Source organism: Gadus chalcogrammus, unplaced genomic scaffold (assembly GCF_026213295.1).
Source record: "Gadus chalcogrammus isolate NIFS_2021 unplaced genomic scaffold, NIFS_Gcha_1.0 GACHA070, whole genome shotgun sequence".
NCBI lineage: Eukaryota > Metazoa > Chordata > Actinopteri > Gadiformes > Gadidae > Gadus > Gadus chalcogrammus.
In genome coordinates, this window is record NW_026613505.1 from 377,255 (window position 1) to 499,511 (window position 122,257).

General features: G+C 44.4%; 75 non-coding genes and 2 pseudogenes across 75 annotated transcripts; all 77 read right to left on the minus strand.

The window, feature by feature from the left end:
- Positions 1-35,026: 35,026 nt before the first annotated feature.
- On the minus strand, positions 35,027-35,145 carry LOC130378241 (5S ribosomal RNA; annotated as a pseudogene).
- A 518-nt stretch (positions 35,146-35,663) lies between these two features.
- Positions 35,664-35,782, minus strand: LOC130378251 (5S ribosomal RNA). The gene has a single exon (XR_008894596.1). It is a non-coding gene; the product is annotated as a 5S ribosomal RNA (ribosomal RNA).
- Positions 35,783-36,302: 520 nt separating this feature from the next.
- LOC130378237 (5S ribosomal RNA) lies at positions 36,303-36,423 on the minus strand. The gene has a single exon (XR_008894584.1). It is a non-coding gene; the product is annotated as a 5S ribosomal RNA (ribosomal RNA).
- A 528-nt stretch (positions 36,424-36,951) lies between these two features.
- Positions 36,952-37,070, minus strand: LOC130378263 (5S ribosomal RNA). The gene has a single exon (XR_008894607.1). It is a non-coding gene; the product is annotated as a 5S ribosomal RNA (ribosomal RNA).
- A 529-nt stretch (positions 37,071-37,599) lies between these two features.
- Positions 37,600-37,719, minus strand: LOC130378293 (5S ribosomal RNA). The gene has a single exon (XR_008894634.1). It is a non-coding gene; the product is annotated as a 5S ribosomal RNA (ribosomal RNA).
- A 529-nt stretch (positions 37,720-38,248) lies between these two features.
- Positions 38,249-38,368, minus strand: LOC130378213 (5S ribosomal RNA). Its single transcript, XR_008894559.1, has one exon. It is a non-coding gene; the product is annotated as a 5S ribosomal RNA (ribosomal RNA).
- A 1,152-nt stretch (positions 38,369-39,520) lies between these two features.
- Positions 39,521-39,640, minus strand: LOC130378222 (5S ribosomal RNA). Its single transcript, XR_008894568.1, has one exon. It is a non-coding gene; the product is annotated as a 5S ribosomal RNA (ribosomal RNA).
- Positions 39,641-40,169: 529 nt separating this feature from the next.
- On the minus strand, positions 40,170-40,288 carry LOC130378210 (5S ribosomal RNA). The gene has a single exon (XR_008894557.1). It is a non-coding gene; the product is annotated as a 5S ribosomal RNA (ribosomal RNA).
- A 528-nt stretch (positions 40,289-40,816) lies between these two features.
- Positions 40,817-40,935, minus strand: LOC130378283 (5S ribosomal RNA). Its single transcript, XR_008894625.1, has one exon. It is a non-coding gene; the product is annotated as a 5S ribosomal RNA (ribosomal RNA).
- Positions 40,936-42,830: 1,895 nt separating this feature from the next.
- On the minus strand, positions 42,831-42,949 carry LOC130378276 (5S ribosomal RNA). Its single transcript, XR_008894618.1, has one exon. It is a non-coding gene; the product is annotated as a 5S ribosomal RNA (ribosomal RNA).
- A 519-nt stretch (positions 42,950-43,468) lies between these two features.
- On the minus strand, positions 43,469-43,587 carry LOC130378234 (5S ribosomal RNA). Its single transcript, XR_008894580.1, has one exon. It is a non-coding gene; the product is annotated as a 5S ribosomal RNA (ribosomal RNA).
- Positions 43,588-44,108: 521 nt separating this feature from the next.
- Positions 44,109-44,227, minus strand: LOC130378288 (5S ribosomal RNA). Its single transcript, XR_008894629.1, has one exon. It is a non-coding gene; the product is annotated as a 5S ribosomal RNA (ribosomal RNA).
- A 655-nt stretch (positions 44,228-44,882) lies between these two features.
- Positions 44,883-45,002, minus strand: LOC130378223 (5S ribosomal RNA). Its single transcript, XR_008894569.1, has one exon. It is a non-coding gene; the product is annotated as a 5S ribosomal RNA (ribosomal RNA).
- A 530-nt stretch (positions 45,003-45,532) lies between these two features.
- LOC130378286 (5S ribosomal RNA) lies at positions 45,533-45,651 on the minus strand. Its single transcript, XR_008894628.1, has one exon. It is a non-coding gene; the product is annotated as a 5S ribosomal RNA (ribosomal RNA).
- Positions 45,652-46,815: 1,164 nt separating this feature from the next.
- Positions 46,816-46,935, minus strand: LOC130378231 (5S ribosomal RNA). The gene has a single exon (XR_008894576.1). It is a non-coding gene; the product is annotated as a 5S ribosomal RNA (ribosomal RNA).
- Positions 46,936-47,464: 529 nt separating this feature from the next.
- Positions 47,465-47,583, minus strand: LOC130378282 (5S ribosomal RNA). Its single transcript, XR_008894624.1, has one exon. It is a non-coding gene; the product is annotated as a 5S ribosomal RNA (ribosomal RNA).
- A 517-nt stretch (positions 47,584-48,100) lies between these two features.
- LOC130378284 (5S ribosomal RNA) lies at positions 48,101-48,219 on the minus strand. The gene has a single exon (XR_008894626.1). It is a non-coding gene; the product is annotated as a 5S ribosomal RNA (ribosomal RNA).
- Positions 48,220-50,113: 1,894 nt separating this feature from the next.
- LOC130378238 (5S ribosomal RNA) lies at positions 50,114-50,232 on the minus strand. The gene has a single exon (XR_008894585.1). It is a non-coding gene; the product is annotated as a 5S ribosomal RNA (ribosomal RNA).
- A 519-nt stretch (positions 50,233-50,751) lies between these two features.
- LOC130378235 (5S ribosomal RNA) lies at positions 50,752-50,870 on the minus strand. Its single transcript, XR_008894581.1, has one exon. It is a non-coding gene; the product is annotated as a 5S ribosomal RNA (ribosomal RNA).
- Positions 50,871-51,391: 521 nt separating this feature from the next.
- LOC130378219 (5S ribosomal RNA) lies at positions 51,392-51,510 on the minus strand. Its single transcript, XR_008894565.1, has one exon. It is a non-coding gene; the product is annotated as a 5S ribosomal RNA (ribosomal RNA).
- Positions 51,511-52,039: 529 nt separating this feature from the next.
- Positions 52,040-52,158, minus strand: LOC130378214 (5S ribosomal RNA). Its single transcript, XR_008894560.1, has one exon. It is a non-coding gene; the product is annotated as a 5S ribosomal RNA (ribosomal RNA).
- A 519-nt stretch (positions 52,159-52,677) lies between these two features.
- On the minus strand, positions 52,678-52,796 carry LOC130378230 (5S ribosomal RNA). The gene has a single exon (XR_008894575.1). It is a non-coding gene; the product is annotated as a 5S ribosomal RNA (ribosomal RNA).
- Positions 52,797-53,452: 656 nt separating this feature from the next.
- Positions 53,453-53,572, minus strand: LOC130378224 (5S ribosomal RNA). The gene has a single exon (XR_008894570.1). It is a non-coding gene; the product is annotated as a 5S ribosomal RNA (ribosomal RNA).
- A 529-nt stretch (positions 53,573-54,101) lies between these two features.
- LOC130378289 (5S ribosomal RNA) lies at positions 54,102-54,220 on the minus strand. Its single transcript, XR_008894630.1, has one exon. It is a non-coding gene; the product is annotated as a 5S ribosomal RNA (ribosomal RNA).
- A 1,170-nt stretch (positions 54,221-55,390) lies between these two features.
- On the minus strand, positions 55,391-55,510 carry LOC130378225 (5S ribosomal RNA). Its single transcript, XR_008894571.1, has one exon. It is a non-coding gene; the product is annotated as a 5S ribosomal RNA (ribosomal RNA).
- Positions 55,511-56,039: 529 nt separating this feature from the next.
- Positions 56,040-56,159, minus strand: LOC130378292 (5S ribosomal RNA). Its single transcript, XR_008894633.1, has one exon. It is a non-coding gene; the product is annotated as a 5S ribosomal RNA (ribosomal RNA).
- A 518-nt stretch (positions 56,160-56,677) lies between these two features.
- LOC130378285 (5S ribosomal RNA) lies at positions 56,678-56,796 on the minus strand. The gene has a single exon (XR_008894627.1). It is a non-coding gene; the product is annotated as a 5S ribosomal RNA (ribosomal RNA).
- A 1,894-nt stretch (positions 56,797-58,690) lies between these two features.
- On the minus strand, positions 58,691-58,809 carry LOC130378239 (5S ribosomal RNA). The gene has a single exon (XR_008894586.1). It is a non-coding gene; the product is annotated as a 5S ribosomal RNA (ribosomal RNA).
- A 519-nt stretch (positions 58,810-59,328) lies between these two features.
- On the minus strand, positions 59,329-59,450 carry LOC130378242 (5S ribosomal RNA; annotated as a pseudogene).
- Positions 59,451-59,979: 529 nt separating this feature from the next.
- On the minus strand, positions 59,980-60,098 carry LOC130378220 (5S ribosomal RNA). The gene has a single exon (XR_008894566.1). It is a non-coding gene; the product is annotated as a 5S ribosomal RNA (ribosomal RNA).
- Positions 60,099-60,627: 529 nt separating this feature from the next.
- LOC130378215 (5S ribosomal RNA) lies at positions 60,628-60,746 on the minus strand. The gene has a single exon (XR_008894561.1). It is a non-coding gene; the product is annotated as a 5S ribosomal RNA (ribosomal RNA).
- Positions 60,747-61,265: 519 nt separating this feature from the next.
- On the minus strand, positions 61,266-61,384 carry LOC130378221 (5S ribosomal RNA). Its single transcript, XR_008894567.1, has one exon. It is a non-coding gene; the product is annotated as a 5S ribosomal RNA (ribosomal RNA).
- A 655-nt stretch (positions 61,385-62,039) lies between these two features.
- Positions 62,040-62,159, minus strand: LOC130378226 (5S ribosomal RNA). Its single transcript, XR_008894572.1, has one exon. It is a non-coding gene; the product is annotated as a 5S ribosomal RNA (ribosomal RNA).
- Positions 62,160-68,244: 6,085 nt separating this feature from the next.
- On the minus strand, positions 68,245-68,364 carry LOC130378232 (5S ribosomal RNA). The gene has a single exon (XR_008894578.1). It is a non-coding gene; the product is annotated as a 5S ribosomal RNA (ribosomal RNA).
- Positions 68,365-68,893: 529 nt separating this feature from the next.
- On the minus strand, positions 68,894-69,012 carry LOC130378216 (5S ribosomal RNA). The gene has a single exon (XR_008894562.1). It is a non-coding gene; the product is annotated as a 5S ribosomal RNA (ribosomal RNA).
- A 528-nt stretch (positions 69,013-69,540) lies between these two features.
- LOC130378217 (5S ribosomal RNA) lies at positions 69,541-69,659 on the minus strand. The gene has a single exon (XR_008894563.1). It is a non-coding gene; the product is annotated as a 5S ribosomal RNA (ribosomal RNA).
- Positions 69,660-72,686: 3,027 nt separating this feature from the next.
- Positions 72,687-72,805, minus strand: LOC130378291 (5S ribosomal RNA). Its single transcript, XR_008894632.1, has one exon. It is a non-coding gene; the product is annotated as a 5S ribosomal RNA (ribosomal RNA).
- A 525-nt stretch (positions 72,806-73,330) lies between these two features.
- Positions 73,331-73,449, minus strand: LOC130378229 (5S ribosomal RNA). Its single transcript, XR_008894574.1, has one exon. It is a non-coding gene; the product is annotated as a 5S ribosomal RNA (ribosomal RNA).
- A 528-nt stretch (positions 73,450-73,977) lies between these two features.
- Positions 73,978-74,096, minus strand: LOC130378280 (5S ribosomal RNA). Its single transcript, XR_008894622.1, has one exon. It is a non-coding gene; the product is annotated as a 5S ribosomal RNA (ribosomal RNA).
- A 775-nt stretch (positions 74,097-74,871) lies between these two features.
- Positions 74,872-74,991, minus strand: LOC130378233 (5S ribosomal RNA). Its single transcript, XR_008894579.1, has one exon. It is a non-coding gene; the product is annotated as a 5S ribosomal RNA (ribosomal RNA).
- Positions 74,992-75,520: 529 nt separating this feature from the next.
- LOC130378212 (5S ribosomal RNA) lies at positions 75,521-75,640 on the minus strand. Its single transcript, XR_008894558.1, has one exon. It is a non-coding gene; the product is annotated as a 5S ribosomal RNA (ribosomal RNA).
- Positions 75,641-76,169: 529 nt separating this feature from the next.
- Positions 76,170-76,288, minus strand: LOC130378240 (5S ribosomal RNA). Its single transcript, XR_008894587.1, has one exon. It is a non-coding gene; the product is annotated as a 5S ribosomal RNA (ribosomal RNA).
- A 529-nt stretch (positions 76,289-76,817) lies between these two features.
- On the minus strand, positions 76,818-76,936 carry LOC130378244 (5S ribosomal RNA). The gene has a single exon (XR_008894588.1). It is a non-coding gene; the product is annotated as a 5S ribosomal RNA (ribosomal RNA).
- Positions 76,937-77,465: 529 nt separating this feature from the next.
- On the minus strand, positions 77,466-77,584 carry LOC130378245 (5S ribosomal RNA). The gene has a single exon (XR_008894589.1). It is a non-coding gene; the product is annotated as a 5S ribosomal RNA (ribosomal RNA).
- Positions 77,585-78,113: 529 nt separating this feature from the next.
- LOC130378246 (5S ribosomal RNA) lies at positions 78,114-78,232 on the minus strand. The gene has a single exon (XR_008894590.1). It is a non-coding gene; the product is annotated as a 5S ribosomal RNA (ribosomal RNA).
- A 529-nt stretch (positions 78,233-78,761) lies between these two features.
- Positions 78,762-78,880, minus strand: LOC130378247 (5S ribosomal RNA). Its single transcript, XR_008894591.1, has one exon. It is a non-coding gene; the product is annotated as a 5S ribosomal RNA (ribosomal RNA).
- A 529-nt stretch (positions 78,881-79,409) lies between these two features.
- Positions 79,410-79,528, minus strand: LOC130378248 (5S ribosomal RNA). Its single transcript, XR_008894593.1, has one exon. It is a non-coding gene; the product is annotated as a 5S ribosomal RNA (ribosomal RNA).
- A 529-nt stretch (positions 79,529-80,057) lies between these two features.
- On the minus strand, positions 80,058-80,176 carry LOC130378249 (5S ribosomal RNA). The gene has a single exon (XR_008894594.1). It is a non-coding gene; the product is annotated as a 5S ribosomal RNA (ribosomal RNA).
- Positions 80,177-80,705: 529 nt separating this feature from the next.
- On the minus strand, positions 80,706-80,824 carry LOC130378250 (5S ribosomal RNA). Its single transcript, XR_008894595.1, has one exon. It is a non-coding gene; the product is annotated as a 5S ribosomal RNA (ribosomal RNA).
- A 529-nt stretch (positions 80,825-81,353) lies between these two features.
- On the minus strand, positions 81,354-81,472 carry LOC130378252 (5S ribosomal RNA). The gene has a single exon (XR_008894597.1). It is a non-coding gene; the product is annotated as a 5S ribosomal RNA (ribosomal RNA).
- Positions 81,473-82,001: 529 nt separating this feature from the next.
- On the minus strand, positions 82,002-82,120 carry LOC130378253 (5S ribosomal RNA). Its single transcript, XR_008894598.1, has one exon. It is a non-coding gene; the product is annotated as a 5S ribosomal RNA (ribosomal RNA).
- A 519-nt stretch (positions 82,121-82,639) lies between these two features.
- Positions 82,640-82,758, minus strand: LOC130378255 (5S ribosomal RNA). Its single transcript, XR_008894599.1, has one exon. It is a non-coding gene; the product is annotated as a 5S ribosomal RNA (ribosomal RNA).
- Positions 82,759-83,287: 529 nt separating this feature from the next.
- LOC130378256 (5S ribosomal RNA) lies at positions 83,288-83,406 on the minus strand. The gene has a single exon (XR_008894600.1). It is a non-coding gene; the product is annotated as a 5S ribosomal RNA (ribosomal RNA).
- Positions 83,407-83,934: 528 nt separating this feature from the next.
- LOC130378257 (5S ribosomal RNA) lies at positions 83,935-84,053 on the minus strand. The gene has a single exon (XR_008894601.1). It is a non-coding gene; the product is annotated as a 5S ribosomal RNA (ribosomal RNA).
- A 529-nt stretch (positions 84,054-84,582) lies between these two features.
- On the minus strand, positions 84,583-84,701 carry LOC130378258 (5S ribosomal RNA). The gene has a single exon (XR_008894602.1). It is a non-coding gene; the product is annotated as a 5S ribosomal RNA (ribosomal RNA).
- A 529-nt stretch (positions 84,702-85,230) lies between these two features.
- LOC130378259 (5S ribosomal RNA) lies at positions 85,231-85,349 on the minus strand. Its single transcript, XR_008894603.1, has one exon. It is a non-coding gene; the product is annotated as a 5S ribosomal RNA (ribosomal RNA).
- Positions 85,350-85,877: 528 nt separating this feature from the next.
- Positions 85,878-85,996, minus strand: LOC130378260 (5S ribosomal RNA). The gene has a single exon (XR_008894604.1). It is a non-coding gene; the product is annotated as a 5S ribosomal RNA (ribosomal RNA).
- Positions 85,997-86,525: 529 nt separating this feature from the next.
- Positions 86,526-86,644, minus strand: LOC130378261 (5S ribosomal RNA). Its single transcript, XR_008894605.1, has one exon. It is a non-coding gene; the product is annotated as a 5S ribosomal RNA (ribosomal RNA).
- A 529-nt stretch (positions 86,645-87,173) lies between these two features.
- LOC130378262 (5S ribosomal RNA) lies at positions 87,174-87,292 on the minus strand. Its single transcript, XR_008894606.1, has one exon. It is a non-coding gene; the product is annotated as a 5S ribosomal RNA (ribosomal RNA).
- Positions 87,293-88,938: 1,646 nt separating this feature from the next.
- LOC130378218 (5S ribosomal RNA) lies at positions 88,939-89,057 on the minus strand. Its single transcript, XR_008894564.1, has one exon. It is a non-coding gene; the product is annotated as a 5S ribosomal RNA (ribosomal RNA).
- Positions 89,058-89,575: 518 nt separating this feature from the next.
- LOC130378264 (5S ribosomal RNA) lies at positions 89,576-89,694 on the minus strand. The gene has a single exon (XR_008894608.1). It is a non-coding gene; the product is annotated as a 5S ribosomal RNA (ribosomal RNA).
- Positions 89,695-90,223: 529 nt separating this feature from the next.
- LOC130378265 (5S ribosomal RNA) lies at positions 90,224-90,342 on the minus strand. The gene has a single exon (XR_008894609.1). It is a non-coding gene; the product is annotated as a 5S ribosomal RNA (ribosomal RNA).
- A 518-nt stretch (positions 90,343-90,860) lies between these two features.
- Positions 90,861-90,979, minus strand: LOC130378266 (5S ribosomal RNA). The gene has a single exon (XR_008894610.1). It is a non-coding gene; the product is annotated as a 5S ribosomal RNA (ribosomal RNA).
- A 520-nt stretch (positions 90,980-91,499) lies between these two features.
- Positions 91,500-91,618, minus strand: LOC130378267 (5S ribosomal RNA). Its single transcript, XR_008894611.1, has one exon. It is a non-coding gene; the product is annotated as a 5S ribosomal RNA (ribosomal RNA).
- Positions 91,619-92,137: 519 nt separating this feature from the next.
- Positions 92,138-92,256, minus strand: LOC130378268 (5S ribosomal RNA). Its single transcript, XR_008894612.1, has one exon. It is a non-coding gene; the product is annotated as a 5S ribosomal RNA (ribosomal RNA).
- A 520-nt stretch (positions 92,257-92,776) lies between these two features.
- LOC130378269 (5S ribosomal RNA) lies at positions 92,777-92,895 on the minus strand. The gene has a single exon (XR_008894613.1). It is a non-coding gene; the product is annotated as a 5S ribosomal RNA (ribosomal RNA).
- A 519-nt stretch (positions 92,896-93,414) lies between these two features.
- On the minus strand, positions 93,415-93,533 carry LOC130378272 (5S ribosomal RNA). Its single transcript, XR_008894614.1, has one exon. It is a non-coding gene; the product is annotated as a 5S ribosomal RNA (ribosomal RNA).
- Positions 93,534-94,062: 529 nt separating this feature from the next.
- Positions 94,063-94,181, minus strand: LOC130378273 (5S ribosomal RNA). Its single transcript, XR_008894615.1, has one exon. It is a non-coding gene; the product is annotated as a 5S ribosomal RNA (ribosomal RNA).
- Positions 94,182-94,710: 529 nt separating this feature from the next.
- On the minus strand, positions 94,711-94,829 carry LOC130378274 (5S ribosomal RNA). Its single transcript, XR_008894616.1, has one exon. It is a non-coding gene; the product is annotated as a 5S ribosomal RNA (ribosomal RNA).
- Positions 94,830-95,357: 528 nt separating this feature from the next.
- On the minus strand, positions 95,358-95,476 carry LOC130378275 (5S ribosomal RNA). The gene has a single exon (XR_008894617.1). It is a non-coding gene; the product is annotated as a 5S ribosomal RNA (ribosomal RNA).
- A 520-nt stretch (positions 95,477-95,996) lies between these two features.
- Positions 95,997-96,115, minus strand: LOC130378277 (5S ribosomal RNA). Its single transcript, XR_008894619.1, has one exon. It is a non-coding gene; the product is annotated as a 5S ribosomal RNA (ribosomal RNA).
- Positions 96,116-113,988: 17,873 nt separating this feature from the next.
- On the minus strand, positions 113,989-114,107 carry LOC130378290 (5S ribosomal RNA). The gene has a single exon (XR_008894631.1). It is a non-coding gene; the product is annotated as a 5S ribosomal RNA (ribosomal RNA).
- Positions 114,108-114,764: 657 nt separating this feature from the next.
- On the minus strand, positions 114,765-114,884 carry LOC130378236 (5S ribosomal RNA). Its single transcript, XR_008894582.1, has one exon. It is a non-coding gene; the product is annotated as a 5S ribosomal RNA (ribosomal RNA).
- Positions 114,885-115,403: 519 nt separating this feature from the next.
- LOC130378278 (5S ribosomal RNA) lies at positions 115,404-115,522 on the minus strand. The gene has a single exon (XR_008894620.1). It is a non-coding gene; the product is annotated as a 5S ribosomal RNA (ribosomal RNA).
- Positions 115,523-116,052: 530 nt separating this feature from the next.
- On the minus strand, positions 116,053-116,171 carry LOC130378281 (5S ribosomal RNA). The gene has a single exon (XR_008894623.1). It is a non-coding gene; the product is annotated as a 5S ribosomal RNA (ribosomal RNA).
- Positions 116,172-116,690: 519 nt separating this feature from the next.
- Positions 116,691-116,810, minus strand: LOC130378228 (5S ribosomal RNA). Its single transcript, XR_008894573.1, has one exon. It is a non-coding gene; the product is annotated as a 5S ribosomal RNA (ribosomal RNA).
- Positions 116,811-117,339: 529 nt separating this feature from the next.
- LOC130378279 (5S ribosomal RNA) lies at positions 117,340-117,458 on the minus strand. The gene has a single exon (XR_008894621.1). It is a non-coding gene; the product is annotated as a 5S ribosomal RNA (ribosomal RNA).
- Positions 117,459-122,257: the final 4,799 nt, after the last annotated feature.

Consider the following 122,257-nt stretch of genomic DNA (forward strand, 5'->3'; position numbering starts at 1 on the left):
CCTGTTTTGGTGGTCCACTATTAACAAAAATGTTGATTGGATAAATAATATATACTATAATCAGCAACGTTTTGTAAATTTTTCCACGGATAAGGTCAAGGGACTATATAGATATAGATATGCTATTGGCAGAGCAAGGAGGGGTGTGTGGGATGATGAAGACGACATGTTGTACTTTTATCCCCAATAACACAGCACCGGATGGGTCGGTGGCCAGGGTGCTGGCAGGGTTACAGTCCCTCAGATTAGAGTTGGCAGAGAGCTCCGGCGTTAATGACCCCTTCACAGGATGGATGGAGAGCCCAATGAGCGCTGGGCGCTACAGGTGCAGCAGGTGCCATCCAGGCTTACCTGGGGATCGAGTATACACCGGGGTTTGGACGAGGGACCACCAGAGGGGCCCGACCTGATCTGGCTGGAGAACATGGAACAGACCCCTGCCCCACTGTCCAAGAGCCCCCACGCAATGCAGCGCACCAATACATGAAGATCATCCGGCCCCGGCGTCCTGTTTCCACCACCGTATGCTGAAACCCCACCACCACACCCCCCTCCCCCCCCCCGCCTGTGACGTGCTAGTAACCTCTCCAGGTGGGCTGCCCCATTCCCGTCCCCGCCAACGGTACCACCCCCCTCCCACCTGATGCACCCACGTCGCCCGGACCAGGGATCTGCGTTCCGGTACCAGGGGCTGCGGCCCGTTCCCTTAAGGCTTGAGGGCGCCCCTGGCTGTATTCGCTTCTGTACGCTTCACTGTTTTTAGCCGCTCCCATATCTATGCCCGCGTCTACGCAACCGACGCCGGGAACGCAAATGTTGTAGTTTATATCGCTGTCCCACTAGATGGAGCTCGGGGATACACACGGGCGAAATTCCAGGGGCCTTGATTGCCCGTTTATCAGATGAAGTCCAGAGGCCTGTTTCAGCTAGCTGGTTTTGAGGCAACCCCTAGTTTGTTCGCTCTGAGTTAATGGAAACTAAGGGTTTTCCGTTTCAGGTAGCAGGTTCAGCGCAACCGAGAGTTAGTTGCTGCGGCAACATACGCCGTGGGTCTAACCTGCTCGGGAGGTGGTTAGACCTACTCTGAGTTTGTTGTCTATAAGGCTGAAGGCAGCACTCCGACAGAAGGAAGTGTTAGTTTTGGCATGTCCTTTTCTACGAGAGCCTGTGGACGTAGAGGCTGCGATCCTCAGAAGGAATCTCCGTGAGGAACAATTATTAAGACGGTTGGATATAATTTATTTTCCTGATAATTTTCTTCCCGAGCGCTATCGTTTTTCAGCGCAATCTATCATTTATTTAGACCACCTTCTCAGCCCCCATGTTAACTGTCAAACGCAGCGGGGGCATGCTTTAAGTTTAAGTGTTTTTTTTAATCGCAATTAACGCATTTGCAGAATGATCCGCCCCGTGCATCCCACCCGCTCTGTACTACAGTCACTTTAACGTTGTGGCTTTCCAATGATCAGAGTAGCTGACTAACCACGGACCTATAACTGCTGCAAGTCAAGAAACGCATATTAAGAATGCAGGGCAGAAAATACCCTGGTAGGCCTACTGCTTTTAACCAGATGCTTCTTCTCTACATGCACATGCTCAGGATAATCGTCTGCATTGTTCACTGGAGTAAAACCCTTTGAGTAAACTGTTCAACAAAATAACTTTTCCCACCACAGCCCGTGTTCTAATAAAGACAATCTATTTTTATGAGGATTTATTTATTTCCTGAAAGCACAAAGAATGTCATTCATATTGGGTATGTTTTTAGAGCAGGGAACAGTATCCCAGTTTGCACCTCACCCACCTTTAATTTATGTTCCAAAATGTGGATCTCCAAAGCATCCTTTTGCATCTTTTGCCTAAGGTGGTCCATTTCCAAGTCTGCTTTGTGTAATTGCTTTTCTAGATAGATTTTATATAAGTCTTTGACTGGAAGCTATAGGAATGCAAAACATGAGATTTCACAGTGCCAAGTAGAGCGTTTCATTATAATTCCAAGGACAATCTTACAGAGGTAAGCTGTGATTTAGAAGTGGATGGCCTCTCATTGGATTCGATTTCATCCTGTTTGAGAGAAAGAAGATGTCAGTTTTAAATTGTACAACGCTATCATCAACTTTTAGAGGTTATTTTTAAAAGGTGTTAACCTCAATAGGCCTTTCCTCTTTCCTTTCGAATGCCGCAGACAATGTTTCTCCATCATCTTCCTGTAATGACATTAACGGTTGTGTTCAGCAATTACCAAGACATTGTTAATAATCTGTGGAAGGTGAAGGATTGTTACAATTGCGTGGAGGTTGGTGAGGGCATCTGGTTCAAGTGGGCGATGACGCCATCAGTAACTGGAAGAAGATGATTAGACAGTGAAATTATTACTTGAGCCAGAATATTGCCCCATCTAATTTGCAACGCGCTGGTTGCGTGTACATATTTAATTATTTTGAATAACCAACCTCTTATAAAGGCACTTCTATCCGGGGGGGTGGGGGGGATCAGAGGAGCTCCCCCCAGGGATGCCCTCAGCCACAGGACCCATACTCTGTTGGCTGAGGGCCATCTCCTCAGCCTCTGTGAGGGCTGCAGAGGTGGACCCCCTCCAGTCTGCCGGGGCCTCTGCTTTTTTCGATTTGCTAACATGGAGGAAAATGTTACCCTAATATTCAGTAAGCGCTATTTTGAAGACATATATATATATATATATATAATGCATTTTGCCTAGGTGTAGCCTTCTAATATATCTAAATCCTATCAAATATTGGCAGTGTTGGGGTGGCTGAGAAATGTACTACTTACATTTCCTGCTTAAATATAGGCCCATCACATGTTGAATATAGCTGTTAAATTAGGTAGAGCAGGCAAAACAGCACAATTGATTTGATTTCAATTAAACATTAGTTTACCTGTTTGAACTATATTTTTGTACTTCATCTTCATTTGCTGCCAAGTCCTCTTGGGGCAACTCGGGTGTTGCGTAAATTTACACAAACACACACACACACACACACACACACACACACACACACACACACACACACACACACACACACACACACACACACACACACACACACACACACACACACACACACACACACAAACAACAGACACAAATTTACATATTGAATAAGTGGAAGATATTAAACTTTCCTCTTATTTTATTTTATTTAACTAATTTATTTTACTCACGCATTGACTTGTTCAGCTATTTCCTGCCAAGCTCTCTCTCGCGCTCTCGCTGCCGCGGCGGTATTGCTTTTTTTTGTTAAAATGGGTAACTGCTCGGCATACACGTTCATTAGAATTTCCAATTCCGTGGGGGAAAAGTAAGTGGATCTACGCTTTTGGTCCATGTTTGATCATGTTATCAGAGATCCATTGATGATGGCTCTTCATAGTCAACAGGCACGCCCTCAACCCAGAGTGAACATACTCAGAGTTGATTAACCCAACGCTGATCACCTGAGGGGTATTCCACAAAGCCGGTTTTATCACATAACCGGGTAAGTTAACCCAGGGTTTGCGGTAACCCTAGGTTTTCCGTTCCAAAAGGATCACGGTATGTTAGTTGCTATAGAAACATATGCTCTGAATCAAACCTGGTCGGAGCAGGTTTTGCGCAGGTTAAGTTTGAAACATAACCCGGTTTTGGGTATTTCAACCGGCGTTCACCGCAGATTTCATGTGTTCACAATGGCCTTTTGATGAGAGAACTGCTGATATCAGGAACGCTAATTATACAATCCACCGGGAGCGATTGATAAGACCACGGCTCGACATCTTGGCATATCGGATGACTTTTTGCTGGAGTGGAAGAGATAGATTCTCGCGAAAATCTTTAATATATTTAAATAGCCTTACATAGCCAACACTACCAATCGAGGACCTGGCCTCAGTTCACTCCAGACTATTTGCGTAGCCCTCCGTTTTTTTCAAATGGTAGTTTTATCTAGGCTATAATGTTGGAGATGCTGAGCACATCGCAGTCGTTTCAGATGACCCATCCAAGATTTGTATCGGCCTCCTATCATACAAAGAGCAATATTGTCTGAGTACTATGCCGAGAGGCATTTACAACATAAAGTATAAAATAGTCCTAACGGACTTGCATCCACTGGAGAATGTTCGATCGTAGCCGGCGGTTTCATTACAAGCACTAATCCATCTTGATCTGTGAAGTTGATGAATTGTCACTTTTAGGTTTTCTACCCAGTTACCAAAAAAAGAAACATTTGGAATAGTATGCGCTGTGGCAAGCACACTGTTTACATGTGTTACTTCGAAGGCAAAAAAAATCTAAAATACAAGAAAACACAAAAACCTACATTCAACCAGTGTGGGGTATGGCCCATGACTCTCTGAGGTGGTAGGTACCTCCAGGTACCCCCTCCATGCCAGGGCGCCCTGAATTTATGTTTATTAACAGCTCCTCCACCGGGGTCAAGACAATTTGAGGGCCAGATCCAGTCTGCCGACTGTCGGCCTTTTCACGATTGGCTTAAAAAAATAGCTTATTTAAATTTATACCAATACGATGGTGGGAAAAGCTTACCAGTTTGTATGTTTTTTATACTTCATTTTTATACTTGATCCGCTGACCGCTTGGAAGCAATCGGAGTACATATTTCTTTAGAAGAAAGGGGTTATGTGGTAGGATCTTTAAGAATGCTTAACTGGGATATTTATATATTCATGGCTCAAATATTAAGGATCTTGCTTTTGACATGTAACTAACGCATTTACGCGGCCAGAGATCCGCTGCAAGGCTTTTGTTCTCCGGGTTGCAGAGGCTTTAGCGTTCCCTTTTCTTGTGATAATGTCCTTCTACTCGTCATAGCTCTCCAGGAGAAGCTGGAGTTCCATTTCATTGAAATAAGCGGCCCGTTTCGCCATATTGATCAGGGTTTCCATGATCCATACATCACGTCTTTTTAGGTTTGGCGTGGACGCGCACAACCCTGTGTTAACCAACCCCGAGTTGATTGAACTAATGCATAACCGCTGCTGTGGAACCGAAAACTCTGGGTTGGTCGGCACAGGGTCAATCAACCTAGAGTTCAGCGTTAACTCAGTGTTTGTTAAACCTCCGTTCGTGGAACACCCCTCTGTTCTGAAACCGAAAACCCAGAGTTGCTTTTCAACCCTGAACTCTGAGTCAACCAACTCAGAGCGCAGAATTAAACTCAGAGTATGTTAAACCAGCTACCTGAAACAGGCCTCTGAGCGCAGTTGAATAAAAGGGTCTAATGCTCAGGTGGCGCCTTGCGTCCACCTGCCCGTGATGACGCTCAGGACTATTCCGTGGTTTCTTAGTTGTTCCCGTGCCCCGGGCCTACCCTGAATACCCCATGCGTGTGATTGCTAACTGTTGTTAACTCCTCCTCACATCCTTAGTGTGTGGTCATCTAGGGATGGGTTGAGGGGGATTGCCATTCGTTGTGTACCTCATATCTTTCTGATATTATTATTATTATTTAGGGACACGTTTCATGGTTGCATTTCTTTCCTGTGATTGTTATTGTGTAGTGTCTGTGTGATTGTTGCATTTTTGTTATTGTTATTGTTTACTGTTAGTCTTATTGTTGCTTTTTGCTGATACTGTTATTGTTCGGAGTTTGTTTTATTGTTGCATTTCGTTGTTATTATTATGGTTTGGTGTTGGTTTTGTTGTGTGGCCAGCTTTGTTGTTGGTTGTTGTTTTTTGGTATCGTTTGATATTTGTTTTAGTATTGTTGTATGCTTGTTGTATGTTTTTTTTTGTGTATTATCTGCTGCCAGTATTGTTGGTATTGTCTGCTCGCGATGTAAGGCCGGGGTGGATGCCACCCCCTAGGTGGGGTGTGTATGGCATACCCATGTCTGAAGCATGGGTAGCGTTTCTCCCACGTGGTTCCCCATACACCCGGTCCAGCGAGTTGTTTTAGTCCCATGCTCATGGTTGTTTGTTTTTATGGTCATTTGCCTTCTTTCTGTTATTTCTGATGGTGTTATAATGGTAGTCCCGCGCTGGAGTCCTATCCCTCGTACCCCTAATGAGTAAAAGTCGTCTTGCGACGACTTGAGGGGGATATGTTGGGAAAAATAACCTGCTGAGTACATCACATGTACATTACAAATATAGCTAACTCCTACCCTAGCCTGATGAGCACATCACATGGCAGTCACATTACAATATAGTCAACTCTTGCTCTAAACTTTTAACACATAACACAAACATGATAATATAGTCAGGTCAAGGCCAGAGCCAAGGCCCCATTTCCCAAGCAGGCAAATGGTAGACACTCAGACAATGCACCAGTCATCCTCAAGAACGGGAGAGCCACATTAATTTATCACACAGGAGACATTTTGAGAGCTCTTCCCCGTTAGGAGGAACCAAGAGATACACCTGCCCATACCAGGGGCCTGAGAGCCCCATTAAATTATCACACACGAGACACTTTGGGGGGGGGGCACTCCCCCGTTTTAATTTATCACACCGGAGACACGAGGAGCTCTCCCCCGTTACGAAGCTCTCCCAGGGCCTGGGAGCCAAGGCCAAGCAAAAACACACAGAACCACACACACCTCAAACGCACACACCTCATCGAGAGGAGGATACAGCATAAAACTGTATCACACAGGGACTCTGGACCTTCTTCTGAAGCAGACCTTCCACGGAGGCGAAGCTCTGGACGAACCATCAGCGCTGATTAGGGACTTAGACATATTCGATTTCTCACGCTTTATGACTCTGTATAACCGTTGCCACTTTACTTAATAAATCCAACGTCCTCGTGCCGACAGACTTTATTACCTCTCCGTCTCATTTCATCTGGTCCAGTAACTAGACAGATCGTTTTTCCCCTCAGGTTGTAGCAAAATTCTTGGCTGTCTGGAGGACTAATGTTGGGTGATGCTCTGCTGATCTCACTTGCAGACCTTTAAAAGAAATTGTAATGAGTATTCAGAACCAGACACTCCAAAGTACAAGACACAAGTACAAATACACAGATAAACGATAGACACAGGTCTTGAAGGAAAATAATTAATTTGTTAGCATAAGATTTTGCAAGAAAACTCTGACTACTATCCAAATGTGAAGACAGTTCCAATAGGTACAGTATATTTAAAATAAACAGTAACTACTACCACAGTACATATGCACATCAAATTTACATTAAATCATTTTGAAAGTTTTAAATTCAAGAACCTAAGCTATGTACACTAAAACAGTTCAGTCAGGTACATTTAAAGGCACCCAGTGCAACTTTATGTAAACATTCAATGAAAAATAAACATTCAATTTCTAGTCTTTTTTACACGTAGTAAGTTTCAATAACTCCATACCATTACATATCGACATTCAAGGAGCAAAGATGAGACGTCGCTGTGTGGTGAGAACTGATAGAAAATCGTAAACAACAACAATCGCCGGTGGGGAGAAGCCATTTTTCCATTGACTGGAAGCCTGCTTTATTTATTGTAGGTTACAAAAAATAAAGAAAATGGCGGCATTGTTGTTGTTATCGATTTTCTATCAGTTCTCACCACACAACGACGTCTCATCTTTGCTGCTTGAATGTCGGTATGTAATGGTATGGAGTTATTGAAACTTACTACGTATAAAAAAGACTAGAAATTGAATGTTTATTTTTAAGCCTCGAAAGTTGCACTGGGTGCCTTTAAAGGCTCTGCAGTTTGTGGGAGCTCTCAACGAATCTGAGCAGTGACAAGAGTGCTAGAGTGGTGGAGGGAGCTGCAGCAGAGTGAGCACAATCAGCAGAGTGAACTGTGACAGTTTAAATTGTCCGTGATGTGCACGACCCGTGTGAATGTGATTGGATATTGGCAGCCACACTATACTATTCAATAAAGTAAAATAGAGAGATATTACAGTAAGTTAAGAAAATAACAGAATTTCTTGGCTCCTGCAGACATCATTAACCAACATTTATTGACTGATAATAGTACATGTAGGGGGAAAAACACAGTTAAGGTCCTGTGCATACCTGCAATGTTTGACATGATCCTTAAGTTCACTGAAAAATATCTCTTCTGCACAAATCAGAAATTTTTCCTTGGGCCCAGACACGACTGACTCAGGTTCGACCTATTGTGAAAATTAAGGAATTTAGATTTGTTATCAGAACAAAATACAAAAGGACAATACCAGTTTTTTAGAACAGTCTGTATTTCTGTGTACAAAATATCAGTAAACTCATTAAAACTTACAGGAGTTGTATCAATGTCTTTTTGCATTGGAAGTATGTATATGGTGGCACTCTTAATGTGGTTCTTGATGGATTTGATGGTATACCCTGTGCTTGGGCAAGGCATCACAGAAAGCTTTTTGCTCCTGGTCATCCCTGACACTTTTACAATTTCAAACCCCCCACAGTCATTGAGTTTGGGGTAGGCTGCCAGAATGTGACATTTGAACTCCTCTGCACTGTCTTCATCACCTGTAAAAAGAATTTAGAGCAAATGACATCCACATTTTTTTAATTCCATCATTACTATTGTAAGTGATTGTTACAGAGGAAACAAAGAGATATGTTCCTCAAAAACATGTCCAAAGAGGCCATACTACGTGGAATACACAGTAATTACCTAAAAAAGTAAGCCTTTGCTCCCCAAGGCCAGCTGCATTGAGTGTTTCTTTTTCTCCTCTTGTTGGCACCACCATCTGATCAGTGTTGTCCAAACAGAAGTATGATCTTGTATAACTTGACCGACGTCTTGCAGTGGTGGTACAGCGGTTACGGTTACCAGGAGTCCTGCCAGCATATGGTGCAAATATTCTGCACACTTCAGCTGGAAAACAAGATGTTGTTCTTTTATTTACTGAATACTGACTTGGTGGGGTGAACACTTAAGCAAAAAAGTATTTAGTATTTCATATTTTTAATGACAACTGTAGAGAGATGTTTTCCAGGAGACTGTCTGAAAAAATGGGGGGATGTTACCCCCATATTAAACAATATCACGTCTCCACCTATGACGGTTGCCTTTTCACTCCGCCTGAGAGTGGCGTTAGCACAACCATAAACATAAACACACTTGATTTCCAACGTGATCCGAAGAACCAGTTATAATTAGGGATGTGAATAACACATTTTCATGGTCGAATAATCAGTGGGTGGTATGAACGAATAATCAATTATTCGAGGTGTGCCGACATTCACACAGGCAGTCATGGATCATCGTCAAGAAATCACTTAATATCTTACCAAAAAACAACTAACTGCTAAGTAGTTCCAGTCAAATTGTCTGTTCAGCCTTCAAAACGACAGCTGGTAAATTGTGAAACATGCATTAAACAAATCAGAAAACGCGGTTATATGCTATATACCCTATAGTATCTGTGGTATACAGGCTGGGACGAATTTCGAATTATAAATATGTACAATGCATAACGTTAGCTCTCTGGCTCATAACGGAGTGGACTAGAATACCTCCCGTTGCCAAGTCGTATCTAAGGTCCGTCCTATTTACTGGAGGAGTGAACAACGTTTCCGTTGCATAAGAACCTTATGGGAGGGTAATGATTGTTCCAGGTATTAGTCAAACCCTCAGGCGTCACCAGGGAAACAAAGTCATGGCTTGTGAAAAACATTAGATTTGGATTGTAAAACGCATGAAAATATAAACAAATGGTCTTCATTTATTTTCTTTGGCAAGTGACCGTGGTATAAGCGGGATAATGCCCTCCGAGTTGATCATTATCAAGAATTAATGGACTTCACGGAGGCAACCGTGGACACGGAGGCAGGCCTCCTCGTCGTCCATTAATCCCTGATCATGGACACCTCGTCGGGCATTATCCCTTACTTATGCTTGTGTATTGTGTACATTGTTTTTCTGTACATGAATAATAATAATAAAGAAAACGAATAGTGCTAGAGAACCAATATTAGTTCTGTCCGTTAACTTTTGTTTATTTTAATGGGAGAAAAGGTCAACGGTCAATTTATTTTCTTTTGCAAGTCACTATTTGAGCGGGAAACAGACTTTGACATAAGACCCAGTGATAACTTCTAACGGTAGCTAGCTAGTCATCCTAGGACCATAGATATGGCTAGGACTCCCAAGAAATATGTTCACAAGCTAACGTAACTCCATAACTAAAAACTCTAGCCAAATATATCTAAGCAGTGTCTGTTGTTCCTAAATGAGCGGGGCTACATCGAGTACCGTGCATATTACCGTCAACAGGGTGTCTTGCCAGGGTGGGTGCCGAAGTTGAGGGTGTCTCCACTGGTGCAACACTCTCTGGGGGTCGGCGCTCCATTTCACTGGCAAGGTCCCTTAAAATTCTGGATATTTCAGCGTTGGACATAAGAGCGTGAAAGCCAAAGCAAAATGCGGCTGGCAAATAACTTTGGTTGCCAAGGAAATCGCCCATTTAAATGGCGGATTAAAATCTGTATTCTTAATTCAATTTGTGAATCCAGTTATTTATTTCTCTTTTTAAACGGCATTTTCAAATCGATTTTTAAATTGCATCATTTATTTATGAATTCATTAATGTATTTTTAAATGATGTACTTATTGACTGTTTTATGTTGTTTTTCTAAATCCCTTTTTAATTTGAGCTACTTATTGATGGATTAATATTTAATTTGTAAATAAAAAAAATTAATTCCTCTTTTATTGCCCATTAAAAGATCAAATAATGAATTACTTTATAATTTAGTCTATTTCTTTATTACCATTTCCGTGACACTTGTGGTCCTCCATAGAAATTAACCTTACATTCTATGTTAAACTATGATTATTATTAGGCCTACATATCATATATATACTTTAATAGTGGAAAAGAGCTGATCACCTTTAGCCTAGATCAGGGGCGGATCTAGAAAAATATTCATGGGGTGGCAAGAGGGGGACAGGAGATTTTGAGGGGTGGCACGCTCTGGCAGAAGTATATACAGTATGCCGATTTAATTAAAGCCATATCAATCAATATTTACTTGGAAAGCCCCCACATTTAGATATTTGGACTCAATAACATTATATTTAATTTATTGTGGGATGAGTAAAGCCTTACATTTAAACATAAAAGGTTTCAGACAAAATTTAATAAATTATTACTGAATAATTACAAAATCAACCTGCCTTACAACAAACACCTGCACTATTACAACCGCAGGGGCATGGGGCTAAAAATATATGCAAAGAGAGCTGCAATATGTACTTTAGTTAACAATAAGTTGGTATTGGTCCATGAGATATTCCTATCAGATGTCAATCATCAGTCCAACTTGAGTGCAAATATCACTTTATTCACAGATTCCAATAATTTACATACAATGCCACCCTCAAAGTGCGGTGACATAGAATAACTCCCAAAGTAGAGTGTATTACCTGCATGCTTGGAAGAGCCAAATGGGGATTCAGGGGAAGTGCTATCAAAGATTTCTCTCTTTCTTTTTTTATATCTTTAATTTCTAAGTATTTAAGACCTTTTGGGTTTACCTTATTATTTTTTGCTCTTGATGTGAAGCTTGTTTTAGTATTAATTATTGATGACTTATATTGGTTTATAAAAGTTCAGACAGGTGTGCAACCAAGTAGATTAGAGATGGCCATTTGTAAATAATTTACAGAAGATGACTTGCATTTTGTTGTCCAAGTACCTGTTACTTGGTTCAATGACAATAAAGTTTAATATAATCAAATCGAATGACTGTTGATACAAAAGGAGGCACATGAAGTTAACGGTCAGGAAAACCAGCTGAGTGTAGAAGGGTTTGTGTTTGTTAGCGCGTCTTCAGTGCGGATTGCAATTCTTATTGCAGCCTGCAGGGTTATGCGAGAAACATCGAACCGAGAACAAAATCGGTTCTGTCCCGTAAAACCCTCTGTCTCCGGAGAGACGCCTGTACGATAAGTGCGCCGAGGTCCACGGGAACACCCACAAATGGTGACGCCATTGTCGGAGGAGGGGCTAGGAAGCTGCGCACGCCGATCTCCGGCAGCGACGCTAAAAGAGATCGACTTTCGTGGTACAACTAGCCCAGGCTTTGAGCTCAACATACCTCGCTAACCCTCTAAGCGAGCTTCGTGGTACAGGCCCCTGGTGTCCTAAGTTATCTCGTTGACCATTTGGTTAGGGGAACTTGTGATTGATTATGGGCGGACACCTAAAACAAGAATCTGCTGAGTGCTGTGCGTGAATAAGAAGACGCTGGAATCTGTTAATCCGGGAGTGTCTTTGCAAACATCACTCGGCTCTATTGATGCTTACTTGTGGGTAGCAATTGAGTCTCTGTCAATACTTGCTCCGGACCCCTCGATTTCTTTTCCTCTCTCTTAAGTTAGTCGAAGTGTTTTATATCACGGTTGTAATTTGCCACAACACCCGCAGGCCAGAATCTATGTGGATGTTGGTGTATAATGAGTATATCAATTGTAATAAAAACGCTTGTGTTGAAAGGAGTTTTTTATTTAGTGTTTGGATGAAGTGGTAGGTATCTTGGGTGTTTCCGGGAGATGGGATTGAGGTAGTACTCTATAAACTCAGCTGCTGCAGAGGACTCGCTCCCACAGTCGGAGATGATGGACCGACCCGGCGGTGTCATGCCAAATTTGTACCGGCTGCCAAATTTGTACCGGGCGCGTCATCCATACGTAATCTGTAAACCCCCCCACTCCCTTTGTCCCAGTCTTCACAGGTCCAGTAGTCAGACCCCCCCCCCCCCCAATCCTTTTGTCCACAGGTCCAGTCGTCGGATCCCCCCCTCCCCACCCTTTGTCCCTGCAAACATTATCTTCCCCTACCCTTCCTTATTCATATTGCTTAAAGAAGATCGGGAACGGTGGGACGGGGGCTTCGATTTAACTAACAATAGAGAGGCAAGTGGCCTCGCTGTTGTTGGTTGGGTTGAGGTTCTTGTCTTATTGTTCTTTCTTCCCCTTGCCCCCTCCCACCCTCACACCTAGCCATGTGTTGGAACCAGGATGTAAATTTAGTTACGTGTTTGTATATTTGAGGGTCTGTTTGTCTGGGTGCTGAAATACAGAGAGCCACTCCCTAGTTGATATCGGCAAAACACGCAAATGTTTGTGTAGGTTGTTATCAATGTTTTTTCATTCACCAACATTAATAGTTTAAACCAGGGGTGTCAAACTCATTTTAGCCTAGGGGCCACATGGAGGAAAATCTATTCCCAAGTGGGCCGGACCGGTAAAAATATGGCATAATTTTGTAAAATTAAACATGCTGTGAGCACACCAAACACAGGTTTCCCATTTACTTCCGTGAATAAAAAGTACGATGACCATTTTTCTTGTAAAACTCTGCACTGTGTCCACTTTTCGTCTTTTTGACAGAGACATTTTGGGGCAATGAGAGTGCCAAAGCGCATAATGTTGGAAGTATAAAGGTACGGCCACACCAACCGCGTTGCTCGCGGTAGGGGCGTTGAAAATCGGCATTTTTGCATAGGGAACCATTGGTCTAGGCACGGTACACGCGTTGAAGCGTTGCGTTGGGGGCTTTAGGCGCGGAAGTTGCACGTAATTACGCACGTAAACGCAGCCTGGCGGACTATTTCTCTGCTGATCAACACTACGAATGCTGGAAACACACCAGACACACCATGTGAAGTTATTTAACCCGATTAGTGTTATTTATATCAGAGATTATTTAATCTAACCCGATCTAAACTCTATCATGCACCCAAACGCGGCGTTTGGGTTTCCTACCTCGGACTCCAGCGCAGCCACGGCCGACATCTTTCTTTATTCTGGGTGGAAATAGTTATAGTTACGCCATTAAATGCGTTTATGGAAACATTTTTAGCGAGAAATGTGCATTTTAATTTCATAATTTTTGCTCAGTGAATGTGAAGGATGTTTGGTTTGATAGTTATGACGAAGAGGGAACGCTCCGTTCACTTGCATGGACATGGACTCATCTAGCTGCGGTGGCGCGGTGACGCGGTGGAAGCGTTGAACCACCACACACCGATCAAGCGTCAGGTTAGGCGCGGTACTCGCGGTATCCACTGCGAGCAACGCGGTTGGTGTGGCCGTAGCATAAGGCAGAGCGACAAGGTAGCTCCGGGCTAGCTGCACTACCTGTTTATACTTGCTCCCTGCTCAGCCCCGGTATAAAGTTTGCTTGCTTAACATAATTGCTATTGCGATTTCTAGTGGACACATTAAGAACAGCAGTTTCTTTCATTGAAAAATAGCAGATCATTTTACGTTACATTCCAAAGCGACTTCCAGTTACACACAATTGTCCAGTAGTTCAATGTACAACGAATTAGTCAGTGCCAGTCAATGCAATTCATGTAATGCTAGGAAGGATTTTTATAATTTTTTTTTTTTTTTACAATACTGTACTTCACAAAATCATCTCGCGGGCCGGATTAAACCCGTTCGCGGGCCTGATCCGGCCCGCGGGCCGTACGTTTGACACCCCTGGTTTAAACGATCTGTAAATGTTCACATTTGTACTAAATTTGTTCTTCCTCTTCAGGCCTTTGCAACCCAAGCAGTGATGGATGCCCGGCATTCATGGTTTTAACCGGTGCCCAAGGCGGGAGTTAGCTCAACTGCTGTAGTTCAATTACAATAACATTTGTTTCCTCCGATAACTTCTGAATTTTTCTTTTAGGTTCAGTTTTTGTTTGGTTTGTAGAATATCACCATATATTTAATACCCAGATGTGCATAATTGTTGTAGGTTTGGATGACTCTTTATTCTACCTAGTTTAGACGGTTTTGATTGACCTAGCTCAAGATTCACCGGGTGTCAGCCGTAGGATTGTGGCACTTCCTGGGAGCCTCCGAGCCACACGTTAATCGACTAATCGTTCCTGCAGTGTTCTGAGGTGGTAACGGTGGGGCTCATGGGGAGGCCCCGGGAGAGTTGTCATTCGCGGGCTCACACAGGGAGAAATCGGGTAGGTCAGTAAGTCAGAAGGTTGAATTAATGTATCGATTTGATGTTGACCAACAAAAAACTAGATAATTATAATAATTGTTCATGTAATGTTATAGTTAGGTCTGGGACCTGCGTAGCTAAAAAAACTGTTTTGGAAATAGTAATGAACGTGTCCGGGACATGTATAGCTATAAAATAAGTAAAGATAAAACTGGGTTTTACTTTACTTCACTTTGCTAAGACATATTCACGTTTGATGTGGTATGCAGAAAGTGGCGCAATAGGATGTTGTGCAGAGAATAAGGCGTATTAACGTTTGATGTGGTATGCGATGTACATAGGAGTGAATCAAAGTGTGGACAACATCAAATGCGAGCAATAGGTAGAATAAATGAAGATTAGGTCATCCAATATACATAGTTAGTGTAGGACAATCAGGTAGTATGATGAAGGTAACTGTTATTATGAGATACGGTTAACACAGAAGTGATATTGAACATGCACATTTTAACATTGTTATTTCCCTTTTACATCTTTTTGGTTATAGGAACTTGGTTGCACTACGGTGTTGTTAGCTTTGGTTGTCATTCAATGCGCATGGCTGAAGCAATGCGCAAGGAGGGATGTAGTGTGCAATTAAATCAAAGTAGATACTGTAAAACAATTCAAATTAGAATTCATGGAAATATGTTTTTGAACAACTAACTGCTGTACATGAGTTTGTATTTCTGCAATAGAAACAAAAGTTCCAGAACCAGATGCAGACACACCCGGAGCCTACAAACTACCACCGCCGAGCAAGGACTAACAGTCACATGAGGAAATCAAATGACGCTCCGGATGGGTGGGTGACCAGGGCGCTGGCATAATTACAATCCCTCAGGTTAGAATTGGCAGAGAACTCCGGCATTAATGACCCTTTCACAGGATGGATGGAGAATATGTTTGGGAGGTGGAAAGGCACGATCCAGTTAGTGCCCGTCGCGGGAATAAATGCAGAGACCGTGTTAATTGTCACCGGCTGCCGTTGTATTCCCTGCGCACGAGGGCTACTGCATCTGCTGATCACCACAGCAGTGGGCGCTACAGAAGTGCCAAGTGCCATTCGGGCTTACATGGGGATCAGATATGATCCGATGAAAGTAAACGATACATCACCTGAGGGGCCCGACCCCATCCAGCTGTAATATGTAAAATAGTCAACACCTATACTATTCTAGTAGAATCGCCTGTATATAAGATAATCAATATCCCGGATTTACTTAAATAACAAATTTTAAAACAACCACCAAGACGAGTTGTGTTTGTTATTATATAGTATTGTTTGGTTGCGAGTGCAACCCGTTATTTCTGAATCGCTGCATTGATAATGGTACTGTTGATCTTCCTTGAGACGGTTGTTTTACAGGCCACCTGTTACTGACACGACGACGACGGAGAACCTGTTTGGAGGCTCCCATGATGTAGGAGTAACCTCTCTGAGTTGAGCCCTTGACAAGGAGGGACGAGTCTTGGGTTCATGAATTACAGGCCCGACGGCGACAGAAAAAACAATGACTACGATAATAACATCGCCCAAAACCACCCACATGAACCGGCGCACCAATACACAAAGATCACCTGAACCCCCCAAATCCATGCCAAAACCACCCACATGAACCGGCGCACCAATACACGAAGATCACCTGAACCCCCCAAATCCATGCTAGCCTATCAATCATTTTGAAATTTTAAAATTATATTATGACCACCAATTTTTACGTTAATTTTGCACCTGTTGAATATTTTATGACCTTGTTGCACATAACCAAAAGTATTAGCTCAGATTTCTATGGATAGTTTTGTTTGTGTGCTGTTTGGCCATGTGATTGTATGATAACAAGATTTATGTTCATTGTTGTATTGTTAAATAATGACCTGTATTTCCAATGAGACCCACAAGGTGAATGCCGTCTCAGTATTATGAGCGCGTAGTGGTTTTTTCCCTCTCCTCAAGAGTTGTTTCCACTCCGGTTGATGGTGTTGATGATTGATCCTACTTTGGATATGTTTTCGGTGTGGTAAATGGTGTTTATGATTTAAAATATTATTGTATGGTCATCTAAGATGACCAAGGAGCGATTGTTACTTATTTTAAGAATCTAAGCTACCCACACATAGACCCAATGAAGCAGGACCAAACATATAAGCCGTAAATACTATACATAGCCACAAGGGGAGCAAGACCTTATTGCAGGCTGCTCCAGCCACAGATAGCAGCGCTTTTATATATACGAAGAAGCCGAAGCCAGTACGGCACCCCGGCCACGCCCACTAGGCCACGCCCACTTGACGGTCTCTACCTGAGGACAAGGGGTGGAGATGGCCAGAGATCAATAGGTAGACGGCGCAGCAAGCCACCCGGGCCTTAGCCCGGGGGGCTTGAAGTAGATCACGGTATTTTCCTCTCACTCGCGTTAGAAACAATTCCCTCCGTATAGCTTCAGTTACCATACCGAAACATGCCAACTTTATAACGAATAAAGTCAGTTGGAAGCAACCCGGGATTGGACAACTTTCTTCGAGAATATGCAATAAATCCATTCCAAACCTGCCTGGCGAACGACGTGAAAGGTTCACGGACATTCGCGAACCTTCTATCTAGCGATCCGTTATCTGTATTGTGCTATTTCGTCCTTGACCTGCTTTAAACTCTCAGTTTATTTGCTAAATTTGATTAAACAATTAAATACAATACAAATATAAAGTAAAAACAAGTGTTATCTAGCGATCCGTTTTCTGTGTTATGTTATTTCGTCTTTGGCAACATGAGCGCAAATGTTTTTTGAAACCCGCTTTAAACACTCAGTTTACTAGCTAAATTTGATTAAACAATTAAATACAATACAAATATAAAGTAAAAACAAGTGTTATCTAGCGATCCGTTAACTGTATTATGTTATTTCATCTTGGGCAACATGAGCGCGAATGTTTTTTGAAACCTGCCCGGCAACGGACGACGCGATCATCTGTTGGCAGACAGGTTTGGAATGGATACGTATGGATGACGCGCCCGGTACAAATTTGGCAGCCGGTACAAATTTGGCATGACAGCGGCACTAAGAAAGGGACCGTCCAGGGCCCCATTTCCCGATAACAATGGATCTTCGCTCGTAAGATCATTCTCCCGATGGATCTTTCGAACCATCGATAATTTCTTTGTCGCGTTTCCCGAAACTCCTCTTAACGTGAACGCACATTCGCTGCACTCACGACGTCGTAGGATTGTAACTGTCTACTGAGGCTGCAGCCTCCAGGGGAGAGTGGCGGCTCCTCGGAGACAGTGGCTATCCGCTTAGGCCTCACCTGTTCACCCCAGTGGCTAACCCGGGAGACGTCCACGAGGAACAGTACAACGAAGCCCACCGTCTGGCCCGGTGCATTGTCGAGTGCACGATCGGCAGGTGGAAGTTGCGCTTCCGATGCCTCCACAAGTCCGGCGGAGGGCTCCAGTTTGCGCCAGCCAAGTCGTGCGCTGTGATCGGCGTGACAGCAATGTTGCACAACATTGCAGCCAAGGCTGGGGCGGCGTTGGGTGAACCGGACGAGGAAGATCCGGGGCCGGTTTCACAAAGATAGACTATAGTCACAGTCTATCTGTAGGATATAGTCGGACTTGACATAGACGTCTAAATAATACTGTTGCACTATACAGGTAAGACACCGACTATGCTAAGTTGTACTAAGTGCAAAGAATTGTGGGTAATTGTGGGTAATTTAAGACTCTTTTCAAAACAAAAAAGATGGCGGACCGAGTCGGGTCGAACCGTTCTGCACCTTTCACCCATTCCGAAAATGTATGCATTTTGGACGAGTTCAACTCGTACAAAGACACCCTGCTAGGGAAATTCTCGGAGGAATGTAGTAACCGGAAAAAAAATGAGATTTGGAAAAAAATAGCCACATCTGTAAACAGCGTAAATCCAGCTGTTACCAGAGATGTCGGTGCTGTGCAGAAGCGTTTCAAAAATATGGTCCAAGAGGCAAAGAAGGAGATTTTTAAACGTAAAAATCCGCCAACGGGAGGAGGAAGTTTCCCGAAACTTAAAGTCACTACCGAAATGGTAATTGAGATTTATGGAGAGGAGTCGCCCATGTTCTGGGGGATCCAAGGCGGCAGGGAAAGTGGGGTTAGCGGTGTCCTCAGACCTAGCGTTTGCAACTCTACTGACGGCGAGATCACCTCATCCCCCCGTAACCTGTTGCCTGCCCTGACGGGTCGATCGGAACAGCAAACGCCACACGAAGAGACCGTAGACCACGAAGATGTAAACACAGGTAAGCCTGGTATTATCTGACAGTTCTGCCCCCACTTCTCTCTCTCTGTGTGTGTGTGTTTGTGGCGTTGTCACTCTGTTGCACTGTCACACCGTTAGATACATTGGCTCGGCAGATAGTTAACAGTTTCCCCAAGAGAAAGTTTGAAGCTTGAAGTTCTTTTCAAACCTTTACTCAGTACACTGTAAAACTGAGCAGACGTAAAGAATACATTTTAGTAATCTTATCGCATAACAACGATCTAAAAACATCACTTAACATTAGGCTACATGTTTAACTGTGTGATAGAAACTACGTTAGCTGAATGCTAGCTTATAGGGGAGTCTCCATAGAGACCGATTAGCATATTCATCAAAGTAAACAAACTTTGGTTCATTACAAACGGTCTCCACAAGAAGTGATATTTGTAAGCTATTACTGATTAACTGTTTAAGAAATTATTTACAGGCAAACGTTTTCTGGCCATATATGTCACTGACAGTGATATAAATGTGCAGAGGGACGCTAGTGATCATAGTGCAAGACGAGAAGTAGTTTGTGTGAGATGGGAAAACCTTCCTGCAATTTCTACTTGTTCATTAAAACATTGGTCTGATACCTTTTTTTAGCATCCATGACCCCTGGCGAGATCATGGTGGTGGAGGAGGAGGAGGAACAGCATCCGAGATCATCAACTATTAAGGCTACCATGTCCATGGTCCTTGAAAAGCAGTATTCAAATCTGCTGCTTGAAGAGAAAAAACTCCTTCTGGAGGTTGAAGTCCTACAGCTTCAAAAAGAACACCTCCATGGACAATTGCAGAGGCTGAGGCGGTTGGAGGAGTGATTTTCTATTTCTATTTATGAATTACACAGATACACAGAATACAATGTAGAATATATTTATACGGATATTTATTGAACTAATACTTATGAAATGCTGTTGTTACTGTTGTTTATTTATTTTTTGCACTTCACTGCCTTAAAACTAAAATGAACAAAAAAAAAAAAACTGCACTCTTTATGTGCTTGTATTTAATAACATTTCTCCCATAAAGACTCGATCACTGATAAGTATGAACAGGATTTATTTAAATAACGACATGGGAATATTTTGCATGGTAAATCTTTGGCATGAGCCCCGTCACTGATCCAGGGTGACGTGCGGACTCGGCGTATCCTGCCAGGACTAGCAGGGGCGGAGCCTTCCCCTGGACAAGTAGACTGAGGCCGACCTGGTGGTGGTGGGGTGGATGGAGGTGCGTCGAACGAAGACCTGAGCAGCAAAGACATATGTTAGACTACTCTTTATAGAGCAGGTGTAGGCAGGTGATTGGTAGCTGGTGATTGGCGGCCAGCCGCGCGTGATTTGAGTCCTCCTGGTAGAACTACCAGCAAGCTTAACATTTCTCCCATAAAGACTCGATCACTGATAAGTATGAACAGGATTTATTTAAATAACGACATGGGAATATTTTGCATGGTAAATCTTTGGCATGAGCCCCGTCACTGATCCAGGGTGACGTGCGGACTCGGCGTATCCTGCCAGGACTAGCAGGGGCGGAGCCTTCCCCAAAAGAGAGGACGTAGGCCTACGCCGGAAATAGGTGATAACTCGGCATGTCCTGCCGGGACTGGCAGGGGCGGAGCCGACCCCAAAAATAGAATAGCGAAAGGGGGTAATGAGACCATACATACCTGCGTAGAAGAAGTGGACAAGGATCTATACTGCTTCTGGAAGATAAAAGGCATACCCAATATACGACATATTAAGAGTCAATCATACATACCGTAAAACGATAAGCTTAAAACCGTCAGCGAGATCGATGAATCACGTAAAAGCGGTTGACATGAAATACCTCAACGAGATCAATTAAAATTTAGAGCACTCTGCAGCTGTTACGCAGCGAGCCACGAGTGCTTTCGTGCTGTACCAACTGCCGTGGTCGATTCACTCTCCGGGGTCGCTGCGTGACCTGAGTGCTTTCGCGTTGAACCACCGACGTGGTCAACGAACTCACGAGTGCCCTTGATGTGCCACCGACGTGGTCACGCACTCACCGGTGTTGTTGCAGCAAGTATTGTGAACTTCCATGTTGAACACCGACGTGGTCAACGAAATCACGAGTGCCCTTGATGTGCCACCGACGTGGTCACGCACTCACCGGTGTTGCTGCAGCAAATATTGTGTACTTCCGTGTTGAACACCGAAGTGTTCAATGAACTCCGAGTGCCCTGCACTTGAGTGTTTGATATTATGCCACCGACGTGGTAATTAAATTTGCATGTGCCCGAGTTGTGCCCACCGACGTGGTCAACGCACTACCAGGGTTAATGCAGCGAACGTGGAGTTCTGTGTTGTACCGCACCGACGTGCGCAACAAACTCACGAGTGCTTGAGTTGTTCCCACCGACGTGGGCAACGCACTCACCGGGGTTGCTGCAACGAACTAGAGTTCTGAGTTGTACCGCACCGACGTGCGCAACGAACTCACGAGTGCTTGAGTTGTTCCCACCGACGTGAGCAACGCACTCACCGGGGTTACTGCAGTCAAACCATGAGTATTAGATAACGTGCCACCGACGTGGTCATACTCACGAGTGCCCGAGTTGTTACCACCGACGTGGTCAACGCACTCACCGGGGTTGCCGCTGCAACCTTGAGTTTTATTTTCCTATGTACGCCACTGACATGACAGCGAACTCAAGAGTGTTTTCTAGATGATCCACCGACGTGGTCACACTCGCCGGGGTTGCTGCAGGTTAACCTGAGTTATGAAACCGAATTTTGCTTTCTGAATTTAGTACCTGATAACCACCACCGCCGGTAGTTGCAAATAGTGTTGCTTTTGGCAATGAAAATTATGACTAAGCCGTCATCAACAAACCTTTATCGCGTGAGAAAAACGAGACTGGACGCAACGTGGATGCTGGGCATGTGACAATAGCAGTGATTAAATGCATAGTACAATATAGTTGGCGAATAAACCAAGACTAAAAAGTGTTTTACGAAAATAAGACTGCTAAAATGTCTCTTCATTTTCGTTGACCTAAACTAGGCGATAAAGACTTATAACGTTATTTTGTTCGACTGGAACTTCAACTGTTCCAGACATAACATCAATTTTCAACCATTTACCTTATTTAACAAAACTACGCACTTGTAACTTCGATAATATCTAAATGGAATTACGATAACACTGGAAAGAGTATGACTGTAACTAAAACAAAAAAATAAAATAAAATGACAGCTTCACACAAGACTAGACCAACACTAGAAAGGAAACAGGCCACCAAAAACAGCTATGGTTGCAAACGTGTAAAACCTGTCTTAACAGACGTTAGAGAGCATCGTGTGCGCTTGAAGAAAGAACCTTGAATTCGACCGGATGTAGGACGTAGAGTTCTGTGTTGTAACGCACAGACGTGTGCAACGAACTCACGACTAGTGCCTGAGTTGTGCCCCAGTTGTGCGTTGACCCACCGGGGTTACTGCAGTCAACCATGAGTAATAGATAACGTGCCGCCGACGTGGTCATAGTCACGAGTGCCCGAGTTGTTACCGCTGCGCTTTGGTCAACGCACTCACCGGGGTCGCCGCTGCGAACCTTGAGTTTTATTTTTTCCATGATATGCCACCAACGTGACACCGAACTCAAAGAGTGTTTTCTAGATGATCCACCGACGTGGTCGAACTTGCCGGGGTTGCTGCAGGTTAACCTTGAGTTATATAGCCGAATTTTGCTTTATGAGTTTAGTACCTGATAACCACCACCACCAGTAGTTGCAAATAGTGTTGCTTTTGACACCGAAAATTATGACTAAATGTCGTCATCGACAAACCTTTATCGCGTGAGGAAAACAATGCTGGTCATATGACAATAACTATAATTAAATGCGTAGTGCGATGTTGTTGGCGAATACAAACGAGACTGAAAGTGTTTTACAAAATAAGACTGCTAAAATGTTTTCATTTCCGTTGACCTAAACTAGGCGATAAACTGTAATAACGTTTTGTCCAAACGGAACTTCAACTGTTTAAGACATAACAACATCAATTTTCGACCGTTTACCTTATTTAACAAATCTACGCACTTGTATCTTTGATAATACCTAAACTGAATTTCAATATGTTGCATATTCTTGAAGAAAGTTGTCCAATCCCGGGATGCTTTTAACTGACTTCATTTATTATAAAGTCGGCATGTTTCGGTATGGTAACTGAAGCTTAACGGAGGGAATTGTATCTAACGCGTGTGAGAGGAAAATACCGTGATCTACTTAGGCCCGGGGTGGCTCTCTGCCGTCTACCTATTGATCTCTGGCCTCTCGAGTTCGAAACCACCCGCTAGAGAGGACGTCAAATGGGCGTGGCCTAGTGGGCGTGGCCGGGGTGACGTAAAGGCTTCGGCTCCTTCTGTGGTGGAGCAGCCTTCAATAAGGTCTTGCTCCCCTTGTGGCTATGTGAGGGAAATGCAGCTCCTTAAAATACTTATCACATATCACTAGAAAGAGTATGAACGTGTCTAAACTAATAAAAACAAAAGTGACACCTTGACACAAAGACTAAAACTAGAATGGAAACAGGCCGCCAAAAACAGCTGTAGTAGCAAACGTGATAAACCTGCCTTAACCGACGTTAGAGCGTCGTGTGCGCTTGAAGGAAGAACCGTGAATTCGACCGGATGTAGGATTCGTAAGCTGTGGAAGACCGCTTTCCCAGCCGTTTGATAGACGCGACCGGCAACCCTTGTTCAGCGGCTGTGGTCGCCGCTCCAATCCGGAAGGAGTGGCCAATGTAGAGGGGAGATGGTGGGCCGCACCCTTCTACCACCGTCACGAGATTGACTCTGAACCACCCTTTAGTCATTGGCAGGCCGCAAATAAACAGGTGATTCGGGGACGTGCGTTGCCGAAGCTTGAGATAAAGGAACATGGAAGCGTAAGGACAGAGAGTTGTTGATTCTTGAAATGATAATAGTAACAGCTGCTCCTAGGCTATCGCTTTTAGATGAAAAAATGCCTTGCAGAGAAGGTGACATCAGCGAAAGTCAGGCCCCGTGTAGGGGAAAAAGTCTGAGTAGGAGACGTGTACGCATAAACCCAACGCATAAACCCGAGAACGCATAAACCCGTAAAACGCATGAACCCGTAGAACGCATGACCCGTAGAACACATGAAGCCGTAGAACACATGAACCCGTAGAACGCTGTGAGAAACACTGTCTCGAGTAATATGTTAAAATAAGGATGAAAACTCCCAGAGAGAGCACACTAATCTATTCAAAATATCGAGTGAGTTGGAGTGGCCAACACACATAAATAATTGTAATACACAAATTGTTAACTGACATACATGGCTAAACAAGCAAATGAAAAATTAAATACCCCGTGTAGGGGAAAAGTCTGAGTAGGAGACGTGGACGCATGAACGCATGAACCCGAGAACGCATGAACCCGTAGAACTGTGAGAAAACACCGTCTCGAGTAATATGTTAAAATAAGGATGAAATCTCCCAGCTCTGAGAGAGCACACTAATCTTTTTGAAATATCGAGCGAGTTGGAGTGGCCTACACGCGTAAATAATTGTAATAGGCCTACACCAACATTGTTAACTGTCATACGTAGCTAAACGAGCAAATGAAAAATTAAATACCAACGCGACTGAAGCTATTAACAATAAGGCTATAAATAATCAGATAAAATGATACCATAATGTACCTGTTCTTTGTCTTTGGATCTTTTGAATAAATTGAACGCTATGTGAATCGCATTGCGAGCAGAGGAACGTGAGAGTTAGTGAGCAGCAGCTGAACCAATCTTAAAGGCCCTTCGTCAATAAAAACCTTTTAGTAATAATCAGTTACCACAGTGCCTAAAACCCATCAACTTCATTCATGTTAAAGTGAAGGGAAAAACCTCAGACACAAGGAGTTAACCAAACAGTGCACGGTATAAAGATAATTATGAACCTTTGATTGCGAACGTAGAGTTCTGTGTTGTACCACACAGACGTGTGCAACGAACTCAACGAATTCAACCGGATGTAAAATCCGTATGCAGTGGAAGACCACCTTCCCAGCCGTTTTGACGCTGCTTTGTTATCGCAAAACATGGTTATACGTTAACGCCGCCATGCTTTGCCCCACAGAACGCTAGCTGCTGCGATAGGGTAAAGCTCGAACAGCGCAGACGACTCTGACCCGAGGGCGAACGTACCAGCTTCGACTGGCCATCCCTCAGCAAACCATTGCCCTTGGAAGAAACCCCCTAACCCAACCGAGGGAGCCGCATCCTGAAGCTGGACTGGTAGAGCTGTGAGAGAAAATACGCTGCGGGGGCTAACGCGGGGACTGCAGTAGCCATGGTAGCAGGGCACGTGCAAGGTGCGTAGCCTGTGAAGGCGGAGGAAGCCGAGCCTGATGGTTGCTGGAAGTAGAAAGGCGCCGTGGCGACCGACGACAGCGGGTTGGGGGCCTGGACCCGTCCGGGAGTTCCGCATGGCGTTTCGACGGCGTCCATCCTGGCGCCAATGCTTTGCACCAACTCGGCGAGGGTTTGTAGAACCGGGTGGATGTTGTGGTAGAAATTAATGATTATATTCTATGGTAAACTGATTATTAATAGTGGAAAACACACGGTGCCTAGGTGTCTGGGTTTAGAACAGATGGAGCCCCCCCTAAAAGGAGCAGGGCTATCTTTGCAGACCATTTGTTGTCTATTTTCTGACCATTCAGGTTAAAGTGGATTTATGACTGACTGGAGGCAGACACCTCAAGGAGAAGCTGCTCTGTTTGTGTGTATAAAAAGACGCCACAGTTTGTGAACGAGAGTGACTCTTAAGACCCTACTCGGCTGTTATCGTTGTTGTTTTTCTTCACGATAAAGTCTTTTGTCAATTCTTGCTCCGGACCCCTCGTTTTATTTTACTCTCTCTCTCTTGAATTAGCCTAAGTGTTTTAAATCTCGATTAATCCACGACATAATTTGGCGTCACGACCAGGAGGAAATAGGGACTCTCCAGCTGCCGGGCCAGAGGACGGGACTCGAACGGATCATACGACCAGAGCTCAAGGGTAAGTTGTCTTGCCATATATAGGATAGAGTCGTTTGATCTGTTCTTGCCCCGTCTGAAACGCTCAGCAGCAGGTAAAGTGTCTCTTTGATCAAACGAACTAAAATTATAGATAAATGAGCGAGTGAGAGATACGGGGGCTCCGCGGGAGAGATTGACGTGCGCGCGCACATGGGCCATACGCGCGTCTGTGGTTCTAAATGACCAAGACGCTTTGTGGCTCCCTATTTTGATATGAGTTGTTGTTATTTGGTGTTTTGGTGTTTTGGTTAAATAAGCTTACTGTAAGTCCTGTGACTGTCTTGTGGAGGAACGAATTAGTGGAAAGTTCTAACAAGGACAGGGCCAGCAGGCCCGCAGGTCGAAAGAAACAGACCTGTAGGATCTTTTCTGACAGTATCCTATTTGGGGTTGAGTTGTCAGTTGGGAATTAATTCAGTCGTTTTTATTTGAGGAGCTTTCTTGGGATACTGACTAGTGAATTTTAAATGCTCATCTTGGTGCAGTTGACCTGCAGATCCTACACCAGGTGAATTTCTGATTCCGATCTTGCTATTTTGAGAAAACAGGCTTCTCGCACTTTTTGAATAGATAAGTCTCTTGGTTGGGATACCGCTTCAGGTGATTAGCTAATCCTGATCTTGGTGTTTTGAGAAGTTTCTTGTTTGTTCTTGATCTGTTCGAATGGTTATGTATTCAGCCATTATTTTAAAAGAATGGGCCTGTCGTTTGACGTTCCGTTTGAATGAGTTTTGACCCGCTAATCTTCCAATCACGCTGCAGTGTTGGATCTAAAGAAAGGGCCAGTCTGTAACTCTGATCTTGGTGCTGTGTGGCAATAGGTTCTTGTTTGAAATTCTGGTTGATTGATTATCCATCCGACTGTTCATATTTTAACCAAAAGGCCAGTTTCTACGCTCGGTCAACCTTTTATTTGTAATTAATTACAAACAATTCGGACATTTTTCAATATAATATAAAGAAATTGTATGAATCGGCTTATTGTCTGTATTTAAGTCGTGTTAGGATTAAGTTACCTCGGAGATTTTTACGACCCGGTTGATTTTTTTGTTGATTCTGTCATAAATAAATTAGGCGGACAGAGAATAGTTAATTTGTTTGAAGTAATTGATAATCATAAATAAATTAGACGGATAGAGAATAGTTAATTTGTTGAAGTATTGAATAAATGTGTAAATCTTCTTTGACTTAAACATCCCCGCGCTGACTCTAACTGCACGTGCGCGAGCAATCTCACAGGGTACGAGCAGGAGCCTGCAGGCCAGGCTTAAAGATAACAGTGAAGGGTGGGGGCCACATTCCAATCTTCGGGAGGGAGACGAGCGCTTGGGAAGAGTTCACATTTGTAGCTTAGAGATAATGAAGTATTTAAACTAACTAGTAGGATAAACTCAAATAAATTAATAATAATTAATAGTAATAATTTAAAATGGCACCAACAGCGGTAGAGATTTTGAGCAAAAACAATCCATTGCTCAGAGATGAGATAACAAGGATCTCTGAGAAATGGGAGAAAGGAACAGCTAAAACAAGCACGATATGGCCCATGGGAGGGACTTTTGATCCAATAATGTGTAGGGACATGGAGGTAGTAATAAGGAACTACAAACCTAACAGAAGTGGAAAAAAGGCCTTAGAGATGAGAGACAGGGAAAGGTTAGTGCTAGCTTTGTTTGAAATAGAGGGAGAGAGGTGGCGCGCAATACAACGAGTGGCCAGAAAAATAATCACAAAGGAAGAAGAGGCTCAACCTTTGCCTCTGACGCTTGAGCCACCGCCGTACAAACCAACTAACATGCATCCACTGATAACAGACAACGTGGAATTTAAAGGGGAAGTCACACTAGATGAAGGAGATAATAAATGTAACACACAAGGGAGGGTCAGTGGGGACCCAGGCACAGAGGTGTCTGGCTGCAGTACATCAATACAAAGCCCCCTAGTACTCCAGTCACGGGGGAACCTAAGGAGAGCACGAAGGGGAAGAAAGGCACCCGACACCCTCCCAGGTAATTATCCTATTCTAGTCAAAGGACAACAGGTCCAATATCAACCGTGGGGTTCATAGGACTTGGAGGGAGTTATTTCTAAACTCCCTAACATTCATAACGGGGCGTCTAAATGGATTCGAACATTTGAGGAACTCACAGTGGGAAAGCTAATGGCAGTGGGGGACCTGAAAGCTCTGTTGGCAAGAGTATTGGGGTTATCTAAAATGGAGTCTGTACTGAGGAATGGAGGGTTGGATATAATGGACGTAATGCTCGATGGGCTTTCACTTGATCGCTACAGAGTGGCGATGTGGGCCACACTCAGAAGGGAGTTCCCTACCCATATCGATCATAAAAACATGAGAGGTCTCCCTATCAACGACACAGAGAATCCTGCATCCTACCTCCAGGCCCAAGTGGACAGATGGCGCTTGGAGACGAATGAGGATCCTGAGATCCATCCTGTGTTTTCGGTGATGTTCAGAAACTCTGTGATAGAGATTCTACCTAGCCCAATCAAAGTTAAGCTGGATGATGTGGTTGGACTGGTTACAAATAAAACTCACAGAGACTTCTGCGATCATGTGGTTCATGCAGTGGACAAATATCGGCAAAATGAACACAAAATACAGGAACAAAGCAAAGAGGTGCAGAGGAAGCTATCTCAGCTTCAGTTGGAAGAACTCACAAAAAGAGAAAAGGAGAAGAAAAAACAGGTGGTTGTTTCCGAGTCTGTTGATACAATATTGCAAGCCGTCCAGCAGGGCGCACCACAAACCCAACCTCCTCAACAGGCATTCTCTACCCCAGTACAACAGCCTCAGAGCCAATGGTCACCCACTCCACCATTGATATGCACCATTCAGATACACCTACATAATACTGGAAACCCAACAAATGGGAATAGGCAGAATCAGAATAAGGGGCCCAAAGGTCAGTATATAAACAATTTACAACAAGGACACCAAGGACAGTTTAGAAACAATCAACAACAAGGATCCCAAGGACAACGCAAAGGTCCTTTAATATGCTATGGGTGCAACATGGAAGGACATATTAGGAGGAATTGTTTGGCTAGCCCTTATCCACCACAGCAAGGACAGGGTAACAGCTATCAGGGAAGGCAGGAACAAGGAGGTAGCTACCAGGCAGGTCCCTTTATGGGACAGGGATACTAGGGGTGCTCAGAGAATCCACAGGGGGATGGTCAGCTTGTAGCGATCACAAAACAAGCTGATGAGGAACCAATACTGCAGGTTCTGATAAATTATAGAGGCATGCCAATGATGGCTGACACTGGAGCCACTTACACTTGCGTAAGTTCAAAATATGCCTCTCACCTCCCCATGGCAGGAAAATTCACCAAAACTTTAGGATTCTCGGAACACACGCAGTTAATACCTATGACAGCTCCAAGTCATAGGTATAGCTCCATTCTTATTTTAAGTTGTATAAGTGAGCGAATGAGTGAGCGAGTGAGTGAGCGAGCGAGTGAGTGAGTGAGTGAGTGAGTGAGTGAGTGAGAAAGACATTGAGTTGAGTTAGAGGGGTCAGAAGAAGTGATTTGTGAAGAGTGAGACAGAGAAGAGGAAGAGTGTGTGGATTGGCAACGAGAAGTGGCGATGAGATTGGAGAAGGCTTTCCGGTTAGAATTTTCTTTGGGGAGAATGATATCTTTTGATGGCCTTTTAAGATTAATAATCTAGTTTTGGAGTGTGTCCAAAAACGAACAAACCGGAAAGGAAAGGATTACTGAAAGTGAAAATGGTTATGGAGATTTGTGAAAGCAAAGGAAGTGGGTAAAGAGAGGTGAAGAAAGTTAGAGAGAAGGAACGTAAGAAAGGAAAACCCGCCGGTGGTGGCTGGACAGAGAGACAACAGAGAGAAAGAGACTGAATTTGCATTGTGTTTAATAGATTATTTGTGCGTTTGGATGTACTCTGTAATTGGTTCCTGAATGTAACCCTTGTCCACTGTTGTAGAGAAAACATAGAACCACCACTGGGATTGGTGATTCTGTGGCTCTTGGAGACTTTGCATCACGTCGGAACACCATGTGGTATAGATCATTACATCTTGGTACACAGAGCACTGGTGAGACAACAGGTTGGATCAGAGGGAGAAGGTGTTTGGAGAAGGGAGAGGAATATATTGACAGCAAAAAGGGCGGATGCGGACCGACGCAGAGGTAATAAATCAGCGGAGAGGAGGCTGGGGGTCGGTTTAGCTCTGGAAGTAAAGGGTGTCTTGTAACCGAATGGTTGCTAGTTCGATCCCCATCTCCTCCTAGCTGAGTGTTGATGTGTCCCTGAGTAAGTTACATTAGGAATAATTATTTAGACTCAAACATGAGCAATTAGCGTTAAAAATTGTCTGCACACCACACTCCACAGGAGTCAATGGGTTCAATGGCGCCAGGGTAAAGTGACTCATCAAACGAGGAGCGGACCCAACCCATGGACTCTGCGTGGATAGGTGGATGTTATTTTGGTGCTTGGACCTGACGAGGTCTAGGTGCCAAGATAACAACACAAATAAAATATGTCCTTCGAGATTATGATAAGTAATAGACAATTTATTAAAAGTGATCTTATAATTTAGAAAAAACAATCGGCAATACTTAAAAATTAGATCAAATAAGTACGATAAAACGTTATCCAAATTTCTAAATTTAGGTTATCCACAATGAAAAATGTAATTTAAAATAAATAAGTAAAATAAAATAACAAAGGGTGTGTGTGAGCCTGTTCTCATGTGTGTGTCAGGGCTGCCGAGGTAGGGGAGAATCCTCTCCTACTCCGAGTGATGGAGTACACAAGGGGATACACAAGCATACTTCAGATAAAACAATATGGTTAATTACTAAATAGAAACAATGTATCAATTCAGTGTTGAATAAACTAGTTAAGATCAACATAGAGGATTTGGGTTTGGTATAGTAGTGAATCAAAATATGGAAAACACTAAATGCAAGCAATAGGTAGAATAAAAGGTTTAATTAGGTCGTCCAATTTGAATAGATAGTGAAGGGCAATCGGGTAGGATTATGAAGAGAATTGTGATTTTGAGTAACGGTTAAAACAAAAGTGAGTAGCCCAATATTGAAGATGCAAGTTTTAATATTGTGATTTTTGTTTTCTTTCACATCTCCCTAGTTAAGGACAATAGGTGGATTGACGCTACATCTGCTGGGAAGGAGACATACATGCTATGTTGTCAAATTGGATTCGGAAGTAGTGGGTTTACCTTCAAATGCCACTAATACTGCTGCAACACTTTAATAATTTTAACTGATAAATTATATTTTGTTTTATAGTCGCCCTGATGTGCATTCATGACGCACACATATGGCTGCATAAGGCAGATGCGGCTGAAGACTCTGTCTCCATCCCTCCACTTTGCGATCTATACCACCATATAGGTGGGGATTGATCGTATCCCAGGTACGGCATCCTGCAATAAGCCAGTATGGAAGGCTGGTTAGCCAACGACGGGTAAGATCCCACCTTGAAGCCCGGGACAACCTAATTCAGGCACAGTCACGATTACTTGGCAGAGTCACTGTGAGCACTGGCTCACCTGATCATGGAGTGACGGACTGCAACCATCATAGGAAAAGCCGGCTGATGAAAGGTGGAGGGGGAACAGGAGTCAGATATGTCAGCTCTGGCAGCAGAGGTCGTCTTGAAACGGGGCATGTCGCGTTTTATTTCATTTTATTTGACCTTTGTGGCATAGAAGGCCACTAATGCATGTATGTTTTTTCGGTTTAGTGCATGACTTCGGAACAGCGTGGTTTCGGGCGGCTGATGGTAAACCCACCCATATTGGGCTTAGGATTTGGACATACTGGTTTTGATTTCCCTTCCCAAAAGATTGGTTTCAGTTTACTGATGCTTAAGGTTAGACTTTCGACGTTGGGTGCACCAACGGCGTTATTAGATTTGTTTATCATTTAATGCGTATGGTTTTGACCATTGCGCAAGGGGGGAGGTATTGAGGAGAATTAAAAAATTTGAAAACAAGGTTTTTCTTCACCATACTTGCAAACAATGATTGACATCCAGCTAAATGAGTGTGAAATATTTGAAAAAACAGTGTTCAACAGATGGGTAGAAGCAGTCCCATCAGAAGACCAAAGTGCGGCTACGGTAATCAAGGTTCTGACTAGAGAAGTCATGCCAAGGTTTGGAATTCCGTCACAAATTAGCTCAGGCAATAGGGCAGCATTTATTCAGAAAACACTCAAACAAGTGATTTAACATCTGCATGTCAAATAAAGACTAGTCCGTGTCTACATTCCTCAAAACCACAAGGTATGGTGGAGAGAGGAATGGGACGCTTAAGACAAAAATTAACAAAATTAAATTAGAGTACTAAATTAAAGGACTAATGCACTACGACTGACACTAATGAGTTATCGCATGAAAACTAACAGAACGACGCATCTAACCCCGCATGAAATGTTTACGGGTCGACCCATGCCTTCACCTGTCATTAGAGGGCCTCATAAAGGACCTCCATTAGAACAATTGGAAACTGAAGTAAGACGTTATATGGGACAACTAACTGGCATACACAGGCTTATTTTTCAACAAGAGAAAGACAGAGTTCCAGAGTTGGAGAAGGAGCCACCAAGGGGGGTGGAGCCGGGTGACTAAGTGTGCCTCAGGATGTTCAGGAGAAATTCGAACGAGCCCAGGAAAGAAGGACCATACAAAGTCACCAACGCAACACCAACAGCCATCCAAGTGGAAGGAAGTGCCACGTGGTATCATCTCAACCACTGCACAAAAGCTGCTCAACCCAAAGACAGAGACGACCGTGAGGAGGAGGAGCCAGACGCAGACACACGTGGGGCTGACCAGCTGCCCCAGGACCAGATCCAGTCGAGCCAAGAGATACAGCAGCATGATGATGCTGAAAACGGGGAGCCTGTTTCTGATCCTTTACGGGTTGTGCCAGATTTCGCTGGCACAAGCACAGACCCCGAGGAAGGATGAAACCACAGGGACAACACAAACCTGGAAGGGCCAGGAATTAGGGGGTGGTAGGCCTACTGAAGAAAGCCAGAGAGGAACACAGGATAATCCGGCCCAAAATCATTCAGGAATAGTCAACAAGAAAGGGAAAATAGTCTTATATGCTCAGATACCACCGCGAGACCGAGTTAATGAATTTGTGTTTACTGTTATGTCGGATAACCAACCGTTATGTGCATTAACCTTCCGCCAGAATTATGAACATGTGCATAGGAAGAATCGGTGTAAAGTAAATATCCAATTTAATCCAATGAAATGGTGTTTAACAGTAACGTCAGGGATGCATGGGGCTATAACAGAAAGTATAAATTAAATATGAGAGAATATATACTTCTTAAAGCTGTGGCTTGGCAGAACAGACAAGCTTTAGATTGGCTTTTAGCAGAAAAGGGGGGAGTTTGTGCTCTTATAGGTGAAATGGGTTGTACCTTCATTCCAAATAACACTGCCCCAGATGGATCATTCACACTTGCGACGAACAACCTACAGGAGTCGGGTGACTGGGAGAGGATGCTCTATGGGGAGATAGATTGGAGTGAAACTAGAGAGGAGACCGGAATGTGAGAATCAGACCCCCTTCATGTGAACCACAACCATTTCAGACAGTGTGAACACATGGACATTGGACTAATGGGTTTCAGGGCTGGTGGCTGCAAATGGAAGCAACAACCACAATGCCCAAACCCCCCACGTTTATATAGTATACCAGTACATGACGATAATCATAGCTATCAAAATCTATGCAAGCTTGTTGACGATCTTAGTTTTTAATTTCTATCATTTACTTATTTTTTTAAATGTTATTTTTTAAGTTTCATATTTTTATGTAATATATTCTGAAATGCTAATTTTCAATGCATTCTGAAAATACTATGTTATGTGTGAATTCTAGTTAAACATTTGATAGATCTTTTTGCCTTAAACAGGTTTAAAATCCTGAGAATTATGCAGGTTGAGATTCCTGAACATGCTTAAAGGTTTTTAATGATGATCAAATGTAGTGCAAAATATAGCCTAAACGACTGTTATGTTTTTGTTGTGATCTTATCTTACAAAAAAGGGGGGATGTGTGGTAGAAATTACTGATTATATTCTATGGGAAACTGTGATTACTATGAGGTATTTTATATTTAATAGTGGAAAAAACACGGTGCCTAGGCGTCTGGGTTTAGAACAGATGGAGCCCCCTAAAAAGGAGCCGGGCTATATTTGCAGACCATTTGTTGTCTATTTTCTGACCATTCAGGGTAAAGTGGATTTATGACTGAATGGAGGCTCTCTTTGTGTGTATAAAAAGACGCCGCAGTTTGTGAACATTAGTGACTCTCGAGACCTACTCGGCTGTTATCGTTGTTGTTTTACTGCACGATAAAGTCTTTTGTCAATTCTTGCTCCGGACCCCTCGTTTTCATTTTACTCTCTCTCTCTCTTGAATTAGTCTAAGTGTTATATATCTCAGTTAATCCACGACAGACGTCCTCCCATGATCTGAAGTGAGCGTGCGTGTTTGTGTTGGTGAAAGTTTAAGAAATGTACAACTGTCGTTTCAGCTCTCTGGTGCTCCCTGCTGGCAGTATCACTATACTGTCCTCATGTTTCACAAAAATAGTTTTGAGAGACGTTGTCAGTCTTTGTATGTTGCTTAAATCCTCCAAAGCGGTTGGCAGTAAACATCAGGTCACGGTAGGCCACGGAGGCAATGAGCTTGAGTTGAAAAAGAAAAAGTTTACTGCACCTGTTATTCCCAGGCTGTCTCCCATCCAAGTACTAACCAGGGCCGACCCTGCTTAGCTTCCGAGATCAGACGAGATCGGGCGTGTTCAGGGTGATATGGCCGTAAGCAATTAGTGCTGGCGCAAAACCAGGTTTTATACAGTAGCACATAAGGAGTGAGAAAGCTGCTGAGGCTCGACGTTACACTTTACAAAAAAAATCATTAGTTAGATATAAACGGCAGTAATTGATTCAGTAGGACTCCTTATCCATGTAAACGATCATTGTGACATCTGAATTCATTAATTATCTGAAATACACTGCGTGGGCGTGTGATGTTAAATGTTTGAACCAAGGTTAACGGTTAAAGTGTCAGAGAATGGGTGGTGATTTTTTTGACGTCCTCCATGATCTGAAGTGAGCGTGCGTGTTTGTGTTGGTGAAAGTTTAAGAAATGTACAACTGTCGGTTCAGCTCTCTGGTGCTCCCTGCTGGCAGTATCACTATACTGTCCTCATGTTTCACAAAAATAGTTTTGAGAGACGTTGTCAGTTTTTGTATGTTGCTTAAATCCTCCAAAGCGGTTGGCAGTAAACATCAGGTCACGGTACGCCACGGAGTCAATGAGCTCGAGTTGAAAAAGAAAAAGCTTACAGCACCTGGTATTCCCAGGCGGTCTCCCATCCAAGTACTAACCAGGCCCTACCCTGCTTAGCTTCCGAGATCAGACGAGATCGGGCGTGTTCAGGGTGGTATGGCCGTAAGCAATTAGTGCAGGCGCAAAACCAGGTTTTATACAGTAGCACATAAGGAGTGAGAAAGCTGCTGAGGCTCGACGTTACACTTTTACAAAAACAATCATTAGTTAGATATAAACGGCAGTAATTGATTCAGTAGGACTCCTTATCCATGTAAACGATCATTGTGACATCTGAATTCATTAATTATCTGAAATACACTGCGTGTGCGTGTGATGTTAAATGTTTGAACCAAGGTTAACGGTTAAAGTGTCAGAGAATGGGTGGTGATTTTTGGACGTCCTCCCATGATCTGAAGTGAGCGTGCGTGTTTGTGTTGGTGAAAGTTTAAGAAATGTACAACTGTCGTTTCAGCTCTCTGGTGCTCCCTGCTGGCAGTATCACTATACTGTCCTCATGTTTCACAAAAATAGTTTTGAGAGACTGTTGTCAGTCTTTGTATGTTGCTTAAATCCTCCAAAGCGGTTGGCAGTAAACATCAGGTCACGGTAGGCCACGGAGGCAATGAGCTCGAGTTGAAAAAGAAAAAGCTTACAGCACCTGGTATTCCCAGGCGGTCTCCTATCCAAGTACTAAAGCAGGCCCGACCCTGCTTAGCTTCCGAGATCAGACGAGATCGGGCAGTGTTCAGGGTGGTATGGCCGTAAGCAATTAGTGCTAGGCGCAAAACCAGGTTTTATACAGTAGCACATAAGGAGTGAGAAAGCTGCTGAGGCTCGACGTTACACTTTTACAAAAACAATCATTAGTTAGATATAAACGGCAGTAATTGATTCAGTAGGACTCCTTATCCATGTAAACGATCATTGTGACATCTGAATTCATTAATTATCTGAAATACACTGCGTGTGCGTGTGATGTTAAATGTTTGAACCAAGGTTAACGGTTAAAGTGTCAGAGAATGGGTGGTGATTTTTGACGTCCTCCCATGATCTGAAGTGAGCGTGCGTGTTTGTGTTGGTGAAAGTTTAAGAAATGTACAACTGTCGGTTCAGCTCTCTGGTGCTCCCTGCTGGCAGTATCACTATACTGTCCTCATGTTTCACAAAAATAGTTTTGAGAGACGTTGTCAGTTTTGTATGTTGCTTAAATCCTCCAAAGCGGTTGGCAGTAAACATCAGGTCACGGTACGCCACGGTAGGCCACGGAGGCAATGAGCTCGAGTTGAAAAAGAAAAAGCTTACAGCACCTGGTATTCCCAGGCGGTCTCCCATCCAAGTACTAACCAGGCCCGACCCTGCTTAGCTTCCGAGATCAGACGAGATCGGGCGTGTTCAGGGTGGTATGGCCGTAAGCAATTAGTGCAGGCGCAAAACCAGGTTTTATACAGTAGCACATAAGGAGTGAGAAAGCTGCTGAGGCTCGACGTTACACTCTTACAAAAACAATCATTAGTTAGATATAAACGGCAGTAATTGATTCAGTAGGACTCCTTATCCATGTAAACGATCATTGTGACATCTGAATTCATTAATTATCTGAAATACACTGCGTGTGCGTGTGATGTTAAATGTTTGAACCAAGGTTAACGGTTAAAGTGACAGAGAATGGGTGGTGATTTTTTGACGTCCTCCCATGATCTGAAGTGAGCGTGCGTGTTTGTGTTGGTGAAAGTTTAAGAAATGTACAACTGTCGGTTCAGCTCTCTGGTGCTCCCTGCTGGCAGTATCACTATACTGTCCTCATGTTTCACAAAAACAGTTTTGAGAGACGTTGTCAGTTTTTGTATGTTGCTTAAATCCTCCAAAGCGGTTGGCAGTAAACATCAGGTCACGGTACGCCACGGTAGGCCACGGAGTCAATGAGCTCGAGTTGAAAAAGAAAAAGCTTACAGCACCTGGTATTCCCAGGCGGTCTCCCATCCAAGTACTAACCAGGCCCGACCCTGCTTAGCTTCCGAGATCAGACGAGATCGGGCGTGTTCAGGGTAGGTATGGCCGTAAGCAATTAGTGCAGGCGCAAAACCAGGTTTTATACAGTAGCACATAAGGAGTGAGAAAGCTGCTGAGGCTCGACGTTACACTTTTACAAAAACAATCATTAGTTAGATATAAACGGCAGTAATTGATTCAGTAGGACTCCTTATCCATGTAAACGATCATTGTGACATCTGAATTCATTAATTATCTGAAATACACTGCGTGTGCGTGTGATGTTAAATGTTTGAACCAAGGTTAACGGTTAAAGTGTCAGAGAATGGGTGGTGATTTTTTGACGTCCTCCCATGATCTGAAGTGAGCGTGCGTGTTTGTGTTGGTGAAAGTTTAAGAAATGTACAACTGTCGGTTCAGCTCTCTGGTGCTCCCTGCTGGCAGTATCACTATACTGTCCTCATGTTTCACAAAAATAGTTTTGAGAGACGTTGTCAGTTTTTGTATGTTGCTTAAATCCTCCAAAGCGGTTGGCAGTAAACATCAGGTCACGGTACGCCACGGTAGGCCACGGAGTCAATGAGCTCGAGTTGAAAAAGAAAAAGCTTACAGCACCTGGTATTCCCAGGCGGTCTCCCATCCAAGTACTAACCAGGCCCGACCCTGCTTAGCTTCCGAGTTCAGACGAGATCAGGGCGTGTTCAGGGTGGTATGGCCGTAAGCAATTAGTGCAGGCGCAAAACCAGGTTTTATACAGTAGCACATAAGGAGTGAGAAAGCTGCTGAGGCTCGACGTTACACTTTTACAAAAACAATCATTAGTTAGATATAAACGGCAGTAATTGATTCAGTAGGACTCCTTATCCATGTAAACGATCATTGTGACATCTGAATTCATTAATTATCTGAAATACACTGCGTGTGCGTGTGATGTTAAATGTTTGAACCAAGGTTAACGGTTAAAGTGTCAGAGAATGGGTGGTGATTTTTTGACGTCCTCCCATGATCTGAAGTGAGCGTGCGTGTTTGTGTTGGTGAAAGTTTAAGAAATGTACAACTGTCGGTTCAGCTCTCTGGTGCTCCCTGCTGGCAGTATCACTATACTGTCCTCATGTTTCACAAAAATAGTTTTGAGAGACGTTGTCAGTTTTTGTATGTTGCTTAAATCCTCCAAAGCGGTTGGCAGTAAACATCAGGTCACGGTACGCCACGGAGTCAATGAGCTCGAGTTGAAAAAGAAAAAGCTTACAGCACCTGGTATTCCCAGGCGGTCTCCCATCCAAGTACTAACCAGCCCCGACCCTGCTTAGCTTCCGAGATCAGAAGAGTTCGGGCGTGTTTTTTTTTTTTTTTTTTTTTTTTTCCCTTTTCTGTCTTCCTTTTTGTCTCTCTTTCTCTCCCTCTTTCTTCTTTCTTTCCCCTTGCCTTCTTTCTTCTCTTCTTTCTCCTTCCTCTCTCTTTTTTTTCCTTTCAGCCTCCCGATCTGTTGCGATGTCAGGTTTTTACCCTGAACATCATCTCCCACGTACACTACTTGTCCGTCTTTTCTCTGATTTGCAGTTTTTTTTTTTTTTTTTTTCTTTTCTTTCTTGTTTCTCCTTCACCTTCATCTTGTCCAACTCCTTAATCTTCACCAGTATCGTTGGTTTGCTCGCTGGGGTTTTCTTCTGCAGAATCTTGGCCATTGCATCTGCCCACCCAGCGTTAAAGTTAGTGGGTTCTCCGTCAACCTCCTCAATTCCTTTATCTTCATCGTCTGCCTCATCTCCGTCACTAACTTTAATGTCCTCTTTATCATCAGCATCATCATCAGCTTCTTCCTCCTCATCATCATCATCATCATCATCCATGTCATTCATGTCATTTTCTCCTCACTACTTACAGCAACCTGGGCTTCTGAGGAGGTCTCCCATCCAAGTACTAACCAGGCCCGACCCTGCTTAGCTTCCGAGATCAGACGAGATCGGGCGTGTTCAGGGTGGTATGGCCGTAAGCAATTAGTGCAGGCGCAAAACCAGGTTTTATACAGTAGCACATAAGGAGTGAGAAAGCTGCTGAGGCTCGACGTTACACTCTTACAAAAACAATCATTAGTTAGATATAAACGGCAGTAATTGATTCAGTAGGACTCCTTATCCATGTAAACGATCATTGTGACATCTGAATTCATTAATTATCTGAAATACACTGCGTGTGCGTGTGATGTTAAATGTTTGAACCAAGGTTAACGGTTAAAGTGTCAGAGAATGGGTGGTGATTTTTTGACGTCCTCCCATGATCTGAAGTGAGCGTGCGTGTTTGTGTTGGTGAAAGTTTAAGAAATGTACAACTGTCGGTTCAGCTCTCTGGTGCTCCCTGCTGGCAGTATCACTATACTGTCCTCATGTTTCACAAAAATAGTTTTGAGAGACGTTGTCAGTTTTTGTATGTTGCTTAAATCCTCCAAAGCGGTTGGCAGTAAACATCAGGTCACGGTACGCCACGGTAGGCCACGGAGTCAATGAGCTCGAGTTGAAAAAGAAAAAGCTTACAGCACCTGGTATTCCCAGGCGGTCTCCCATCCAAGTACTAACCAGGCCCGACCCTGCTTAGCTTCCGAGTTCAGACGAGATCGGGCGTGTTCAGGGTGGTATGGCCGTAAGCAATTAGTGCAGGCGCAAAACCAGGTTTTATACAGTAGCACATAAGGAGTGAGAAAGCTGCTGAGGCTCGACGTTACACTTTTACAAAAACAATCATTAGTTAGATATAAACGGCAGTAATTGATTCAGTAGGACTCCTTATCCATGTAAACGATCATTGTGACATCTGAATTCATTAATTATCTGAAATACACTGCGTGTGCGTGTGATGTTAAATGTTTGAACCAAGGTTAACGGTTAAAGTGTCAGAGAATGGGTGGTGATTTTTTGACGTCCTCCCATGATCTGAAGTGAGCGTGCGTGTTTGTGTTGGTGAAAGTTTAAGAAATGTACAACTGTCGGTTCAGCTCTCTGGTGCTCCCTGCTGGCAGTATCACTATACTGTCCTCATGTTTCACAAAAATAGTTTTGAGAGACGTTGTCAGTTTTTGTATGTTGCTTAAATCCTCCAAAGCGGTTGGCAGTAAACATCAGGTCACGGTACGCCACGGTAGGCCACGGAGTCAATGAGCTCGAGTTGAAAAAGAAAATCTTACAGCACCTGGTATTCCCAGGCGGTCTCCCATCCAAGTACTAACCAGGCCCGACCCTGCTTAGCTTCCGAGATCAGACGAGATCGGGCGTGTTCAGGGTGGTATGGCCGTAAGCAATTAGTGCAGGCGCAAAACCAGGTTTTATACAGTAGCACATAAGGAGTGAGAAAGCTGCTGATGCTCGACGTTACACTCTTACAAAAACAATCATTAGTTAGATATAAACGGCAGGTAATTGATTCAGTAGGACTCCTTATCCATGTAAACGATCATTGTGACATCTGAATTCATTAATTATCTGAAATACACTGCGTGTGCGTGTGATGTTAAATGTTTGAACCAAGGTTAACGGTTAAAGTGTCAGAGAATGGGTGGTGATTTTTTGACGTCCTCCCATGATCTGGGCCCCGTTTCCCGAAAGCGTCAGTTAGCCTAAGTGGATCGTGAAGTGCGTCGAAAGGGCATCGTAGAGTTTTCACCGCGTTTCCCGAAAGCATCGTTGGTCACGAACGTCTTGAAAACGCTCGTAGCTAACGAGTACTCCAGGGGTGCTCGTAGGTACTCGTAGGACGCTAAGAGCATCGTCAGCTATAGCCTCAGTGACGTCACCATCGGACATTCCGTATATTGGATGAGTTTTATTAAAACGCATTGCGCCTTTATGTTCTTAGTTTGGTAATTAATAAAGATTATTAATTAATTTATTAATAAAGATGTTAAAATGGCCAAAATAAAACGGGACAGTCCAGAAAATGTTTGCGCAGGCAGGGCACTCAAAATGTGTGAGAGAAAGTGGGGGGATTTGTGCAGACTGACATAGGCTACTCATAAAACGTAGCATAAAATAATGTACAAAAAAAATTAAATTAAACAAATAAAAAAAAATTAAATTAAAGAAATAAAAAAATATATAAAAAACAAGCAAAGAAGCAGGCAAAAGGCTGGGATATGGTGGGGATTGGTCACGTTGACGGGAATGTTTAGTGACATGAGGGAGGGTGTTGGGGGTTAAAAAAAAGTCTCAATCACTATTCGACGCGCATGAAAACCAGCCGCGTAGTTATGAGGGAGGCCGTCCTCACACCGATCTTCCTCATCGTCATCGTCCTCAACGTCCTCCGGTTCAAGCAATGCCACCCCAGCCTTAGCTGCAATGTTGTGCAACATAGCCGTCACACATATCACGGCGCATGACTTGGCCGGCGAAAACTGGAGCCCTCCGCCTGACTTGTGAAGGCATCTAAAGTGCAACTTCCACCTCCCGATCGTGCGCTCAACGATGCACCGGGCCAGACGGTGGGCTTCGTTGTATTCCTCATCATGGACGTCTCCCGGGTTATTCACAGGTGTGAAGAGGAATTATTTCAGGGGGGAAAATGCCGTGAAACGCACAGTGCATTCAGGATTAGGACTGATATATGTCGGTTTAAGCCTAATCAATTGTGTTTTAATGTCTTTAGCATTCATATAATTGCAGTCTATTTTTTTTGTAGGCTACTCTGCTGTTGTCCTTGATGGGGATATATTTTAACCCTTTTTAACACAATTTTCCTGCGACATTCCTGCGTCTCCCCCTCCTACGGAGCCCATTTCAGCACCGTGTCAGTAGACAGTTACAATCCTACGACGTCGTGAGTGCAGCGAATGCGCGTTCACGTTAAGAGGAGTTTCGGGAAACGCTCCAAAGAAATTGACGATGGATCGCAAGATCCATCGTGAGAATGATCGTACGAGCGAAGATCCATCGTTATCGGGAAACGGGGCCCTGAAGTGAGCGTGCGTGTTTGTGTTGGTGAAAGTTTAAGAAATGTACAACTGTCGGTTCAGCTCTCTGGTGCTCCCTGCTGGCAGTATCACTATACTGTCCTCATGTTTCACAAAAATAGTTTTGAGAGACGTTGTCAGTTTTTGTATGTTGCTTAAATCCTCCAAAGCGGTTGGCAGTAAACATCAGGTCACGGTACGCCACGGTAGGCCACGGAGTCAATGAGCTCGAGTTGAAAAAGAAAAAGCTTACAGCACCTGGTATTCCCAGGCGGTCTCCCATCCAAGTACTAACCAGGCCCGACCCTGCTTAGCTTCCGAGATCAGACGAGATCGGGCGTGTTCAGGGTGGTATGGCCGTAAGCAATTAGTGCAGGCGCAAAACCAGGTTTTATACAGTAGCACATAAGGAGTGAGAAAGCTGCTGAGGCTCGACGTTACACTTTTACAAAAACAATCATTAGTTAGATATAAACGGCAGTAATTGATTCAGTAGGACTCCTTATCCATGTAAACGATCATTGTGACATCTGAATTCATTAATTATCTGAAATACACTGCGTGTGCGTTTGATGTTAAATGTTTGAACCAAGGTTAACGGTTAAAGTGTCATAGAATGGGTGGTGATTTTTTGACGTCCTCCCATGATCTGAAGTGAGCGTGCGTGTTTGTGTTGGTGAAAGTTTAAGAAATGTACAACTGTCGGTTCAGCTCTCTGGTGCTCCCTGCTGACAGTATCACTATACTGTCTTCATGTTTCACAAAAACAGTTTTGAGAGACGTTGTCAGTTTTTGTATGTTGCTTAAATCCTCCAAAGCGGTTGGCAGTAAACATCAGGTCACGTTACGCCACGGAGTCAATGAGCTCGAGTTGAAAAAGAAATAGCTTACAGCACCTGGTATTCCCAGGCGGTCTCCCATCCAAGTACTAACCAGGCCCGACCCTGCTTAGCATCCGAGATCAGATGAGATCGGGCGTGTTCAGTATGGTATAGCCTTAAGCAATTAGTGTAGGCGCAAAACCAGTTTTTATACAGTAGGAGTGAGAAAGCTGCTGAGGCTCGACGTTACACTTTTACAAAAACAATCATTAGTTAGATATAAACGGCAGTAATTGATTCAGTAGGACTCCTTATCCATGTAAACGATCATTGTGACATCTGAATTCATTAATTATCTGAAATACACTGCGTGTGCGTGTGATGTTAAATGTTTGAACCAAGGTTAACGGTTAAAGTGTCAGAGAATGGGTGGTGATTTTTTGACGTCCTCCCATGATCTGAAGTGAGCGTGCGTGTTTGTGTTGGTGAAAGTTTAAGAAATGTACAACTGTCGGTTCAGCTCTCTGGTGCTCCCTGCTGGCAGTATCACTATACTGTCCTCATGTTTCACAAAAATAGTTTTGAGAGACGTTGTCAGTTTTTGTATGTTGCTTAAATCCTCCAAAGCGGTTGGCAGTAAACATCAGGTCACGGTACGCCACGGTAGGCCACGGAGGCAATGAGCTCGAGTTGAAAAAGAAAAAGCTTACAGCACCTGGTATTCCCAGGCGGTCTCCCATCCAAGTACTAACCAGGCCCGACCCTGCTTAGCTTCCGAGATCAGACGAGATCGGGCGTGTTCAGGGTGGTATGGCCGTAAGCAATTAGTGCAGGCGCAAAACCAGGTTTTATACAGTAGCACATAAGGAGTGAGAAAGCTGCTGAGGCTCGACGTTACACTTTTACAAAAACAATCATTAGTTAGATATAAACGGCAGTAATTGATTCAGTAGGACTCCTTATCCATGTAAACGATCATTGTGACATCTGAATTCATTAATTATCTGAAATACACTGCGTGTGCGTGTGATGTTAAATGTTTGAACCAAGGTTAACGGTTAAAGTGTCAGAGAATGGGTGGTGATTTTTTGACGTCCTCCCATGATCTGAAGTGAGCGTGCGTGTTTGTGTTGGTGAAAGTTTAAGAAATGTACAACTGTCGGTTCAGCTCTCTGGTGCTCCCTGCTGGCAGTATCACTATACTGTCCTCATGTTTCACAAAAACAGTTTTGAGAGACGTTGTCAGTTTTTGTATGTTGCTTAAATCCTCCAAAGCGGTTGGCAGTAAACATCAGGTCACGGTACGCCACGGTAGGCCACGGAGGCAATGAGCTCGAGTTGAAAAAGAAAAATCTTACAGCACCTGGTATTCCCAGGCGGTCTCCCATCCAAGTACTAACCAGGCCCGACCCTGCTTAGCTTCCGAGATCAGACGAGATCGGGCGTGTTTTTTTTTCTTTTTGGTGACACCCGTCACTACTTACAGCAACCTGGGCTTCTGAGGAGGTCTCCCATCCAAGTACTAACCAGGCCCGACCCTGCTTAGCTTCCGAGATCAGACGAGATCGGGCGTGTTCAGGGTGGTATGGCCGTAAGCAATTAGTGCAGGCGCAAAACCAGGTTTTATACAGTAGCACATAAGGAGTGAGAAAGCTGCTGAGGCTCGACGTTACACTTTTACAAAAACAATCATTAGTTAGATATAAACGGCAGTAATTGATTCAGTAGGACTCCTTATCCATGTAAACGATCATTGTGACATCTGAATTCATTAATTATCTGAAATACACTGCGTGTGCGTGTGATGTTAAATGTTTGAACCAAGGTTAACGGTTAAAGTGTCAGAGAATGGGTGGTGATTTTTTGACGTCCTCCCATGATCTGAAGTGAGCGTGCGTGTTTGTGTTGGTGAAAGTTTAAGAAATGTACAACTGTCGGTTCAGCTCTCTGGTGCTCCCTGCTGGCAGTATCACTATTACTGTCCTCATGTTTCACAAAAATAGTTTTGAGAGACGTTGTCAGTTTTTATATGTTGCTTAAATCCTCCAAAGCGGTTGGCAGTAAACATCAGGTCACGGTACGCCACGGTAGGCCACGGAGGCAATGAGCTCGAGTTGAAAAAGAAAAAGCTTACAGCACCTGGTATTCCCAGGCGGTCTCCCATTCAAGTACTAACCAGGCCCGACCCTGCTTAGCTTCCGAGTTCAGACGAGATCAGGCGTGTTCAGGGAGGTATGGCCGTAAGCAATTAGTGCAGGCGCAAAACCAGGTTTTATACAGTAGCACATAAGGAGTGAGAAAGCTGCTGAGGCTCGACGTTACACTTTTACAAAAACAATCATTAGTTAGATATAAACGGCAGTAATTGATTCAGTAGGACTCCTTATCCATGTAAACGATCATTGTGACATCTGAATTCATTAATTATCTGAAATACACTGCGTGTGCGTGTGATGTTAAATGTTTGAACCAAGGTTAACGGTTAAAGTGTCAGAGAATGGGTGGTGATTTTTTGACGTCCTCCCATGATCTGAAGTGAGCGTGCGTGTTTGTGTTGGTGAAAGTTTAAGAAATGTACAACTGTCGGTTCAGCTCTCTGGTGCTCCCTGCTGGCAGTATCACTATACTGTCCTCATGTTTCACAAAAATAGTTTTGAGAGACGTTGTCAGTTTTTGTATGTTGCTTAAATCCTCCAAAGCGGTTGGCAGTAAACATCAGGTCACGGTACGCCACGGAGTCAATGAGCTCGAGTTGAAAAAGAAAAAGCTTACAGCACCTGGTATTCCCAGGCGGTCTCCCATCCAAGTACTAACCAGCCCCGACCCTGCTTAGCTTCCGAGATCAGAAGAGTTCAGGCGTGTTTTTTTTTTTTTTTTTTTTTTTTCCCTTTTCTGTCTTCCTTTTTGTCTCTCTTTCTCTCCCTCTTTCTTCTTCACTTCTCTCTTTTTTTTTTCTTTCCCCTTGCCTTCTTTCTTCTCTTCTTTCTCCTTCCTCTCTCTTTTTTTTCCTTTCAGCCTCCCGATCTGTTGCGATGTCAGGTTTTTACCCTGAACATCATCTCCCACGTACACTACTTGTCCGTCTTTTCTCTGATTTGCAGTTTTTTTTTTTTTTTTTTTCTTTTCTTTCTTGTTTCTCCTTCACCTTCATCTTGTCCAACTCCTTAATCTTCACCAGTATCGTTGGTTTGCTCGCTGGGGTTTTCTTCTGCAGAATCTTGGCCATTGCATCTGCCCACCCAGCGTTAAAGTTAGTGGGTTCTCCGTCAACCTCCTCAATTCCTTTATCTTCATCGTCTGCCTCATCTCCGTCACTAACTTTAATGTCCTCTTTATCATCAGCATCATCATCAGCTTCTTCCTCCTCATCATCATCATCATCCATGTCATTCATGTCATTTTCTCCTCATTTCTTACAGCAACCTGGGCTTCTGAGGAGGTCTCCCATCCAAGTACTAACCAGGCCCGACCCTGCTTAGCTTCCGAGATCAGACGAGATCGGGCGTGTTCAGGGTGGTATGGCCGTAAGCAATTAGTGCAGGCGCAAAACCAGGTTTTATACAGTAGCACATAAGGAGTGAGAAAGCTGCTGAGGCTCGACGTTACACTCTTACAAAAACAATCATTAGTTAGATATAAACGGCAGTAATTGATTCAGTAGGACTCCTTATCCATGTAAACGATCATTGTGACATCTGAATTCATTAATTATCTGAAATACACTGCGTGTGCGTGTGATGTTAAATGTTTGAACCAAGGTTAACGGTTAAAGTGTCAGAGAATGGGTGGTGATTTTTTGACGTCCTCCCATGATCTGAAGTGAGCGTGCGTGTTTGTGTTGGTGAAAGTTTAAGAAATGTACAACTGTCGGTTCAGCTCTCTGGTGCTCCCTGCTGGCAGTATCACTATACTGTCCTCATGTTTCACAAAAATAGTTTTGAGAGACGTTGTCAGTTTTTGTATGTTGCTTAAATCCTCCAAAGCGGTTGGCAGTAAACATCAGGTCACGGTACGCCACGGTAGGCCACGGAGTCAATGAGCTCGAGTTGAAAAAGAAAAAGCTTACAGCACCTAGTATTCCCAGGCGGTCTCCCATCCAAGTACTATCCAGGCCCGACCCTGCTTATCTTCCGAGTTCAGACGAGATCGGGCGTGTTCAGGGTGGTATGGCCGTAAGCAATTAGTTCAGGCGCAAAACCAGGTTTTATACAGTAGCACATAAGGAGTGAGAAAGCTGCTGAGGCTCGACGTTACACTTTTACAAAAACAATCATTAGTTAGATATAAACGGCAGCAATTGATTCAGTAGGACTCCTTATCCATGTAAACGATCATTGTGACATCTGAATTCATTAATTATCTGAAATACACTGCGTGTGCGTGTGATGTTAAATGTTTGAACCAAGGTTAACGGTTAAAGTGTCAGAGAATGGGTGGTGATTTTTTGACGTCCTCCCATGATCTGAAGTGAGCGTGCGTGTTTGTGTTGGTGAAAGTTTAAGAAATGTACAACTGTCGGTTCAGCTCTCTGGTGCTCCCTGCTGGCAGTATCACTATACTGTCCTCATGTTTCACAAAAACAGTTTTGAGAGACGTTGTCAGTTTTTGTATGTTGCTTAAATCCTCCAAAGCGGTTGGCAGTAAACATCAGGTCACGGTACGCCACGGAGTCAATGAGCTCGAGTTGAAAAATAAATCTTACAGCACCTGGTATTCCCAGGCGGTCTCCCATCCAAGTACTAACCAGGCCCGACCCTGCTTAGCTTCCGAGATCAGACGAGATCGGGCGTGTTCAGGGTGGTATGGCCGTAAGCAATTAGTGCAGGCGCAAAACCAGGTTTTATACAGTAGCACATAAGGAGTGAGAAAGCTGCTGATGCTCGACGTTACACTCTTACAAAAACAATCATTAGTTAGATATAAATGGCGGTAATTGATTCAGTAGGACTCCTTATCCATGTAAACGATCATTGTGACATCTGAATTCATTAATTATCTGAAATACACTGCGTGTGCGTGTGATGTTAAATGTTTGAACCAAGGTTAACGGTTAAAGTGTCAGAGAATGGGTGGTTATTTTTTGACGTCCTCCCATGATCTGGGCCCCGTTTCCCGAAAGCGTCATTAGCCTAAGTGGATCGTGAAGTGCGTCGAAAGGGCATCGTAGAGTTTTCACCGCGTTTCCCGAAAGCATCGTTGGTCACGAACGTCTTGAAAACGCTCGTAGCTAACGAGTACTCCAGGGGTGCTCGTAGGTACTCGTAGGACGCTAAGAGCATCGTCAGCTATAGCCTCAGTGACGTCACCATCGGACATTCCGTATATTGGATGAGTTTTATTAAAACGCATTGCGCCTTTATGTTCTTAGTTTGGTAATTAATAAAGATTATTAATTAATTTATTAATAAAGATGTTAAAATGGCCAAAATAAAACGGGACAGTCCAGAAAATGTTTGCGCAGGCAGGGCACTCAAAATGTGTGAGAGAAAGTGGGGGGATTTGTGCAGACTGACATAGGCTACTCATAAAACGTAGCATAAAATAATGTACAAAAAAAAATAAATTAAACAAATAAAAAAAAATTAAAAATAAAGAAATAAAAATAAATATAAAAAACAAGCAAAGAAGCAGGCAAAAGGCTGGGATATGGTGGGGATTGGTCACGTTGACGGGAATGTTTAGTGACATGAGGGAGGGTGTTGGGGGTTAAAAAAAAGTCTCAATCACTATTCGACGCGCATGAAAACCAGCCGCGTAGTTATGAGGGAGGCCGTCCTCACACCGATCTTCCTCATCGTCATCGTCCTCAACGTCCTCCGGTTCAAGCAATGCCACCCCAGCCTTAGCTGCAATGTTGTGCAACATAGCCGTCACACATATCACGGCGCATGACTTGGCCGGCGAAAACTGGAGCCCTCCGCCTGACTTGTGAAGGCATCTAAAGTGCAACTTCCACCTCCCGATCGTGCGCTCAACGATGCACCGGGCCAGACGGTGGGCTTCGTTGTATTCCTCATCATGGACGTCTCCCGGGTTATTCACAGGTGTGAAGAGGAATTATTTCAGGGGGGAAAATGCCGTGAAACGCACAGTGCATTCAGGATTAGGACTGATATATGTCGGTTTAAGCCTAATCAATTGTGTTTTAATGTCTTTAGCATTCATATAATTGCAGTCTATTTTTTTTGTAGGCTACTCTGCTGTTGTCTTTGATGGGGATATATTTTAACCATTTTTTACACAATTTTCCTGCGACATTCCTGCGTCTCCCCCTCCTACGGAGCCCATTTCAGCACCGTGTCAGTAGACAGTTACAATCCTACGACGTCGCGAGTGCAGCGAATGCGCGTTCACGTTAAGAGGAGTTTCGGGAAACGCTCCAAAGAAATTGACGATGGATCGCAAGATCCATCGGGAGAATGATCGTACGAGCGAAGATCCATCGTTATCGGGAAACGGGGCCCTGAAGTGAGCGTGCGTGTTTGTGTTGGTGAAAGTTTAAGAAATGTACAACTGTCGGTTCAGCTCTCTGGTGCTCCCTGCTGGCAGTATCACTATACTGTCCTCATGTTTCACAAAAATAGTTTTGAGAGACGTTGTCAGTTTTTGTATGTTGCTTAAATCCTCCAAAGCGGTTGGCAGTAAACATCAGGTCACGGTACGCCACGGTAGGCCACGGAGTCAATGAGCTCGAGTTGAAAAAGAAAACGCTTACATCACCTTGTATTCCCAGGCGGTCTCCCATCCAAGTACTAACCAGGCCCGACCCTGCTTAGCTTCCGAGATCAGACGACATCGGGCGTGTTCAGGGTGGTATGGCCGTAAGCAATTAGTGCTGGCGCAAAACCAGGTTTCATACAGTAGCACATAAGGAGTGAGAAAGCTGCTGAGGCTCGACGTTACACTTTTACAAAAACAATCATTAGTTAGATATAAACGGCAGTAATTGATTCAGTAGGACTCCTTATCCATGTAAACGATCATTGTGACATCTGAATTCATTAATTATCTGAAATACACTGCGTGTGCGTTTGATGTTAAATGTTTGAACCAAGGTTAACGGTTAAAGTGTCATAGAATGGGTGGTGATTTTTTGACGTCCTCCCATGATCTGAAGTGAGCGTGCGTGTTTGTGTTGGTGAAAGTTTAAGAAATGTACAACTGTCGGTTCAGCTCTCTGGTGCTCCCTGCTGACAGTATCACTATACTGTCTTCATGTTTCACAAAAACAGTTTTGAGAGACGTTGTCAGTTTTTGTATGTTGCTTAAATCCTCCAAAGCGGTTGGCAGTAAACATCAGGTCACGTTACGCCACGGAGTCAATGAGCTCGAGTTGAAAAAGAAAAAGCTTACAGCACCTGGTATTCCCAGGCGGTCTCCCATCCAAGTACTAACCAGGCCCGACCCTGCTTAGCATCCGAGATCAGATGAGATCGGGCGTGTTCAGTATGGTATAGCCTTAAGCAATTAGAGTAGGCGCAAAACCAGTTTTTATACAGTAGGAGTGAGAAAGCTGCTGAGGCTCGACGTTACACTTTTACAAAAACAATCATTAGTTAGATATAAACGGCAGTAATTGATTCAGTAGGACTCCTTATCCATGTAAACGATCATTGTGACATCTGAATTCATTAATTATCTGAAATACACTGCGTGTGCGTGCGATGTTAAATGTTTGAACCAAGGTTAACGGTTAAAGTGTCAGAGAATGGGTGGTGATTTTTTGACGTCCTCCCATGATCTGAAGTGAGCGTGCGTGTTTGTGTTGGTGAAAGTTTAAGAAATGTACAACTGTCGTTTCAGCTCTCTGGTGCTCCCTGCTGGCAGTATCACTATACTGTCCTCATGTTTCACAAAAATAGTTTTGAGAGACGTTGTCAGTTTTTGTATGTTGCTTAAATCCTCCAAAGCGGTTGGCAGTAAACATCAGGTCACGGTACGCCACGGTAGGCCACGGAGGCAATGAGCTCGAGTTGAAAAAGAAAAATCTTACAGCACCTGGTATTCCCAGGCGGTCTCCCATCCAAGTACTAACCAGGCCCGACCCTGCTTAGCTTCCGAGATCAGACGAGATCGGGCGTGTTCAGGGTGGTATGGCCGTAATCAATTAGTGCAGGCGCAAAACCAGGTTTTATACAGTAGCACATAAGGAGTGAGAAAGCTGCTGAGGCTCGACGTTACACTCTTACAAAAACAATCATTAGTTAGATATAAACGGCAGTAATTGATTCAGTAGGACTCCTTATCCATGTAAACGATCATTGTGACATCTGAATTCATTAATTATCTGAAATACACTGCGTGTGCGTGTGATGTTAAATGTTTGAACCAAGGTTAACGGTTAAAGTGTCAGAGAATGGGTGGTGATTTTTTGACGTCCTCCCATGATCTGAAGTGAGCGTGCGTGTTTGTGTTGGTGAAAGTTTAAGAAATGTACAACTGTCGGTTCAGCTCTCTGGTGCTCCCTGCTGGCAGTATCACTATACTGTCCTCATGTTTCACAAAAATAGTTTTGAGAGACGTTGTCAGTTTTTGTATGTTGCTTAAATCCTCCAAAGCGGTTGGCAGTAAACATCAGGTCACGGTACGCCACGGTAGGCCACGGAGTCAATGAGCTCGAGTTGAAAAAGAAAATGCTTACAGCACCTGGTATTCCCAGGCGGTCTCCCATCCAAGTACTAACCAGGCCCGACCCTGCATAGCTTCCGAGATCAGACGAGATCGGGCGTGTTCAGGGTGGTATGGCCGTAAGCAATTAGTGCAGGCGCAAAACCAGGTTTTATACAGTAGCACATAAGGAGTGAGAAAGCTGCTGAGGCTCGACGTTACACTTTTACAAAAACAATCATTAGTTAGATATAAACGGCAGTAATTGATTCAGTAGGACTCCTTATCCATGTAAACGATCATTGTGACATCTGAATTCATTAATTATCTGAAATACACTGCATGTGCGTGTGATGTTAAATGTTTGAACCAAGGTTAACGGTTAAAGTGTCAGAGAATGGGTGGTGATTTTTTGACGTCCTCCCATGATCTGAAGTGAGCGTGCGTGTTTGTGTAGGTGAAAGTTTAAGAAATGTACAGCTGTCGGTTCAGCTCTCTGGTGCTCCCTGCTGGCAGTATCACTATACTGTCCTCATGTTTCACAAAAACAGTTTTGAGAGACGTTGTCAGTTTTTGTATGTTGCTTAAATCCTCCAAAGCGGTTGGCAGTAAACATCAGGTCACGGTACGCCACGGAGTCAATGAGCTCGAGTTGAAAAAGAAAATGCTTACAGCACCTGGTATTCCCAGGCGGTCTCCCATCCAAGTACTAACCAGGCCCGACCCTGCTTAGCTTCCAAGATCAGACGAGATCAGGCGTGTTCAGGGTGGTATGGCCGTAAACAATTAGTGTAGGCGCAAAACCAGGTTTTATACAGTAGCACATAAGGAGTGAGAAAGCTGCTGAGGCTCGACGTTACACTCTTACAAAAACAATCATTAGTTAGATATAAACGGCAGTAATTGATTCAGTAGGACTCCTTATCCATGTAAACGATCATTGTGACATCTGAATTCATTAATTATCTGAAATACACTGCGTGTGCGTGTGATGTTAAATGTTTGAACCAAGGTTAACGGTTAAAGTGTCAGAGAATGGGTGGTGATTTTTTGACGTCCTCCCATGATCTGAAGTGAGCGTGCGTGTTTGTGTTGGTGAAAGTTTAAGAAATGTACAACTGTCGTTTCAGCTCTCTGGTGCTCCCTGCTGGCAGTATCACTATACTGTCCTCATGTTTCACAAAAATTGTTTTGAGAGACGTTGTCAGTTTTTGTATGTTGCTTAAATCCTCCAAAGCGGTTGGCAGTAAACATCAGGTCACGGTACGCCACGGTAGGCCACGGAGGCAATGAGCTCGAGTTGAAAAAGAAAAAGCTTACAGCACCTGGTATTCCCAGGCGGTCTCCCATCCAACTACTAACCGGGCCCGACCCTGCTTAGCTTCCGAGATCAGACGAGATCGGGCGTGTTTTTTTTTTCTTTTTGGTGACACCCGTCACTACTTACAGCAACCTGGGCTTCTGAGGAGGTCTCCCATCCAAGTACTAACCAGGCCCGACCCTGCTTAGCTTCCGAGATCAGACGAGATCGGGCGTGTTCAGGGTGGTATGGCCGTAAGCAATTAGTGCAGGCGCAAAACCAGGTTTTATACAGTAGCACATAAGGAGTGAGAAAGCTGCTGAGGCTCGACGTTACACTTTTACAAAAACAATCATTAGTTAGATATAAACGGCAGTAATTGATTCAGTAGGACTCCTTATCCATGTAAACGATCATTGTGACATCTGAATTCATTAATTATCTGAAATACACTGCGTGTGCGTGTGATGTTAAATGTTTGAACCAAGGTTAACGGTTAAAGTGTAAGAGAATGGGTGGTGATTTTTTGACGTCCTCCCATGATCTGAAGTGAGCGTGCGTGTTTGTGTTGGTGAAAGTTTAAGAAATGTACAACTGTCGGTTCAGCTCTCTGGTGCTCCCTGCTGGCAGTATCACTATTCTGTCCTCATGTTTCACAAAAATAGTTTTGAGAGACGTTGTCAGTTTTTATATGTTGCTTAAATCCTCCAAAGCGGTTGGCAGTAAACATCAGGTCACGGTACGCCACGGTAGGCCACGGAGGCAATGAGCTCGAGTTGAAAAAGAAAAAGCTTACAGCACCTGGTATTCCCAGGCGGTCTCCCATTCAAGTACTAACCAGGCCCGACCCTGCTTAGCTTCCGAGTTCAGACGAGATCAGGCGTGTTCAGGGAGGTATGGCCGTAAGCAATTACTGCAGGCGCAAAACCAGGTTTTATACAGTAGCACATAAGGAGTGAGAAAGCTGCTGAGGCTCGACGTTACACTTTTACAAAAACAATCATTAGTTAGATATAAACGGCAGTAATTGATTCAGTAGGACTCCTTATCCATGTAAACGATCATTGTGACATCTGAATTCATTAATTATCTGAAATACACTGCGTGTGCGTGTGATGTTAAATGTTTGAACCAAGGTTAACGGTTAAAGTGTCAGAGAATGGGTGGTGATTTTTTGACGTCCTCCCATGATCTGAAGTGAGCGTGCGTGTTTGTGTTGGTGAAAGTTTAAGAAATGTACAACTGTCGGTTCAGCTCTCTGGTGCTCCCTGCTGGCAGTATCACTATACTGTCCTCATGTTTCACAAAAATAGTTTTGAGAGACGTTGTCAGTTTTTGTATGTTGCTTAAATCCTCCAAAGCGGTTGGCAGTAAACATCAGGTCACGGTACGCCACGGAGTCAATGAGCTCGAGTTGAAAAAGAAAAAGCTTACAGCACCTGGTATTCCCAGGCGGTCTCCCATCCAAGTACTAACCAGCCCCGACCCTGCTTAGCTTCCGAGATCAGAAGAGTTCGGGCGTGTTTTTTTTTTTTTTTTTTTTTTTTCCCTTTTCTGTCTTCCTTTTTGTCTCTCTTTCTCTCCCTCTTTCTTCTTCACTTCTCTCTTTTTTTTTTCTTTCCCCTTGCCTTCTTTCTTCTCTTCTTTCTCCTTCCTCTCTCTTTTTTTTCCTTTCAGCCTCCCGATCTGTTGCGATGTCAGGTTTTTACCCTGAACATCATCTCCCACGTACACTACTTGTCCGTCTTTTCTCTGATTTGCAGTTTTTTTTTTTTTTTTTTTCTTTTCTTTCTTGTTTCTCCTTCACCTTCATCTTGTCCAACTCCTTAATCTTCACCAGTATCGTTGGTTTGCTCGCTGGGGTTTTCTTCTGCAGAATCTTGGCCATTGCATCTGCCCACCCAGCGTTAAAGTTAGTGGGTTCTCCGTCAACCTCCTCAATTCCTTTATCTTCATCGTCTGCCTCATCTCCGTCACTAACTTTAATGTCCTCTTTATCATCAGCATCATCATCAGCTTCTTCCTCCTCATCATCATCATCATCATCATCCATGTCATTCATGTCATTTTCTCCTCACTACTTACAGCAACCTGGGCTTCTGAGGAGGTCTCCCATCCAAGTACTAACCAGGCCCGACCCTGCTTAGCTTCCGAGATCAGACGAGATCGGGCGTGTTCAGGGTGGTATGGCCGTAAGCAATTAGTGCAGGCGCAAAACCAGGTTTTATACAGTAGCACATAAGGAGTGAGAAAGCTGCTGAGGCTCGACGTTACACTCTTACAAAAACAATCATTAGTTAGATATAAACGGCAGTAATTGATTCAGTAGGACTCCTTATCCATGTAAACGATCATTGTGACATCTGAATTCATTAATTATCTGAAATACACTGCGTGTGCGTGTGATGTTAAATGTTTGAACCAAGGTTAACGGTTAAAGTGTCAGAGAATGGGTGGTGATTTTTTGACGTCCTCCCATGATCTGAAGTGAGCGTGCGTGTTTGTGTTGGTGAAAGTTTAAGAAATGTACAACTGTCGGTTCAGCTCTCTGGTGCTCCCTGCTGGCAGTATCACTATACTGTCCTCATGTTTCACAAAAATAGTTTTGAGAGACGTTGTCAGTTTTTGTATGTTGCTTAAATCCTCCAAAGCGGTTGGCAGTAAACATCAGGTCACGGTACGCCACGGTAGGCCACGGAGTCAATGAGCTCGAGTTGAAAAAGAAAAAGCTTACAGCACCTGGTATTCCCAGGCGGTCTCCCATCCAAGTACTAACCAGGCCCGACCCTGCTTAGCTTCCGAGATTCAGACGAGATCGGGCGTGTTCAGGGTGGTATGGCCGTAAGCAATTAGTTCAGGCGCAAAACCAGGTTTTATACAGTAGCACATAAGGAGTGAGAAAGCTGCTGAGGCTCGACGTTACACTTTTACAAAAACAATCATTAGTTAGATATAAACGGCAGCAATTGATTCAGTAGGACTCCTTATCCATGTAAACGATCATTGTGACATCTGAATTCATTAATTATCTGAAATACACTGCGTGTGCGTGTGATGTTAAATGTTTGAACCAAGGTTAACGGTTAAAGTGTCAGAGAATGGGTGGTGATTTTTTGACGTCCTCCCATGATCTGAAGTGAGCGTGCGTGTTTGTGTTGGTGAAAGTTTAAGAAATGTACAACTGTCGGTTCAGCTCTCTGGTGCTCCCTGCTGGCAGTATCACTATACTGTCCTCATGTTTCACAAAAACTAGTTTTGAGAGACGTTGTCAGTTTTTGTATGTTGCTTAAATCCTCCAAAGCGGTTGGCAGTAAACATCAGGTCACGGTACGCCACGGAGTCAATGAGCTCGAGTTGAAAAATAAATCTTACAGCACCTGGTATTCCCAGGCGGTCTCCCATCCAAGTACTAACCAGGCCCGACCCTGCTTAGCTTCCGAGATCAGACGAGATCGGGCGTGTTCAGGGTGGTATGGCCGTAAGCAATTAGTGCAGGCGCAAAACCAGGTTTTATACAGTAGCACATAAGGAGTGAGAAAGCTGCTGATGCTCGACGTTACACTCTTACAAAAACAATCATTAGTTAGATATAAACGGCGGTAATTGATTCAGTAGGACTCCTTATCCATGTAAACGATCATTGTGACATCTGAATTCATTAATTATCTGAAATACACTGCGTGTGCGTGTGATGTTAAATGTTTGAACCAAGGTTAACGGTTAAAGTGTCAGAGAATGGGTGGTTATTTTTTGACGTCCTCCCATGATCTGGGCCCCGTTTCCCGAAAGCGTCATTAGCCTAAGTGGATCGTGAAGTGCGTCGAAAGGGCATCGTAGAGTTTTCACCGCGTTTCCCGAAAGCATCGTTGGTCACGAACGTCTTGAAAACGCTCGTAGCTAACGAGTACTCCAGGGGTGCTCGTAGGTACTCGTAGGACGCTAAGAGCATCGTCAGCTATAGCCTCAGTGACGTCACCATCGGACATTCCGTATATTGGATGAGTTTTATTAAAACGCATTGCGCCTTTATGTTCTTAGTTTGGTAATTAATAAAGATTATTAATTAATTTATTAATAAAGATGTTAAAATGGCCAAAATAAAACGGGACAGTCCAGAAAATGTTTGCGCAGGCAGGGCACTCAAAATGTGTGAGAGAAAGTGGGGGGATTTGTGCAGACTGACATAGGCTACTCATAAAACGTAGCATAAAATAATGTACAAAAATAAATAAATTAAACAAATAAAAAAAAATTAAAAATAAAGAAATAAAAATAAATATAAAAAACAAGCAAAGAAGCAGGCAAAAGGCTGGGATATGGTGGGGATTGGTCACGTTGACGGGAATGTTTAGTGACATGAGGGAGGGTGTTGGGGGTTAAAAAAAAGTCTCAATCACTATTCGACGCGCATGAAAACCAGCCGCGTAGTTATGAGGGAGGCCGTCCTCACACCGATCTTCCTCATCGTCATCGTCCTCAACGTCCTCCGGTTCAAGCAATGCCACCCCAGCCTTAGCTGCAATGTTGTGCAACATAGCCGTCACACATATCACGGCGCATGACTTGGCCGGCGAAAACTGGAGCCCTCCGCCTGACTTGTGAAGGCATCTAAAGTGCAACTTCCACCTCCCGATCGTGCGCTCAACGATGCACCGGGCCAGACGGTGGGCTTCGTTGTATTCCTCATCATGGACGTCTCCCGGGTTATTCACAGGTGTGAAGAGGAATTATTTCAGGGGGGAAAATGCCGTGAAACGCACAGTGCATTCAGGATTAGGACTGATATATGTCGGTTTAAGCCTAATCAATTGTGTTTTAATGTCTTTAGCATTCATATAATTGCAGTCTATTTTTTTTGTAGGCTACTCTGCTGTTGTCCTTGATGGGGATATATTTTAACCCTTTTTACACAATTTTCCTGCGACATTCCTGCGTCTCCCCCTCCTACGGAGCCCATTTCAGCACCGTGTCAGTAGACAGTTACAATCCTACGACGTCGCTGAGTGCAGCGAATGCGCGTTCACGTTAAGAGGAGTTTCGGGAAACGCTCCAAAGAAATTGACGATGGATCGCAAGATCCATCGGGAGAATGATCGTACGAGCGAAGATCCATCGTTATCGGGAAACGGGGCCCTGAAGTGAGCGTGCGTGTTTGTGTTGGTGAAAGTTTAAGAAATGTACAACTGTCGGTTCAGCTCTCTGGTGCTCCCTGCTGGCAGTATCACTATACTGTCCTCATGTTTCACAAAAATAGTTTTGAGAGACGTTGTCAGTTTTTGTATGTTGCTTAAATCCTCCAAAGCGGTTGGCAGTAAACATCAGGTCACGGTACGCCACGGTAGGCCACGGAGTCAATGAGCTCGAGTTGAAAAAGAAAACGCTTACATCACCTTGTATTCCCAGGCGGTCTCCCATCCAAGTACTAACCAGGCCCGACCCTGCTTAGCTTCCGAGATCAGACGACATCGGGCGTGTTCAGGGTGGTATGGCCGTAAGCAATTAGTGCTGGCGCAAAACCAGGTTTCATACAGTAGCACATAAGGAGTGAGAAAGCTGCTGAGGCTCGACGTTACACTTTTACAAAAACAATCATTAGTTAGATATAAACGGCAGTAATTGATTCAGTAGGACTCCTTATCCATGTAAACGATCATTGTGACATCTGAATTCATTAATTATCTGAAATACACTGCGTGTGCGTTTGATGTTAAATGTTTGAACCAAGGTTAACGGTTAAAGTGTCATAGAATGGGTGGTGATTTTTTGACGTCCTCCCATGATCTGAAGTGAGCGTGCGTGTTTGTGTTGGTGAAAGTTTAAGAAATGTACAACTGTCGGTTCAGCTCTCTGGTGCTCCCTGCTGACAGTATCACTATACTGTCCTCATGTTTCACAAAAACAGTTTTGAGAGACGTTGTCAGTTTTTGTATGTTGCTTAAATCCTCCAAAGCGGTTGGCAGTAAACATCAGGTCACGGTACGCCACGGAGTCAATGAGCTCGAGTTGAAAAAGAAAAAGCTTACAGCACCTGGTATTCCCAGGCGGTCTCCCATCCAAGTACTAACCAGGCCCGACCCTGCTTAGCATTCCGAGATCAGACTGAGATCGGGCGTGTTCAGTATGGTATAGGCCGTAAGCAATTAGAGTCAGGCGCAAAACCAGTTTTATACAGTAGCACATAAGGAGTGAGAAAGCTGCTGAGGCTCGACGTTACACTTTTACAAAAACAATCATTAGTTAGATATAAACGGCAGTAATTGATTCAGTAGGACTCCTTATCCATGTAAACGATCATTGTGACATCTGAATTCATTAATTATCTGAAATACACTGCGTGTGCGTGCGATGTTAAATGTTTGAACCAAGGTTAACGGTTAAAGTGTCAGAGAATGGGTGGTGATTTTTTGACGTCCTCCCATGATCTGAAGTGAGCGTGCGTGTTTGTGTTGGTGAAAGTTTAAGAAATGTACAACTGTCGTTTCAGCTCTCTGGTGCTCCCTGCTGGCAGTATCACTATACTGTCCTCATGTTTCACAAAAATAGTTTTGAGAGACGTTGTCAGTTTTTGTATGTTGCTTAAATCCTCCAAAGCGGTTGGCAGTAAACATCAGGTCACGGTACGCCACGGTAGGCCACGGAGGCAATGAGCTCGAGTTGAAAAAGAAAAATCTTACAGCACCTGGTATTCCCAGGCGGTCTCCCATCCAAGTACTAACCAGGCCCGACCCTGCTTAGCTTCCGAGATCAGACGAGATCGGGCGTGTTCAGGGTGGTATGGCCGTAATCAATTAGTGCAGGCGCAAAACCAGGTTTTATACAGTAGCACATAAGGAGTGAGAAAGCTGCTGAGGCTCGACGTTACACTCTTACAAAAACAATCATTAGTTAGATATAAACGGCAGTAATTGATTCAGTAGGACTCCTTATCCATGTAAACGATCATTGTGACATCTGAATTCATTAATTATCTGAAATACACTGCGTGTGCGTGTGATGTTAAATGTTTGAACCAAGGTTAACGGTTAAAGTGTCAGAGAATGGGTGGTGATTTTTTGACGTCCTCCCATGATCTGAAGTGAGCGTGCGTGTTTGTGTTGGTGAAAGTTTAAGAAATGTACAACTGTCGGTTCAGCTCTCTGGTGCTCCCTGCTGGCAGTATCACTATACTGTCCTCATGTTTCACAAAAATAGTTTTGAGAGACGTTGTCAGTTTTTGTATGTTGCTTAAATCCTCCAAAGCGGTTGGCAGTAAACATCAGGTCACGGTACGCCACGGTAGGCCACGGAGTCAATGAGCTCGAGTTGAAAAAGAAAATGCTTACAGCACCTGGTATTCCCAGGCGGTCTCCCATCCAAGTACTAACCAGGCCCGACCCTGCATAGCTTCCGAGATCAGACGAGATCGGGCGTGTTCAGGGTGGTATGGCCGTAAGCAATTAGTGCAGGCGCAAAACCAGGTTTTATACAGTAGCACATAAGGAGTGAGAAAGCTGCTGAGGCTCGACGTTACACTTTTACAAAAACAATCATTAGTTAGATATAAACGGCAGTAATTGATTCAGTAGGACTCCTTATCCATGTAAACGATCATTGTGACATCTGAATTCATTAATTATCTGAAATACACTGCATGTGCGTGTGATGTTAAATGTTTGAACCAAGGTTAACGGTTAAAGTGTCAGAGAATGGGTGGTGATTTTTTGACGTCCTCCCATGATCTGAAGTGAGCGTGCGTGTTTGTGTAGGTGAAAGTTTAAGAAATGTACAGCTGTCGGTTCAGCTCTCTGGTGCTCCCTGCTGGCAGTATCACTATACTGTCCTCATGTTTCACAAAAACAGTTTTGAGAGACGTTGTCAGTTTTTGTATGTTGCTTAAATCCTCCAAAGCGGTTGGCAGTAAACATCAGGTCACGGTACGCCACGGAGTCAATGAGCTCGAGTTGAAAAAGAAAAAGCTTACAGCACCTGGTATTCCCAGGCGGTCTCCCATCCAAGTACTAACCAGGCCCGACCCTGCTTAGCTTCCAAGATCAGACGAGATCAGGCGTGTTCAGGGTGGTATGGCCGTAAACAATTAGTGTAGGCGCAAAACCAGGTTTTATACAGTAGCACATAAGGAGTGAGAAAGCTGCTGAGGCTCGACGTTACACTCTTACAAAAACAATCATTAGTTAGATATAAACGGCAGTAATTGATTCAGTAGGACTCCTTATCCATGTAAACGATCATTGTGACATCTGAATTCATTAATTATCTGAAATACACTGCGTGTGCGTGTGATGTTAAATGTTTGAACCAAGGTTAACGGTTAAAGTGTCAGAGAATGGGTGGTGATTTTTTGACGTCCTCCCATGATCTGAAGTGAGCGTGCGTGTTTGTGTTGGTGAAAGTTTAAGAAATGTACAACTGTCGTTTCAGCTCTCTGGTGCTCCCTGCTGGCAGTATCACTATACTGTCCTCATGTTTCACAAAAATTGTTTTGAGAGACGTTGTCAGTTTTTGTATGTTGCTTAAATCCTCCAAAGCGGTTGGCAGTAAACATCAGGTCACGGTACGCCACGGTAGGCCACGGAGGCAATGAGCTCGAGTTGAAAAAGAAAAAGCTTACAGCACCTGGTATTCCCAGGCGGTCTCCCATCCAACTACTAACCGGGCCCGACCCTGCTTAGCTTCCGAGATCAGACGAGATCGGGCGTGTTTTTTTTTCTTTTTGGTGACACCCGTCACTACTTACAGCAACCTGGGCTTCTGAGGAGGTCTCCCATCCAAGTACTAACCAGGCCCGACCCTGCTTAGCTTCCGAGATCAGACGAGATCGGGCGTGTTCAGGGTGGTATGGCCGTAAGCAATTAGTGCAGGCGCAAAACCAGGTTTTATACAGTAGCACATAAGGAGTGAGAAAGCTGCTGAGGCTCGACGTTACACTTTTACAAAAACAATCATTAGTTAGATATAAACGGCAGTAATTGATTCAGTAGGACTCCTTATCCATGTAAACGATCATTGTGACATCTGAATTCATTAATTATCTGAAATACACTGCGTGTGCGTGTGATGTTAAATGTTTGAACCAAGGTTAACGGTTAAAGTGTAAGAGAATGGGTGGTGATTTTTTGACGTCCTCCCATGATCTGAAGTGAGCGTGCGTGTTTGTGTTGGTGAAAGTTTAAGAAATGTACAACTGTCGGTTCAGCTCTCTGGTGCTCCCTGCTGGCAGTATCACTATACTGTCCTCATGTTTCACAAAAATAGTTTTGAGAGACGTTGTCAGTTTTTATATGTTGCTTAAATCCTCCAAAGCGGTTGGCAGTAAACATCAGGTCACGGTACGCCACGGTAGGCCACGGAGGCAATGAGCTCGAGTTGAAAAAGAAAAAGCTTACAGCACCTGGTATTCCCAGGCGGTCTCCCATCCAAGTACTAACCAGGCCCGACCCTGCTTAGCTTCCGAGATCAGACGAGATCGGGCGTGTTCTTTTTTTTTTAATCTTTTTTTATTATTTTCCAGTTCACACATTTACAGCAACCAATAACAGAGTATTATTTACATGCATCATCTCTGGGGAAACAAAAACTTTTACAAACCCAACTTAATCTCCTTCCCTTATCCTCCCCACATCAATTAATCCCAATGAAGGCAGGACAAATATTGCGCCAAATCAAAAAATACAGCTCAATCTGCATGACCCGGTCTTTTCACCAGTTAAACACAATCTCCCCTCCCTCCCCTTCAGAGACTAATTTACTCCCACTCAAAAAGAAATTTTCCGCCTTGTCTCCTCCATACTTATACATTAAGTTCACATCTCTTTTCATTATTGATTTAAACAACATTTTTATTTTCACTTTCCGCCCCTCAAAGTGTGCGTAGTTCCTCCTGCAGACGACCGCGAGTCTGGCATGGCTCAAAACAAAATTCATTAGACAAAAATTAACGTTTATTCTTTTTTCAAACGTACCAAACAAAAACAATGTCCTCCACCCTCCCTCCAAGTCTAAATCAGCAGCCCAGTTTTCTTTCAACAGTTCTTTCAAAAACTCAAAGAAATCAACTAACTCCCCACAGTCCAAAAAATAATGTAAAAAGCTCTCATGACCACTTTTGCAAACATCACACATCACATTTACATCATTATTAATCTTATTTAGCACCACGTTTGTATAAATCCTATTGTGTCTGATCAAGAAATCGTTGTTCTCACACTCTATACTATTATACCTTATCCCCATATTTGACCATATTTTCTTTACATTCATACCCACAAACACTCTGCTCCACACTTTCTCAGCTGCCGGCTCCTTCATCACATCCACTATCAACCATCTGTATACTTTCTTCACACTCATTTCTCCAATTTTAGTCTTTTTCCCATTCTCCATCACATATAGCTCAGGCATACTTGTTTCTCCCTTCACCACACATTCACTTTGGATGATCCTGGCCCACTCTAAGGGTATACTGGTTTTAATCTTTTCATATATTTTATTTATTTTCTCTCTATTATCCATCCCCTCCACCTCGCATACCTGATCATAAATGCAATTGTTTCTCAAGAATCCTGGGATGACCTCATAAATGATGTCCTTTATTTGTCTAATCCCTCCTTCTATGAATTTGGGCTCATATAATGTTTTGCCATTGTGTTTAATTTTTTCGTTTAAAAACAGGGGCAGTTTTACCAACGGTTGTATCCTCTCGCATTCATATTGCATCTTAGGTAGGAATTTCCTCCAGGCTTCAAAGACCTCCCTATAAAATTCTGGTATGGTTATCGTCATTGACTGTTTTAGGCCCATGTACCACACATACTGTCCTATGCCACCCACATCATTCATATATTTCTCCATAAAATCCTTCCACCCATATTTATATCCTCCCACAATATATTTCTTCACCGTTTTAATCCTTAATGCTGTCTTTTTTGTTTCTATATCTAATAAATTCAGCCCTCCTTCACACCTTTTTCCCACCAGTGTCCCATGTGCAATCTTAACTCCCTTCCCCTCCCATATAAAATCACACACAATTTTGTTAAGGTCGTTCTTAACCCATATTGGCATTTCTAATACAGACAACACATACACATAGCCTGATAGTAGCAAACTATTAACCACTGTAACCTTTCCCTTTAACCTGAGCTTCCTTGCCTTCCACCTCCCACATACAGTTTTTATTTTGTTGATAACTCCTGTCCATGTTGTCTCAGTTGCCTCTTTAGTTTCAACACCTAAATATATGCCCAACACTTTAATATACCTATCCTGCACCCTTAAACCTACTCCCTCTCTCTCTATGTTACCTATATACATTATTTCGGATTTTTCTTTATTTATTCTCGCGCCCGACGCTCTCCCATATATCTCTGCCAATTCTAGCACCCTTTTCACACTGTTCCCATCCCTCACCGTTATTGTTGTGTCGTCTGCATATTGATTTATTGTATGTATGCTCCCAGATGGTAGTTGTATGCCCTGAACTCTTGCGTCGTTTTTAATTAGTAAGGCCAGGGGCTCTGCTGAAATGGCATAGAGCAACGCCGATAGGGGACATCCCTGCCTTATCGATCTCCCAAGACAAAATCTGTCAGTCAGCACTCCATTTACTTTGACACAGCTCCTTGCACCCTCGTACAACCTCCTGACCCACCCCACTAATCTCTCTCCAAATCCAAATCTCACCAGTAATCTAAATAAAAACTCATGCTCCACCCTATCAAATGCTTTATTCCAATCTATAGCTAACACTATTCCCCCTGCCCCGTCTCTCTTCATGAATTCTATTGTATCCCTAACTGTCGCTATTGTGTCAGCTATATCCCTACCTGGTATACTGTAACTTTGAGATGTTTTAATTATATTCCCTATCACTCGTTTTATTCTGTTAGCCAACACCTTGGCCAGAATTTTGTAATCTACATTTAGCAGACTTATAGGCCTATAATTCTGCAAGTCTAGTTTACTTCCTTTCTTCTTAAAAACTAAGGTAATCACACCTTCTACCATCCTACCCTGCACTATCCCTGTTTTCTCAGTCTCCCTGAATACCTCTACTAAAATTGATGCCATCTGCTCCTTATATACTTTATAAAATTCAATCCCTATCCCATCACTCCCAGGACTCTTCCCGCTTTTCAGCCCCTCTATCGCCTCCATCACCTCCATCCTACTTATCTCTCTGTCACACCATTCACTATCGTCCACACTCAGCTTGCTTTCTACACTATCCAGTACCTCCACTATACTGTCCTCCTCTAATCCACCCCTCTGATATAACTCCCCATAAAACTCTTGCACCCTCTCCAGTATGGCCACATAGTCTGCTACTACCTCCCCCTCCTTTTTCCTGATTTCATGTATATATGTCCTGCTTTGTTTGCTTTTTTCTAGGCCCAGAAAATACGCTGTGCACCTTTCTCCCTCCAGCGCATATTTAGCTTTGCTCCGTAAAATTGCTCCTCTACATTTCTCTGCCTCATATCTCTGAAGTTCCATCTTTACCTCTATATAATTCTCCATGCTGTAACCTTCTTCATTCTCTGCTTTACTCAGCTCTACCCTCAGTCTTTCCCTCAACTCCTTCTCATTCTTCATCATTTTCACTTTTCTTTTCTTACTGTACCAAATGCTTATTGATTTAATCTTATTCTTCACTTTCTCCCATATCTCCCCAATCTGAGTATCTGCCCTATTCTCTTCAACATATTCTTTAATTTTCTCATTCTCCATATCTAATAACTCCCTAATCTGTTGTTTATATTCATCCTCTTCAATATAACCTGCATTCAAAATCCACATCCCTCCCCCTATCTCCTCTCTCCCTACTTTAATTCTGAATCTCACCCCGTCGTGGTCACTCAGTGCATTTATTTCATGTCTTATTCGGTCTATATGTTTTATGTTCTCTCCCTGTGTTAAAACCAAATCTATCCTGCTTTGTTTCAGTACACCATCCCTCATTTGTCTCCTGGTGAATTCCCTCCTCTCTGGATTCTCATTTCTCCACACATCTACTAAATTCTTGTCCTTCATCATGTCTAACAAGCTCTCCCTCGACTTTTCCCATCTGAACACTACACCTTGCCCTATATCTAACCTGCTACATTTTGTATTAAAATCCCCTACTATTATACATCTCCCAATCACTAGCCCTTTCAGCTCCTCTATTATAATTATATTATCTATTTCTATATTCGGAACATATATATTAATTAGTCTAAACAACACATTTTGATACTTAAACTCTATGACTATTATCCTCCCTGTCCTATCTTTATATATCTCTTTTATCTCATCTACCCTATGTTTTTTAATCATTATAGCCACCCCTCTTGCATTCTTAGCCCCGTTATTATAATAAATCCCCCCCCCCCACACCTCCTTCACCTCTATAACTTTTACGTCATCCCAATTTGTCTCCTGTATGCATAGGATATCACTTCTATATATATTTAAAAGTGACCTCAGTTTGCCCCTGTCCCTTAAACCATTCACATTAACAGAAGTTACTGTGGTCATGAGAGCTAAAAGAAAGAAAATATTTAAACCAAAAACCAAAGCAAGACTCACATGCCAGACCGCGGTCCTTTACTTCTCACTCCCCGTGTCTTCTCCTCCTCTGCTTTCCTTTTGGCGGCCAGTTCTTTTGTCTTCTTCCCTCCTTTTCGTCCTCTGCCCTCCTGTCTTTGCTCCTCATCTATTTTTTCCACCGGTTGTTCTGCTCTCCCTCGTTCACCGTCTGTAGCCTCCGACACATCATCGTACTCCGCTTTTCCCCCCTGCTCCATCATCTGTTCGTCACCGTCCTTCTCAGCACTGTCGCCGCTGTCAGATCTATACCGCCAATATTCCGCTTCCTCGTTCTCACCTCCCGTCTCCTCTTCAGCTCCCCTTCCGTCATCGTTCTCTCCGTCTTTATCCTCCATCTGTTCTCCTCTCTCCTCCTCCCTCGCCGCTGCGTTCCGTTCCTCACACTCCCGCGCATAATGCCCTGTCTTCTGGCACCTGAAGCACTTGAAATCAGGGCACTCCCTGAAGATGTGTCCTGGCTTGATGCAGAGTCGGCACACCCGCACCTGTCGATCATGTATCACTCTAAAGTACTCCGCTCCTCTCAGTGTCTCTAACTTGGTTGAGTACGGGAGCGATCGTACCTGCTCATTAAAGCGGACTTTTAAAAATCTTGTCCCGTCCGCAATCTCCGTCCCCGGCCACTTGCGCCGTTTGATGACAGATATTGGCCGCACACCCCACTCCTCCAGCCTTGCCAGTATTGTTGCATCTTCCATGTAAACAGGCAAGTTAATAAATGACACCACCATGTCACTGTTCACAATCTCCCTGCCATGCACTAAGGCTCCTTTTACACGCACGCCGTCCAGGAGCTTGCGCTTTCCCACCTCATCCTTCATGGTGATTTCATAGTTTTTTTCCCCTCTCATACGGCATCCGCTCACCACTCCACATTGCACTGCCACTTCCCGCAGAATATCCATCATGGAAATCACCGCTGTTCCCTCCACCTCAACGTCCACTGTCAGCTCTTTCCCGTACTCTTTCTGCCGTCCTTCTCCCGTTTCTGGCCGATTCTCAATCCCATTCCTTCCCTCTTCCTCCAGTGCTCCAACTCCACTGCTAGGCATTGTCTGCTCCGGTCCTTTGTCTGCTGCCATGTGGTCCATCCGTCAAATGAAAGCCTCCCCAAACAGCAAAAAAAACTGTGGGGAGATTTAGAACTATAATTAAATTACGATTTTGTCAAAATAATATAATCTACAAATCAACAAGAAGAAAAAACACCAGGCTGCTGTATCAGCCTACTCTGCCAACAAACTTTTTCCTGCTTCCTTCACTTCCTGCTTTGCGCACCTGAACGAGATCAGACGAGATCGGGCGTGTTTTTTTTTTTTTTTTTCTTTTTGGTGACACCCGTCACTACTTACAGCAACCTGGGCTTCTGTGGAGGTCTCCCATCCAAGTACTAACCAGGCCCGACCCTGCTTAGCTTCCGAGATCAGACGAGATCGGGCGTGTTCAGGGTGGTATGGCCGTAAGCAATTAGTGCAGGCGCAAAACCAGGTTTTATACAGTAGCACATAAGGAGTGAGAAAGCTGCTGAGGCTCGACGTTACACTTTTACAAAAACAATCATTAGTTAGATATAAACGGCAGTAATTGATTCAGTAGGACTCCTTATCCATGTAAACGATCATTGTGACATCTGAATTCATTAATTATCTGAAATACACTGCGTGTGCGTGTGATGTTAAATGTTTGAACCAAGGTTAACGGTTAAAGTGTAAGAGAATGGGTGGTGATTTTTTGACGTCCTCCCATGATCTGAAGTGAGCGTGCGTGTTTGTGTTGGTGAAAGTTTAAGAAATGTACAACTGTCGGTTCAGCTCTCTGGTGCTCCCTGCTGGCAGTATCACTATTCTGTCCTCATGTTTCACAAAAATAGTTTTGAGAGACGTTGTCAGTTTTTATATGTTGCTTAAATCCTCCAAAGCGGTTGGCAGTAAACATCAGGTCACGGTACGCCACGGTAGGCCACGGAGGCAATGAGCTCGAGTTGAAAAAGAAAAAGCTTACAGCACATGGTATTCCCAGGCGGTCTCCCATCGAAGTACTAACCAGGCCCGACCCTGCTTAGCTTCCGAGATCAGACGAGATCGGGCGTGTTCAGGGTGGTATGGCCGTAAGCAATTAGTGCAGGCGCAAAACCAGGTTTTATACAGTAGCACATAAGGAGTGTGAAAGCTGCTGAGGCTCGACGTTACACTTTTACAAAAACAATCATTAGTTAGATATAAACGGCAGTAATTGATTCAGTAGGACTCCTTATCCATGTAAACGATCATTGTGACATCTGAATTCATTAATTATCTGATATACACTGCGTGTGCGTGTGATGTTAAATGTTTGAACCAAGGTTAACGGTTAAAGTGTCAGAGAATGGGTGGTGATTTTTGACGTCCTCCCATGATCTGAAGTGAGCGTGCGTGTTTGTGTTGGTGAAAGTTTAAGAAATGTACAACTGTCGTTTCAGCTCTCTGGTGCTCCCTGCTGGCAGTATCACTATACTGTCCTCATGTTTCACAAAAATAGTTTTGAGAGACGTTGTCAGTTTTTGTATGTTGCTTAAATCCTCCAAAACGGTTGGCAGTAAACATCAGGTCACGGTACGCCACGGTAGGCCACGGAGGCAATGAGCTCGAGTTGAAGAAGAAAAAGCTTACAGCACCTGGTATTCCCAGGCGGTCTCCCATCCAAGTACTAACCAGGCCCGACCCTGCTTAGCTTCCGAGATCAGACGAGATCGGGCGTGTTCAGGGTGGTATGGCCGTAAGCAATTAGTGCAGGCGCAAAACCAGGTTTTATACAGTAGCACATAAGGAGTGTGAAAGCTGCTGAGGCTCGACGTTACACTTTTACAAAAACAATCATTAGTTAGATATAAACGGCAGTAATTGATTCAGTAGGACTCCTTATCCATGTAAACGATCATTGTGACATCTGAATTCATTAATTATCTGAAATACACTGCGTGTGCGTGTGATGTTAAATGTTTGAACCAAGGTTAACGGTTAAAGTGTCAGAGAATGGGTGGTGATTTTTTGACGTCCTCCCATGATCTGAAGTGAGCGTGCGTGTTTGTGTTGGTGAAAGTTTAAGAAATGTACAACTGTCGTTTCAGCTCTCTGGTGCTCCCTGCTGGCAGTATCACTACACTGTCCTCATGTTTCACAAAAATAGTTTTGAGAGACGTTGTCAGTTTTTGTATGTTGCTTAAATCCTCCAAAGCGGTTGGCAGTAAACATCAGGTCACGGCACGCCACGGTAGGCCACGGAGGCAATGAGCTCGAGTTGAAAAAGAAAAAGCTTACAGCACCTGGTATTCCCAGGCGGTCTCCCATCCAAGTACTAACCAGGCCCGACCCTGCTTAGCTTCCGAGATCAGACGAGATCGGGCGTGTTTTTCTTTTTCTTTTTTATTTTCAAAAATAGATTCAATTTTATACAATTACACATTCATTTATACGTATATCAAATAAAAGTAAATGAAAAACAGTCCCACAAATTAAACCACCCTCAGAAACCGCACAAACAATTAACTAAGCAGACTTTCTCTTTTAAATTAAAATAAGAACAACACAGCAAAAGCAATATCTTTTCCCGAATACACTTACCCTCGAAATTAAACCGCCCCTCAATCCCAAAGCACAAACCGAATAGCCAAACACAGATTATTTTAACCTCGACCATTTACCCACAAAATTAAACCACCCCTCATTCGAAAAAACCACACAAAACCAAAATCCCACAAAAAAAAACCCACTCTCCCACCTCCAAAAATAAGCCACCCCCTTTAAACCACCCAAATCAACCCCAAACGGTGCCCTGCTCAGTCATCCATACAATTCCATTCTCATTCACACCACATACTCCCGCGCTCTCTACAAACATACTCACAAACAAAGCCTCGTCCACAACATACAGCATTCGTAAGTGTCTTTTCCATTCACTCACAAACAGCCTCCATGCATCCAACTTTCTCCTTTCATACAGCGCAAAATCGCGTCTGTTAAAAATCGCCCTCCTTGCGAATCCAAAGATCATATTGATCATTTTCCAATTTCTATATTTCCTACTCACTCCCAAGAGTACAGACAATTCCCACCCCCGTTCCACCCAGCAGTCTCCCACACTGCACCCTCCCAGCAGCCCCTTGATTTTTCCCCAGAATTCCACTAGCTCGCAACTCTTTCCAATATGGCATTTATTTTATATTCAGTTCTCATAACGTTCGCATTCAGGGAAAAAATAACCAAAGCCATAAATAATAAAAAATAAAATAAGGAAAAACCAACGAAAAAGAGCCAGCTAGCACAATAACCTTCATCAAAAAAAATTAACAATTCTTATTCTTCTTCCCACTCCCCTCCGTTTTTTGCTTTGCGGACAGCCTTTTTTTCGCCTCCCTTAGCTCCTCCATGTCCATATCACTCCCCGAGCTCCCCTCCCTCACAGTATTATCAACAAAATCCCCACTCTCAACCACCTCATCATTGCCCCAAGTCATATTAAGTACAGTTTTCCCCGTCCCATCCCCAAACATTCTTACCCCTTCCCGTCTTTCACCTCTGCCTCTCACGCTCCTGTCTCCCTGCCGCCGCGGCAGGCCCTCGCTCCGCTCTCCCCTCAGGTCCGCAGGCTGGCCCGAGGTGAGCTCCTCCTCCAGCAACGTGGGGAATTCCTCCCCCCCAGAGACACCGTCCCGGTCCATGCTCGCGCCCATGCCCTCCTCCTCGTCCTCACCACCACCGTCATCCGGCGCCCCCGGTTCGTCACCATCCAGCTCGCCGCCGTCCTCCTCCGCCTCCTTCTCCACCGGGCATATACAGTCTCTCTCTCTCCTCCGGCATGTCAGACACTTTGCCACCCCAGTGGCACACTCCCGAGCGTAGTGGCCCTGGCATCCACAATTATGGCAGGTAAAATCCGGGCACTCACGCAGGATGTGGCCCGGCTGCATACAGCTCCTGCAAACCTTCATCTGGCGGTCGTGGATTACTCTAAAGTATTCAACACCCGTTGCGGTATTGAATTTAGTGGAATATGGCAAGGATTGCACGAGCTCATTAAATTTGACCCGTACAATCCTTGTACCATCGGCAATATTGGTGCCCGGCCACATCCTCCTCTTGATGGACGAAAGCGCCCGGACTCCCCACCCACTTAGTTTATCCAGGATTTCCGCATCAGAAATGTATGCTGGCAGGGTAAGAAAGGAAACCACCAGCTCGTCATTACATAGTTCTCTGGCAATAATCCTAGTGTTGTGTATTTTAAACCCATCGAGCAGACGGTCCTTCCCCCTCTCTCCGCACACCGTCACCTCCAGCTTCCCGAGGGCCAGCACCCTACAGGCCCTGATTTCTCCGCACACGACCGCCATAGCCTTCATTAATTCTCCTATGGGTATAATGTCCCCGCACTGCTCCACGCAAACCGTGAGCCTCCTCTCATACATGCGCTCTACCTTCTTAATCCCGTCCACTGTTTCTCCACCAGCCACCTGCTCTTGCCCGCCTCCAGCCGCCTTGCCGTTCCCATCTCCCCCGCTCTCTCCTTCTCTCCTTTCTCCTCCCGACTCCTCCGCAACACTCCTTCCTCCTCGCCTCGTCGGTTCAGCTCTCTGGTGCTCCCTGCTGGCAGTATCACTATACTGTCCTCATGTTTCACAAAAATAGTTTTGAGAGACGTTGTCAGTTTTTGTATGTTGCTTAAATCCTCCAAAGCGGTTGGCAGTAAACATCAGGTCACGGTACGCCACGGTAGGCCACGGAGGCAATGAGCTCGAGTTGAAAAAGAAAATGCTTACAGCACCTGGTATTCCCAGGCGGTCTCCCATCCAAGTACTAACCAGGCCCGACCCTGCTTAGCTTCCGAGATCAGACGAGATCGGTCGTGTTCAGGGTGGTATGGCCGTAAGCAATTAGTGCAGGCGCAAAACCAGGTTTTATACAGTAGCACATAAGGAGTGAGAAAGCTGCTGAGGCTCGACGTTACACTCTTACAAAAACAATCATTAGTTAGATATAAACGGCAGTAATTGATTCAGTAGGACTCCTTATCCATGTAAACGATCATTGTGACATCTGAATTCATTAATTATCTGAAATACACTGCGTGTGCGTGTGATGTTAAATGTTTGAACCAAGGTTAACGGTTAAAGTGTCAGAGAATGGGTGGTGATTTTTTGACGTCCTCCCATGATCTGAAGTGAGCGTGCGTGTTTGTGTTGGTGAAAGTTTAAGAAATGTACAACTGTCGGTTCAGCTCTCTGGTGCTCCCTGCTGGCAGTATCACTATACTGTCCTCATGTTTCACAAAAATAGTTTTGAGAGACGTTGTCAGTTTTTGTATGTTGCTTAAATCCTCCAAAGCGGTTGGCAGTAAACATCAGGTCACGGTACGCCACGGAGCACGAGTCAATGAGCTCGAGTTGAAAAAGAAAAAGCTTACAGCACCTGGTATTCCCAGGCGGTCTCCCATCCAAGTACTAACCAGGCCCGACCCTGCTTAGCTTCCGAGATCAGACGAGATCGGGCGTGTTCAGGGTGGTATGGCCGTAAGCAATTAGTGCAGGCGCAAAACCAGGTTTTATACAGTAGCACATAAGGAGTGAGAAAGCTGCTGAGGCTCGACGTTACACTTTTACAAAAACAATCATTAGTTAGATATAAACGGCAGTAATTGATTCAGTAGGACTCCTTATCCATGTAAACGATCATTGTGACATCTGAATTCATTAATTATCTGAAATACACTGCGTGTGCGTGTGATGTTAAATGTTTGAACCAAGGTTAACGGTTAAAGTGTCAGAGAATGGGTGGTGATTTTTTGACGTCCTCCCATGATCTGAAGTGAGCGTGCGTGTTTGTGTTGGTGAAAGTTTAAGAAATGTACAACTGTCGGTTCAGCTCTCTGGTGCTCCCTGCTGGCAGTATCACTATACTGTCCTCATGTTTCACAAAAATAGTTTTGAGAGACGTTGTCAGTTTTGTATGTTGCTTAAATCCTCCAAAGCGGTTGGCAGTAAACATCAGGTCACGGTACGCCACGGTAGGCCACGGAGTCAATGAGCTCGAGTTGAAAAAGAAATAGCTTACAGCACCTGGTATTCCCAGGCGGACTCCCATCCAAGTACTAACCAGGCCCGACCCTGCTTAGCTTCCGAGATCAGACGAGATCGGGCGTGTTCAGGGTGGTATGGCCGTAAGCAATTAGTGCAGGCGCAAAACCAGGTTTTATACAGTAGCACATAAGGAGTGAGGAAGCTGCTGAGGCTCGACGTTACACTCTTACAAAAACAATCATTAGTTAGATATAAACGGCAGTAATTGATTCAGTAGGACTCCTTATCCATGTAAACGATCATTGTGACATCTGAATTCATTAATTATCTGAAATACACTGCGTGTGCGTGTGATGTTAAATGTTTGAACCAAGGTTAACGGTTAAAGTGTCAGAGAATGGGTGGTGATTTTTTGACGTCCTCCCATGATCTGAAGTGAGCGTGCGTGTTTGTGTTGGTGAAAGTTTAAGAAATGTACAACTGTCGGTTCAGCTCTCTGGTGCTCCCTGCTGGCAGTATCACTATACTGTCCTCATGTTTCACAAAAACAGTTTTGAGAGACGTTGTCAGTTTTTGTATGTTGCTTAAATCCTCCAAAGCGGTTGGCAGTAAACATCAGGTCACGGTACGCCACGGAGTCAATGAGCTCGAGTTGAAAAAGAAAAAGCTTACAGCACCTGGAATTCCCAGGCGGTCTCCCATCCAAGTACTAACCAGGCCCGACCCTGCTTAGCTTCCGAGATCAGACGAGATCGGGCGTGTTTTTTTTCTTTTGGTGACACCCGTCACTACTTACAGCAACCTGGGCTTCTGAGGAGGTCTCCCATCCAAGTACTAACCAGGCCCGACCCTGCTTAGCTTCCGAGATCAGACAAGATCGGGCGTGTTTTTTTTTTTTTTTCTTTTGGTGACACCCGTCACTACTTACAGCAACCTGGGCTTCTGAGGAGGTCTCCCATCCAAGTACTAACCAGGCCCGACCCTGCTTAGCTTCCGAGATCAGACGAGATCGGGCGTGTTCAGGGTGGTATGGCCTTAAGCAATTAGTGCAGGCGCAAAACCAGGTTTTATACAGTAGCACATAAGGAGTGAGAAAGCTGCTGAGGCTCGACGTTACACTTTTACAAAAACAATCATTAGTTAGATATAAACGGCAGTAATTGATTCAGTAGGACTCCTTATCCATGTAAACGATCATTGTGACATCTGAATTCATTAATTATCTGAAATACACTGCGTGTGCGTGTGATGTTAAATGTTTGAACCAAGGTTAACGGTTAAAGTGTCAGAGAATGGGTGGTGATTTTTTGACGTCCTCCCATGATCTGAAGTGAGCGTGCGTGTTTGTGTTGGTGAAAGTTTAAGAAATGTACAACTGTCGGTTCAGCTCTCTGGTGCTCCCTGCTGGCAGTATCACTATACTGTCCTCATGTTTCACAAAAATAGTTTTGAGAGACGTTGTCAGTTTTTGTATGTTGCTTAAATCCTCCAAAGCGGTTGGCAGTAAACATCAGGTCACGGTACGCCACGGTAGGCCACGGAGGCAATGAGCTCGAGTTGAAAAAGAAAAAGCTTACAGCACCTGGTATTCCCAGGCGGTCTCCCATCCAAGTACTAACCAGGCCCGACCCTGCTTAGCTTCCGAGATCAGACGAGATCGGGCAGTGTTCAGGGTGGTATGGCCGTAAGCAATTAGTGCAGGCGCAAAACCAGGTTTTATACAGTAGCACATAAGGAGTGAGAAAGCTGCTGAGGCTCGACGTTACACTCTTACAAAAACAATCATTAGTTAGATATAAACGGCAGTAATTGATTCAGTAGGACTCCTTATCCATGTAAACGATCATTGTGACATCTGAATTCATTAATTATCTGAAATACACTGCGTGTGCGTGTGATGTTAAATGTTTGAACCAAGGTTAACGGTTAAAGTGTCAGAGAATGGGTGGTGATTTTTTGACGTCCTCCCATGATCTGAAGTGAGCGTGCGTGTTTGTGTTGGTGAAAGTTTAAGAAATGTACAACTGTCGGTTCAGCTCTCTGGTGCTCCCTGCTGGCAGTATCACTATACTGTCCTCATGTTTCACAAAAATAGTTTTGAGAGACGTTGTCAGTTTTTGTATGTTGCTTAAATCCTCCAAAGCGGTTGGCAGTAAACATCAGGTCACGGTACGCCACGGTAGGCCACGGAGGCAATGAGCTCGAGTTGAAAAAGAAAAAGCTTACAGCACCTGGTATTCCCAGGCGGTCTCCCATCCAAGTACTAACCAGGCCCGACCCTGCTTAGCTTCCGAGATCAGACGAGATCGGGCGTGTTCAGGGTGGTATGGCCGTAAGCAATTAGTGCAGGCGCAAAACCAGGTTTTATACAGTAGCACATAAGGAGTGAGAAAGCTGCTGAGGCTCGACGTTACACTTTTACAAAAACAATCATTAGTTAGATATAAACGGCAGTAATTGATTCAGTAGGACTCCTTATCCATGTAAACGATCATTGTGACATCTGAATTCATTAATTATCTGAAATACACTGCGTGTGCGTGTGATGTTAAATGTTTGAACCAAGGTTAACGGTTAAAGTGTCAGAGAATGGGTGGTGATTTTTTGACGTCCTCCCATGATCTGAAGTGAGCGTGCGTGTTTGTGTTGGTGAAAGTTTAAGAAATGTACAACTGTCGGTTCAGCTCTCTGGTGCTCCCTGCTGGCAGTATCACTATACTGTCCTCATGTTTCACAAAAATAGTTTTGAGAGACGTTGTCAGTTTTTGTATGTTGCTTAAATCCTCCAAAGCGGTTGGCAGTAAACATCAGGTCACGGTACGCCACGGTAGGCCACGGAGGCAATGAGCTCGAGTTGAAAAAGAAAAAGCTTACAGCACCTGGTATTCCCAGGCGGTCTCCCATCCAAGTACTAACCAGGCCCGACCCTGCTTAGCTTCCGAGATCAGACGAGATCGGGCGTGTTCAGGGTGGTATGGCCGTAAGCAATTAGTGCAGGCGCAAAACCAGGTTTTATACAGTAGCACATAAGGAGTGAGAAAGCTGCTGAGGCTCGACGTTACACTCTTACAAAAACAATCATTAGTTAGATATAAACGGCAGTAATTGATTCAGTAGGACTCCTTATCCATGTAAACGATCATTGTGACATCTGAATTCATTAATTATCTGAAATACACTGCGTGTGCGTGTGATGTTAAATGTTTGAACCAAGGTTAACGGTTAAAGTGTCAGAGAATGGGTGGTGATTTTTTGACGTCCTCCCATGATCTGAAGTGAGCGTGCGTGTTTGTGTTGGTGAAAGTTTAAGAAATGTACAACTGTCGGTTCAGCTCTCTGGTGCTCCCTGCTGGCAGTATCACTATACTGTCCTCATGTTTCACAAAAATAGTTTTGAGAGACGTTGTCAGTTTTTGTATGTTGCTTAAATCCTCCAAAGCGGTTGGCAGTAAACATCAGGTCACGGTACGCCACGGTAGGCCACGGAGTCAATGAGCTCGAGTTGAAAAAGAAAAAGCTTACAGCACCTGGTATTCCCAGGCGGTCTCCCATCCAAGTACTAACCAGGCCCGACCCTGCTTAGCTTCCGAGATCAGACGAGATCGGGCGTGTTCAGGGTGGTATGGCCGTAAGCAATTAGTGCAGGCGCAAAACCAGGTTTTATACAGTAGCACATAAGGAGTGAGAAAGCTGCTGAGGCTCGACGTTACACTTTTACAAAAACAATCATTAGTTAGATATAAACGGCAGTAATTGATTCAGTAGGACTCCTTATCCATGTAAACGATCATTGTGACATCTGAATTCATTAATTATCTGAAATACACTGCGTGTGCGTGTGATGTTAAATGTTTGAACCAAGGTTAACGGTTAAAGTGTCAGAGAATGGGTGGTGATTTTTTGACGTCCTCCCATGATCTGAAGTGAGCGTGCGTGTTTGTGTTGGTGAAAGTTTAAGAAATGTACAACTGTCGGTTCAGCTCTCTGGTGCTCCCTGCTGGCAGTATCACTATACTGTCCTCATGTTTCACAAAAATAGTTTTGAGAGACGTTGTCAGTTTTTGTATGTTGCTTAAATCCTCCAAAGCGGTTGGCAGTAAACATCAGGTCACGGTACGCCACGGTAGGCCACGGAGTCAATGAGCTCGAGTTGAAAAAGAAAAAGCTTACAGCACCTGGTATTCCCAGGCGGTCTCCCATCCAAGTACTAACCAGGCCCGACCCTGCTTAGCTTCCGAGATCAGACGAGATCGGGCGTGTTCAGGGTGGTATGGCCGTAAGCAATTAGTGCAGGCGCAAAACCAGGTTTTATACAGTAGCACATAAGGAGTGAGAAAGCTGCTGAGGCTCGACGTTACACTTTTACAAAAACAATCATTAGTTAGATATAAACGGCAGTAATTGATTCAGTAGGACTCCTTATCCATGTAAACGATCATTGTGACATCTGAATTCATTAATTATCTGAAATACACTGCGTGTGCGTGTGATGTTAAATGTTTGAACCAAGGTTAACGGTTAAAGTGTCAGAGAATGGGTGGTGATTTTTTGACGTCCTCCCATGATCTGAAGTGAGCGTGCGTGTTTGTGTTGGTGAAAGTTTAAGAAATGTACAACTGTCGTTTCAGCTCTCTGGTGCTCCCTGCTGGCAGTATCACTATACTGTCCTCATGTTTCACAAAAATAGTTTTGAGAGACGTTGTCAGTTTTTGTATGTTGCTTAAATCCTCCAAAGCGGTTGGCTGTAAACATCAGGTCACGGTACGCCACGGTAGGCCACGGAGGCAATGAGCTCGAGTTGAAAAAGGAAAAGCTTACAGCACCTGGTATTCCCAGGCGGTCTCCCATCCAAGTACTAACCAGGCCCGACCCTGCTTAGCTTCCGAGATCAGACGAGATCGGGCGTGTTCAGGGTGGTATGGCCGTAAGCAATTAGTGCAGGCGCAAAACCAGGTTTTATACAGTAGCACATAAGGAGTGAGAAAGCTGCTGAGGCTCGACGTTACACTTTTACAAAAACAATCATTAGTTAGATATAAACGGCAGTAATTGATTCAGTAGGACTCCTTATCCATGTAAACGATCATTGTGACATCTGAATTCATTAATTATCTGAAATACACTGCGTGTGCGTGTGATGTTAAATGTTTGAACCAAGGTTAACGGTTAAAGTGTCAGAGAATGGGTGGTGATTTTTTGACGTCCTCCCATGATCTGAAGTGAGCGTGCGTGTTTGTGTTGGTGAAAGTTTAAGAAATGTACAACTGTCGGTTCAGCTCTCTGGTGCTCCCTGCTGGCAGTATCACTATACTGTCCTCATGTTTCACAAAAATAGTTTTGAGAGACGTTGTCAGTTTTTGTATGTTGCTTAAATCCTCCAAAGCGGTTGGCAGTAAACATCAGGTCACGGTACGCCACGGTAGGCCACGGAGTCAATGAGCTCGAGTTGAAAAAGAAAAAGCTTACAGCACCTGGTATTCCCAGGCGGTCTCCCATCCAAGTACTAACCAGGCCCGACCCTGCTTAGCTTCCGAGATCAGACGAGATCGGGCGTGTTCAGGGTGGTATGGCCGTAAGCAATTAGTGCAGGCGCAAAACCAGGTTTTATACAGTAGCACATAAGGAGTGAGAAAGCTGCTGAGGCTCGACGTTACACTTTTACAAAAACAATCATTAGTTAGATATAAACGGCAGTAATTGATTCAGTAGGACTCCTTATCCATGTAAACGATCATTGTGACATCTGAATTCATTAATTATCTGAAATACACTGCGTGTGCGTGTGATGTTAAATGTTTGAACCAAGGTTAACGGTTAAAGTGTCAGAGAATGGGTGGTGATTTTTTGACGTCCTCCCATGATCTGAAGTGAGCGTGCGTGTTTGTGTTGGTGAAAGTTTAAGAAATGTACAACTGTCGGTTCAGCTCTCTGGTGCTCCCTGCTGGCAGTATCACTATACTGTCCTCATGTTTCACAAAAATAGTTTTGAGAGACGTTGTCAGTTTTTGTATGTTGCTTAAATCCTCCAAAGCGGTTGGCAGTAAACATCAGGTCACGGTACGCCACGGTAGGCCACGGAGTCAATGAGCTCGAGTTGAAAAAGAAAAAGCTTACAGCACCTGGTATTCCCAGGCGGTCTCCCATCCAAGTACTAACCAGGCCCGACCCTGCTTAGCTTCCGAGATCAGACGAGATCGGGCGTGTTCAGGGTGGTATGGCCGTAAGCAATTAGTGCAGGCGCAAAACCAGGTTTTATACAGTAGCACATAAGGAGTGAGAAAGCTGCTGAGGCTCGACGTTACACTTTTACAAAAACAATCATTAGTTAGATATAAACGGCAGTAATTGATTCAGTAGGACTCCTTATCCATGTAAACGATCATTGTGACATCTGAATTCATTAATTATCTGAAATACACTGCGTGTGCGTGTGATGTTAAATGTTTGAACCAAGGTTAACGGTTAAAGTGTCAGAGAATGGGTGGTGATTTTTTGACGTCCTCCCATGATCTGAAGTGAGCGTGCGTGTTTGTGTTGGTGAAAGTTTAAGAAATGTACAACTGTCGGTTCAGCTCTCTGGTGCTCCCTGCTGGCAGTATCACTATACTGTCCTCATGTTTCACAAAAATAGTTTTGAGAGACGTTGTCAGTTTTTGTATGTTGCTTAAATCCTCCAAAGCGGTTGGCAGTAAACATCAGGTCACGGTACGCCACGGTAGGCCACGGAGTCAATGAGCTCGAGTTGAAAAAGAAAAAGCTTACAGCACCTGGTATTCCCAGGCGGTCTCCCATCCAAGTACTAACCAGGCCCGACCCTGCTTAGCTTCCGAGATCAGACGAGATCGGGCGTGTTCAGGGTGGTATGGCCGTAAGCAATTAGTGCAGGCGCAAAACCAGGTTTTATACAGTAGCACATAAGGAGTGAGAAAGCTGCTGAGGCTCGACGTTACACTTTTACAAAAACAATCATTAGTTAGATATAAACGGCAGTAATTGATTCAGTAGGACTCCTTATCCATGTAAACGATCATTGTGACATCTGAATTCATTAATTATCTGAAATACACTGCGTGTGCGTGTGATGTTAAATGTTTGAACCAAGGTTAACGGTTAAAGTGTCAGAGAATGGGTGGTGATTTTTTGACGTCCTCCCATGATCTGAAGTGAGCGTGCGTGTTTGTGTTGGTGAAAGTTTAAGAAATGTACAACTGTCGGTTCAGCTCTCTGGTGCTCCCTGCTGGCAGTATCACTATACTGTCCTCATGTTTCACAAAAATAGTTTTGAGAGACGTTGTCAGTTTTTGTATGTTGCTTAAATCCTCCAAAGCGGTTGGCAGTAAACATCAGGTCACGGTACGCCACGGTAGGCCACGGAGTCAATGAGCTCGAGTTGAAAAAGAAAAAGCTTACAGCACCTGGTATTCCCAGGCGGTCTCCCATCCAAGTACTAACCAGGCCCGACCCTGCTTAGCTTCCGAGATCAGACGAGATCGGGCGTGTTCAGGGTGGTATGGCCGTAAGCAATTAGTGCAGGCGCAAAACCAGGTTTTATACAGTAGCACATAAGGAGTGAGAAAGCTGCTGAGGCTCGACGTTACACTTTTACAAAAACAATCATTAGTTAGATATAAACGGCAGTAATTGATTCAGTAGGACTCCTTATCCATGTAAACGATCATTGTGACATCTGAATTCATTAATTATCTGAAATACACTGCGTGTGCGTGTGATGTTAAATGTTTGAACCAAGGTTAACGGTTAAAGTGTCAGAGAATGGGTGGTGATTTTTTGACGTCCTCCCATGATCTGAAGTGAGCGTGCGTGTTTGTGTTGGTGAAAGTTTAAGAAATGTACAACTGTCGGTTCAGCTCTCTGGTGCTCCCTGCTGGCAGTATCACTATACTGTCCTCATGTTTCACAAAAATAGTTTTGAGAGACGTTGTCAGTTTTTGTATGTTGCTTAAATCCTCCAAAGCGGTTGGCAGTAAACATCAGGTCACGGTACGCCACGGTAGGCCACGGAGTCAATGAGCTCGAGTTGAAAAAGAAAAAGCTTACAGCACCTGGTATTCCCAGGCGGTCTCCCATCCAAGTACTAACCAGGCCCGACCCTGCTTAGCTTCCGAGATCAGACGAGATCGGGCGTGTTCAGGGTGGTATGGCCGTAAGCAATTAGTGCAGGCGCAAAACCAGGTTTTATACAGTAGCACATAAGGAGTGAGAAAGCTGCTGAGGCTCGACGTTACACTTTTACAAAAACAATCATTAGTTAGATATAAACGGCAGTAATTGATTCAGTAGGACTCCTTATCCATGTAAACGATCATTGTGACATCTGAATTCATTAATTATCTGAAATACACTGCGTGTGCGTGTGATGTTAAATGTTTGAACCAAGGTTAACGGTTAAAGTGTCAGAGAATGGGTGGTGATTTTTTGACGTCCTCCCATGATCTGAAGTGAGCGTGCGTGTTTGTGTTGGTGAAAGTTTAAGAAATGTACAACTGTCGGTTCAGCTCTCTGGTGCTCCCTGCTGGCAGTATCACTATACTGTCCTCATGTTTCACAAAAATAGTTTTGAGAGACGTTGTCAGTTTTTGTATGTTGCTTAAATCCTCCAAAGCGGTTGGCAGTAAACATCAGGTCACGGTACGCCACGGAGTCAATGAGCTCGAGTTGAAAAAGAAAAAGCTTACAGCACCTGGTATTCCCAGGCGGTCTCCCATCCAAGTACTAACCAGGCCCGACCCTGCTTAGCTTCCGAGATCAGACGAGATCGGGCGTGTTCAGGGTGGTATGGCCGTAAGCAATTAGTGCAGGCGCAAAACCAGGTTTTATACAGTAGCACATAAGGAGTGAGAAAGCTGCTGAGGCTCGACGTTACACTTTTACAAAAACAATCATTAGTTAGATATAAACGGCAGTAATTGATTCAGTAGGACTCCTTATCCATGTAAACGATCATTGTGACATCTGAATTCATTAATTATCTGAAATACACTGCGTGTGCGTGTGATGTTAAATGTTTGAACCAAGGTTAACGGTTAAAGTGTCAGAGAATGGGTGGTGATTTTTTGACGTCCTCCCATGATCTGAAGTGAGCGTGCGTGTTTGTGTTGGTGAAAGTTTAAGAAATGTACAACTGTCGGTTCAGCTCTCTGGTGCTCCCTGCTGGCAGTATCACTATACTGTCCTCATGTTTCACAAAAATAGTTTTGAGAGACGTTGTCAGTTTTTGTATGTTGCTTAAATCCTCCAAAGCGGTTGGCAGTAAACATCAGGTCACGGTACGCCACGGTAGGCCACGGAGTCAATGAGCTCGAGTTGAAAAAGAAAAAGCTTACAGCACCTGGTATTCCCAGGCGGTCTCCCATCCAAGTACTAACCAGGCCCGACCCTGCTTAGCTTCCGAGATCAGACGAGATCGGGCGTGTTCAGGGTGGTATGGCCGTAAGCAATTAGTGCAGGCGCAAAACCAGGTTTTATACAGTAGCACATAAGGAGTGAGAAAGCTGCTGAGGCTCGACGTTACACTTTACAAAAACAATCATTAGTTAGATATAAACGGCAGTAATTGATTCAGTAGGACTCCTTATCCATGTAAACGATCATTGTGACATCTGAATTCATTAATTATCTGAAATACACTGCGTGTGCGTGTGATGTTAAATGTTTGAACCAAGGTTAACGGTTAAAGTGTCAGAGAATGGGTGGTGATTTTTTGACGTCCTCCCATGATCTGAAGTGAGCGTGCGTGTTTGTGTTGGTGAAAGTTTAAGAAATGTACAACTGTCGGTTCAGCTCTCTGGTGCTCCCTGCTGGCAGTATCACTATACTGTCCTCATGTTTCACAAAAATAGTTTTGAGAGACGTTGTCAGTTTTTGTATGTTGCTTAAATCCTCCAAAGCGGTTGGCAGTAAACATCAGGTCACGGTACGCCACGGTAGGCCACGGAGTCAATGAGCTCGAGTTGAAAAAGAAAAAGCTTACAGCACCTGGTATTCCCAGGCGGTCTCCCATCCAAGTACTAACCAGGCCCGACCCTGCTTAGCTTCCGAGATCAGACGAGATCGGGCGTGTTCAGGGTGGTATGGCCGTAAGCAATTAGTGCAGGCGCAAAACCAGGTTTTATACAGTAGCACATAAGGAGTGAGAAAGCTGCTGAGGCTCGACGTTACACTTTTACAAAAACAATCATTAGTTAGATATAAACGGCAGTAATTGATTCAGTAGGACTCCTTATCCATGTAAACGATCATTGTGACATCTGAATTCATTAATTATCTGAAATACACTGCGTGTGCGTGTGATGTTAAATGTTTGAACCAAGGTTAACGGTTAAAGTGTCAGAGAATGGGTGGTGATTTTTTGACGTCCTCCCATGATCTGAAGTGAGCGTGCGTGTTTGTGTTGGTGAAAGTTTAAGAAATGTACAACTGTCGGTTCAGCTCTCTGGTGCTCCCTGCTGGCAGTATCACTATACTGTCCTCATGTTTCACAAAAATAGTTTTGAGAGACGTTGTCAGTTTTTGTATGTTGCTTAAATCCTCCAAAGCGGTTGGCAGTAAACATCAGGTCACGGTACGCCACGGTAGGCCACGGAGTCAATGAGCTCGAGTTGAAAAAGAAAAAGCTTACAGCACCTGGTATTCCCAGGCGGTCTCCCATCCAAGTACTAACCAGGCCCGACCCTGCTTAGCTTCCGAGATCAGACGAGATCGGGCGTGTTCAGGGTGGTATGGCCGTAAGCAATTAGTGCAGGCGCAAAACCAGGTTTTATACAGTAGCACATAAGGAGTGAGAAAGCTGCTGAGGCTCGACGTTACACTTTTACAAAAACAATCATTAGTTAGATATAAACGGCAGTAATTGATTCAGTAGGACTCCTTATCCATGTAAACGATCATTGTGACATCTGAATTCATTAATTATCTGAAATACACTGCGTGTGCGTGTGATGTTAAATGTTTGAACCAAGGTTAACGGTTAAAGTGTCAGAGAATGGGTGGTGATTTTTTGACGTCCTCCCATGATCTGAAGTGAGCGTGCGTGTTTGTGTTGGTGAAAGTTTAAGAAATGTACAACTGTCGGTTCAGCTCTCTGGTGCTCCCTGCTGGCAGTATCACTATACTGTCCTCATGTTTCACAAAAATAGTTTTGAGAGACGTTGTCAGTTTTTGTATGTTGCTTAAATCCTCCAAAGCGGTTGGCAGTAAACATCAGGTCACGGTACGCCACGGTAGGCCACGGAGTCAATGAGCTCGAGTTGAAAAAGAAAAAGCTTACAGCACCTGGTATTCCCAGGCGGTCTCCCATCCAAGTACTAACCAGGCCCGACCCTGCTTAGCTTCCGAGATCAGACGAGATCGGGCGTGTTCAGGGTGGTATGGCCGTAAGCAATTAGTGCAGGCGCAAAACCAGGTTTTATACAGTAGCACATAAGGAGTGAGAAAGCTGCTGAGGCTCGACGTTACACTTTACAAAAACAATCATTAGTTAGATATAAACGGCAGTAATTGATTCAGTAGGACTCCTTATCCATGTAAACGATCATTGTGACATCTGAATTCATTAATTATCTGAAATACACTGCGTGTGCGTGTGATGTTAAATGTTTGAACCAAGGTTAACGGTTAAAGTGTCAGAGAATGGGTGGTGATTTTTTGACGTCCTCCCATGATCTGAAGTGAGCGTGCGTGTTTGTGTTGGTGAAAGTTTAAGAAATGTACAACTGTCGGTTCAGCTCTCTGGTGCTCCCTGCTGGCAGTATCACTATACTGTCCTCATGTTTCACAAAAATAGTTTTGAGAGACGTTGTCAGTTTTTGTATGTTGCTTAAATCCTCCAAAGCGGTTGGCAGTAAACATCAGGTCACGGTACGCCACGGTAGGCCACGGAGTCAATGAGCTCGAGTTGAAAAAGAAAAAGCTTACAGCACCTGGTATTCCCAGGCGGTCTCCCATCCAAGTACTAACCAGGCCCGACCCTGCTTAGCTTCCGAGATCAGACGAGATCGGGCGTGTTCAGGGTGGTATGGCCGTAAGCAATTAGTGCAGGCGCAAAACCAGGTTTTATACAGTAGCACATAAGGAGTGAGAAAGCTGCTGAGGCTCGACGTTACACTTTTACAAAAACAATCATTAGTTAGATATAAACGGCAGTAATTGATTCAGTAGGACTCCTTATCCATGTAAACGATCATTGTGACATCTGAATTCATTAATTATCTGAAATACACTGCGTGTGCGTGTGATGTTAAATGTTTGAACCAAGGTTAACGGTTAAAGTGTCAGAGAATGGGTGGTGATTTTTTGACGTCCTCCCATGATCTGAAGTGAGCGTGCGTGTTTGTGTTGGTGAAAGTTTAAGAAATGTACAACTGTCGGTTCAGCTCTCTGGTGCTCCCTGCTGGCAGTATCACTATACTGTCCTCATGTTTCACAAAAATAGTTTTGAGAGACGTTGTCAGTTTTTGTATGTTGCTTAAATCCTCCAAAGCGGTTGGCAGTAAACATCAGGTCACGGTACGCCACGGTAGGCCACGGAGGCAATGAGCTCGAGTTGAAAAAGAAAAAGCTTACAGCACCTGGTATTCCCAGGCGGTCTCCCATCCAAGTACTAACCAGGCCCGACCCTGCTTAGCTTCCGAGATCAGACGAGATCGGGCGTGTTCAGGGTGGTATGGCCGTAAGCAATTAGTGCAGGCGCAAAACCAGGTTTTATACAGTAGCACATAAGGAGTGAGAAAGCTGCTGAGGCTCGACGTTACACTTTTACAAAAACAATCATTAGTTAGATATAAACGGCAGTAATTGATTCAGTAGGACTCCTTATCCATGTAAACGATCATTGTGACATCTGAATTCATTAATTATCTGAAATACACTGCGTGTGCGTGTGATGTTAAATGTTTGAACCAAGGTTAACGGTTAAAGTGTCAGAGAATGGGTGGTGATTTTTTGACGTCCTCCCATGATCTGAAGTGAGCGTGCGTGTTTGTGTTGGTGAAAGTTTAAGAAATGTACAACTGTCGGTTCAGCTCTCTGGTGCTCCCTGCTGGCAGTATCACTATACTGTCCTCATGTTTCACAAAAATAGTTTTGAGAGACGTTGTCAGTTTTTGTATGTTGCTTAAATCCTCCAAAGCGGTTGGCAGTAAACATCAGGTCACGGTACGCCACGGTAGGCCACGGAGTCAATGAGCTCGAGTTGAAAAAGAAAAAGCTTACAGCACCTGGTATTCCCAGGCGGTCTCCCATCCAAGTACTAACCAGGCCCGACCCTGCTTAGCTTCCGAGATCAGACGAGATCGGGCGTGTTCAGGGTGGTATGGCCGTAAGCAATTAGTGCAGGCGCAAAACCAGGTTTTATACAGTAGCACATAAGGAGTGAGAAAGCTGCTGAGGCTCGACGTTACACTTTTACAAAAACAATCATTAGTTAGATATAAACGGCAGTAATTGATTCAGTAGGACTCCTTATCCATGTAAACGATCATTGTGACATCTGAATTCATTAATTATCTGAAATACACTGCGTGTGCGTGTGATGTTAAATGTTTGAACCAAGGTTAACGGTTAAAGTGTCAGAGAATGGGTGGTGATTTTTTGACGTCCTCCCATGATCTGAAGTGAGCGTGCGTGTTTGTGTTGGTGAAAGTTTAAGAAATGTACAACTGTCGTTTCAGCTCTCTGGTGCTCCCTGCTGGCAGTATCACTATACTGTCCTCATGTTTCACAAAAATAGTTTTGAGAGACGTTGTCAGTCTTTGTATGTTGCTTAAATCCTCCAAAGCGGTTGGCAGTAAACATCAGGGGCCTCATGTACTAAGACTTGCGTGGATTTCATACTGAAACTTGGCGTACGCCAAAACCCAGAAACTGTCTTACGCACAAATAAATTCAGATGTATCAAAGTGTGCGAACGCATGGATCCAAGCACGTTTCTTTTGTACATCTCGATCAACGTGGAATTGAGCGCACATGCCGAGGTGCCAAACTCCTCCCTGTCCACGCCCTCATTTAAATATGCAATTTCATTTAAATAGGCCTCTGGACCTGAGATTCACCTCTTAATCCGATCACCTGGCACTATGAACAGAGGCAAAAAAGGAAACTTCACGGAGTCTGAGCTCGAGATTTTGCTCCACGAGGTAGAAATGCTCAAGCATATGCTATTGGAACCCTGTCAACAGGGATAAATGCAAAACAAAAGAGAAGTGAGTGGGAGTGTGTTTGCGAGGCCGTCAATGCAGTGGGGTCTCAGCAGCGCACACACTCTGAAATTAAAAAAAAGTGGTCAGACCTCAAGGTGGAGGTGAAGCGGAGGGTTTCTGCCCACCGCCGAAGCGTGACCGCAACAGGTGGGGGGACGGGAGTGGGGGAACTCTCCCCCTTCGATTTGAGAGTGGCCGCTTTGATCGGTGACACCAGTGGCGTAGCCAGAAACTAGTGGTGTTCCTGTTTTTTTTCCCAAATTTATTAACTCCAAAATAATACATTAACCATGTGTTTTAACAGAGAACAAATGCAACCGCTGCAAAACATAAAGGGACGCAGTGCCCAGAGATGAAGAACACATAGAACGTGTGCGCATACTCATGGAGCCATACTATTATGGTTAACAAACATGGTTAACAAACCCATTTAATCAGTATCTGAACAACACCGCTGCTGGGTTAAGAATGTAACGTATTTGCTGCTATATTTGCGCTGCAACTGAATTCACAGGGCAAGGCGGCGTGGCTCGGCTTTGAATGCATTAATTATCTCATATTAATGCATTAATGCATATGAGGCCGGTCTGGACTCATTCTCAGTATAGTGACCCTGCTGGCAGTATCACTATACTGTCCTCATGTTTCACAAAAATAGTTTTGAGAGACGTTGTCAGTCTTTGTATGTTGCTTAAATCCTCCAAAGCGGTTGGCAGTAAACATTAGGTCACGGTAGGCCACGGAGGCAATGAGCTTGAGTTGAAAAAGAAAAAGCTTACATCACCTGGTATTCCCAAGCGGTCTCCCATCCAAGTACTAATCAGGCCCGACCCTGCTTAGCTTCCGAGATCAGACGAGATCGGGCGTGTTCAGGGTGGTATGGCCGTAAGCAATTAGTGCTGGCGCAAAACCAGGTTTTATACAGTAGCACATAAGGAGTGAGAAAGCTGCTGAGGCTCGACGTTACACTTTTACAAAAACAATCATTAGTTAGATATAAACGGCAGTAATTGATTCAGTAGGACTCCTTATCCATGTAAACGATCATTGTGACATCTGAATTCATTAATTATCTGAAATACACTGCGTGTGCGTGTGATGTTAAATGTTTGAACCAAGGTTAACGGTTAAAGTGTCAGAGAATGGGTGGTGATTTTTTGACGTCCTCCCATGATCTGAAGTGAGCGTGCGTGTTTGTGTTGGTGAAAGTTTAAGAAATGTACAACTGTCGGTTCAGCTCTCTGGTGCTCCCTGCTGGCAGTATCACTATACTGTCCTCATGTTTCACAAAAATAGTTTTGAGAGACGTTGTCAGTTTTGTATGTTGCTTAAATCCTCCAAAGCGGTTGGCAGTAAACATCAGGTCACGGTAGGCCACGGAGGCAATGAGCTCGAGTTGAAAAAGAAAAAGCTTACAGCACCTGGTATTCCCAGGCGGTCTCCCATCCAAGTACTAACCAGGCCCGACCCTGCTTAGCTTCCGAGATCAGACGAGATCGGGCGTGTTCAGGGTGGTATGGCCGTAAGCAATTAGTGCAGGCGCAAAACCAGGTTTTATACAGTAGCACATAAGGAGTGAGAAAGCTGCTGAGGCTCGACGTTACACTTTTACAAAAACAATCATTAGTTAGATATAAACGGCAGTAATTGATTCAGTAGGACTCCTTATCCATGTAAACGATCATTGTGACATCTGAATTCATTAATTATCTGAAATACACTGCGTGTGCGTGTGATGTTAAATGTTTGAACCAAGGTTAACGGTTAAAGTGTCAGAGAATGGGTGGTGATTTTTTGACGTCCTCCCATGATCTGAAGTGAGCGTGCGTGTTTGTGTTGGTGAAAGTTTAAGAAATGTACAACTGTCGGTTCAGCTCTCTGGTGCTCCCTGCTGGCAGTATCACTATACTGTCCTCATGTTTCACAAAAATAGTTTTGAGAGACGTTGTCAGTTTTTGTATGTTGCTTAAATCCTCCAAAGCGGTTGGCAGTAAACATCAGGTCACGGTACGCCACGGTAGGCCACGGAGTCAATGAGCTCGAGTTGAAAAAGAAAAAGCTTACAGCACCTGGTATTCCCAGGCGGTCTCCCATCCAAGTACTAACCAGGCCCGACCCTGCTTAGCTTCCGAGATCAGACGAGATCGGGCGTGTTCAGGGTGGTATGGCCGTAAGCAATTAGTGCAGGCGCAAAACCAGGTTTTATACAGTAGCACATAAGGAGTGAGAAAGCTGCTGAGGCTCGACGTTACACTTTTACAAAAACAATCATTAGTTAGATATAAACGGCAGTAATTGATTCAGTAGGACTCCTTATCCATGTAAACGATCATTGTGACATCTGAATTCATTAATTATCTGAAATACACTGCGTGTGCGTGTGATGTTAAATGTTTGAACCAAGGTTAACGGTTAAAGTGTCAGAGAATGGGTGGTGATTTTTTGACGTCCTCCCATGATCTGAAGTGAGCGTGCGTGTTTGTGTTGGTGAAAGTTTAAGAAATGTACAACTGTCGGTTCAGCTCTCTGGTGCTCCCTGCTGGCAGTATCACTATACTGTCCTCATGTTTCACAAAAATAGTTTTGAGAGACGTTGTCAGTTTTGTATGTTGCTTAAATCCTCCAAAGCGGTTGGCAGTAAACATCAGGTCACGGTAGGCCACGGAGGCAATGAGCTCGAGTTGAAAAAGAAAAAGCTTACAGCACCTGGTATTCCCAGGCGGTCTCCCATCCAAGTACTAACCAGGCCCGACCCTGCTTAGCTTCCGAGATCAGACGAGATCGGGCGTGTTCAGGGTGGTATGGCCGTAAGCAATTAGTGCAGGCGCAAAACCAGGTTTTATACAGTAGCACATAAGGAGTGAGAAAGCTGCTGAGGCTCGACGTTACACTTTTACAAAAACAATCATTAGTTAGATATAAACGGCAGTAATTGATTCAGTAGGACTCCTTATCCATGTAAACGATCATTGTGACATCTGAATTCATTAATTATCTGAAATACACTGCGTGTGCGTGTGATGTTAAATGTTTGAACCAAGGTTAACGGTTAAAGTGTCAGAGAATGGGTGGTGATTTTTTGACGTCCTCCCATGATCTGAAGTGAGCGTGCGTGTTTGTGTTGGTGAAAGTTTAAGAAATGTACAACTGTCGGTTCAGCTCTCTGGTGCTCCCTGCTGGCAGTATCACTATACTGTCCTCATGTTTCACAAAAATAGTTTTGAGAGACGTTGTCAGTCTTTGTATGTTGCTTAAATCCTCCAAAGCGGTTGGCAGTAAACATCAGGTCACGGTACGGCCACGGAGGCAATGAGCTCGAGTTGAAAAAGAAAAAGCTTACAGCACCTGGTATTCCCAGGCGGTCTCCCATCCAAGTACTAACCAGGCCCGACCCTGCTTAGCTTCCGAGATCAGACGAGATCGGGCGTGTTCAGGGTGGTATGGCCGTAAGCAATTAGTGCAGGCGCAAAACCAGGTTTTATACAGTAGCACATAAGGAGTGAGAAAGCTGCTGAGGCTCGACGTTACACTTTTACAAAAACAATCATTAGTTAGATATAAACGGCAGTAATTGATTCAGTAGGACTCCTTATCCATGTAAACGATCATTGTGACATCTGAATTCATTAATTATCTGAAATACACTGCGTGTGCGTGTGATGTTAAATGTTTGAACCAAGGTTAACGGTTAAAGTGTCAGAGAATGGGTGGTGATTTTTTGACGTCCTCCCATGATCTGAAGTGAGCGTGCGTGTTTGTGTTGGTGAAAGTTTAAGAAATGTACAACTGTCGGTTCAGCTCTCTGGTGCTCCCTGCTGGCAGTATCACTATACTGTCCTCATGTTTCACAAAAATAGTTTTGAGAGACGTTGTCAGTTTTTGTATGTTGCTTAAATCCTCCAAAGCGGTTGGCAGTAAACATCAGGTCACGGTAGGCCACGGAGTCAATGAGCTCGAGTTGAAAAAGAAAAAGCTTACAGCACCTGGTATTCCCAGGCGGTCTCCCATCCAAGTACTAACCAGGCCCGACCCTGCTTAGCTTCCGAGATCAGACGAGATCGGGCGTGTTCAGGGTGGTATGGCCGTAAGCAATTAGTGCAGGCGCAAAACCAGGTTTTATACAGTAGCACATAAGGAGTGAGAAAGCTGCTGAGGCTCGACGTTACACTTTTACAAAAACAATCATTAGTTAGATATAAACGGCAGTAATTGATTCAGTAGGACTCCTTATCCATGTAAACGATCATTGTGACATCTGAATTCATTAATTATCTGAAATACACTGCGTGTGCGTGTGATGTTAAATGTTTGAACCAAGGTTAACGGTTAAAGTGTCAGAGAATGGGTGGTGATTTTTTGACGTCCTCCCATGATCTGAAGTGAGCGTGCGTGTTTGTGTTGGTGAAAGTTTAAGAAATGTACAACTGTCGTTTCAGCTCTCTGGTGCTCCCTGCTGGCAGTATCACTATACTGTCCTCATGTTTCACAAAAATAGTTTTGAGAGACGTTGTCAGTTTTTGTATGTTGCTTAAATCCTCCAAAGCGGTTGGCAGTAAACATCAGGTCACGGTACGGCCACGGAGGCAATGAGCTCGAGTTGAAAAAGAAAAAGCTTACAGCACCTGGTATTCCCAGGCGGTCTCCCATCCAAGTACTAACCAGGCCCGACCCTGCTTAGCTTCCGAGATCAGACGAGATCGGGCGTGTTCAGGGTGGTATGGCCGTAAGCAATTAGTGCAGGCGCAAAACCAGGTTTTATACAGTAGCACATAAGGAGTGAGAAAGCTGCTGAGGCTCGACGTTACACTTTTACAAAAACAATCATTAGTTAGATATAAACGGCAGTAATTGATTCAGTAGGACTCCTTATCCATGTAAACGATCATTGTGACATCTGAATTCATTAATTATCTGAAATACACTGCGTGTGCGTGTGATGTTAAATGTTTGAACCAAGGTTAACGGTTAAAGTGTCAGAGAATGGGTGGTGATTTTTTGACGTCCTCCCATGATCTGAAGTGAGCGTGCGTGTTTGTGTTGGTGAAAGTTTAAGAAATGTACAACTGTCGGTTCAGCTCTCTGGTGCTCCCTGCTGGCAGTATCACTATACTGTCCTCATGTTTCACAAAAATAGTTTTGAGAGACGTTGTCAGTTTTTGTATGTTGCTTAAATCCTCCAAAGCGGTTGGCAGTAAACATCAGGTCACGGTACGCCACGGAGGCAATGAGCTCGAGTTGAAAAAGAAAAAGCTTACAGCACCTGGTATTCCCAGGCGGTCTCCCATCCAAGTACTAACCAGGCCCGACCCTGCTTAGCTTCCGAGATCAGACGAGATCGGGCGTGTTCAGGGTGGTATGGCCGTAAGCAATTAGTGCAGGCGCAAAACCAGGTTTTATACAGTAGCACATAAGGAGTGAGAAAGCTGCTGAGGCTCGACGTTACACTTTTACAAAAACAATCATTAGTTAGATATAAACGGCAGTAATTGATTCAGTAGGACTCCTTATCCATGTAAACGATCATTGTGACATCTGAATTCATTAATTATCTGAAATACACTGCGTGTGCGTGTGATGTTAAATGTTTGAACCAAGGTTAACGGTTAAAGTGTCAGAGAATGGGTGGTGATTTTTTGACGTCCTCCCATGATCTGAAGTGAGCGTGCGTGTTTGTGTTGGTGAAAGTTTAAGAAATGTACAACTGTCGGTTCAGCTCTCTGGTGCTCCCTGCTGGCAGTATCACTATACTGTCCTCATGTTTCACAAAAATAGTTTTGAGAGACGTTGTCAGTTTTTGTATGTTGCTTAAATCCTCCAAAGCGGTTGGCAGTAAACATCAGGTCACGGTACGCCACGGTAGGCCACGGAGTCAATGAGCTCGAGTTGAAAAAGAAAAAGCTTACAGCACCTGGTATTCCCAGGCGGTCTCCCATCCAAGTACTAACCAGGCCCGACCCTGCTTAGCTTCCGAGATCAGACGAGATCGGGCGTGTTCAGGGTGGTATGGCCGTAAGCAATTAGTGCAGGCGCAAAACCAGGTTTTATACAGTAGCACATAAGGAGTGAGAAAGCTGCTGAGGCTCGACGTTACACTCTTACAAAAACAATCATTAGTTAGATATAAACGGCAGTAATTGATTCAGTAGGACTCCTTATCCATGTAAACGATCATTGTGACATCTGAATTCATTAATTATCTGAAATACACTGCGTGTGCGTGTGATGTTAAATGTTTGAACCAAGGTTAACGGTTAAAGTGTCAGAGAATGGGTGGTGATTTTTTGACGTCCTCCCATGATCTGAAGTGAGCGTGCGTGTTTGTGTTGGTGAAAGTTTAAGAAATGTACAACTGTCGGTTCAGCTCTCTGGTGCTCCCTGCTGGCAGTATCACTATACTGTCCTCATGTTTCACAAAAATAGTTTTGAGAGACGTTGTCAGTTTTTGTATGTTGCTTAAATCCTCCAAAGCGGTTGGCAGTAAACATCAGGTCACGGTACGCCACGGTAGGCCACGGAGTCAATGAGCTCGAGTTGAAAAAGAAAAAGCTTACAGCACCTGGTATTCCCAGGCGGTCTCCCATCCAAGTACTAACCAGGCCCGACCCTGCTTAGCTTCCGAGATCAGACGAGATCGGGCGTGTTCAGGGTGGTATGGCCGTAAGCAATTAGTGCAGGCGCAAAACCAGGTTTTATACAGTAGCACATAAGGAGTGAGAAAGCTGCTGAGGCTCGACGTTACACTTTTACAAAAACAATCATTAGTTAGATATAAACGGCAGTAATTGATTCAGTAGGACTCCTTATCCATGTAAACGATCATTGTGACATCTGAATTCATTAATTATCTGAAATACACTGCGTGTGCGTGTGATGTTAAATGTTTGAACCAAGGTTAACGGTTAAAGTGTCAGAGAATGGGTGGTGATTTTTTGACGTCCTCCCATGATCTGAAGTGAGCGTGCGTGTTTGTGTTGGTGAAAGTTTAAGAAATGTACAACTGTCGGTTCAGCTCTCTGGTGCTCCCTGCTGGCAGTATCACTATACTGTCCTCATGTTTCACAAAAATAGTTTTGAGAGACGTTGTCAGTTTTTGTATGTTGCTTAAATCCTCCAAAGCGGTTGGCAGTAAACATCAGGTCACGGTACGCCACGGTAGGCCACGAGTCAATGAGCTCGAGTTGAAAAAGAAAAAGCTTACAGCACCTGGTATTCCCAGGCGGTCTCCCATCCAAGTACTAACCAGGCCCGACCCTGCTTAGCTTCCGAGATCAGACGAGATCGGGCGTGTTCAGGGTGGTATGGCCGTAAGCAATTAGTGCAGGCGCAAAACCAGGTTTTATACAGTAGCACATAAGGAGTGAGAAAGCTGCTGAGGCTCGACGTTACACTTTTACAAAAACAATCATTAGTTAGATATAAACGGCAGTAATTGATTCAGTAGGACTCCTTATCCATGTAAACGATCATTGTGACATCTGAATTCATTAATTATCTGCAATACACTGCGTGTGCGTGTGATGTTAAATGTTTGAACCAAGGTTAACGGTTAAAGTGTCAGAGAATGGGTGGTGATTTTTTGACGTCCTCCCATGATCTGAAGTGAGCGTGCGTGTTTGTGTTGGTGAAAGTTTAAGAAATGTACAACTGTCGTTTCAGCTCTCTGGTGCTCCCTGCTGGCAGTATCACTATACTGTCCTCATGTTTCACAAAAATAGTTTTGAGAGACGTTGTCAGTTTTTGTATGTTGCTTAAATCCTCCAAAGCGGTTGGCAGTAAACATCAGGTCACGGTACGCCACGGAGTCAATGAGCTTCGAGTTGAAAAAGAAAAAGCTTACAGCACCTGGTATTCCCAGGCGGTCTCCCATCCAAGTACTAACCAGGCCCGACCCTGCTTAGCTTCCGAGATCAGACGAGATCGGGCGTGTTCAGGGTGGTATGGCCGTAAGCAATTAGTGCTGGCGCAAAACCAGGTTTTATACAGTAGCACATAAGGAGTGAGAAAGCTGCTGAGGCTCGACGTTACACTTTTACAAAAACAATCATTAGTTAGATATAAACGGCAGTAATTGATTCAGTAGGACTCCTTATCCATGTAAACGATCATTGTGACATCTGAATTCATTAATTATCTGAAATACACTGCGTGTGCGTGTGATGTTAAATGTTTGAACCAAGGTTAACGGTTAAAGTGTCAGAGAATGGGTGGTGATTTTTGGACGTCCTCCCATGATCTGAAGTGAGCGTTGTGATGGAAAATCTACATGTTGTATTGTTTTGGTCTATATGAATTTAAGTTTTGTTGCTATTCTGTGTAATTTTATATAGTGTCTGCCTTCTGGGCTCCTTTTGGGTCATTTAAAGTGTAAACCGTCAGGGGTAGAGAGATGCATTTTTTATTGCCTGCCCTTTCCTATGTTTCTTGTCTTGTAAATCACCTTCCATGCAATCCTTTGATGTGTGGGCCTGATTTCTCGACCCCCTGGCTAGCGTCAACAAAGCTAGGGGGTCGATGGCACGGCCGCTACCCCCTCCAATGCATTCCCCACAGCTGCAGTTGTAAAGATAACCATCTGGTACACAAAGGCTTTTGGTATTGGGAGACCACCCCCTAATAAACCCAAACGAATAAGAACTCATGGACTTTAGCTACTCGGTGGACTTGTCTGAGCGTACCTTCAGAGAATGAAGTAACACGCAAAGAGAAGCTCCCATCTGGGGCCCCAGATTATTGTAATGTATGCCTGTTATGTTGTTTGTTGATGCATGTTGTGATGTATCTTTGTTCGAACTTTTAATACAAATATATATAACCACTAATTGTCAACAGTATTGTGTGCTTTTTGCATCTAAATATCTCATCTGCTTAGACGCAATATCTGATACAGAAATTGCCACGACAGTTTGGGGGCTCGTCCGGGATATCTAACCTGAAGATTCTATGAAATATCAGCTTCCAATACAGGTCTGAGGATTCGTTCTCAGTCCCAAAGCTCTGCTTCGCCTCCAAGTGGTAACCAAACCAGAGGTCGAGGAAAGGGTGCCTGTGGGGATAAACTAGTGGTTCTTCAGTACGATATCCAAAGGAAAAAAGAATTCGAGCAGGTGAGATCACAATACTGTTAAAGCTTCAAAATAAAATCCGTTACAGAAACGGTATATAAATGTTTCGGTAAACGTAAACTTATATCTGAACTTAGGCCTCGTTCAAAGAAACTCTGTTATAGGAACATGCGGTAGCTCCGTTTCGCTTCCGTCAATATATATAGCTATATAGGTAACAGAAAGGGCAGCTAGGGTCTGTCAGTGACGGTAAAGGGAAACCCGTTGAAGCGCGGTTGGTGTTATATATATAAATAATAATAATAGGTATTCATTAATAAATATATGTATATGTGTGTAGTAACAAGGAGGTTTCGGCGATATTAGATAATTTGTTAAATAATAACTAGTGTAAAAGGATAAATAATAACTAGTGTAAAAGGATCTAAAATATGGGGAACAAATCTGGAAAAACTGAGATAACGGGACCTGCGAAGGTGATGTTGGAGAAGCATGGTGAATCGGCTCTGGAGGGTTTAAAATATTGGTGCAAACTGGGTTTTCCTGAAATGGGGAGTTTTAGCTTAAAACGATTACAGGAGTTAGAGAAACGATTGTTGGAGTCAGAAATGAAAAAGAAAAGTTCCAAACTATGTTGGTGTGCATTTTATTTGTGGGAAAGAGAGGGCCAAGATAGAAAAAAAAATCAGCCAGGGACAGAGAGCGTAGAGAGTGTAGGGATTTTTAATCTCAATGTCACCCGAGATATAGACCCGGACCTGGACTGCACCGGCGGACCGCGTGCGAATCCCCCTTCTCCTCCCCCGTATGACAACGCCCATGAAGCCGCCTCATCGGACAATCTCTACCCTGACCCCGAAGAAGAGGAGAAAGCCCCCGCTCGCAGCGCGAGAGAAGATAGGCCTGCAACTCGTAGCCAGAGGAAAGCTCCACAGCAGGCGACGGCCACACCGACCAAGCGGGAGCCCGTCGCCAGCCACTTGAGGAACCAGGGAATGGCGTTCTCCCCAACTCCTCAACATGGGGACGTGATGGATGGACAATTCCCCATGATCGAAGTACTGAACCCCCAGGATGGCAGTCCAGCATACGTTTTCCGTGCATGGAGACCCAGTGACATTAAGGACATAGCGGAATGGCTCCCAGACCCATCTGCAGTGGGAGGGGCTGCCTTCGCCACAGCCCTTCAAGAGTTGGTCCAACAACACAAGGCCTCCATCAGCAAAGTTCGCCAACTCTGTACGTACAGCCAAGGCGACATGCCCGGGAGGGACGAAGCCAAGAAGCTCCAGCTCACCCGACTGGAGGCCCTGGAGAATCCTAAGCCCACCCGTCGCACTCGCAACAGAAACCAAAGAGGCGACCGGCCGAAAGAAAAGAGAAAGGAGAACGCCGGACGATGGAACTGTCATTGTTGTGGAGCCAAGGATCATTGGGTCAAAGACTGTCCGAAAGAAAAGAGAAAGGAGAACGCCGGACGATGGAACTGTCATAATTGTGGAGCCGAGGATCATTGGATCAAAGACTGTCCCAAGAAAAAAGAATTGACAAAGACAATGGAAGGGCCGGCCGGCAGTTCGCACCTTCCCGTGAAGTGACTGTGAATCATCCAAGAGGCGGAGGTGGAAGGGGGCATTCGCATTTACGGGACGCAGGAGCAGACCAGGTCCAAGGAGCAGGTATGAGCACCATAACACATAACACAACCAACCAAATGATTGTTATATGGTTCTCACCAGCATTACGCGACCTGATCAGCTAAATGTAATATTATATATGGTTATTATATATAGTTATTATATCAATGGGCTATTGTAGACAGTGGATACTCGATTTTTACAATCTATCACAACCATTTTAATGGTCAACCATATCACACAACCATGACATGACTCCAACTGACCCAGACTAACCCCGACTGACCCCCACTGACAACAGAAGTGTATTGCCTAATATTGAAAATGCAGATTTTTATATTATGATATTTTGTTAATGTTTTATGGCCAAAATGGCAACAAGGTGAATTAATGAACTTATGAGAGAGATTGGAAGAAGTATGTGTTATGGAAGGAGAAGAGATAGATGAGAACGGAAGGCAAGACAAGATAAGGAAAGGGGTGGGGAGAAAGATAACCCATCTGCATCAAGTTTTGTTCAAATAGATCCGGACCTGGACAACGCTCCTCCTCCTCCTGCTTTCAGCCCGACCAGTGGCCCAATACAGTGCAAATACCCCACGTCACAACTCCTCTGCATCAGACTTTATGAAGTTACAGACCATGGGAGGCCCACCTGAAGAGCTACGGAACGGTCTGCTGGACGACACAAGGAGACAGTCCAGCAGGACCAACAGCACCAGAGTGGTGGCCTCCATGGTGCCTGTGTAGCCACAAGGAAGTGGCCTGAACATTGAGACAAAGGAGGGTCTCAGAGACGGGAGAGACGTGGGGACAGGCACTTCAAATGAGAGGCAGAAAGCTGAGAGAGAGGTGGAGGCGTGTCCAGGCGGATGGAGAGAAGAGCAGTGTCCAGGCGGATGTAAAGTATCGCACTAGACACAGCATTCACACATATTACAAGAGAAAGATCTAATGTGTAACTAGGACTGTGTATAAATTGTGTGATAATTTCTTACATCTGAAAGGTTTGAAAGTCATCAGGAAAAGTGGTTTGAAGAAACATAGACAAGTAGAAAAGTTGAAGGTTAAAGAAATGTGTTAGACAGAGTTCAAATGTACGACAGCGGTAGAATTCATTAAGGCAGAAAACGTTAAAATTGAACCCCAAAAAAGCATAACCATGATGTATGCTACAATGTTTTTCAGAATTAAAATAGAAGGTTTTTGGTGCGCTCGCAACAGCAAGCCATGCTTACAGGCCTGGGCTTTCCCTTATTATGGTAAATTGACGCATGGGAAAATTCATGCGTCAAAAGGGGGGATGGGGAGCCCACAACAACAACCTTGGGTATACGACCAAAGCAAACCAAAGGAAATAATTACAAAAAAAAAATTAAACAAACCCCATGTAGGTCCCTCAGAGACATCATGAAGGACAATGGGAAAGAGAAGAGGAATACCGTTTAAATGTTGGGTTATAATGTGTGTTATTAATGCTGACTGGATTGACAATTAATGTTTAGAGTAGTAAACATTAAGTGCTTGCCAACTACTCATGTGTTTGTATCACGGAAGCAGCATTAAGGACACATCAAATAAGAATATTTTTGTTTAGAAATGTTTTTAAAAGGTAGCCTTGTTTCTTTGTTTTGGTTTTCTTTTCTGTTTTTATGTTTATGACTTTTGAATATATGGAAACAGATGACTTGATTGGGATGTTAGGTGATTTTATGCTACCTTCTGTAAAAGCGAACGGTGGTATAAATAGTCTGAACAACCTCCTATAAAAGCGGAGAAGTGCTGATGGTCGGACATGATAGATTTTTGAATTTGTGATTATAAAATAATCAAAGGGGGGATTGTGATGGAAAATCTACATGTTGTATTGTTTTGGTCTATATGAATTTAAGTTTTGTTGCTATTCTGTGTAATTTTATATAGTGTCTGCCTTCTGGGCTCCTTTTGGGTCATTTAAAGTGTAAACCGTCAGGGGTAGAGAGATGCATTTTTTATTGCCTGCCCTTTCCTATGTTTCTTGTCTTGTAAATCACCTTCCATGCAATCCTTTGATGTGTGGGCCTGATTTCTCGACCCCCTGGCTAGCGTCAACAAAGCTAGGGGGTCGATGGCACGGCCGCTACCCCCTCCAATGCATTCCCCACAGCTGCAGTTGTAAAGATAACCATCTGGTACACAAAGGCTTTTGGTATTGGGAGACCACCCCCTAATAAACCCAAACGAATAAGAACTCATGGACTTTAGCTACTCGGTGGACTTGTCTGAGCGTACCTTCAGAGAATGAAGTAACACGCAAAGAGAAGCTCCCATCTGGGGCCCCAGATTATTGTAATGTATGCCTGTTATGTTGTTTGTTGATGCATGTTGTGATGTATCTTCGTTCGAACTTTTAATACAAATATATATAACCACTAATTGTCAACAGTATTGTGTGCTTTTTGCATCTAAATATCTCATCTGCTTAGACGCAATATCTGATACAGAAATTGCCACGACAGCGTGCGTGTTTGTGTTGGTGAAAGTTTAAGAAATGTACAACTGTCGTTTCAGCTCTCTGGTGCTCCCTGCTGGCAGTATCACTATACTGTCCTCGTGTTTCACAAAAACATACAAAGACTGACGTTGTCAGTCTTTGTATGTTGCTTAAATCCTCCAAAGCGGTTGGCAGTAAACATCAGGTCATGGTAGGCCACGGAGGCAATGAGCTCGAGTTGAAAAAGAAAAAGCTTACTGCACCTGGTATTCCCAGGCGGTCTCCCATCCAAGTACTAACCAGGCCCGACCCTGCTTAGCTTCCGAGATCAGACGAGATCGGGCGTGTTTTTTTTTTCTTTTTTATTACCAAATATAGATTCAATTTTATACAATTACACATTCATTTATACGTATATCAAATAAAAGTAAATGAAAAACAGTCCCACAAATTAAACCACCCTCAGAAACCGCACAAACAATTAACTAAGCACACTTTCTCTTTTAAATTAAAATAAGAACAACACAGCAAAAGCAGTATCTTTTCCCGAATACACTTACCCTCGAAATTAAACCGCCCCTCAATCCCAAAGCACAAACCGAATAGCCAAACACAGATTCTTTTAACCTCGACCATTTACCCACAAAATTAAACCACCCCTCATTCGAAAAAACCACACAAAACCAAAATCCCACAAAAAACCCCCCACTCTCCCACCTCCAAAAATAAGCCACCCCCTTTAAACCACCCAAATCAACCCCAAACGGTGCCCTGCTCAGTCATCCATACAATTCCATTCTCATTCACACCACATTCTCCCGCGCTCTCTACAAACATACTCACAAACAAAGCCTCGTCCACAACATACAGCATTCGTAAGTGTCTTTTCCATTCATTCACAAACAGCCTCCATGCATCCAACTTTCTCCTTTCATACAGCGCAAAATCGCGTCTGTTAAAAATCGCCCTCCTTGCGAATCCAAAGATCATATTGATCATTTTCCAATTTCTATATTTCCTACTCACTCCCAAGAGTACAGACAATTCCCACCCCCGTTCCACCCAGCAGTCTCCCACACTGCACAGCAGCCCCTTGATTTTTCCCCAGAACTCCACTAGCTCGCAACTCTTTCCAATATGGCATTTCTTTTATATTCAGTTCTCATAACGTTCACATTCAGGGAAAAAATAACCAAAGCCATAAATAATAAAAAATAAAATAAGGAAAAACCAACGAAAAAGAGCCAGCTAGCACAATAACCTTCATCAAAAAAATTAACAATTCTTATTCTTCTTCCCACTCCCCTCCGTTTTTTGCTTTGCGGACAGCCTTTTTTTCGCCTCCCTTAGCTCCTCCATGTCCATATCACTCCCCGAGCTCCCCTCCCTCACAGTATTATCAACAAAATCCCCACTCTCACCCACCTCATCATTGCCCCAAGTCATATTAAGTACAGTTTTCCCCGTCCCATCCCCAAACATTCTTACCCCTTCCCGTCTTTCACCTCTGCCTCTCACGCTCCTGTCTCCCTGCCGCCGCGGCAGGCCCTCGCTCCGCTCTCCCCTCAGGTCCGCAGGCTGGCCCGAGGTGAGCTCCTCCTCCAGCAACGTGGGGAATTCCTCCCCCCCAGAGACACCGTCCCGGTCCATGCTCGCGCCCATGCCCTCCTCCTCGTCCTCACCACCACCGTCATCCGGCGCCCCCGGTTCGTCACCATCCAGCTCGCCGCCGTCCTCCTCCGCCTCCTTCTCCACCGGGCATATACAGTCTCTCTCTCTCCTCCGGCATGTCAGACACTTTGCCACCCCAGTGGCACACTCCCGAGCGTAGTGGCCCTGGCATCCACAATTATGGCAGGTAAAATCCGGGCACTCACGCAGGATGTGGCCCGGCTGCATACAGCTCCTGCAAACCTTCATCTGGCGGTCGTGGATTACTCTAAAGTATTCAACACCCGTTGCGGTATTGAATTTAGTGGAATATGGCAAGGATTGCACGAGCTCATTAAATTTGACCCGTACAATCCTTGTACCATCGGCAATATTGGTGCCCGGCCACATCCTCCTCTTGATGGACGAAAGCGCCCGGACTCCCCACCCACTTAGTTTATCCAGGATTTCCGCATCAGAAATGTATGCTGGCAGGGTAAGAAAGGAAACCACCAGCTCGTCATTACATAGTTCTCTGGCAATAATCCTAGTGTTGTGTATTTTAAACCCATCGAGCAGACGGTCCTTCCCCCTCTCTCCGCACACCGTCACCTCCAGCTTCCCGAGGGCCAGCACCCTACAGGCCCTGATTTCTCCGCACACGACCGCCATAGCCTTCATTAATTCTCCTATGGGTATAACGTCCCCGCACTGCTCCACGCAAACCGTGAGCCTCCTCTCATACATGCGCTCTACCTTCTTAATCCCGTCCACTGTTTCTCCACCAGCCACCTGCTCTTGCCCGCCTCCAGCCGCCTTGCCGTTCCCATCTCCCCCGCTCTCTCCTTCTCTCCTTTCTCCTCCCGACTCCTCCGCAACACTCCTTCCTCCTCGCAACCCGCCAGCTTTTCCGTCCTCCTCCACCTCAAGTCCTGCTCCATTCACCGTCCCTCCAGCTCGCTGCCCGCCGGCACTCATTTCGCCCGGTGGCTTCGCCGAAGCTAGGCCCCGGATCATTCTCGCCTCCACCGTTGCAAACAAACAAAAACGACTGGAAAAGTATATATATAATAACTCAGGGCGATCCCCCAACAGTCTATGACTGCGGGGGACGAAAAAAAACACAAAATAACTGGGTTGTTAGACCAGATAGCAACACTCCAAAATTCTCTCCACCAGAACAAACAATTTACCATGCGGCTGTCCAAAAAAACACTACGTACTCCGACACTGTAGGGGGCGTCAGGGTGGTATGGCCGTAAGCAATTAGTGCTGGCGCAAAACCAGGTTTTATACAGTAGCACATAAGGAGTGAGAAACCTGCTGAGGCTCGACGTTACACTTTTACAAAAACAATCATTAGTTAGATATAAACGGCAGTAATTGATTCAGTAGGACTCCTTATCCAAGTAAACGATCATTGTGACATCTGAATTCATTAATTATCTGAAATACACTGCGTGTGCGTGTGATGTTAAATGTTTGAACCAAGGTTAACGGTTAAAGGGTCAGAGAATGGGTGGTGATTTTTTGACGTCCTCCCATGATCTGAAGTGAGCGTGCGTGTTTGTGTTGGTGAAAGTTTAAGAAATGTACAACTGTCGTTTCAGCTCTCTGGTGCTCCCTGCTGGCAGTATCACTATACTGTCCTCGTGTTTCACAAAAATAGTTTTGAGAGACGTTGTCAGTCTTTGTATGTTGCTTAAATCCTCCAAAGCGGTTGGCAGTAAACATCAGGTCACGGTAGGCCACGGAGGCAATGAGCTCGAGTTGAAAAAGAAAATGCTTACAGCACCTGGTATTCCCAGGCGGTCTCCCATCCAAGTACTAACCAGGCCCGACCCTGCTTAGCTTCCGAGATCAGACGAGATCGGGCGTGTTTTTTTTTATTTATTTATTTTTTTTTTTTTTTTTATTATCAAAAAATATAGTTTACAATTAAAATTCCGTATTTACAGTAATTTACAATCTTTTACGGTCATAACCAAACACAGTATGACACACAGAAGACATACAGACAGTTGATAATCACAAATGTACGCAACAATCATATAGAGAGGTTAACCCTAATCATACACAACAAACATTTGCGTCGGAGTGGTCTGCCAGGTCTTAACAAGCAGGAAAAACAATGCCCACACTACACACTAAATCCTAACGTCCCTGATTCCGTTACCATGACTAAAGTGCTGTTCCTAACAAAATACTTGTGAAAATCCTCCCCTTCCATTCAGAACCTCCTTCACATTCCCAACCACATCCTCCTTTACAAGTATTGCCACACCACACGATCTTGCCGTCCCACAATTGACGAATAACAGTCCCCTCCATTTCTCCTTGATTTCTGGCATTTTAGCCTGTGTCCAGTTTGTTTCCTGCAGCACTAAAATATCGGATTTAAAATTGATTAACACCTCATCAAACTTCGCCATATTGTTAAGACCGTTGATATTAATTGATGTGAGTGTGACCATTGAAATCAAAAGACACAGAGTGGGTATTACTGTTAAAATCTTTTTCTTTTTTTTTACGTACCCCTTTCTTTTTCAAGTTCCTCTGTTCCTCATCGGAATCAACCCCTCTCCTGCGTCTGACCCTGGGCGCCCTCTCCCTACAAACACCCAACGCCTCATTCCCAGACTTATTCTCCCTCTCCCTTCCATCAGCCAGTGTGGGGGGGGAAATTATAGGCGCCATACCACGCCAATGAGACGCGTCGGCTGTAGCCTCAATAGTCACAGCACAAGACCCCCAGGCTGCATCTTCCTCTACTGTAGGCCACCCGGGCGCCTGTAAAGAGAGGAGCCCCGCTTGAGAGCTCCTGCCCCCCCCCAACCCTGTGCCCCCATCTCCCCCTGATGCCGGGGCCATTGACACAACCAAATCCACTTCTAGGCTAGCCCCCGTGCCATGTCCCGCCTCGTTCCCCAACTGTCCAGACCCCCGCGGCACCTTGGCTACGCCCTCCGCTGGTGTAGGGTGCCCAGATGCCGGTAGAGAGGAAAGCTCTCCATGAGAGCTTTGCCCCCCGGGCAACCCCATGCCCCCCACACCCGGGTCCTTCAGCACAACCTGTAGCTGACTGTCCAAGACTGTCTCCCCGTCAGACAGCTCCCCGTGCTCCATCTCCTCTTCCGCACTCTCTTCCCCTCCACTTTCCTCACTCTCCAACGATACAGCCCTTGAGTCTGGGTCAACTGAGAGGGCACCCCCTCCCACCTGCTCCTCCTTACACACACAATTTCCCTTTCTATTACCACACTCTCTGCATTTAATCACAGCCACACACTCCCTTGCATAGTGTCCCTGCTTCCCGCACTTCCGACAGAGGAAGTCAGGACAGTCCCTCACTATATGTCCAGGCTGGATGCACAATCTACACACCTTTAATTGTCTGTCATGGATGACTCGGAAATATTCAGCACCCTTTTCAGTGTCAAAACGTGTGGACCAAGGCAAGGACCGTACTTCCTTGTTAAACTTCACCTTAACAAACCGTGTACCCTCACATATGGTCATCCCAGGCCACTTCCTCCTTGCAATCGGCGAAACTGCCTCCACACCCCAGTCCGCAAGCTTCTTCAGAATCTCCTCATCCGTAATGTACACTGGTAGACTCATAAAGGACACCACCATCTCATCTGCAGTCAAGTCTTTTGCGACGACGCTGGTCCCCCTTATCCTAAAACCATCCAACAATCGCCTCTTCCCGTTGGGGTGATTCATCGTTACTTCATATTGGTTCAATGAGAGGTAGCGACATCCCAAGACCAATCCACATACACTCTGCATCGCCCTTAGCATCTCCATCATCGGGATTTTCTCCTCTCCCACAAGCTCCACAGCCACAGACAACTCCCTGCAGTAGCTCGGGCCACCATCCGCAACCTTGTCCTCCTTCTCTCTTGTTGCTCTCTCCGCAGTCACCGGTCTCCCGCCTAGTACGTCCTCCGATGTCCTCTTCGCCACACAACCACCATCCGTCACCGCAGCAGGAGCCGTGTTCCGTTCCATGCCGTCTTCCATTCGAGTTTTCGAAACCGCGTGAGACATCGAAAAAAAAACCGAACTAAAGTATACTAATACTCCCCCAAACAGCAAGCTGTCGGGGGAATAAACGACTAGACGCAAAACTAACCAAAAAAATATCTATAAATACTTGATTTACCACCAAAAGAATCCTCGCTCCAACACCGTCCTCCTCTCACCACTCAAGCACACCAAACACTTCCTCAATGGGCGTATCACTTCCTCAATGGGCGTGTTCAGGGTGGTATGGCCGTAAGCAAATAGTGCTGGCGCAAAACCAGGTTTTATACAGTAGCACATAAGGGGTGAGAAACCTGCTGAGGCTCGACGTTACACTTTTACAAAAACAATCATTAGTTAGATATAAACGGCAGTAATTGATTCAGTAGGACTCCTTATCCATGTAAACGATCATTGTGACATCTGAATTCATTAATTATCTGCAATACACTGCGTGTGCGTGTGATGTTAAATGTTTGAACCAAGGTTAACGGTTAAAGGGTCAGAGAATGGGTGGTGATTTTTTGACGTCCTCCCATGATCTGAAGTGAGCGTGCGTGTTTGTGTTGGTGAAAGTTTAAGAAATGTACAACTGTCGTTTCAGCTCTCTGGTTCTCCCTGCTGGCAGTATCACTATACTGTCCTCATGTTTCACAAAAATAGTTTTGAGAGACGTTGTCAGTCTTTGTATGTTGCTTAAATCCTCCAAAGCGGTTGGCAGTAAACATCAGGTCACGGTAGGCCACGGAGGCAATGAGCTTGAGTTGAAAAAGAAAAATCTTACAGCACCTGGTATTCCCAGGCGGTCTCCCATCCAAGTACTAACCAGGCCCGAACCTGCTTAGCTTCCGAGATCAGACGAGATCGGGCGTGTTTTTTTTTTTTTTCTTTTTTATTAACACAAAATATATACATACACCATCATGCATAAATAAAACATAAAACAAATAAAACAAGAAAGATACTTCAGATCCATCTCAAACAAAAATAACTACAAACAATACTGGGTTAGCCAGGATGCTTTTGTAAAAACCTTCAATACACTGGCCCCTCACCAAATCAAAAAAGTCATGAACTTGAAACACTAATTAACAAGAAATAAAAATAGTCAGTCACCCTGCTGACCTCTTAACCGCACCTCCAGCCCGTAGGCGCCCCCTTCAACTCATCCAAAATCCAATTTCACTTCCCCATTGCCTCCAAGCACAACAAAAGTGCTCCCCTCCACAAACCCTCCCATAAACTCATCTTCCCCAACATAACTATACACCATATTTACATCTCTTCTCATTATACTCTTAAAAACACTCCATACCTCAACTCTCTTCTTCTCATAATGGGCCAAATTTCTCCTGCGCTTGACAGCAAACCTTGCGTGGCTTAAAACATAATTTAACAGATTAACATTACAACCTTCCACCCTACTTGTCACCCCAAACAGCCACAACTCTCTCCATTCCATTCTCTCCACAAACCCTCCTCCCCAACATCTGTTTATTAATCCTTTAATTTTCACAAAGTATCCCTCCAACTCACAACATTCAACAAACTCATGCATACACGTTTCCACCCCCACTCCGCACACATCACATTCCTTCCTCACATTCACATCAAACCTACTGATTATTAAATTGTTAAACACCCTATTGTGCCGCAAAAGGAAATCAAAATCTTCACATTCAATACAATTCCATTTCACTCTTAAATTCCTCCATATTCCCCCTACATCCATATCAATCATCACTCTAACCCATACTTTCTCTGCAGCCGGTCTCCTCACTTCTTTCCCTCTTAAACATCTATACATTACTCTCGTTTTCACACTCTTCAGACTCACCCTCCTTTCTCCTTCCCCCACATACATTTCTATCTCACCTTCTCCATTCACCACAGCCTCTCTCTCAATCATCCCAACCCATTCTCTCGGCATACCCTCCTTGATCCTTTCCAACACTCCCTGTGCCGTACCCAACCATATTTCATCCCCTCTTTCCCTCACCTCGTCGACCATTACCTGTGCCCTCATGAACCCAGGTACATACTCATAAACTAAATCCTTCACCTTCCTAACCCCTGCTCTCCAAATCACCCTGTTATAAATTGTGTTCCCCTCAAATGTGATTTTTGGATTTAAAAACACTGGTTGCTCCCATACCTGCTTGACATCCTTACACTCATACTTCACACATTTCACAAACTCTCCCCACGCTCCCAACACCTCCTTATAAAACTCAGACACTCCTACCAACATACCTTTCTTTAGTTCCATATACACTCCACTCTCTCCACACCCACCACACTTATTAATTGCTTCCCTTAAAAACACCTTCCATATATGATCCCTCTTGTCCTTTAGATATCTCACCACCATTTTCACCCTAAGGGCTTTCTTTCTCCTTTCTAAATTAATCAATTTTAACCCACCATCCTCATACTCATTTTCCATCACCTCCCTGGCTATCCTAACTCCCTTCCCACCCCACACAAACTCACCCACCATTCTCTCCACCTCCTTCAAAACTCTATCAGGCACATCCAACACATTCATTGCATACACAAGCTTGCTCATTACCAGCGCATTCACAACTGTCACCTTCCCCTTCAGCTTCAACCCTCTAAGTTTCCAAAACCTTAACGTCTTCCTAATCCCATTCATTATCCCTTCAAACTGCATATCTCTCCCTTCTTTATCCTTTATCCCCAAGTTCACACCTAATATCCTAAAATAATCCTTTTCCTCTTTCAATCCTATCTCCCTCCTACCTGCTCTCTCCACACCTACATACATGATTTCTGACTTTTCCATGTTTATTTTCGCCCCTGATGCCCTGCCATACAACTCTACACTACCTAAAACCTCAACTACACTTTCCCTGTCCCTAACTGTAACTGTCGTGTCATCCGCATACTGAAATAATAAACTAACCCGCCCCTCTGGTAACTCTATACCCCTGATCCTGTCATTCTGCATTAGAAGTGCCGCTAGCGGCTCTGCCGACAAGGAGTACAGCAGAGCCGACAGCGGACAGCCTTGCCTAACCGACCTTTCCAGTCTAAATGCATCTGTGACAATCCCATTGATTTTAACGCAACTCACTGCCCTGTCGTACATCCTCTTTATCCATCCTACCAACCTGCGCCCAAAACCAAATTTATCTAACACTCTATATAAATAATCATGATCCACCCTATCAAATGCTTTGTTCAAATCTAAACTTACAACTATCCCCCCTTTATCTCTCTTCATATATTCTATTATGTCCCTAATACTACTAATTGTGTCTGCTATGTCCCTACCCGGTATACTATATGCCTGTGTGCTTCCCACCACCTTCCCTATTACCTGCTTGACCCTGTTGGCTAACACCCTTGCTAAGACTTTATAATCACCATTCAACATACTAAGTGGCCTATAATTCTGAAGCTTAACCCTACTCCCTTTCTTGTGTATCACCGTTACTAACCCTGTCGACATGCTCAGCGGCATCTCGCCCTTCTCCTCTATCCATCTAAATAACCTCTCTAGCACTGGCACTAACTCCTCCCTAAACTCAACATAAAATTCACCAATTAACCCATCTATCCCTGGACTCTTATTTCTCCCTAACCCTCCTATCGCTTCATTTATTTCACCCGTCCCTATTCCTGTCTCACACATCTCCCTATCATCATCGCTCAACCTGGCTTTCACACTATCCAACACCTGCCTCATACTCTCCTCATCCACTTCTTCTTTCCTAAATAAATCCCTATAAAAATCTTCTACTCTTTCAGCTATCCCTACAAAATCAGTAATCATCTCCCCTTCCTTTCCTTCCACTTTTTCTAAATAATTCTTCTTCTGCTTCGTCTTTTCTAATCCTAAAAAGAATCCTGTACATTTCTCTCCCTCAATCACATATCTGGCCCTACTTCTGACTATTGCACCCATACACCTCCTCTGTTCTATCTCCTTCAGTTCATCCTTAATTCTAATATACTTCCCCAAATCATAGCCTACCACCTCATCCGCTCTCTTTGCCTCTCTAGCTAAATCTCCCTTTAACCTCCTCTCTCTCTCTCTCTGTATCATATTCCTGCCTCTACTATAACCCACACTCAATTCCTTTATCTCTCCTTTCAAACTCTCCCACCACCTCCCAATGTCCTCCTCATACATTCTCTCATTCTTCCTCCTCAATATACATTCTCTCACTTCCCTTTTGTACTTTTCCTCTCTCAGCAACTCACCATTCATACACCACACGCCTCCCCCTCTCCTCTCAAACCCCTGACCTAAATTAAACCCTAACACCATGTGATCACTTAGCGCAGTAACCTTATACTCAATTCTCCCTATCCTACCTGCAATGCCGTTTGTACTTAAGACTAAATCTATCCTACTCTGTTTTAAAACTCCTCTCACCACTTGCCTCCTTGAAAAAACCCTCCCCTCTGGATTCCTTTCCCTCCACACATCTATTAAACCATTGTCTCTCATAACCTCCTCCAACACACCTCTTGACAAGTCATTCCTGAAACACATACTTGCAGACGCATCCAACCTCCCACACCACACGTTAAAGTCACCCACCACCAAACAGTTTTCCACACACATTCCCCCCAATCCCTCAAAAAAAAACCCTCCTCTCCTTCACCTCATTCGGCGCATACACATTCAACAATCGACATACTTTACCCAAGTACTCAAAGGTAATTCCTATCACCCTCCCATCACCATCATCCACACACTTCGTCACTTTCTCAACCACTCCCCTTTTCACTAAAATTGCTACCCCTCTTGATTTAACACCACCATTATTCACATACATGTCCCCCATCCATTCTTTCTCAACCACCCTCATTACCTCCTCATCCCAATGTGTCTCTTGTAAACATATTATGTCTGCCTCACACACCATCAAGATTTGCTGCCTCCTGTTCCTATCCCTTAGCCCATTAGCATTAAAAGAAGTTATCCTGATCATTAAAAGTATAAATGAGAAGAGATTCCACACGTTATATTATTAATTTGCACTTTTTTTCCCCTTATCTTCTCTCTCCTTCCTCCCCGATGGTCTTTTCCTATTTCCACCCACCACCTCCATGCTTTCCTCCCCACTGTCTGATATATCCGAAGCCACCCACTTCCTACTTTCTGTTATATCAGCAGCCCTCCACCCCCACTTAATCCCGCTTGCCACCGCCCTTCCTCCTCCCTGTCCCACCACAGTCATTCCACTCTTTTCCACGTTCTTCTCCCCTCCTTTCGCTCCCTCACCCGCGCTGCTCCGCTCCTCTCGCTCGTCCGTCCCCCTCACCGCACTGTCCGCGCTGCAGCCGTTCTCCTCCCTTTCCATCTCTCCTCCCGTCTCCGTTGTCTCTTCCGCTGCGCTCACGTCCTCTGCCATTCCTTCCTGCTCCTCGTCCTCCTGCTCTTCTTCCCCGCCGACTCCCACGCCACTTCTTTCAGCTTCAGTCGCCTCAGCTCCGCTACCGCCTTCTCCTTCCCTCTCCTCTCGGTCGCTCCTCCTCCTCGCCGACGTCCGTCTCCCGGCTCCCGCCTTCTCCTCCTTGTTGCCTCTGTTCTCCGTCTACGCCACACTCTCTTGCGTAGTGCCCCTGTCCTTGGCACCTGTGGCATCTGAACTCCGGACAGTCCCTCAGGATATGCCCAGGTTGGATGCACATCCTACACACCTTCTCCTGTCTGTCGTGGATCACCCGGAAGTACTGGGGACCCGTAGCTGTGCTGAACTGCGTCGAATACGGCAACGACCTAACCAAGTCATTAAACTTCACCTTCAGGAACCTGGTCCCGTCTGCGATGTTAGTGCCCGGCCACATTCTTCTTTTGATCGGTGAGGCAGCAGAGACCCCCCACCCCTGTAGCTTCAGAAGAACGTCATTGTCCTTGGTGTACGCCGGAAGCTCCAAGAACGACACCACCGTTTCGTCACTGGTAAGCTCCTTTGCAACTATACTAACCCCTCTTATTTTGAAACCATCCATAAGCTTATTTTTCCCGCTGAGATGTCCCATTGTCAATTCGTATTTTTTCAATCCAGTTTTACGGCACGCCATCAACTCCCCGCACACCTCTCTCGTCACTCTCATGAACTCCATCACTGTTATTGGATCTTCCCCGATAAGTTCAACACTCACGGTTAGTTCTTTGTCGTATTTATTCTCTTTCTCTCCAACCTCTCCTCCCCTCTGGTCTTTCTTTCCGCAGTCTACTTCATCCGAGCCTTCCCCGTTTCCATGATCCGTTCCCATTATGTCCGTCCGCATGATATTCCTTCCCCAAACCAATGGGAGAATTATATTCCCCCAAACAGCGCCTCACTGTTTGGGGGAGATGTATCGAAGAAAATCAAAAAATAAGGCACATAAACCAGCATAAAAGTAGCAACAAACACTCGCCTGCTCTCTGCACACTTCCTGCTTGCTCAGGTGGTATGGCCGTAAGCAATTAGTGCTGGCGCAAAACCAGGTTTTATACAGTAGCACATAAGGAGTGAGAAACCTGCTGAGGCTCGACGTTACACTTTTACAAAAACAATCATTAGTTAGATATAAACGGCAGTAATTGATTCAGTAGGACTCCTTATCCAAGTAAACGATCATTGTGACATCTGAATTCATTAATTATCTGAAATACACTGCGTGTGCGTGTGATGTTAAATGTTTGAACCAAGGTTAACGGTTAAAGTGTCAGAGAATGGGTGGTGATTTTTGGACGTCCTCCCATGATTTGAAGTGAGCGTGCGTGTTTGTGTTGGTGAAAGTTTAAGAAATGTACAACTGTCGTTTCAGCTCTCTGGTGCTCCCTGCTGGCAGTATCACTATACTGTCCTCGTGTTTCACAAAAATAGTTTTGAGAGACGTCATCAGTCTTTGTATGTTGCTTAAATCCTCCAAAGCGGTTGGCAGTAAACATCAGGTCACGGTAGGCCACGGAGGCAATGAGCTCGAGTTGAAAAAGAAAAAGCTTACTGCACCTGGTATTCCCAGGCGGTCTCCCATCCAAGTACTAACCAGGCCCGACCCTGCTTAGCTTCCGAGATCAGACGAGATCGGGCGTGTTCAGGGTGGTATGGCCGTAAGCAATTAGTGCAGGCGCAAAACCAGGTTTTATACAGTAGCACATAAGGAGTGAGAAAGCTGCTGAGGCTCGACGTTACACTTTACAAAAACAATCATTAGTTAGATATAAACGGCAGTAATTGATTCAGTAGGACTCCTTATCCATGTAAACGATCATTGTGACATCTGAATTCATTAATTATCTGAAATACACTGCGTGTGCGTGTGATGTTAAATGTTTGAACCAAGGTTAACGGTTAAAGTGTCAGAGAATGGGTGGTGATTTTTTGACGTCCTCCCATGATCTGAAGTGAGCGTGCGTGTTTGTGTTGGTGAAAGTTTAAGAAATGTACAACTGTCGGTTCAGCTCTCTGGTGCTCCCTGCTGGCAGTATCACTATACTGTCCTCATGTTTCACAAAAACAGTTTTGAGAGACGTTGTCAGTTTTTGTATGTTGCTTAAATCCTCCAAAGCGGTTGGCAGTAAACATCAGGTCACGTTACGCCACGGTAGGCCACGGAGGCAATGAGCTCGAGTTGAAAAAGAAAAAGCTTACAGCACCTGGTATTCCCAGGCGGTCTCCCATCCAAGTACTAACCAGGCCCGACCCGGCTTAGCTTCCGAGATCAGACGAGATCGGGCATGTTTTTTTTTTTTTCTTTTGGTGACACCCGTCACTACTTAAAGCAAACTGGGCTTCTGAGGAGGTCTCCCATCCAAGTACTAACCAGGCCCGACCCTGCTTAGCTTCCGAGATCAGACGAGATCGGGCGTGTTCAGGGTGGTATGGCCGTAAGCAATTAGTGCATGCGCAAAACCAGGTTTTATACAGTAGCACATAAGGAGTGAGAAAGCTGCTGAGGCTCGACGTTACACTCTTACAAAAACAATCATTAGTTAGATATAAACGGCAGTAATTGATTCAGTAGGACTCCTTATCCATGTAAACGATCATTGTGACATCTGAATTCATTAATTATCTGAAATACACTGCGTGTGCGTGTGATGTTAAATGTTTGAACCAAGGTTAACGGTTAAAGTGTCAGAGAATGGGTGGTGATTTTTTGACGTCCTCCCATGATCTGAAGTGAGCGTGCGTGTTTGTGTTGGTGAAAGTTTAAGAAATGTACAACTGTCGGTTCAGCTCTCTGGTGCTCCCTGCTGGCAGTATCACTATACTGTCCTCATGTTTCACAAAAATAGTTTTGAGAGACGTTGTCAGTTTTTGTATGTTGCTTAAATCCTCCAAAGCGGTTGGCAGTAAACATCAGGTCACGGTACGCCACGGAGTCAATGAGCTCGAGTTGAAAAAGAAAAAGCTTACAGCACCTGGTATTCCCAGGCGGTCTCCCATCCAAGTACTAACCAGGCCCGACCCTGCTTAGCTTCCGAGATCAGACGAGATCGGGCGTGTTCAGGGTGGTATGGCCGTAAGCAATTAGTGCAGGCGCAAAACCAGGTTTTATACAGTAGCACATAAGGAGTGAGAAAGCTGCTGAGGCTCGACGTTACACTTTTACAAAAACAATCATTAGTTAGATATAAACGGCAGTAATTGATTCAGTAGGACTCCTTATCCATGTAAACGATCATTGTGACATCTGAATTCATTAATTATCTGAAATACACTGCGTGTGCGTGTGATGTTAAATGTTTGAACCAAGGTTAACGGTTAAAGTGTCAGAGAATGGGTGGTGATTTTTTGACGTCCTCCCATGATCTGAAGTGAGCGTGCGTGTTTGTGTTGGTGAAAGTTTAAGAAATGTACAACTGTCGGTTCAGCTCTCTGGTGCTCCCTGCTGGCAGTATCACTATACTGTCCTCATGTTTCACAAAAATAGTTTTGAGAGACGTTGTCAGTTTTTGTATGTTGCTTAAATCCTCCAAAGCGGTTGGCAGTAAACATCAGGTCACGGTACGCCACTGGTAGGCCACGGAGTCAATGAGCTCGAGTTGAAAAAGAAATAGCTTACAGCACCTGGTATTCCCAAGCAGTCTCCCATCCAAGTACTAACCAGGCCCGACCCTGCTTAGCTTCCGAGTTCAGACGAGATCGGGCGTGTTCAGGGTGGTATGGCCGTAAGCAATTAGTGCATGCGCAAAACCAGGTTGTATACAGTAGCACATAAGGAGTGAGAAAGCTGCTGAGGCTCGACGTTACACTTTTACAAAAACAATCATTAGTTAGATATAAACGGCAGTAATTGATTCAGTAGGACTCCTTATCCATGTAAACGATCATTGTGACATCTGAATTCATTAATTATCTGAAATACACTGCGTGTGCGTGTGATGTTAAATGTTTGAACCAAGGTTAACGGTTAAAGTGTCAGAGAATGGGTGGTGATTTTTTGACGTCCTCCCATGATCTGAAGTGAGCGTGCGTGTTTGTGTTGGTGAAAGTTTAAGAAATGTACAACTGTCGGTTCAGCTCTCTGGTGCTCCCTGCTGGCAGTATCACTATACTGTCCTCATGTTTCACAAAACTAGTTTTGAGAGACGTTGTCAGTTTTTGTATGTTGCTTAAATCCTCCAAAGCGGTTGGCAGTAAACATCAGGTCACGGTACGCCACGGAGTCAATGAGCTCGAGTTGAAAAAGAAAAAGCTTACGGCACCTGGTATTCCCAGGCGGTCTCCCATCCAAGTACTAACCAGGCCCGACCCTGCTTAGCTTCCGAGATCAGACGAGATCGGGCAGTGTTCAGGGTGGTATGGCCGTAATCAATTAGTGCAGGCGCAAAACCAGGTTTTATACAGTAGCACATAAGGAGTGAGAAAGCTGCTGAGGCTCGACGTTACACTCTTACAAAAACAATCATTAGTTAGATATAAACGGCAGTAATTGATTCAGTAGGACTCCTTATCCATGTAAACGATCATTGTGACATCTGAATTCATTAATTATCTGAAATACACTGCGTGTGCGTGTGATGTTAAATGTTTGAACCAAGGTTAACGGTTAAAGTGTCAGAGAATGGGTGGTGATTTTTTGACGTCCTCCCATGATCTGAAGTGAGCGTGCGTGTTTGTGTTGGTGAAAGTTTAAGAAATGTACAACTGTCGGTTCAGCTCTCTGGTGCTCCCTGCTGGCAGTATCACTATACTGTCCTCATGTTTCACAAAAATAGTTTTGAGAGACGTTGTCAGTTTTTGTATGTTGCTTAAATCCTCCAAAGCGGTTGGCAGTAAACATCAGGTCACGGTACGCCACGGTAGGCCACGGAGGCAATGAGCTCGAGTTGAAAAAGAAAATGCTTACAGCACCTGGTATTCCCAGGCGGTCTCCCATCCAAGTACTAACCAGGCCCGACCCTGCTTAGCTTCCGAGATCAGACGAGATCGGGCGTGTTCAGGGTGGTATGGCCGTAAGCAATTAGTGCTGGCGCAAAACCAGGTTTTATACAGTAGCACATAAGGAGTGAGAAAGCTGCTGAGGCTTGACGTTACACTTTTACAAAAACAATCATTAGTTAGATATAAACGGCAGTAATTGATTCAGTAGGACTCCTTATCCATGTAAACGATCATTGTGACATCTGAATTCATTAATTATCTGAAATACACTGCGTGTGCGTGTGATGTTAAATGTTTGAACCAAGGTTAACGGTTAATGTTCTGCCCTTCAGGCATTTCATTTGAATTGAATGCTTTAAATTTGTGTTTCATCCAGACTTTTATTTTGACGTTTGTATTTTCGAGCTGCACAGGAAGCAGGAAGGTAAGTAGTTTAGATCGCGTTAGAATGCGCGCGTAGAAACGTTAGAAACGGCAGGTTGATTGGGAGTGCAGACAGTCACTACCCCAGAGAAAGGCTTCTTGCATGTTGGTTCCCCAGCAGAGGCATCGCTTGTACGTATTGTATCTTTGTTGTGGCTGTGTTGACTCATTTGTATGTTAATTACATGATGTAAAAACGGAGTTATAAGGTTAACTAACCGGGAATGTTAACTATGCATGTTAGTTTCAACACGTGGCCTTCAAGATAATGTTAGTTCTAAGAAATGTTAACATTTAGCTTTATTGTGATTTCTATACTTAAGGTATTGTTCAAGGAAACTAGGTGACTTAACTAATTGCAATACTTTGTTGTTTGTTTTCTAGTTTCACTCTCTTTCATCTTTTGATCTCTTGATCTTATCTACTTGGATTCAATACAATGTGAAGAATGAAAATAAATCTACAAACAAGAATTCAAGGCATTCTTCATGTTCATGAATAGAAGAGAGTTTAGCTCACTGTCTAGTTGGAGTTAGCACACCCCACCGAGGACAGTACAGTGAAAAAGCGTTATTCCACTGGAGTTTCAACGTCCAAAGAAGCAAGATAAGAAAAATGGAATTAGCCGGGACTTCTAATGTATCTGTACATACGAGAAAATCAAAGAGTTCTTCCTCATCGACATCGAGTGCAGCAGTAAGGGCGCGCGCTAAAGCAGAGGCGGCGAAAGCACGAGCAACATTTGCAGAGAGAGAGTGTGACACTCAAGGTACAAAAAGCAGAGAAGGAAGCCGAGCTACAATTAGGTAAAGCCAAGCTGGAAGCTGAATTGAGCGCACTCGCACTTCAAAGAGAGGCAGCTGCAGCTATTGCCCAAGCCGAGGCACTAGATGCAGCTGAACTAGACATAGGAGATTCGATCAGGACTGATCCATCTTCACTAGATCTGCAAAATGAAATTGCAACACGCACTAACGAATATGTTGAAGCACAAGCTGGGCTTGACGAATCACAGACTCGGGTATCCGTCCATACTACATCACCTGGAGTAGCCCTATCAGACGCAAGCTATGTCACATGGCCCCCTCCACCAGAGCACAACTCTGAGCCACAGGGAGAGATAAAAGAGGATGAAACTCCCTACAGACCATCTAGGCATGATGCAACACCAAGGCAGCCATTTCTCAGTGCTAAATCTAGGTATGTAACCCACATCAGCGCACCACTCAATGGAGGTCATACAAGTCAGGAAAGACGCGATGGACAACAAACAACGAACATTGGAGATAATGGACATCACACAACACCCGCTAGAGGTAACGGACAGCCCACAAAACCCAAGACAACACATCATCCTCACAAATCACCATTTAAGGCAACAGCTCCATCATACGTACCCATGCATGCTCCATCCACTGCAAGTGTGGCACCTGAAACAGAACACCTGGCACGATACCTGGCTCGTCGTGATTTAGTGAGTACAAGTCTCTACCAATTCGATGATAAACCTGAAAATTATCTAGCATGGCAGTCATCATTCAGTAATGCTACTACAGGCTTAGGACTCACAACAACTGAAATGTTGGATCTGCTGATTAAATGGCTAGGAACAGAGTCGGTCAAGCACATCAAAAGGATCCGCTCTGTGTATGTCGGAAATCCAGACGTAGCATTGAAAAAGGCCTGGGACCGCCTCCAAGAGTGCTACGCCGCACCGGAAGTAATGGAAGAGGCTCTTTTTAAAAGACTGGATGAATTTCCAAGAATATCAACCAAAGATTATGGGAAGCTGAGGGACCTAGGCGATCTTCTTATGGAACTCCAGGGTGCCAAAGAAGAAGGTTACCTCACAGGATTGACCTACCTGGATACAGCCAGGGGCATAGGGCCCATTGTGGAGAAACTCCCTTATGGGCTACAGGAAAAATGGCTAACAGTAGGTTCAAGGTTTAAAGAAGAAAACAACGGCCACTTCCCTCCATTTGATTACTTTGCCGATTTCATCTGTCATGAAGCACGCCGGAGAAATGACCCCAGTTTTATCCTTTCATGCGCAAGCAGCAACGGGTTGAAGTCAGACAAAGTAGCCTCTAACAGTTATGGGAGGAAAATATCTGTTCACAAGACAGACATCTCTCCAGGTAAAGACCCACCTGCAAACTCACCTGAGAGAAAGCCTGATGGGCCAGAGAAAACTGTCCCATTCACAACAAACCACATGCGCTGAGGAAATGCAGAACATTTAGAGGGAAGGTTCTCGAAGAACGAAAAAGCCTTCTCAAAGAGCATGGGATTTGTTTCAAATGCTGCACTTCAGCTAGCCATCTTGCAAGAGACTGTAAAGTAAAAGTAAAGTGTGAGGAGTGTGACAGCGACCGACATCATGCTGCTATGCATCCAGGTCCACCACCTCAAGTCTTCAGAAGGCCTACACCCCCCATTAGACAATGGCGGGGAGGAAGAGGAACACAGCAGCGACAGCACAGCCATCAGCTCACACTGTACCCAGGTGTGTGGCCCAGGTCGAACAGCAAGATCCTGTGCGAAGATTTGTCTGGTCCGAGTATATCCACAAGGTCAACGTGAGAAGGCAGTCAACATGTACGTGATTTTGGATGATCAAAGTAACCGTTCACTTGTGCGATCAGACTTCTTCCAGCTTTTCAACATCAAGGGCCAACCATTCCCCTACTCACTCAAGACCTGTGCTGGGCTAGTTGAGACGTCAGGCAGAAAGGCAGAGGGCTTTCAGGTCGAATCACTCGATGGGCAGACCAGCCTACAACTACCATCACTAATTGAGTGTAATGACATACTCATCGACCGCTCCGAAATACCGACCCCTGACGCAGCCTGTCACCATCCACACCTGCGAAGTGTAGCGCCGCACTTACCTGAGCTCGATCCCAAGGCGGAGATCCTCATCTTGCTAGGCAGAGACATTGTGAGGGTTCATAAAGTCCGGCAGCAAGTGAGTGGTCCTCACAATGCCCCCTTCGCACAAAGACTTGATTTGGGATGGGTTATAGTAGGAGACGTGTGCCTAGGGAACGCACATAGGCCGGCTGTGGGCACATTCAAGACAAATGTGCTAGAAAATGGCCGACCCACCTTCTCAAACCTTGCAAAGGCTTCATGAAGCTGACTGAGGATATGTCCCAGGGAGGGGCGCAGAAGAACCCACCACACAAGACATCATTGGAGTCCCTCGGACTACAGGTCTTCAACGAGACGGATTCCGACAACAAACCTGCCCCATCAATTGAGGACATAATCTTTTTGGAAATCGTGGGAACAAGAAATGTACAGAGGGACATCAAACAACTGGGTCGCTCCTCTTCCCTTTCGAGTTCCCCGGCAACGTTTATCCAATAACCGTGAACAGGTATTCACTCGCTTCACCTCTCTGGAGAAAACGCTGCGGAGAAAACCAGAGATGAGAGGCCAGTTTGTGGAATTCATGAAGAAAATATTCGACAACGGACATGCAGAAGTGGCTCCTCCACTAGAGGAGAACGAAGAGGGTGGTACCTGCCAACCTTCGGAGTCTACCACCCGCAAAAGCCTGGCAGCATCCGCGTGGTGTTTGATCCAGCGCAAAGTACTTTGGCACATCTCTAAATGATGTTCTTCTAACAGGCCCAGACCTCAATAACTCACTCATTGGGGTGCTGATCCGCTTCCGCAAGGAACAGGTAGCAGTGATCGCCGACATACAGCAGATGTCCACTGCTTCCTCGTCCGCAAAGACCACAGGAACTACTTGAGGTTTCTGTGGTATAGAGACAACGACATGTCGAAGGACATCGTTGACTACAGGATGACTGTTCACGTTTTCGGCAACAGTCCGTCCCCATCTGTGGCCATCTATGGACTGAGGAGAGCTATCCACGAAGGTGCACACAAACATGGAGAAGACACAGTCCAGTTTGTCGAACGTCATTTCTATGTAGACGATGGGCTCATCAGTGTGCCCACCGAAGCAGAAGCCATCAGTCTCCTGCAGAGAACGCAGACCTCTCTCAGTGAATCGAACCTAAGGCTGCACAAGTTTGCCTCAAACAGGGAAGCCGTCCTACAGGCATTCGCACCTGAAGACAGAGCCGTCCTGAAAGACCTTGACCTCAGTGGTGAAGCCACACCAGTGCAACGCAGTTTAGGACTGTTGTGGGAGACAACGACAGACACTTTCACATTTGCAGTCTCGGAGCACAAGAAGGCCTTCACTCGCAGAGGAGTTCTGTCAACAGTGAACAGCGTCTTTGATCCTTTAGGCATGGTCGCACCTGTAACCATTGAAGGCAAAAGTCTCTTGAGGGGACTCAGTGTTGACACATGCGACTGGGATGCACCTCTTCCAGAACAAAAGCTGAAGCAATGGGAAGCGTGGCGAGAGTCACTACATGACTTGAGCAAGCTGCACATCCCACGTGCATACACAGCAACGTCACTT